The sequence below is a fragment of the Panthera tigris genome, chromosome E3, assembly GCF_018350195.1.
Source record: "Panthera tigris isolate Pti1 chromosome E3, P.tigris_Pti1_mat1.1, whole genome shotgun sequence".
NCBI classification, from domain to species: domain Eukaryota; kingdom Metazoa; phylum Chordata; class Mammalia; order Carnivora; family Felidae; genus Panthera; species Panthera tigris.
The window spans coordinates 16683849-16809635 of NC_056675.1; the positions used below are offsets into that span (position 1 = coordinate 16683849).

General features: G+C 44.8%; 5 protein-coding genes, 1 long non-coding RNA gene and 1 pseudogene across 16 annotated transcripts; 2 read left to right on the forward strand and 5 right to left on the reverse strand.

The window, feature by feature from the left end:
• Nucleotides 1-21508: 21508 nt before the first annotated feature.
• Nucleotides 21509-23478, reverse strand: LOC122234762. The gene is made up of 2 exons (XR_006212697.1): nucleotides 23310-23478; nucleotides 21509-21674 (listed from the first exon to the last, which is right to left on the reverse strand). It is a non-coding gene; the product is annotated as an uncharacterized LOC122234762 (long non-coding RNA).
• Nucleotides 23479-45962: 22484 nt separating this feature from the next.
• On the reverse strand, nucleotides 45963-54656 carry LOC102962106 (alpha hemoglobin stabilizing protein). Of its 4 annotated transcripts, none has more exons than XM_042971256.1 (3): nucleotides 54491-54656; nucleotides 46554-46632; nucleotides 45963-46331 (listed from the first exon to the last, which is right to left on the reverse strand). In XM_042971256.1, the coding sequence occupies exons 2-3, from the start codon at nucleotides 46626-46628 to the stop codon at nucleotides 46128-46130; spliced, it is 279 nt and encodes a 92-aa protein (XP_042827190.1). In that variant the 5' UTR covers nucleotides 46629-46632; nucleotides 54491-54656; the 3' UTR covers nucleotides 45963-46127. The 4 variants fall into 4 exon arrangements, with proteins under 4 accessions (XP_042827190.1, XP_015398448.1, XP_007094253.1 ...); XM_015542962.2 differs by lacking the exon at nucleotides 54491-54656 and adding an exon at nucleotides 54341-54439; XM_007094191.3 differs by lacking the exon at nucleotides 54491-54656 and adding an exon at nucleotides 46802-46883.
• Nucleotides 54603-68341, forward strand: RUSF1 (RUS family member 1). Of its 3 annotated transcripts, XM_042971254.1 has the most exons (14): nucleotides 54603-55049; nucleotides 55268-55382; nucleotides 57880-57963; nucleotides 59205-59250; nucleotides 60866-60898; nucleotides 60990-61095; nucleotides 63570-63671; nucleotides 65624-65694; nucleotides 65774-65958; nucleotides 66046-66103; nucleotides 66470-66540; nucleotides 67175-67318; nucleotides 67426-67503; nucleotides 67993-68341. In XM_042971254.1, the coding sequence occupies exons 1-14, from the start codon at nucleotides 54750-54752 to the stop codon at nucleotides 68088-68090; spliced, it is 1491 nt and encodes a 496-aa protein (XP_042827188.1). In that variant the 5' UTR covers nucleotides 54603-54749; the 3' UTR covers nucleotides 68091-68341. The 3 variants fall into 3 exon arrangements, with proteins under 3 accessions (XP_042827188.1, XP_042827189.1, XP_007094246.1); XM_042971255.1 differs by lacking the exon at nucleotides 67175-67318; XM_007094184.3 differs by lacking the exon at nucleotides 57880-57963 and having other exon boundaries at nucleotides 54605-55049.
• A 54-nt stretch (nucleotides 68342-68395) lies between these two features.
• On the reverse strand, nucleotides 68396-74328 carry SLC5A2 (solute carrier family 5 member 2). The gene is made up of 14 exons (XM_007094187.3): nucleotides 74203-74328; nucleotides 73587-73658; nucleotides 73406-73510; nucleotides 72398-72562; nucleotides 71991-72096; nucleotides 71668-71748; nucleotides 71286-71515; nucleotides 70832-70967; nucleotides 70478-70585; nucleotides 70212-70362; nucleotides 69919-70087; nucleotides 69625-69840; nucleotides 68708-68837; nucleotides 68396-68622 (listed from the first exon to the last, which is right to left on the reverse strand). Exons 1-14 carry the CDS (start codon nucleotides 74326-74328, stop codon nucleotides 68396-68398), a joined length of 2022 nt encoding a protein of 673 aa, XP_007094249.1.
• Nucleotides 74329-77628: 3300 nt separating this feature from the next.
• On the reverse strand, nucleotides 77629-83166 carry TGFB1I1 (transforming growth factor beta 1 induced transcript 1). 4 transcript variants are annotated; one of them, XM_007094189.2, is made up of 11 exons: nucleotides 83115-83166; nucleotides 81693-81808; nucleotides 81515-81567; nucleotides 81270-81412; nucleotides 81018-81105; nucleotides 80796-80901; nucleotides 80490-80684; nucleotides 79343-79516; nucleotides 78988-79069; nucleotides 78559-78707; nucleotides 77629-78329 (listed from the first exon to the last, which is right to left on the reverse strand). In XM_007094189.2, the coding sequence occupies exons 1-11, from the start codon at nucleotides 83125-83127 to the stop codon at nucleotides 78063-78065; spliced, it is 1386 nt and encodes a 461-aa protein (XP_007094251.2). In that variant the 5' UTR covers nucleotides 83128-83166; the 3' UTR covers nucleotides 77629-78062. The 4 variants fall into 4 exon arrangements, with proteins under 4 accessions (XP_007094251.2, XP_007094250.2, XP_042828097.1 ...); XM_007094188.2 differs by having other exon boundaries at nucleotides 80787-80901; XM_042972163.1 differs by lacking the exon at nucleotides 83115-83166 and adding an exon at nucleotides 82645-82800 and having other exon boundaries at nucleotides 80787-80901.
• A 1786-nt stretch (nucleotides 83167-84952) lies between these two features.
• ARMC5 (armadillo repeat containing 5) lies at nucleotides 84953-91236 on the reverse strand. Of its 3 annotated transcripts, none has more exons than XM_007094182.3 (6): nucleotides 90720-91236; nucleotides 88768-88875; nucleotides 87882-88668; nucleotides 86863-87368; nucleotides 86121-86253; nucleotides 84953-86018 (listed from the first exon to the last, which is right to left on the reverse strand). In XM_007094182.3, the coding sequence occupies exons 1-6, from the start codon at nucleotides 91198-91200 to the stop codon at nucleotides 85199-85201; spliced, it is 2835 nt and encodes a 944-aa protein (XP_007094244.2). In that variant the 5' UTR covers nucleotides 91201-91236; the 3' UTR covers nucleotides 84953-85198. The 3 variants fall into 3 exon arrangements, with proteins under 3 accessions (XP_007094244.2, XP_042828088.1, XP_042828087.1); XM_042972154.1 differs by lacking the exon at nucleotides 90720-91236 and adding an exon at nucleotides 90440-90655; XM_042972153.1 differs by lacking the exon at nucleotides 88768-88875.
• Nucleotides 91237-91693: 457 nt separating this feature from the next.
• On the forward strand, nucleotides 91694-92842 carry LOC102962883 (annotated as a pseudogene).
• Nucleotides 92843-125787: the final 32945 nt, after the last annotated feature.

Consider the following 125787-nt stretch of genomic DNA (forward strand, 5'->3'; position numbering starts at 1 on the left):
ATTGCTTGTATCTCTGAGGGATTGGTTGTAATCATTCCATTTTCATTCATGATTTTATCGATTTGGGTCATCTCCCTTTTCTTTTTGAGAAGCCTGGCTAGAGTTTTTTCGATTTTGTTTATTTTTTCAAAAAACCAACTCTTGGTTTCGTTGATCTGCTCTACCGTTTATTTAGATTCTGTATTGTTTATTTCTGCTATGATCATTATTATTTCTCTTCTGCTGGGTTTAGGCTGCCTTTGCTGTTCTGCTTCTATTTCCTTTAGGTGTGCTGTTAGATTTTGTATTTGGGATTTTTCTTGTTTCTTGAGATAGGCCTGGATTGCGATGTATTTTCCTCTCAGGACTGCCTTCGCTGAATCCCAAAGCATTTGGATGGTTGTATTTTCATTTTCATTTGTTTCCATATATATTTTTAAATTTCTTCTCTAATTGCCCGGTTGACCCACTCATTCTTTAGTAGGGTGATCTTTAACCTCCATGCTTTTGGAGGTTTTCCAGACTTTTTCCTGTGGTTGATTTCAAGCTTCATAGCATTGTGGTCTGAAAGTATGCATGGTATAATTTCAATTCTTGTATACTTATGAAGGGCTGTTTTGTGACCCAGTATATGATCTATCTTGGAGAATGTTCCATGTGCACTCGAGTAGAAAGTATATTCTGTTGCTTTGGGATGCAGAGTTCTAAATATATCTGTCAAGTCCATCTGATCCAATGTAGCATTCAGGGCCCTTGTTTCTTTATTGACCATGTGTCTAGATGATCTATCCATTTCTGTAAGTGGAGTGTTAAAGTCCCCTAAAATTACCACATTCTTATCAAAAAGTTGCTTATGTTTGTAATTGTTTTATATATTTGGGGGCTCCGGTATTCAGCGCATAGACATTTATAATTGTTAGCTCTTCCTGATGGATAGACCCTGTAATTATTATATAATGCCCTTCTTCATCTCTTGTTACAGCCTTTAATTTAAAGTCTAGTTTGTCTGATATAAGTATGCCTACTCCAGCTTTCTTTTGACTTCCAGTAGCATGATAAATAGTCCTCCATCCCCTCACTCTCAATCTGAAGGTGTCCTCAGGTCTAAAATGAATCTCTAGTAGACAGCAAATAGGTCTTGTTTTTTTATCCATTTTGATACCCTATGTCTTTTAGTTGGCGCATTTAGTCCATTTACATTCAGTGTTATTATAGAAAGATACGGGTTTAGCGTCATTGTGATGTCTGTGTTTTATGCTTGTAGCGATGTGTCTGGTACTTTCTCTCACAGGATCCCCCTTAGGATCTCTTGTAGGGCTGGTTTAGTGGTGATGAATTCCTTCAGTTTTTGTTTGGGAAGACCTTTATCTCTCCTTCTATTCTAAATGACAGACTTGCTGGATAAAGGACTCGGCTGCATATTTTTTTTTTTTCTGTTCATCACATTGAAGATCTCCTGCTATTCCTTTCTGGCCTGCCAAGTTTCAGAAGAGAGATCAGTCACGAGTCTTATAGGTCTCCCTTTGTATGTTAGGGCACGTTTATCCCTCGCTGCTTTTAGAATTTTCTCTTTATCCTTGTATTTTGCCAGTTTCACTATGATATGTCATGCAGAAGATCGATTCAAGTTACGTCTGAAGGGAGTTGTCTGTGCCTCTTGTATTTCAATGCCTTTTTCCTTCCCCAGATCAGGGAAGTTCTCAGCTATTATTTCTTCAAGTACACCTTCAGCACATTTCCCTCTCTCTTCCTCCTCTGGAATACCAATTATGTGTACATTATTTCTCTTTAGTGCATCACTTAGTTCTCTAATTTTCCCCTCATACTCCTGGATTTTTTTATCTCTCTTTTTCTCAGCTTCCTCTTTTTCCATAATTTTATCTTCTAGTTCACCTATTCTCTCCTCTGCCTCTTCAATCCGAGCCGTGGTCGTTTCCATTTTATTTTGCAGCTCGTTTATAGAATTTTTTAGCTCCTCCTGACTATTCCTTAGTCCCTTGATCTCTGTAGCAATAGATTCTCTGCTGTCCTCTATACTGTTTTCAAGCCCAGTGATTAATTTTATGACTATTATTCTAAATTCACTTTCTGTTATATTGTTTAAATCCTTTTTGATCAGTTCATTAGCTGTTGTTATTTCCTGGAGATTCTTTTGTGGGGAATTCTTCCGTTTGGTCATTTTGGATAGTCCCTGGAGTGGTGCGGACCTGCAGGGCACTTCCCCTGTGCTGTGGTGTATAACTGGAGTTGGTGGGCGGGGCCGCAGTCAGACCTGATGTCTGCCCCCAGCCCACCACTGGGGCCACAGTCAGACTGGTGTGTACCTTCTCTTCCCCTCTCCTAGGTGCAGGATTCACTGTGGGGTGGGGTGGCCCCTCTGGGCTACTTGCACACTGCCAGGCTTGTGGTGCTGGGGACCTGGCGTATTACCTGGGTTGGATCGGCAGGGTGCACGGTGGCAGGAGGGGCAGGCTTAGCTTGCTTATCCTTCAGTGATCCACTTCGGGAGGGGACCTGTAGCCACAGGAGGGAGTCAGACCCACCCCCGGAACGATGGATCCGCAGAAGAACAGTGTTGGGTATTTGCACGGCGCAAGCAAGTTCCCTGGCAGCAACCAGTTCCCTTTGGGATTTTGGCTGGGGGATGGGCGAGGGAGATGGCGCTGGTGAGCGCCTTTGTTCCCCGCCAAGCTGAGCTCTGTCTTCCGGGGCTCAACAACTCTCCCCCCCGTTGTCCTCCAGCGCTTCCGCTCTCCGAGCACAGCTGTTAGCTTATAACCTTCCAGATGTTAAGTCCCGCTGGCTGTCAGAACACACTCCGTCTGGCCCCTCCACTTTTGCCAGCCAGACTCGGGGGCTCTGCTTGGCCGGCAGGCCACCCCTCTGCCCCAGCTCCCTCCCACCAGTCCGTGTAGTGTGTACCGCCTCACCGCCCTTCCTACCCTCTTCCATGGGCCTCTCGTCTACTCTTAGCTCCAGAGACTCTGTTCTGCTAGTCTTCTGGTGGTTTTCTGGGTTATTTAGGCAGGTGTAGGTGGAATCTAAGTGACCAGTAGGACGCGGTGAGCCCAGCATCCTCCTACGCCACCATCTTCCCCTGGTCCTGATCCATCTTTCCAAGAACACATTTCTATCCTGTTTGTGCCACTGTTACTTTGACATCTACTACATGTGCCCAAATCTAACCCTCACCAAAGCAAGAACTTTACCATTGGAACATTGTGTGACTTTGGAAAGGATCTATGTCCTTCTGAAGGATAGATCTCTATGCCTAGTAGCAGAGGGAGGTGTGGAAGTAGAGTCTATGATTCTGAGTTATAGTGCTTCTGCCTGGTTGATATCTATGCCCTCTATACTAGGCACAGTGGTAGTGGGGTGGGGTGGTTGCTTAAGACCTACCTTTTGAGCAGAGTCTTTGCTACATTTCTATGCCTCATAAAACAGGCAGTACATTCATGCACTGTTGGGATAGTGATGTCTTGCGTACCTGGTGGTGGACACAGACCTGATTTTTCTTCATTGGCTCCAAACATTTGCCTGTTTTATGAAGGTTTTTATGCCTATATAAAGTAAACTGGTATGCTTAGTATGAGGTATGGCTGAGCACTCCCCACCTGACATCCAGTGTTAATGGAGCCTGACATTACATCCTCTTGAGAACTGACTTTTGTAGTTATGTATCCAAGCTCTCATTGTACAATGGGGTGACTGCTGTGATTGAGGAGCTAGGACTGGCCCAGATCACAGGAGGTGTCAAGAATCCAAAGGATAAGGCTGGGCTCTGCCCTTTTTAGGCTATGGCTCAAACCCTTCCCATCGTGTTTGCTTTAGAAATTAGATACTCTTAACATTATAGGAGAATAATGCCCATTTTCTCTCCTTTTGAGGCCATTTCCTGTGCAACTCCACACACGTGCACTGGCACACACGTATTGATGGTGTGTTCAAGAAAGAGCAGATACTGGGGAATTGACAAGAGAGAAAGGAGAAAGAAGTTAGAGTGAGCTCTGCCACTGGGGCAACAGCATCCATTTTCATAGCTGCATACTCAAAGGCCCAAAGATTGGAAAGTAATTTCTGAAGTTGGTAGGTTTCTGCTGGACCCAGGGCCATCCTTGGCCCAGCCTCCAGAGGAAAGGACTATGGTATTGCAGTCCCACTCTGTGGGTACCTGGAATTATGGTGAGTTGATTACCCTTAGTTGATACAATAGCTATAGAAGAAAATGCCTCAGTGTTCTCCTGTAGAGTGCTGTGTTACCAGTGGGTTTCTCCAGAGTTCCATATAATCATAAAGTGTCAGTTGGCTTTGGCTCTCCATCAATGACTCTCTGTGTTCTAAGATACTATAGAAATACTTTATATTTGCTGGAAGCCTTTTGGACTTGGGTTGGTGAGGACTTGGGATAGGGAGGACATGTCAGAGCACTGTACCCTGACTGAGTCTGGAGTCCAAGTACAATACCAGTCCTTGTTGTTCCACCAGGGTCTTCATTTGGAAATAAGGGGGTCATTTTCCTTGCTGGCATGAAAAAGCTTTATAAGTAAAGAGTATACACTAAGAATGGACAGAGAAAGAGGAATGGCAGAAGCCTGAGGTCCCTTGCACAACCCTGGATCTCCTAGATCCTGAGCTTTACCCTGGGACCTTAAAGGGCCACTGCCATCGTGTCAGCCACATAAAAGTGATTTTGTTTAGTAGTCTTCATGCCTGTGGCTCCAGTGCTAGTGCTGGACACCAGGGAACAGGCAGCCACCTGTTTTTGTGGTTCCCACTGAGATTTTCTGCAGGAACTGAACGAGGGACATGTCACACAGAGGTCATTCTGGATTTCCCTGACTCAGATACAACATGAATCTCCCATTACTAGCAGTTATCTCCACCGAGTAAGCTGGTCAAAATCTATATGGAGTGCTCCATGGTCCTTCTATTTATTCATTCAGTAACTTCTCCACTGACCTTGTGCTAGGGGATCTGGTGAGCCTAAGTGCAAGACTTACAATGACAAAGAGGTCCCTGCCAGTCAGGTCTTCACAGGTCTGGAGGGGAGATAAACAAAGGTATGAAAGACAAGACATGTGAAAAAAAAATACCAAGAACTGTAATTGTGAAAAGAACAAGTGTTCTGTGAGGAAAGGCTGGGGAGTCACTGAGGTGACTCAGCGAGAAGCCTCACTGAGGTGACATTTGCTGGGGCCACAATGACAAGAAGGAACCACACTGCACATGTCTTCAGTGTGTCAGGGAGATGCTATTGCTCATTCAGAGAATATGAGACAGAACTCAGTTTGTCCAGAAAACATTAGAAAGTTAGAAAATGTGGCTGTGTGATCCTGAGAGGGGAGAGGCAGGGAGGAGGGAGAGCATAAACCAGATGCTGGGACCTTGTAGACTGTTAGTTATCCATTCCTCTCTGACGGCATTATCCAAATACCTTGAATCTTAAAACTACAAATATTTAAGAGTTCACAGTTTTTGTGGGACAGGAATCCAGGCAGAGTATAGCTGTGTGACACTGCCTCAAAGTGTCTATGAAGCCAGGGCTGTGGTCCCAATGGAGACTCAACAGGGTGATAAATTATTCCCAAGCTCACTCACATGGGGAATGTCAGAATTCAGATTGAAATGAGAGCCCATTTCAATCTTCTGACATGTGAAATTTTTTGTTTCTCTCCTATAGAGGGTTCTCATTTTGTAGCCCCTAACTTCAGTGCTTGATTACCCATTTCCAGGGTAATGGAGAGACAGGTAGACAATCGGGACAGAGAGTTGAGAGAGAGGGAGAGGGAGAGGGAAGGGAAGGATAGATAGAGAGAGATGGAGAGGTGTAGACAGACATAGAAAGAGATGGAACAAACACAGGAGAAAGCAAGTAAGAAGAAAGTGACAGAAATTGTGTCATGAAATTTTGAAACTGACCTCACATCACTTTGTGTTCCACTGGCTAGAAGCCCATCACTAACAGCTTAGTGATTTCACAAGAAGTGAAGTTTCCTGACTGAACATGGATGACTCTCTGTGTCCCCTGGGTATGTCCGGGAAAGTGTGTTCAGTAGAGTCACCCCAAAACTGAGAACAGTGGCTACATTTTGGATATGGCTGCATTTGATGAATGCCCAGCCTTATTCATCATTAGAAATGTGAAAATAGGACAATGGATTTGATGTACATTCTCAACCACCAAACCAACAAAAATATCTCACCACAGCCCTGAAACTAGAGCACATGTTGTGCATTAGAGATAAGTGCTCTCATTTTTCAGTAGTGAGAGGACCTCCACTCTTTTACTTGAGGGTGATTGTTGCCATGATTTCAGCTGCCATCACTTTTGATTTCAGCGGGGAAGGGGTATTCTTCTAGAAACGAAAGACACTGATTAGAGATTTGCACAAAGAATTAATTCAGGCATGTGTTATCTCTGATTTGACTCTAAGAGCCCTGAATGGGACACCTCCTTCTCAGACAGAAAGGATCCATTTCTTCTAGCAGCAGGACCATGATACAGCCATTTAAAATGATGGTGTCAGACATAATGTCTCACTCTGTTGTCAAAACCTTTTAATGGACCATGACAAAATGAGTGGGATCTTAAGATTGTTTTCTTTTTTTAATTTAAAATTTAGTTAATTAACATATTGTTTCAGAAGTAGAATTCAGTTATTCATCACTGACATACAATACCCAGTTCTCATCACAAGTGCCCTCCTTAATATCCCTTACCCATGTAGCCCATCTCTCACCTACATCCCTCCATCAACCTTCAGTTATTTCTCTATCGTTAGGAGTCTCCCTTCCTTCTCTTCCCCACCTTCCCATATGTTAAATTCCACATATGAATGATATCGTATGATAGTTGTCTTTCTCAGATGGACTTATTTTGCTAAGTATAATACATTCTAGTTCCATACACGTTCTGATGGCTGAGTAATATTCTCATCAAGATAAAAAGCTTCTGCACAGTGAAGGAAATAATCAACAAAAGTAAAAGAAGCCTTCAGAGTGGAAGAAGATATTTGCAAGTGACATTTCTGATAAAGGGTTAGTACCCAAAATCTAGGAATGACTTATCAAACACAACGCCCCCCAAAAACCAAACAACCCAGTTATGAAACGGTCAAAAGACATGAATGGACACTTTTCCAAACAAGACTTCTAGATGGCTAAAAGACACATGGAAAGATGCTCCACATCACTCATCATTAGGTAATGCAAAACAAAACTATGATCAGGTAGTACCTCACACCTGTTAAAATGGCTAAAATTAACAACACAAGAAACAAAAGTTTTGGTGAGGATAAGGGAATACTCTTACTCTTTTTGTCAGAAAGCAGACTTGTACAGCACTTTAGTAGGATTTTTTAAGAAAAATGTTAGAAAGCACTCCTGCTTCTTTTTATTTTATTTTATTTTATTTTTATTTTTATTTTTTTAATTTACATCCAAATTAGTTAGCATAGAGTGCAACAATGATTTCAGGAGCAGATTCCTTAGTGCCCCTTACCCATTTAGCCCATCCCTCCTCCCACAACCCCTCCAGTAACCCTCAGTTTGTTCTCCATATTTATGAGTCTCTTCTGTTTTGTCCCCTTCCCTGTTTTTATATTATTTTTGTCTCCCTTAGGTTCAACTGTTTTGTCTGTTAAAGTCCTCATATGAGTGAAATCATATGATTTTTGTCTTTATCTGACTGACTAATTTCACTTAGCATAATACCCTCCGGTTCCATCCATGTAGTTGCAAATGGCAAGATTTCATTCTTTTTGATTACCGAGTAATACTCCATTGTATATATATATACCACATCTTCTTTATCCATTCATCCATTGATGGACATTTGGGCTCTTTCTATACTTTGGCTATTGTTGATATTGCTGCTATAGACATTGGGGTGCATGTGTCCCTTTGAAACAGCACACCTGTATCCCTTGCATAAATACCTCATAGTACAATTCCTGGGTTGTAGGGTAGTTAATTTTTTAATTTTTTGAGGGACCTCCATACTGTTTTCCAGAGTGGCTGCACCAGTTTGCATTCCCACCAACAATGCAAAAGAGATCCTCTTTCTCCACATCCTGGCCAACATCTGTTGTTGCCTGAGTTGTTAATGTTAGCCATTCTGGCAGGTGTAAGGTGATACCTCATTGTGGTTTTGATTTGTATTTCCCTGATGATGAGTGATGTTGAGCATTTTTTCATGTGTTGGTTGGCCACCTGGATGTCTTCTCAGGAGAAGTGTCTATTCATGTCTTTTGCCCATTTCTTCACTGGATTATTTGTTTTTTGGGTGTTGAGTTTGATAAGTTCTTTATAGATTTTGAATACTAACACTTTATTTGATATGTCATTTGCAAATACCTTGAAAGCACTCCTGCTTCTATGGGTACTTGTTTCTGTCATTTCTGAATACTCTTAAGGGCACTGTCAGTAGGTGAAGTTTATTCCTTATGATGAGTAGAGGAAAAAAAATATTGAAAACCAATATAAATGGATTTTTAAAGAAATGGAGTAGTGTTTACCTGGTTAAAATGAAAAGCAAAAATAAAAACAAAAACAGAACAGTTTACCTAACCAAATAACTAAATTCATATTGTGATTCCACTCTGTGAAAATAATGCTCAGATGTAGAAAATAGCATTGTGATTGTCTTTGAATTCCAGAATTTTGATTTTCATCATTATCCTTATTTTGTCTTTCCAAAGAACATAGAAAGCTACTGGCAAATGTAACCTGGTTTGGTTAAGGTGCTTCATAATCAAAGAAGGGAAAGTCAGTAAGGAAGATGACACAATGGAGGTTTCCAAAGAGAATGATTTGTCACAGGATTAGAGAAGCCCTTGGAAAAATTAAAGAGGTCTAGAATATTTCTACCAAAATGCTATAATTTGTTGAGACAAATTGCCAGATACCTGGTCCACTCCAGTTTAATTCTTTGTTCTAGGAATAAATACACAGGTGAAATTATCACACACCTTTTGTTCAATATAAAAATATACGTTTCCAAAAGCTCTACAGAATTACTTTTACAAGACCTAGGTGCCATGTTTTCCTTTTGGAAGAAGTTTCCTTCAAAGTGCAGGTCTCTATTTTAAATGACCCATTGCTGTTGCCCACTAACCCTGATAACCACATGGACACCCCCCCCTTCATTTCTGTTTTCCTCATTAGAAGTTTTCTCCACATGGGCACAGATTACGTTTTGTCATGGTCACTAATAAAGATACAGTGCTGGGCACAGAGCAAGGATGGGTGGTGATTCAAAGAACTCGTACAAAATGAACCTGTGTTTGAGGTGGGTCAAGAGCATCACAAGCACAGGCCCAGGATGGCATGCATGGAGACTTACAACTGACCTTCCACTGCTAAGCCTTTTTTATCTATCTGTAAAATATTGTCATCCTAATTCTTCTTCAATGCCTGTACAATTATTGCTAAATATTTTTGCATGCAAGGTAGCAGAAGGAGGCACACGAGGAGGAGTCTCTGTGCTTTGTGCTTGAGGACACTGAAATTTCCTCCAAGGTAGCTCTTAACCCACTGCAGGTATGGCAGGAGTTTCAGGTCCTCATTTAATTTTCCTTCTTTTTCATAGTGTATTTTCTTTTTTGTTTCTTTAATTCCAGTTAGTTAACATGCAGAGTTATGTTAGTTTCAGGTCTACAATTACATATGTCACCCTGTGCTTATTATTACAAGTACACCTCTTAATCCCCATCACTGTTTTCACCAACACTCCCTTCCCATCCACCTCTACTCTGGAACTATCAGATTGTTATCTATTATTAAGTGTCTTTTTCTTGATTGTTTATACTCTGTCTTTCTCTCTAATTTTTCCCTATGCTTGTTTGCTTCTTCAATTCTACATATGAGTGAAACTATTTATATGGTGTTTGTCTTTTTCTGACTGACTTATTTCACTTACTGTCATACTTTTTAGCTCCATCGATGTCCTTGTTAATAGAAAGATCTCATTCCTTCTTATGGCTGAATAGTATTCCATTGTGTATATATAGATATACATATATTCTTTATAAATTCTTTGATTGATGGATAGTTGGGCTGCTTCCATATACTGGCTATTGCAAACAATGCTATTATAAACATACAGGTGCATGTACACTTTTGTAGTAGTGTTCTTTTATTCCTTGGGTAAATACTACTGGGTCATAAGGTAGTTGTATTTTTAACTTTTAGAGGATCTTCCATATTGTTTTCCACAGTGGCCGCACCACTATGCATTCCCAAGAACGGTTCCTTTTTCTCCACATCCTTACCAACACCTATTGCCTCTAGTGTTGTTTATTTTTGCCATCCTGACAGATGTGAGGTGGTATCTCATCGTGGTTTTGAATTGCATTTCCATGATGATAAGTGATGATATGCATTTTTCATGTGTCTGTTGGACACAGCAGGGGCTGAAGTGGCTGGGTGCATCACAGAATGGGGCCTATATGAGGTGTGTTCCAGGATATGGGGCAGGGATGCTGTGGGAGAGGTCACATGAGGGGGATATGGGCTCTTCCCTGCTCCTTCCCATTTTATATATCTGTATAAAAAACACAAAAATTACAAAAATGCAGTGACAGGGAAGGGGAAGACATCCTCTGGTATTGCAGCCAATATGAGCCACTGCAGGAACTGAGGTTGGTTGCTCAGCTATAGCCGGTGGTTGCTTGCGCCTTTCAGTGACCTCAATACCTGGGGCTAGAACCTGCTCATGCTCCAGGGCTTCCAAAGATGCAGGTGGCTCTTCCAGCTCTTGACAGTGAATCAGAGCTGTGACTACCATCTGCACTGGCTCTGATACTGCAGGTATGGTTGCTGCCTTTTCTAATTGCTAAGCTCCAGCAGGAGTGATGGCTTTAGCCAGCCTGGGCTCAATAACTGTAACAATGGGCACCACAGTGGGAGCTGGGGCTAGCTGTTGAGGGAATTCTAGATCTTGCTCTGGAGCTGGTGCTATAGCTTCAAGAAGAGAAAGTATCATCACCATTATTGCCTTTCCATGTCCCTTCCAAATAAGGGAAACCTCTCCCACAAGTCAATGTCATCTGAGTCCAAGAACTCACCCCCAGGAGGTCTCCCCAGATGTCAGGTCAGGGGACAGTGATCTGAGACTACTCACTGCTCCCAGCCCAACCGTGGTCTCAGGAAACTTGCTCAGAGGACTTGCTCTGTCCCCTCCACATGCTCACATCACCTACCCTAAGTTCTCCTCACTCTCAGACTCTGGCTTATTGGGCTCAATGTGTTCTAGCTGTGAGAAGAGAAGCTGGGCATGGTGCTCCAGGTCTGAGCCTGGCATGTTGAGTACAAATGCCAGCAGCATCTTCAGGCATGGAAATTCAGAGGGCTGGAAAAAATTCTCAGAGTAGTGGTCCAACCAGGTGCCCAGGATGGAGGAGATGGCCTGGGGGATAGAGAAGTGGCAAAAGACTCCTCCCACACTGATGTCTCAGGGCACCCTTGTGGGGACTTGGGCTCCTGTTCCTCCCACTTCTGGCTGTCCAGGGATTGGTTCACCTCTGATTTGGCAGTCCTGCCTGAGATAGTCCTGGTCTATCCCCTGAGGAGGGGGCTGACAGAAAGTCTTTTTGAAGACCTGGATCCAACATGGTAGAGAAGTAGGGGGACCCAAAGTTCCCTCATTCTTCAAACACAGCAGTGTTGAGGCCAAAGGATTTGAACTCCAAGAGTCCAGGCTGCTAAGTGACAGAGATGCCTCCCAGGGACCCAAGGGGACAACCTGGCAGGCCATAAGTGCATGATTGTGAACTGTGAGAGATAAAACGGGTGGCAGAGGAACAGAGGGGAGGGATCCCCTTCTGCAGAGAGACAAAGGGAAGAGAAAGAGAGGCCAGGGAAGCATTAGACTGTATCCAGATGAGAGAAAAACCACAGACCAGGACAAAGATCCAATCTCTAACTGCAGGGCTTTCTCCGGACTGAGGCCAGCTGCCTGGTTCGCACACCTGGAGAGGAGAGAATCAACTCCTGTCTTGGTAACCAGCTCAGAGGCGCATTCCACAGTGGGAGAAAGCAATCCCCTCCCTGGAATGCTGTGGGAAGAAGGTATATAACCATTCAAAGGACACAGGCTGCCTGCAGCCAGCCAGAGACCATATATCTGGCAGTGTAGAGTAGCACTTCCCTGAAACTGGGGCAGAATGAGTGGGAACCTTTAAGACATTGGGGTTTAAGTCCCAGGTGAGTGCCAGGGAGGTGCAGGAGTCAGTGGAGTGGGATAAACCACATACACAGCACTGTGAGGCAGCACGAAGCAACTCTTCCCTGGAACCGGGGCACATGGAGTGGGACTCTTTTAAGACATCAGGGTTTAAATCCCAACCAAGCTCCAGAGAGGCATGGGAGTCAATGAAGTGGGACAAACTGCCTCATTCGCACCTGCAGCACAGTGAGGATGGCCTGAACAAAGTGGTTTGGGTCAGCCGGTCCATGGAGGAGAGACTGGGGTGTCGCCATTTTTCTACCCATCACCAACAAGATGAGGCTTCAGGGAACTGACACCAGACCCACAGAGGAGGTGGGACCGGGCTACACCAAACCACACCCCTCTGTGCCTGGTAACTGGGTATCTACAGGAACGGTATAGACCCTGAGGAACGAGACAGCCCCTCCTCCAGACAAGCGCTGTTGCATTGCCTGATTTCATTCTCAGACAATTCTTATATATCAATTTTTTCCTTCCTTTTCTCCTTCTTATATCTTCCCTCCTCTGGTTATTCTGGTTGGTTTGTTCAAGCAGACATATTTAATCTATTCTCTTTATACATGTTCTACACCTTCTTCTTTATTTTCCTTTCTCTCTGGATTAAGTCATATAGTTGCTCTTTCTGGTCAATTTTCTTTTCTTTTCTTTTTCCCCTCCCCGGTCATTTCTCTCTTTCTATGGGATAAAGCCTTTTCCATCAGCACTGCCTCTACCCTATTGTTTACTTGTAGCTGGTGTTTCTGTATGTTTTGAGTTTTTTTGTTTGTGTGTGTGTTTCTTTGTTTTTGTTTTTTGTTTATTTGTTTGTTTTCCTTTCCAGAGCTACTTCATTGAACAAATCAAAGCACACCTGGTGGAGGGTCCAAAAAATCACAAGTAGGGAGATAAAGCAACCAAAGTTACAACAACAGAGCAAGGAACACACTCCAGAAAACACTTCCTGAAGGGCCAGGCCCTGGACAGTGTATGACCCCTCTTTGACATAGTAGTGCTCGCAGGTGCAGGGCACATAACAAGATTTTAAAACACATAAGGGACAGAAAACTGGTCAAAATGACAAAATGGAAGAATTCTCCCCAAAAGAAATTCTGGGAAGAAATGACAGCTATAGAATTGATCAAAACAATTCTTTAGAATATCACTAAACAATAATTTATAATAATAGTCATAAGATTAATCGCTTGGCTTGAAAAAAGCATAGAAGACAGCACAGAATGGATTTCTGCAGAGATAAAGACACTAAAAAAAATAGTCATGATGAATTTAAAAATGCTGTAAATGAAGTGAAAAATAAACTAGAGGCAGAGAGAGTGAGGATTGAAGAGGCAGAGGGAGATTAGGTGAAATAGAGGATAAAATTATGGAAAAAGATGAAGCTGAGAAAAAGAGAGATAAAAAAATCTGGACCATGAGGGGAGAATTAGACAAGTAAGTGATTCAATGAAACATAATAATGTCTGTATCATAGGAGTTCCAGAAGAAGAAGGGAGAGAGTAAGGGGTGGAAGGTGTACTTGAACAAATCATAGCTGAGAACTTTCCCATCTGGGGAAGGAAATCCAGGAGGCATAGAGAATTCCCTCAGACATAACAGGAATCTATCTTCTGCATGACATATCATAGTGAAACTGACAAAATACAAATATAAAGAGAGAATTATGAAAGCAGCTAGGGATAAACAGGCTTTAACCTACAAGGGTAAACACATAAGGGTAGTAGCAGACCTGTCTACTGAAACTTGGCAGACCAGAAAGGAGTGGCAGGAAATTTTCAATGTGCTGAATAGGAAAAATGTGCAGCCAAGAATCTTTATCCAGCAAGTCTGTCATTCAGAATAGAAGGAGAGATAAAGGTTTTCCCAATCAAAAACTGAAGGAATTCATCACCAGTAAACCAACCATACAAGAGATCCTAATGGGGACTCTGAGTAGAATGTTGCAAATACCATAAAGAACCAGGTACGTGACTACAAACATTAAATCTACAGATAACACAATGATTCTAAATCCATATCTTTCAATAATAACACTAAATGTAAATGGACTAAATGCTTCAATAAAAAGACATAGAGTATCAGAATGGATTAAAAAAAAAAAAAAACAAGACCCATCTATTTGCTGTCTACAAAGACCCATTTTAGACCTGAGTATACCTTCAGATTGAAAATGGGGGGATGGAGAAACTAGAGGGTATTAAGGAAAATTAGTCAATCAGAGAAAGACAAATATCATACGACTTCACTCATATGAGGACTTTAAGACACAGAACAGATGAACGTAAGGTAAGGGAAACAAAAATAATACAAAAACAGGGAGGGGGACAAAACATAAGAGACTCTTTATGGAGAACAAACAGAGGGTTACTGGAGGGGTAGTGGGAGGCGGAGGCTTAAATGTGTAAGGGGCATTAAGGAATCTACTCCTGAAATCATTGTTGCACTATATGCTAATTTGGATGTAAATTTAAAAAAATAAAATTAATGGGGCGCCTGGGTGGCTCAGTCAGTTAAGCGTCCAGCTTTGGCTTAGGTCATGATCTTGTAGTCTGTGAGTTCAAGCCCCGTGTCAGGCTCTGTGCTGACAGCTTGGATCCTGGAGCCTGTTTCAGATTCTGTGTCTCCCTCTCTCTCTGATCCTCCCCCATTCATGTTCTGTCTCCCTCTGTCTCAAAAATAAACATTAAAAATAAATAAGTAAATAAAATTAAAAATAAAATTAATTTAAAAAAAGAGAGTGAGGGGATGGAGAACCATCTATCAGGCTACTGGAAGTCAGAAGAAAGCTGGATTAGTCGTACTTATATCAGACAAGTAAACTAAAGATCTAAACTATCTTTAGTTTAGATTTTAAACTAAAGGTTGTAACAAGAAATGAAGAAGGATATTATATCATAATTATGGGATCTATCCATCAAGAATAGCTAACAATTATAAATTTTTACACACCCAATTAGGAAGCACCCAAACATAAGTAATCTTATTGGTAAGAATGTGGTAATTGCAGGGGACTTTAATACTCTACTTACAACAATGGACAGATAACCTAGGCAGAAAATCAATAAATAAACAATGGCCATGAATGATACACTGGACCAGATGGACTTGACAGATATATTCAGAGCTTTTCATCCTAAATTAGCAGAACACACATTCCTCTCAAGTGCACACGGACCATTCTCCAAGAGAGAACATATACGGGGTCACGAAACAGCCCTCGGTAAATATAGAAGAATTGAGATCACACTATGGATATTTTCAGATCACAATGCTATGAAATTTGAAATCAACCACAAGAAAAAGTTTGGAAAACCTCCAAATGCATGCAAGATAAAGAACATCCTACTAAAGAATGAATGGGTCAACCAGGCAATTAGAGAAGAAATTTTAAAGTATATGGAAACAAATGAAAATGAAAACATGAAAGTCCAAACCTTGTGGGATGCAGGAAAGGCAATCCTAAGAGGAAAATACATAGCAACCCAGGCCTATCTCAAGAAACAAGAAAAATCCCAAATACAAAATCTAACAGCACACCTAAAGGAAATAGAAGCAGAACAGCAAAGACACCCCAAACCCAGCAGAAGAAGAGAAATAATAAAGATCAGAGCAGAATTAAACAATATAGAATCTAAAAAAAACAGTAGAGCAGATCAATGAAACCAAGAGTTGGTTTTTTGAAAAAATAAACAAAATTGATAAACCCCTAGCCAGACTTCTCAAAAATAAAAGAGAGAGGACACAAATAGATAAAATCACAAATGAAAACCAATCCTTCAAAAATACAAGCAATATCAGAGAATACTATGAAAAATTATGTGTCAACAAATTGGACAACCTGGAAGAAATGGACAAATTCCTAAGCACCCCATGCTACCAAAACTCAAATGGAAAGAAAGAAAATTTGAACAGACCCATAACTAGTAAAGAAATTGAATTAGTTATCAAAAATCTCCCAACAAATAGGAGTCCAGGCCAGATGGCTTCCCAGGGGAATTCTACCAGACATTTAAAGCAGAGTTAATACCTATCCTTCTCAAGCTGTTCCAAAAAATAAAAATGGTAAGAAAACTTTCAGACTCATTCTATGAAGCCAGCATTACCTTGATTCCCAAACCAGACAGAGACCTAGGAAAAAAGCAGAATTATAGGCCAATATCCCTGATGAACATGGATGCAAAAATTCTCAACAGGATACTAACAAATCAAATTCAACAGCATATAAAAAGAATTATTCACCATGATCAAGTAGGATTCATTCCTGGGCTGCAAGGCTGGTTCAATATTCACAAATCAATCAATGTGATACATAACACTAATAAAAGAAAGGATAAGAACCTTTGATTGATTCTTGTCAATAGATGCAGAAAAAGCACTTGACAAAATTCAGCATCCTTTCTTAATAAATACCCTCAAGAAAGATAGAAGGAACACACTTAAACTTCATAAAAGCCATATATGAAAAGCCCACAGCTAATATCATCCTCAATGGGGAAAAACTGAGAGCTTTCCCCCTGAGATCAGGAACACGACAGGGATGTCCACTCTCACCACTGTTGTTTAACATACTGTTGGAAGTCCTAGCATCAGAAATCAGACAGGGGCGCCTGGGTGGCTCAGTCAGTTAAGCATCTGACTTTGGCTCAGGTCATGATCTCACAGTTTGTGGGTTCAAGCCCCGCGTCAGGCTCTGTGCTGACAACTCAGAGCCTGGAACCTGCTTTGATTCTATGTCTGCCTTTCGCCTGTTCACACTCTGTCTCTATCAAAAATAAATAAACATTAAAAAAATTAAAAAAAGAAATCGGACAACAAACTGAAATAAAAGTCATCGAATTGGCAAAGAAGAGGTCAAACTTTCACTTTTCGCACATGACATGATACTCTACGTGGAAAACCTGAAAGACTCCACCAAAAGACTGCTACAACTGATACATGAATTCGCCAAAGTCGCAGGGTACAAAATCCATGTACAGAAATCGGTTTCATTTCTATACCCCAATAATGAAGCAAAAGAAAGAGAAAGAAATTTATCCCATTCACAATTGCACCAAGAAATTTAAAATACCTAGGAATAAACCTAACCAAAGATGTAAAAGATCTGTATGCTGAAAACTATAGAAAACTTATGAAGGAAATTGAAGAAGACACAAAGAAATGGAAAAATATTCCATGCTCATGGATTGGAAGAATAAGTATTGTTAAAATGGCAATACTACCCAAAGCAATCTACACATTCAATGCAATCCCAATCAAAATTACACCAGCATTCTTCTCAAAGCTAGAACAAACAACCTTAAAATTTGTATGGAACCACTAAAGACCCCAAATAGCCAAAGTACTATTGAAGAAGAAAACCAAAGTGGGAGGCATCATAATCACAGACTTTAGCCTCTACTATAAAGCTGTAATTATCAAGACAGTATGGTATTGGCACAATAAAAGACACATAGACTAATGGAACAGAATAGAGAACCCAGAATCAGACCCACAAATGTATGGCAAACTAATCTTTGACAAAACAGGGAAAAACATCCAGTGGGAACAAGACAGTCTCTCTTGCAAATGGTGCTGGGAGAACTGGACAGCAACATGCAGAAGAATGAACCTGCACCACTTTCTTACACCATACACAAAAGTAAACTCAAAATGAATGAAAGATCTAAATGTTAGACAGGAAACCATCAAAACCCTAGAGGAGAAAGCAGGCAACAACCTCTTTGACCTCAGCTGCAGCAATTTCTTGCTTGACACATCTCCAAAGGCAAGGGAATAAAAAGCAAGAAATGAACTATGGGACCTCATGAAGATAAAAATTTCTTCATTACAAAGGAAACAATCAACAAAACTAAAAAGCAGTGGACAGAATGGGAAAAGATATTTTCCAATGACATATCAGATAAAGGGCTTGTATCCAAAATCTACAAAGAACTTACCAAAATCAGTACCCCAAAAACAATCCAGTGAACAAGTGGGCAGAAGACATGAATAGACTCTTTTCCAAAGAAGACATCCAGAGGGCCAACAGACACATGAAACGATGTTCAACTTCACTCATCATCAGGGAAATACAAATCAAAACCACACTGAGATACCACCTCACACCAGTCAGAGTGGCTAAAATGAACAACACAGGAAACTACAGATGCTGGCGAGGATGTGAGAAATGGGAACCCTATTGAACTGTTGGTGGGAATGTAAACTGGTGCAGCTGCCTTGGAAAACAGGATGGAGGTTTCTCAAAAAATTAAAAATAGAACTACCCTATGACCTAGCAATAGCACTGCTAGGAATTTACCCACGTTTTCACTCTTAAGTGGATCTTGAGAAACTTAACAGAAGACCATGGGGGAGAGGAAGAGGGAAAAAAGTTACAAACAGAAAGGGAGGGAGACAAACCACAAAAGACTCTTAAATACAGAGAACAAACTGAGGGTTGATGGGGAGTGGAGGAGAGGGGAAAGTGGGTGATGGGCATTGAAGAGGGCACATGTTGGGATGAGCACTGGGTGAGTATGGAAGCCAATTTGACAATAAATTATATTTTTTAAAATGACAATAAAGAGCTTCATGCTTATCTTGCCAAGTGAAGTGTGAAGACATAAAAGGTCATCTCATATGGTATTGGTGTTAGGATAAATATTCGTATTACATTGTCTGGAAAACCTGAAAATAAGTTGCTGCAGTGATGCTCGTGAAGGGGCTTTAGGTAAATAGATATTAGGAAAATATGTTATCATTATAGCAGAAGTCATAAAACACTAGTTAAAGCCCTGTCTTAGTGGACACTGGTTAATTATTGATCCTACTCCTAATCAAGTTGGCTATCACTGTATTCTTGATTTACTCACATTTATAGCTGTCGTAACCAAACTGTAGTATAGGTTCTTCCCACTGTTTACCTCAAAATGACTAGCCAAGCAGATGAAAATAAAGGGAAGAGATGGCAGGAGGGAAAAGCACCTCATTTGTCCCCAAAATTGGAACAGGGGTGAGTTAGGAAGAACAGGATCAGGTATAAATTTTTAAAAAATGAAAATACAGCTACACTTCTGAAAATCTATTATATTAATTCCATTTTCAATGCATCATTTATTCCATTTCCATGACTAAAGATAATCCTTTGTACTTCCTTGATGTTATTAAATTCCTTGGGTCTGCTATCTTAGAGGAAAGCATGTTTCCCTGTTGTATAAAAGAAAAGCTGAATTGACGGAGGCTGATGAAAAAATAAGGTAACTGCCAAATACTGTGGGAATCCTCACAAATGGCCTGTATATCAACACTGTATACTATGTTTCTTTTGATGTATCCCTAATAAAATAAATTAATCATCAAAAAAAATAATAATAAATAATAAAAATAGAACTACCCTATGGCACATCAATAGCACCACGAGGAATTTATCTAAGGGATACAGGAGTGCTGATGCATAGGGGCACACGTACCCCAATGTTTATGGCAGCACCCTCAACAATAGCCAAATTATGGAAAGCACCTAAATGTCCATCAAATGATGAGTGGATAAAGAAGATGTGGTTTATATATACAATGGAATACTGCTTGGCAATGAGAAAGAATGAAATTATGCCATTTGCAGCAACGCGGATGGAACCGGAGGGTATTATGATAAGTGAAATCAGCCAGTCAGAGAAAGACAGATATTGTATGTTTCACTCATGCGTGGAACTTGAGAAACTTAACAGAAGACCATGAGGGAAGGGAATGAGAAAAGATAGAGAGGGAGGGAGGCAAAACATAAGAGACTCTTAAGTACAGAGAATAAACTGAGGGTAGATAGGGGTGTAGGGAGAGGGGAAAATGGGTGATGGACATTAAGGAGGGCACTTGTTGAATTGAGTACTGGATGTTGTATGGAAGCAGTGAACCATGGGAATCTACCCCCAAAACCAAGAGCACACTGTACACACTGTATGTTAGCCAATTGGACAATAAATTATATTTTTTAAAAAAGCCTTTTTGAGTGGGTCCCCTTAACCAATAATGTGGTTATCTCTCTCCTTTGGGTAAGCCAGCCACACTCCTTGGTCTGTCTCCCTACCCACTTCCCACTTGAATTCAACTCCATGTGGGCAGGGGCAGTGGTGTCTGGTTGGTTCATTGCCCTCACTGCATACACTAGTGCTCCATGAATACCTGACCAAATAGGGAACAAAGGGACTCTATCTCTTACCAGGGCTTCCCAGGACCCTCTTAATACCTCAAACGTTACCTCTTCTGCCTATGTGCTGCCTCATTCACTCAGTACCCATGTGGGTGTCCTCCCACTGACACTAATTCCCCACAGGGTGGGGGACATCTGGTCCCTGAGCCCTCACTGGGTCTCCTGAGCACTTGCTGAGCACCCACTGTTGACATTCCACCAGATTGGTGAGAGTGATGCTCCCCATACTCTCTAAGTCCCAGGATGTGGGTCCAGACAGGGCTGGGAGTGGGAAGGTATGGAGTGGACTCTCTTAGGGGCTGACTCTGTCTTCTATCCCCCTCTGCTGTCACACTGTGCCCACACCCTATCCGTGACTCTCCAGGACCAGTTTCCAGGAGAAGCCCTCAGACCTTTGCCTTCTCAAAGGAATCACAGATGTGTGGGATCCAGGGTCCAACAGCCCCTTCAACTCACAGTCCCCTCACTGCTCTCTTGGAGAGGGAAGGCCCTCCTGCATTAGCTAAAGCCCACTCATATTTTCTGTTGCTCCAGGCGTCCATTGTTTTCATCAGAGAAAGGAAGAATACATTCATACCTAGAGGAAGCCAGGAGGGCATCATATCAACTGTCCTGTGGGTGTTACCTCTTGTCATATCTAGTGTCACTGACTCCTGAATAGAATGGAGCCCCAGAGGGCAGGGTGCTCTGTGCTCTGTGTATTGGATCACAGTCAGCTCCTAAAGAAATGCCTGCACATGGTGGGGCTTCCTGTAGATTTGATGAATGAATGAACCCAACCAGCCCCATCACAGATATTTGAGTGGGGCTCAGACCCCCAGGTGGAGCCTCAAATCTCCTTTTCAAATAGGAAAACAGCCCAGATCAAGACCTGGTGATAGTGAGGGAGAAGCAAAAACTTCATCATGGGGAAAGGACAATGATAACCCAGCACAGCACAACCCTGCCAGCAGACCTTTCCACAGGGCCAGGTGCACTTTCCCTGTGGAGCCCCACTGAGTCCCTATAACTCTGCCCCAGTCAGAGGAACAAACTGAGACTCAAGGCCTGTACATGGCCAAATCCAACTGAACTGTGGAGAGGCTGGGTGCTCACCTTGTAAACAAGACTTCCAGCACCTGTTGGGTGGTGAAAAAGCTCTGTATGTGCCCAGAAATGTGGAGACATAGGTAGGGTCTCTGCAAGGAAGGTGGGCACCTGATGTCAAACTTGCTTCTTCAGCAGGCCTGCCTGGATGGTCCACACTGCACAGGTCTCATTCATGTTCACAGTTGAGGCATTTTTACCCTGAGGTGGAATAGAGGAGGGACACACAGTCAGAGACAGCACCATCACCACTAGAAGGGTTGGGGTCCAGAATGCAGACCAAACCCCCAAGCCCTCAGTGACTTGTGGCAAGAGTGAGAAATAGGTGCCCACAGTTGAAAAAAAGGATCTTGGTATTAAAACTAGAATTTTAGGTGGGGAATGACCAAGCATGTTAGTATCTCAAGTCAGATTGTTAGCTATTGACGGCACCTCCTTGCATTACCAGCATAGACTCTGTGATTTTTTTTAATGTTTATTTTTGAGAGAGACAGAGACAGAATGCGAGTGGGTTAGGGGCAAAGAGAGAGGGAGACACAGAATTTTAAACGGGCTCCAGGCTCTGAGCACAGAGCCCGACGCGGGGCTCAAACTCACAAGCTGTGAGATTATGACCTGAGCTGAAGTTGGACACTCAACTGACTGAGCCACCCAGGCACCCCGACCCTGCTATTTCTGACAATACATCCCATTCCAGAGATGAGAAGACAGAAGCTTTTTCTGGGGTAGGAGGGATTAAGATAATAAGACATGCGGGATGTTCCGTGCAGCACTGTGACATGGTAACAGAAGGGAATCGTGTCAAAGTCCTGCATCAGTAAAGGGATGAATGGGTGTGATAACTGGTCTCCCTTCTAGAATGTCATGCAGCCCAGTGAGGCTCCTGCTCCTGACTTGGAAGGACCCCAGGGATGTGTCCCTTGGCAACCAAACTGCAGAGCAGCAGACCTACTACTGTGAACCCCATGTCCCTTTGGGCAAAAATCTCCCTCATCATGATCATGTGCCAGACTTAAAGAAGGTATGGAAGGATGGTCAGGCCAACAGGGACACCTGGGAACAGGAGTTAGGAAAATATGTACAACAATGCAAAAATACTCTAGACTGAATGGGACATGAAATGGTGTCAGGTCTCTTTTCTGATATTCCTACAAATAAGTGGACAGTGACTTCGCATCTGGCCATGGCAGGGGCTGGGCCATGAGGGCAAGTTTGAGGAGAAAATGGGGATCCATAGTCATCTGGGAGCAGAAGTCTGTGAAGGAGACAAGGGAAGTATCAGTGTGGCTTCTAGGACCTGGAATCCTTTTAGCTGCCTCTGGGCCCTAGGTTTTGGGTCTCCCTGTACCTACACTCGCCCTGAGCCAGTGCTGCATCCTGTTGGTGGTGTGGGGCATCCTCCTGTCCTTCATGGAAGTGGAGCAAATTATCTCATTGTTCAGCTCCTGCCCTAAAGACAGTGCCCAGCAGCTGAGTAGGTGGCCTCAGACCCTGTCTGGCTGCCTTTACTGGTCCTCAGACACAGGTGACTCCATTCCAGACATACCACACCACAATGTGCACAGACCTCCACCAAGGAGGAAAAAGCCACATAGTTTGAGGACCTTGGATGAACCCTGGTACAGGTAAGAGGCACCCCAGGAATCCTTTTTCTACCCTACCCACCATGACATCAGTGTGGACATGATGGGACACCAGGGTATCCAGTGCCCTCCAACCTCCTCAAGATCAGGGCAGGACCTCCCCACATGTCCATCTTTCCTTGAAACTGAAGAGAAGGGGATGGGACTTCCCAGGAATGGATCAGAGAGGTGACCTGACCTGAACTGAACTTACCTAGACCGCTCTGTATTACTTTATGGAACTTCCTGAAACAGCCTGAGGCATTGGGAGTGAGAGTTGAGCCAATACTTCCAAAATCCAAAAAAACTTCTGGAAGCCAGAGCCCCGGTAATCCAGCAAACAGCAAAAGAACATCTTTCACTATGGAGTGTCTCCAGCCTAATAAGCCTGGCATAGGATTGTACTAGAATATGCATGCCTGGTTACTGGGGTTCCAAGTTCTGTTGGGGTGTATTGTTAAGGAAGTGACTTCACTGCCTAGGATCCCCTACCTGAATTCCCTTCTGGGATAATATCTATGCAAGACACCCAAATATATAAATCAATTAATCACAAACATAAACAAACTCATTGATAATAATACCATAATAGTAGGGGATTTTCACACCCCATTTATAGAAATTGACAGACCATCTAAGCAGAAAATCAACAAGGAAACAATGGCTGTTTCTACTATACCAGATGGACATAACATATATTCAGAACATCTCATCATAAAGCAGCAGAATACACATTCTTCTCAAGTGCACATGGAACTCCATAATAAATCACATACTGGGTCACAAATCAGCCCTCAACAAGTACAAAAAAATCAAGAATATACCATGCATATTTTCAGACCACAATGCTATGAAACTTGAAATAAACCATAAGAAAAAATTTGGAAAGACCACAAATACTGGGAGATTATAGAACATCCTACTAAAGAATAAATGGGTTAACCAAGAAATTATAGAAGAAACTAAAAAATACATGGAAGCCAAAGAAAATTAAAACACAACAGTCTAAATCCTCTGGGATGCAGCAAAGGGGGTCATAAGGGGGAGGTATATAGAAATCCAGGCCTTCCTATAGAAGGAAGAAAGGTCTCAAATACACAACTCAACCTTACATCACAAAGGAGCCTGAGAAAGAATGGCAAATAAAGCCCAAAATCATCAGGAAACAGGAAATAATAAAGATTAGAGCAGAAATCAATGATATAAAAAAAAATAGTAGAACAGATCCATGAAACCAGAAGCTAGTTCTTTGAAAGAATTAACAAAATTGATAACCCCCTAGCCAGACTGATCAAAAAAAAAAAAAAAAGGAGAGGACCCAAATAAATAAAATCATGAATGAAAGAGGAGAGATCACAACCAACACCACAGAAATACAAACAATAATAAGAGAATATTATGCCCAATTACATGCCAAAAAAAATTGGGCAATCTGGAAGAAATCGACAAATTCTTAGAACATATAAACTACCAAAACTGAAACAGGAAGAAATAGAAAATTTGAACAGACCCATAACCAGTAAAGAAATTAAATCAGTAATCAAAAATCTCACAAGAAAAAAGAATCCAGGGCCAAATGTCTTTCCAGGGGAATTCTACCAAACATTTAAAAAGACTTACCACCTTATCTTTTGAAGCTGTTCCGAAAAATAAAAATGGAAGGAAAACTTCCAAACTAATTCTACGAGGCCAGCCTTATCTTGATTTCAAAACCAGACAAAGACCCCACTAGGAAGGAGAATTATAGGCCAATGTCCCTGATGAACCTGGGTGCAAAAATTCACAAGATACTAGCAAACTGGATCCAACAATACGTTTTTAAAAAGTATTCACCACAATCAAGTGGGAACTATTCCTGGGATGCAGGGCTGGTTCAATATCTGTGATCCATCACATTAATAAAAGAGAACCACATGATCCTCTCGATAGATGCAGAGAAAGCATTTGACAAAATACAGCATCCTTTCTTGGTAAAAACCCTCAAGAACGTAAGGATATATGGAATTTACCCCAATGTCAAAAAGGCCGTAAATGACAGATACACAGTTAATATCATCCTCAATGGGGAAAAACTGACAGCTTTCTTCCTAAGGCAGGAACATGACAGGGATGTTCACCTTCACCACTGTTGTTCAACATACTGTTGGAAGTCCCAGCCTCAGCAATCAGACAACAAAATGAAATAAAAGCCAGCCAAATCAGCAGGAAGAAGCCATACTTTCACTCTTCAGAGACGACATGATACTCTACATGGAAAACCCAAAAGACTACACCAAAAAAATTGCTAGAACTGATACATGAAGTCAGCAAAATCACAGGATGTAAAATCAATGTACAGAAATCCATGGCATTTCTATACACCAATAATGAAGCAGCATAAAGGGAAATCAAAGAATCGATCCCATTTACAATTGCACCGAAAAGTATAAAATACATAGGAATAAACGTAACTAAAGAGGAAAACAATCTATACACTGAAAACTACGGAAAGCTTATGAAAGAAATTGAAGAACACACAATGAAATGGAAAAACATTCCATGTCCATGGATTTCAAGGACAAATATTGTTAAAATGTCAATAGTCCCCAAAGAGATCTATATCTTCAGTGCAATCCCTATCAAACTACTACAGTATTCTTCACAGAGATAGAACAAACAATTCCAAAATGTGTATGGAACCAGAAAAGGACCCAAAAAGCCAAAGTAATGTTGAAAAAGAACCAACTGGTGGGGCACCTGTGTGGCTCAGTCGGTTGAGTCCAACTTCAACCCAGGTCATGATCTCCTTGTTCATGAGTTTGAGCCCCGCGTCAGGCTCTGTGCTGACAGCTCAGAGCCTGGAGCTTGCTTTGAATTGTGTGTTTCCCTCTCTCTCTGGTCCTTTCTCTCTCTCTCTCTCTCTCTCTCTCTCTCTCTCTCTCCCTCTCGTAAATAAACATTAAAAAAATTTTTTTAAAGAAACCAAACCAGGAGGCATCACAATTCCAGATTTTAAGCTGTATTACAAAGAGGTAATCATAAAAACAGCATGGTGCTGGCACAAAAACAGACACATAAATCAATGGAACAGAATAGAGAACCCAGAAATGGACCCATAAATGTATGGCAAATTTATCTTTGGCAAAGCAGGAAAGAGTATCCAATGGAAAAGAGACAGTTTCTTCACCAAATGGTGTTGGGAAAACTGCACAGTGACATGCAGAAGAATGAACCTGGACCACTTTCTTACACCATACACAGAAGTAAACTCAAAATGGATGAAAGACCTAATGTAAGACAGGAAGCCATCAAAATCCTAGGGGAGAGAACGGGCAAGAACCTCTGACCTCAGTTGCAGCAATATCTTACTTGACATGTCTCCTGAGACAAGGGAAACAAAAGCAAAAATGAAATATTGGGGTCTCATCAAAATAAAAAGCTTCTGCACAGCAAAGGAAACAATCAGCAAAACTAAAAGACAACCGATGGAATGGGAGAAGATAATTGCAAGTGACATATTGGATAAAGGGTCAGTACCCAAAATCTGTAAAGAACTTATCAAACCCAACACCCAAAAAACAAATAATCCAGTGAAGAAATGGGCAAAAGGCATGAATAGATACTTTTCCAAAGAAGACATCCAGATGGCCAACCGACACATGAGAAAATGCTCAACATCACTCAATTGTCCCCTGCTGATGAAAGACCTTTGGCTGGCACCTGCAGGGTCTTTAGTCCTTTGGAGGCAATAAACCTTCTTCCAAAAGGAAAGTAAATGTTCTCTCCCAGTGCTCCGGAGAGATCCCTGCACCATGCTATGCACTCCAGGACCAATTCCCTCCTTCCCAGGAGTGCACGCCACAGCTTTGCTCTGAAGAAAGTTGAGCACTTCCAAAAGAGTTTGAACTCCAAATGCTCGCACCTGCCAAGCTCTCTCCCCCAACTGTTGAGATCTTTTTGCCACTCCACAGACAGATTTTCTGAGTTTTCCAAGTGATCTGACCTCAATACAGCTATGTTTGAGGAAAAGGAAAGCCCAGGGCCCCCCTACTTCTCTGCCATCTTAACTCTTCCCACTTCTGCCCATTTTTTAATGAGATGGTTTGGCTTTTTGCTATTGAATTGTATTAGTTCTTTTTATACTTTGAATATTAACCCCTTGCCAGGTAATATTTGCAAATATGTGATTCTGTTTAGTAGATTTCTTTTTCATTTTATTAACAGCTTCATTTACTGGGCAAGAGCTTTTTAGTTTGAGGTACTCCCACTTGTTCACTTTTGCTTTTGTTGCTTTGCTTTTGATATTAAATCCAAAAAATCATTGCCAAGACTGATGTCAAATAATTTATTCCCTATGTTTTCTTCTAGGAGTTGTATGATTTCAGCTCTTATATTCAAATCTTCAATCCATTTTGAGTTGATTTTTGTATGTGGTGTATGGCAGTGGTCAGTTTCATTCTTTTATATTGGCTGTCTAGTTTTTCCAATACCATTTTTTTTATTGTTAAGGTTTATTTATTTTTGAGAGAGGGAGAGAGAGAGATACAGAGCATGAGCAGGGGAGGAGCAGAGAGAGAGGGAGACACAGAATCTGAAGCAGACTCCAGGGTCTGAGCTGTCAGCACAGAGCCTGATGCAGGCTCAAACTCATGAACCACGAGATCATGACTTGAGCCGAAGTTGGATGCTTAACCAACTAAGCTACCCAGGCACCCCGATACCATTTATTGAAGATACTATCCTTTCCCCATTTTATATTCTTGTCTCCTTTGTGGTAAATTAATTGGCCATACATGCATTGGTTTATTTCTAAGCTATAGTCGTTATTTTTTAATTTTTTAAAGTTTATTTATTTATTTTGAGAGAGAGTGTGTTAACAGGGAAAGAGCAGAGAGGGAGAGAGAGAATCCCAAGCAGACTCCATGCCGTCAGGAAGGAGCCCGATGTGGGGCTCACTCCCACAAACTGTGAGATCATGACCTGAGCCAAAACCAATAGTCAGATGCTTGACGGACTGTGCCACTCAGGCGCCCCCAGCTATAGTTATTTTTAATACTCTTTTTCTTTAACCTTTATATTACCATTTTGTAGTTAATACACCATTCTAACTAGAATTACAGTTTTCTATTTCTGGGTATCTTTCATTTTTACTAGAATGTTACTTTCACATGTTTTTATGCCTCTAATTAGCATTTTTTTTCACTTCAGCATGAAGAATTCTTTTTAGTATCTTGCAAGGCACATCTCAGGCAAGCTGAGGGGGGAATTCTTCCACAAATTCTCTCTTGTTGGTGCGTATCTTCCAGTTTTGCATTCTCCACGTTCTTTTTTCCCTCAATTGTGGTGAGTGGGAGTGGAGCAGGTTTGCTGACTCCTTTGAATCTGTAGTCCTTACCAAAGTTCTCTTTGTTTATTCTCAGATAGAGATGTGGGCTAGAAACCTCCTGGATTATTTGATGTAATGTACAGAGGCACATTTGTTCAGTTATGGATGCTAATTAGTTCATTTTAAAGGGGGAGAGAAAAAAAGGAACAACTTATGCTGCCATAATGCTGACTTCCCTCCTACAAATATGTTCACACTATTTGTAACTCTAATCCACTGCCACATGGATCATTCTAAACTCCTCCTTGCCTGTCCTCTCAATTCTCACCCCAACACTGAGAAACCAAATTCCAACCATCTGTTCACTTCATTATTTAATTACAGTGTGCATGTATAACAGTATCAGAATTATTAACTTGTACTTCTGTGGGAAATAATTTTATCAATTACAGTGTTTATGTGCAATTACTTCTGCCTTAGTCTTTTAGACTCCATCATTTCCAAAGTCACTTAGGTTAACACATTTCATTCCTCTATCCCCTTCAGAGAGGCTATTTTGTACATTTATAATACAATTGGATTATCTTATCACATTCTGCATTCTTTCTTGAAACGCTTTAGACTTAACTAAATAATTTTTCTTTAACTTTTCATACATTAAAGTTTACTCGTGTTGTAAAGTTCTATGGATTTTGAAAAATGAATAATGCCACGTATCCACCACAACTGTATCATACAGAATAGTTTCACCACCCAAAGAAATCTTTTATGCTTCATCTAGTTAACTTCTCTGCCTCCTGTTTCCTCCCTGACACCCACTGGTTTTTTTTTAACTGTCTCTATAGTTTTACCATTTCCAGAATGTCACATAAGTAAAATCATGCAGTATGTAGCATTTTCATATTGGCCTTGTTCACTTAGCCATATATTTAAGGTTCTTCCATGTATTTTTACAGCTTAACAGCTCATTTCTTTTCATTGCCAAATTATATTCCATTGTAAAGGTGTAAACGAGTTTATCCAGTCACCTATTGAAAGACATCATGGTTGCTTCCAGTTTTGGGTGATTATAAATGGTATGCATGTGCCTATTGTTTTTACTTTTTGGTCCTCTCAGCTGACAGAACAAGGAAATCTATGTTTGTATACAACCTGTGTATATACACATATCTATAAATATTTCTTTTTTAATTTTTAATGTTTATTTATTATTGACAGAGAGACAGAGCATGAGCAGGGGAGGGGCAGAGAGAGAGGGAGACACAGAATCCAAAGCAGGCTCCAGGCTCTGAGCTGTCACAGAGATCATGACCTGACCAGTTGGACACTTAACCAACTGAGCCACCCAGGTGCCCCTGAATATTTCTATATGTATCCATTTGTATGCAATGCTGAGAATTTCTGTTGTTCCACTTCCTCACCAGCATTTGGTCTAGTCACTGTTTTGTATTTTAGCCATTCTAATAGGTGTATAGTGGTATTACATTGTTGTTTTAATTTGCACTTGCCTAATGATAGATAATGGGGAGCATCTTTTTATATCCTTGCTTGCCATATATATATCTTCCTCATGAATGGTCTGTTCATGTCTCTGCCCATTTTTAAAAATTGAGTTGTCTTCTGGGGTGCCTGGGTGGCTCAGTTGGTCAAGAGACCAACTTCAGCTCAGGTCATGATCTTACAGTTCGTGAGTTTGAGCCCCACATATGGCTGTCTGCTGTCGGTGCAGAGCCCACTTCGGATCCTCTGTCCTCCTTTCTCTCTACCCCTCCCTGGCTCTCACACTCTCTCTGTCTTTCAAAAATAAATAAATATTCTTCTAAAAATAAAATAAAAATAAAATTGAGTTGTTTTCTTGTTGAATTCTAAGAATTATTTGTATATTTTGGGTACACTTCATTTATCAGATATGTGTTTTACAAATATTTTATCCCATTAATTATAATAAAATCCAACTTCTCATATTTTTCTTTTGTGGATTATCCTTTTGGTGTTATATCTAGAAATTCACCACCAAACCTGAGGTCACCCAAATTTTCTCCTATATTTGCTCATAAAGTTTTATACTTTTGTGCTTTACATTTAGGTATATGATACATTTTGAATTAGCTTTTGTTAGAAGTATAAGATCTTCAAGAGAATGCAAACGACAGACTCAGAGAAAGTATTTGTATGAACCTTTCATGAACTATTCATAAAGAGATATGGATCAAGTATAAGATATGTATAGGTTTAATATTCAGTGAATGGTTTGGGTAAAAGTGTCAAGGAGAGGATCAGGATCATGGTCAAGTTAAGGGTCATAGTCAGTAGCATAGTGAATATGAGTCAGGGTCAGAGTTGTATGAGCAAGAGAAGTAAGGGTCAGGGTGAGAATGAGTTTCAGTGTCTGTTTCAGGGTCACAATGACGATCAGGGTCAAGAAGAGTGGGTACATGAAGTTTCAGCAAGGTTCAGGGAAAGGCTGGGGCAAGTATCAGGGTCTTGAGGATCAGGATCTGAGTAATGTTAGGTTAATGGTGAGTGTAAGGTTGACAGTTGAGTTTAGGGTGATTTTGAGTGTCAGGGTCAGAGTAAGCATTAAGTAAAGGTCAAGATAAAGATTCATCTTCAGAGTAAGGGTTTGGGTCAGAATCAGGGTGATCATCACAGTCAGGATCAGGTTGATTAGCTTCATAGAGAGGGCAAGGAATAGTGTGATGGTCACAGACAGAGTCAGGGATCAGTTCAGGGTCATGTTGAGGGTGAGAATCAGAGTCAGTGTTTGTACAAAAATCGGGGTCAGAGTCAGGTTAAATATCAGGAACATAGTCATAGTCAGTGTTGGGTGTGGTTCAGGGTCATATCCTGTGTAAAGGTCAGGGTCAGTTTTTAGGCCAGAGTCAGGATAGGAGTTAAAGTGAGAGTCATTTGACAGCATTAGGTCTGTATCATGTTTGGTGGCAGAGTGAAGGTCAGTCAAAAGTAATCCTAATGAGACAGGAAAGCTAAAGGGACCCCATGAAAAACTGAATTTTTTTGCTCCTATTTTTGCTTCTATTCTTGCTAGGACCTACACTCCCACCTTACGCATGCTTTATAGAACAGATAATGTGTGTCCTCCTTGTAAAGATCAAGGATTTAATGATTTCTTTGGAGTCTTCCAGCACAATAGATGACATCTAAGGAGTGACCTGTGGGATCATCATGAATGTTTTCCAAGACCACTGCCTCATCAAGACCCCTAGCTCTAGGGCATAAGTGACTTATGGAGAACACCTAAACACTCATCTTTGTTCCTAGATTACTAAAAAGGCACAGGCACCAAATAACCATCCTCAATAAAAACCTTAGAAACCAAGCAAAGAGACTCACTCTTTCTAAGTCTCCCAGATGCTCTGTCCATGTCTACACTCCCTTTATAATAAACTCTACTCTCACTTCCTCTCAGCTCACATTAAATTTCTATCATTTATGAAGCCAAGGACCCTTTTGACTAGTCCTATGGGCTCCTCCCTGGGTCCTTGGACCCAGCCAGCCTGCATCACTAGGGTCAGTTTCAACATGATGGTAACCAAGTCAAATTTAATGTCAGAGTGAGTGTCAAGATGAGGGTTAGGGTTAGGGTCAATGTAAAGTTCAAGGTCAGGATAATTGTCAAGTTCAGAGTCCACCTCAGAGTGAGGGTCATATCAAGGATTAGGTAAGACTGAGGACAGAGTGAGGACCACAGTCAGGTAAGTGTGAGAGTATCAAGCTCATGGTAAAAGTAATGGCTAGCTTTGGATTCAGGTCAGGGTGAGGGTCAGTAAAGATTCAGTTAATACTGATTCTAGGTCAGTGTTAGCTTCAGAATCAGAGTCAAGGTCAGGTTTTTTTTTAATGTTTATTTTTGAGAGAGAGAGAGAGACAGAGAGACAGAGCATGAGCAGGGGAGGGGCGGAGAGAAAAGGAGACACAGAATCCAAAGCAGGCTCCAGGCTCTGAGCTGTCAGCACAGAGCCTGATGCAATGCTCAAACCCATGAACCATGAGATCATGACTTAAGCCAAAGTTGGAAGCTCAACTGACTGAGCCATCCAGGCTCCCCAAGGTCAGATTGTTTTTAATGTAGGGTGATTATCAGAGTCAGGTTCAGGGTAAAGTTCAGGGTCAGGGCCAAGTTGGTCAGGTTCAGTATGAGGTTCAGAATAATGATCAGCTTGAGGATCAGTATTAGGGTGAATGTGAAAGTCTCAGAGTAAATTTGAGTATTGGTATTATTTTAGATTTAGGTTGAAGGTCAAATAAAAATAGGGTGTATGGTGAAATTGAGTAATATGGGTCAGATGTATAGTGAAGTTGAAGATGAAGGTCTGGGATAGTTAGGCTTTAGGCTTGAAGTCAGGGTTTGGGTGAAGGTCAGTATAAACATCAGATTCTTGGTGATAGTCAGGATCAGGCTGAGAATGAAAGTTATGGTCAGGATTAGTCATAATGAGGAATATATTGGGGTTCAGAGTCTGTTTCATGTTCATAATGTTGCATCCACATGACTCCTGAAACAGAATGCTATGGGCACCAGTGACAGTCATGACAAAGTTTATTGCAATGAGAGGCAAGGCCGACCGATCGGGACCAACACTTTTGATCAGAGTGCGGCCCTGAACAGCCCGGGTATAGAGTTTTTAAAGCCGATCACATAATTTTATCATTACCTGGGAACAGAACAGGGAAACAGTTCCCAGATGAGTTAGAAACAATTGCTGAATGAGTTGATTATTTTGGACTTTCTGCCGCTAAGTTGCAACCAGTGGATCTCCTTGACCTTGCCTCTGATGCTCTTTTCTTTGAGCTTTTGTTTCCTTCATTGGTAAAGCCTGATTTACAAGAGTATGAAGTGTAATTTATGAGAGTAAAGCAAGGCTGTTATCTCTTGACCTTCAGTGTCAGAACAAAGCTGTTATTTTTCAAGCTACCCACTAGCCCTACACTACAATTTAACCCTTACTTTTCCCCCTTTTCTTGTCAGTGAATCAATCCCTTGATTCATCATTAGGAACTAAGGGGACATAGTTGGACCGAATCATCATAATTTTTATTTCACCAACTCACCTCTTGACATACTGTACTAACCAATTGATGATGCGCGGGCCAATAGTTAACCCGAGAAGTAACAATAGCAGTGGCCCAGCTATGGCGGTGAGCAGCGATGTGAGCCAGGGGGACCAAGAGAATAAACTCTGATACCAATTATCGCTGGCCTCCCTGGCACGTTCCCTGGTCCTAAGATTATCCCTGACCAAACTGAGAATGTTACTCTGGAAATGTTGGCATGAAAACAGCACATTTCCCCAAGGGCCACGCAGAGGCCCCCTTCCTTCATGAAGAGTAAATCAAGTCCTCTTCTGTTTTGTAATACAACCTCGGCTAAAGAGTCTATTTGGTGTTCCGGCCGAGAAATTGAAGTTTCCAAGTAGCCTAGGTCTCAGTCTACTTACTCACTTACAGTTTTGAAATTTTGGTCCCCCACAATGAGGCCAGCAGTTCCAATAGCTGTGGATCCCACAATTCCCAGTCCCACTAGGAGTAGAATGAGGACTGGTGCTGCCCTTTTTACCCGGGACTGTCCTTCGAATAGAAGTAAATGTTCTCTCCCTGCTTCACCGCTATATAGGTGTATTTGTGGGAGAATATGAACTAGGATACAAATCTCTCGGGTGCCGACCCCAAAGTATGCAGCTGCAATGCAGGGGGTAATCCCTGATGAGCAAGCAAACCAGGCTTCAGTAAGGGCTCGGTATGCTATATTTTGGGTGCTATCGGTGTCTGAACTACTTGGAATATACACTTCTGCACAAGTTTTTGTAAGGGGAGGTCTGCCAATTATATTCTTGGGACACTATGCACCAACCCTGTCCTTGGAGGTCTCCTAGGGTTAAAATTGGTTGTGAACCCCAAGGGCACAATGACATGCTTGGATTTAGCAATTTTATGACATGCTTTTCTATGTCTTGTCTAATGCTGGCATTTGTAGCCATTCCCACATAATATGGGGGTTTAGGGTTTAAACACAGTCAACAAATTTGTACAATCTCGGTGTGAGATGAATTTAGCCAAGCATACATAGAATCTACTACATTTAGCCAATGTGTCTCAGGGGAGAATGGGTCCTGGATATGACCTGTAGTTGGTAATTCTGACTTTGGGGGGGCATCCGATCACAGGGTAGTTTGGGAAGGGACAGTCGGAAAGAGCGGGGGGTGTAAAATCATGTCCTTGTTTGGCCCTACCAGATTGGGTGGAGTTTTTTTTAACCCTTTGTATAGTAAAGGAAATGCCTTTGTCAACTCTTGGAGCGTACATCCTGAGACCCCAAGTGTGTCCAGTGTCCCAGGAAGAGGAAAAGGTACTGGAACTAGAAACCTTTTTTAAACATATTTTTGTTGGGTTGCATTTTCCTTGGGTCTTACATTTGGGATCTGGAGTTCTAAGGAGGGTGATTAAGGGGTCATGGTCCTGTCCTGCCAGCCAGGGAGCCAGCATTTCATAACCCCATTTTGCACAATGGTATTGGTCTTTTCCTTCACATTCGACCTTTCTATTTGCAGGGCAACTGTATAACCCTGGTATGTCAGCCAATTTTTATTCTTGATCCCTGTGTCCACATCCATAGGTAACCATATAGGGGTTTTGGGGGACTGGAGGAGCGAAGCCCGTTGGCTGTTTATAATTAGTAATTAAAGTCCCCCATGAGTCCCCCACCAAGTTGCATAGATCAAACAAAAACAAGGCACAGTGGAAGAGGTATTAGATGCTATCACCTTCCCCATGACAGTGTCCCTGAGTTCCCATTGGTATGGTCAAAAAGATAGGGGACGCAATTCCGTACAGTCCCCCACGCTTATTATTATACAAACTCAGACAATTATTATACCCGCATCAGTCTTATCTTTAAAGGATCTTCTGGGTGTCTTCGGATCTTTCATTGCTGTTCGTTACCTGGTTCCATATCAGTCTGGGGTGTTCTCACCTTCACGCAGTTTTTCTTAACCTGAGAGTGGTGAATCCAGGTTCAGATACCATCTACCTTCACGGCCGTGGGCATAGTCAGGGATCACGGTGTGCGGTCCTTTCCAGCGCGCCTCCAGGGTTTTAGGTTCGTGCCTCTTGACCCAGACTAAGTCTCCTTCAGGATCCTGAAACCACTTTTGTCCCGGCATCTCACTTCCCCCTTTTCTTGAAACTCACTCCAAATCTTTAGGAGTGTAACTGGGCTCTGGTGGAAGCAAGGGTTCTGTCAAGATTGGTAGCTCCAAGGCACTTTTACTTTTAGTTAGGGCAGCTTCTCAGGCTGCTGCATCAGCCAGGCGGTTTCCAAGTGCCTCTAGGGAGTCGCCTTTTTGGTGTCCTGGGCAGTGAATGATCGCCAGTTTTGCAGGTTCCCAGATGGCTGCCAGAAGGTCTAAAATTTTAGCTTTATTTTTGATGGCTGTGAGGAGACCGCGCTCTTGATAAATGGACCCGTGTACATGCGCGGTTGCAAAAGCATAGCGGCTGTCCATATAAATATTAACTGACTTGTTTCTTCTGAGTTTTAGGGCTTTTGTTAGTGTGATGAGCTCTGCATGCTGGACTGAAGTTCCTGGGGGAAGGTTCTGTTGCCATAAAACTTCACGGTCTGTTGTCACCGCAGCACTGGCATGCCTTTGCCCTTGAAACACAAAACTACTACCGTCTGAAAACATACTGATATCAGGGTCCTGTTTATATCAGGGTCCTGTAAGGGAACCTCTGTAAGATTGGAGCAGAGGGATGAGATCATCGCCAAGGTCTCTGGGCAAGAGTGCAGAGGGGGACCTTGTCTTTCGGGCAGCAAAGTGGCTGGGTTTAAGGCTGTGGGGGCACAAAAACGTATTTGGGGCTGGTCGAGTAGCAATGCTTGATATTGGGTAATCCGAGCATTTGACAGCCATCGCTCTGGGGGAGCCTGCAGTAAAGCCTCCACTTCATGGGATCCCATGACAGACAATGCTTGTCCCAAGGTTAGTTTGTCTGTGTCTTAACTAGGAGCGCAGTGGTGGCAATTTGTCGAATGCATGGGGGCCACCCGGAAGCAACTGGGTCCAGCTGTTTGGATAAATAGGCCACCAGTTGGTGCCAAGGCCCCAGGCACTGAGTCAGAACTCCTTTGGTTACCCCCCCTTTTTTGGCTACAAACAAATGGAATGGCTTGGTGGGATCTGGCAGGGCCAAGGCCAGTGGGGTCATGAGAGCATCTCCTAAGTCTTGGAAGGCTTTAGTTTGAGTCTTACCCCACGTGAAGGACTCCGGAGACCCCTTGAGAGCTGCATACAAAGGGGCTGCCAGTTCAGCAAAGCCAGGTATCCATAGTCTGCAGTAGCCTGCCACCCCAAGGAATTCACGAACTTGTTTGCGAGTTTTAGGCTGAGGAATATTGAGTATAGCCCGAATTCTTTGTTCACTGAGATAGCGTTTACCTTTTTTAAGGTTGTAACCTAAATAGGTCACCGCAGCACGACAGATCTGCGCTCTTCTGGCTGACACCCGGTACCCCAGTTTTTGCATAAGACTCAAGAGTTCTTTGGTGGAACTCAGGCATTCTAAATGAGAGGGGGTCACCAACAAGATATCATCAACATATTGCAATAGAGTTACCTGCAGTTGGAGATTCGAAATGGCTCTAAGTCCTGGTGCAGGGCCTCATTAAAAAGAGTAGGAGAATTTTTAAATCCCTGGGGGAGTCGCGTCCAGGTGAGCTGTTCGGCTTTTCCCTATTCAGGATGAGTCCATTCAAATGCAAATAGTGGCTGGCTTTGTGGGGCCAACAGGATGGCAAAGAAGGCATCTTTTAAGTCCAGCACTGTATAATACACCAGAGAATGGGGAAGCAAACTAAGGAGAGTATAAGGGTTGGGTACAGTGGGATGAATGTCCATTACCCTGGCGTTTACTGCTCTTAGGTCCTGAACTGGCCGGAAATTGGATGAATTAGGCTTCCAGAAAGGGAGAAGTGGAGTGTTCCATGGCGACTTGCATGGGATCAAAATGCCAGAGTCGCGCAAACACTTGATGTGAATGGTGAGTCCCCTCTTAGCCTCCCGGGACATGGGATACCAGAAGCGTGGATGCCTTAAGTTCCACTATTATCGGAGCTTGATGAATCGCCAGCCCAGGTGGATTGGTCTTGGCTCATACCTGGGGGAAGTCTGCCTGGAGGCTTTTAAGGAGGGGATCTACTGCATGGACACTTTCTTTAGGCACCGGAGTGAGCAGGTCCTCTTCCCCAAGTGGCACAGTCACCATTACTGTTGTTGGGCCATCCTGGCTGACTTTAATATGCATACCCCCTTTAGTGAATTTCAAAGAAGCCGTTAGTTTGTGTAGTAGGTCTCTACCTAGTAATCCAGGGTAGGGGCATTCAGGCATAATTAGGAAAGAATGTGTAACAGTTTTATGGCCTAAATCTACTTGTTGTTTAGTGGTCCATTTACAAGTCTGGGATCCAGTTGCTCCTTGCACCAGGGTTGCTCCTTGCCTGGTGGGGCCAGGATCTTGTTTTAAAACTGAAATGTTGCCCCAATGTCCACCAAGAAAGTCTTAGGCTGGCCCCCTATATTAACAGTAACCAACGGCTCAGAAGGGGCCATTGAGCTGCGGCCCCGTCAGTCGGAATCAACTTTCATTATTGACGCCTGGGGTGGCTGAGTTTTGCGTTGGGCTAAGTTGGGGCAATCCTTTTTCCAGTGTCCTTCTTGTTTGCAATATGTACATTGTTTTTTTTTCCTAGTGACGCTCTAACCCTTTGTCTGTCTTTTTTCTTTTGCCCAGACCAGAATTCTTTGGGTGTTTGGGGTCCTCTTCCCTCGCAGGCATCCAGGATGGCCGCTACCACCCTAGTCAATTTTTGTGTCTGTCTTTTTTCCTGAGAATCCCTATTGTTAAAAACTTTTTGGGCTATTTCAACTAACTCAGATACATTTTTTCCTTTAAACCCATCTAATTTTTGTAACTTTTTCCGAATGTCTGGGGCTGCCTGTGAGACAAAGGCCAGATTTAATGCTCTTCTGTTTTCAGGTGCTTTAGGGTCTACAGGGGTAAAGGTGTGGTATGCCTTCATAAGCCTTTCTAAGAAGGCTGAGGGGCTTTCCTCGGTCCCTGAATTACTTCTATTACCGTAGACATGTTTGTGGGCCGGCAGGCGGCCACTCAGAGACCTCCCAGTAGAGTCTGGTGAAATAGGGTCAATGATCGCCTACCGTGAGGAGTGTTTGGGTCCCAATTTTTAGGATGTGAGGAAGGAAAAACTTCAAGGACAGCAGGATCCTCGGTGGGTTGCCCGTTTGGCCCCATCACTAATTTCTGGGCCTCGCAACGGATCTTATCCCCCTCCTCAGTGGTGAAGAGAACATGCAAGAGCTGCCGGCAGTCATCCCAGGTTGGCTGATGGGTCACAAATATAGTTTCAAGAAGAGAAATTAATGTTTGGGATTTCTCTGAGAACGAGGGGTTTTGAAGCTTCCAATTATAAAGGTCGCTAGAAGGGTACATAAGTCATAAAGGGTCAGACATCACCCTGCAGGGGTGGCCTTGGACGAAGGGGTAGGGCAGCGGGAGGGGGATGGAAGGGAGTCCCTGACCGGGTGTGAGACAGGCTCAGGGGAGTGTCCCGACTCGGGCTTGCCTCCTGATCTGAAGCATCTTGACCCATATTCTTTGGGCGAGAACTATAGGGCGGCCGATGGTAAGTTTCTACTTCCTCCTCTGGTGCAGGTGATAAAGGGGGCGGCCACTTAGTCCCGTCAAGGTTCTTATTCTGAGCTCCAAATGGGCAGCCTTTGAGTAGCAAAGCTTGTACTTTAGGGAGGCGAGGGGGAAGGGGAGAGAGAAGTTTTAACCAATCTGGAGGGTTTTCAATGAGGGTTCTCCATGCCGCAATGTATGGGATTTGGTCTTTGTGCCTAGAAAAGACAATATCATGAACCTTATATACCAAAGTAAGGTCAAAGGTCCCCTGTGGAGGCCATTCGACCTGAAAGCTGGTCCATCCCACCTCGCAGAGAGTTCGAAGGACTGGCTTATTAACATGGAGGCCAAAAACTGAGGCAGCTGTTTTATAGTCCTGGAAATGGGTTAGTATGAGACTCAGAGGGGTGGGGGTACTCTGATTTTGACCCATGACAAAGATAGACAAAACTGACAAGGACGCACAGTCAACAGGAAGAAGACAATTAAGACATGAAGAAAACACAAGTTTGAGATCTCAAGGCCAGTAGGCCATGGCAGCCACCTGAAAATAGGATCCTTCTTGACAAAATCCAAACCAAGTGGGGTCCACTGGCGTCCCGGCAGGATCCCTGACTGTGGGTCTATAGCCGCGTCCAGCAGACCCTCCTGAGTCATTCAAATGGTGCGCCCCAAGAATTCCTTACCTCTCCCAATCCCAGGCCTCCTCCCAGGGGTTGGCGGAGCAATCCAAGGAAAGGGCCCTGTTTCAGACCTTTAACTTTCCTGGCCAATGCACCAAATGTTGCATCCACACGACTCTGGAAACAGAATGCTATGGGCACCAGTGACAGTCATGACAAAGTTTATTGCAATGAGAGGCAAGGCCGACCGATCGGGACCAACACTCTTGATCAGAGTGCAGCCCTGAACAGCCGGGATATAGAGTTTTTAAAGCCGATCACATAGTTTTATCATTACCTGGGAACAGAACAGAGAAACAGTTCCCAGATGAGTTAGAAACAGTTGCTGAATGAGGTGATTATTTTAGACTTTCTGCCGCTAAGTTGCAACCAGTGGATCTCCTTGACCTTGCCTCTGATGCTCTTTTCTTTGAGCTTTTGTTTCCTTCATTGGTAAAGCCTGATTTACAAGAGTATGAAGCGTAATTTACACGAGTAAAGCAAAGCTGTTATCTCTTGACCTTCAGTGTCAGAACAAAGCTGTTATTTTTCAAGCTACCCATTAGCCCTACACTACAATTTTACTCTTAAAATAGTCAGGGTCTTGGTGAGAGGAAGGTTCAGGTAAGAATAAGGATCAAGTTGAGGGAGAGGGTCAGTGTCAGGATGAAAGTCATCATCAGGAAAGCTTGCTAGCTTAGGTCAGTATCAGGGTCTTGGCAGTAGTAGTGTCAGGATCAGCTTCAGGATCAAAGTCAGGGTGTTAGTGTCAGGTTGGTGATCAAGGTCAGGGTGAGGGGTCAGGTGAAGTGCTGTGTTCAGAATCAGAGTCAGCCTGAATGCCAGGGCTTTAGTAAGTTTCTTGGCCAGGGTTCATATGAAGGTGAAGGTAAAGGTCATGATCACAGGGTGAGCCACATGCTGAGAGTTAGAGTCCATGTCACGGTTATAGTAAGGTCATAGTGAGGGTCAATTTCAGGGTAAAGATCAAAACAAGATTCGGGTTGAGAGTCAGGGTCAGAATCAGGGTGAAAGTTAGAGTCAGGTAAGGTTCAGGGTCTAGTTCAGCATCAGGATCAGTATGAGGGTGAAAATGAGAGATATTAGCATGAGGGTCAGGGGCATTTGGGAGAGTAAGAGTGTCTGTAGGGGCGCCTGTGTGGCTCAGTCGGTTAAGCGTCCAACTGCGGCTCAGGTCATGATCTCACAGTTTGTGAGTTCCAGCCCTGCATCAGGCTCTGTGCTGACAGCTCAGAGCCTGGAGCCTGCTTCGAGTTCTGTGTCTCCCTCTCTCTCCCCCTCCCCACCCCTGCTCACACTCTGCTTTCTCTCTCTCTCTCTCTCTCTCTCTCTCTCTCTCTCTCTCAAAAATAAACATTAAAAAAAAAAGAGTGTCTGTAATTGTCAGGATCAAGGTCAAGTGGGACTTGGTAAGTGTCAGTGATGAAGTTTTGGGGTAACGGGGGGTTTGTGGGGTCCAGAGCTGATGGCCAAGAAATAATTCTTAAAGACATCTTTGGTGCAAAAAGGTGATTTTATTAAAGCATAGGGAGAGGACCCAGGGGCAGGAAGAGCTGCACTGTATCTGTGGGGGGTGACCATTTTATGCAGATGGGGGAGAGAGAGTCTCCAAAGAGACTGTCACATGCTAAAGACTTACTGGAGGTCTAGATATTGTCAAGCTAAGGTTGGTTTCCCCTTTAGCAAAGCATTAACATTAAGATAGTAGGAAGTTCCTGGACTTTAGACTATAATGGGATTGCCTTTTCCTGGTAGACTGGTGGAGACTCTTATCAGTTTAACCATTTGTTTTTTTTTTCTGTTCTTTCCTGGTTTTGCCAGGAGTGTCCAGGGAATACCATACATGTCCCACAGTGGTGGGGGTGGGAGGAGGGGGTGCTGTTAGCCTGCACTTTGCCCTCAGCTTGCCCCATGCTCCCTCTTCATCAGGGTCAGGGTAAGGTTAAATGCGAAGTTAAAATTCAAAGTCAGCCCATGGATCCAGGTGAGATTAAAAGTGAGGTTAAAGTTCAGAGTCAGCCCAAGTGTTGCAGGTAAAAAAATACCTCAATACAGGGGTTCATTGTCTTTCTGCTTTGAAGAATGAAGAGGCGGACACAATAAAATAAGCAGCAGGCAAAAGCTTATTAGAGTATGAGAAAGTAAGAATAGTTTGAAAGCTCTCTTTACAGAGAGGGGGCATTTGAAGGTGAATAACTATGACTATAAGCAAGGGTCCTTGTTTTATAAGGTTTTGGCACCCGCCTCCTAACTGCCTACTTCCTTGTTTCTTCTCAGGTCCTACCGTTATTGGCTAGGTAACTCAAAATGCCTAGTCATTCTGGGGCACCTGGGTGGCTCAGTCGGTTGAGCGTCTGACTTTGACTCAGGTCATGATCTCACGATTTGTGAGTTCGAGCCCCGCGTCAGTCTCTGTGCTGACAGCTCGAGCCTGGAGCCTGCTTCGGATTCTGTGTCTCCTCTCTCTGCCCCTCCCCAACTTGTGCTCTGTCTTGTGCTCTTTATTTAAAAAATAAATAAATGTAAAAAAAATTAAATGCCTAGTCATTCCGATAAGGGACAAAAAGGCAAGCTAAGGGCCAAGCACAAGCTAGCACAACCCTCCACCCCAGGGTGGGATATGTGTGAAACTGATAGTCTCCATCAGCTTACAAGTATCTCATCAATAGCCTAATCAGGAGCTCCCTACTATCTTAATGATAATGCTTTGCTAGAGGGGAAAACAACCTTACCTTGACAGCAGCTAGGTCTCCAGTAATCCGTAAATCCTCTTTAGCATATGGAAATCCCTTTAAGAAACTTCCTCTTGAATTTACATCCCCCAAAATTCCACAGTGTATAAGCAGTCACTCTGTACAACCCCAGTGCAGCTCTTCCCGCCCCTGGGTCCTATCCCTATGCTTTGATAAAATCACCTTTTTGCACCAAAGATGTCTTCAAGAATTCTTTCTTGGCCATCAGCTCTGAACCCCACCATCATCCCAAGACTCCATCAATTCCTTTTTGATTGGCTCGTTTCTATTGTATGAGAGATGGTCTGTGACCATACTGTTCCTTGTGGGTCATACATTTTATGGTCTACTACTTATTTTTAGTTAGCTCTTTTGTGAAATTCCTAAGGGGAACCTGAGGGACAGTAGGTGGTGTCCATTACTTTCTTAAGAGGAACCTGAAGCCCTAGGGGCTTTGCTGTGGTCAGCCACTCCCAGCATTGTTCCAAAATATGTGTTTTTTCCCCACCCAGGGACCTCAAGTCCTGATCTTTCCCTCTGCCTATTTTATCCTATCTTTCCTATCATACTGGGATCAAGGTCAATGTTAGGGTCAGGATCAGAGCAGGGTTATTGCTGTAATATTTCATTCTTTTGTTTATAATCTTGCTTCTAGCATTAATTCAGGTACTGCTATCAAAACAAAAGAAACATTCTTTCTGCTAATTTTGGTTTTATTTTTCTGCAGGAATGGTAATGGATTTGGAGTACTCATTGTGTTACAGAACCAGGCTGGAACGGTGGCGGAAAAACCAAGCAGCACTCAGAGATCTTGGAGGATTGGAGACTTATTTATTTAACACCAGCGGGCTCAGAAGAGACCGTTTCTCCAAAGATCTGAGCCCCGAATGCAAGTGGGAAGGGTAATTTATAGTTGTCAGATTCCATATCTGTGGGGATTTTCGCGCGGCAGCAAACAGGGCAAGAAGAAACCTCCCCCCGCCCCCTCAAGAGGGGTCTCTAAGCAGAGACCAGAGCTGGTTTTAGTCCCATCAGCCATCTTTGGCACAGTACTTTATTCATTTCTCCAACAATTGGCCCAGTAATTTTAATTGTATTATTAGGGACCATCAAATCCTGATAATTCATACCTCTGAAAAATCAAAATATTCTAAGTTTTACTCCTTTGTAGATTTATAGCCAGATGCCTGGGTGATAGAAGTGCAAGAACATGCAGTATAGTTTTAATAGATTTCTGTCCTTAAAAAAAAATGTTTTGCAACTTCTAAATTTCATAGTTTACAGAATGATTGAAATAAAATTTAGATGTTGAATTTCCCACTACGATTTACCTGATAATTGGTCATCTTCCTTTCAGCATTTGAGAAATGGTTAGGCGCTCCCAAGGCTAGATAGTTCCAAATTTATGGAAAGTTTATCTTCATTAATTGAGCCAAAGTAGCTTTTGACCATTCTTTTCAGCTTCATACAGCAACAGAGTAAATCTAGTCTTTCTTTCATATGGCTTTTCAGTCTCTCTCCTCCTCCTATGCACAGTAGTGCAAGTCTTTTTGCATAGGTGAGGCAATTAACAACTATCCTGTAAGGGTTAAATTGTAGTGTAGGGCTAACCTGTAGCCTTAAGAAATAACAGCTTTGTTTTAACACTATAGGTTAAGAGATAACAGTCTTATCCTATCAGTCAAGGGATGGATTGTGTTTGATTGGATTGGGGCAAGGGTATGTCTAAACTGTTTCAACCTCCATCTGGGAACTATTCCTTTGTTCTGTTCCTAGGTGATGATAAGACGATGTGGTCCGCTATAAAAACTCTGTACCCCGGCTGCTCGAGACCGCACTCTGCTCAAGAGTGTCGGTCCTGATCGGTTGGCCTTGCCTCTCATTGCAATCAACTTTGTTGTGACTGTCACTGGTGCCCATAGCATTCTGTTTCAGGAGTCATGTGGATGCAACAATCCCATCTGAGCAGGCCCTAGGTTCCCATTAATGGGCTGAAATTTCCTGAGGGGCACAGTAGGAAGACAGTGGCCTCCACCTGGGCCACGATCCACACTTGAAAAGTATTCACTGCCTGATTCCCTGGGAGGCTGTCACTCTCTTGATGAGTCCTGACATCCTCACACCCTAAGTTTGGAAGGATGGCTGGGGGTTCTGAGTGCCTTCCCTTTGGACCCTGAACTAGACTACCAAGGCTCCAAAACCAAAAGCCAGAGGTTTGAGTGCATAGAACCAAAGCTAAGACTTGATGAGGGCTGGAATGAGATAACAATCTCACCCCCAAACCTTCCTGGCTGAAGAGAAAACAGTCCCCCCCCCCCCGCCCCGTGTCCACCTCTGATTGGTGTGTCCTGCCCCTTAGGCCTGTGCTTCCTGCCCCTCCCCCACCTGCATCCTCCATCCTGGGATCACTCCTGTTGAGCCCATCAGAGACTTTCCTGGTTATTGGATACAGAAAGTTTTGCAGGACACTCCTTGCTAACATTTTCATTTCAATTTTTAAACCCAGTGAACCTGGCCCTGCCATGATTCCACCCTAGAACCCTAAAATGATGATGCTTATAGGGTTTAAAGGCTGAAGAGAAAGGAAGCTAGTCCAGGGAATGACAGGAGAAGGTTGGCACAGCAGAGGCAGGCAAGATCTCTGCTTCCCAATCCTGGGATTTGAGTCTGAGGAATTATGGAGCCAACGGTTTTCCTATCTGAAAAATAAGGGATGTATTGAATGTTTCCCATGATCCCCCTCAACTCTAAATACTACAGGGAGGTATTCTGTGGTATTAGAGTCATGAGATCCTAGAACTTTTTCAAGCTAAGGCGCTATGGGCAAGGAATTGGAAAATTGAGATGGGTGGCCTCTTGATTCCACTGAGCCTGAGATGAATAAGTCATGGAGCACCTGGGTGGCTCAGTTAGTTAAGCTTCCCACTTCAGGTCATGATCTTGCTGTTTGTGAGTTTGAGCCCTGTGTCAGGCTCTGTGCTGATAGCTCAGAGCCTGGAGCCTGCTTTGGATTCTGTCTCCCTCTCTCTCTGCCCCTCCCCCTGCTCATCCTCTCTCTCTCACAAAAATAAATATTTAAAACAATTTTTTAAATGAATAAATTGTCTTCCAACAACGTGTCTTTCAACAAGAATGCCACAGGACCACATTTCTGGAGAGCTTTTTCTTTACTTTTTCTTTTTTTTTTTTCTTTTTTTTTTTTGACGACCCTTTCCCCCTGCAACTTTTTCTTTAGTCTCTGCCTTCCTGGCCTTTCTTCAGGCTATTTTAGTACTACCCAGTGGTTACTTAAGGCTACTATCCTCTGCTCTAAGGAATTAAGTATCCAGGATCATATCTAGAAAGCAGAGCTAAAGGAAAAGGAACCAACTGCTTACAAAAATCAGGGACGGACAACTGAAAAAGAACAGAATAGCTAGGAAGACCAGCAAACCAATTTAGTCTTTATTAAAGTGTCAAGGTAGAGTAACACCATGAAATGTCAGAGCCTGAGCACTTGAAGAACACAGAGGAAGGATATAAGGGCTTCTTATGGATGTAGGCCTGGATTTCCAGGCTAGAGAGAAGGCAGTGGGTGATTCAGATGTTCACAAGGACTTCAGGAAGGCCCTATATTTGGCCAGGAAAGGGGCAGACAGAGTATTTAGCTCTTGCTGAAGTTCCTGTAGAGCCCTTTCCTGCTCTTGCTGCTCCCCCACCACCTGTGTCCTGTAATAGTTGATGTAGAAGTTCACCCAGTCATCCACTATAGTCACCATGGCTTCTTCAGGGATAGAAGGATTAGGAAAGACCTGCAGGATGAGGGGGTGGCAAGGGAGAATGTGTTCAGCAGTGCAATTCAGGAATAACTCACAAACTCTGACATCTTCCTGTCTCTGAATTGCATCCCCTGTTTCTAATTGTTCCCATTAACTGCACCATTACTCTCCCAGCTCCAAATTATCCTCCCTCGTCTGCCCACACCCACCCACAAAGAGTCAGGCCTGTTCTTTTGAAACAGTACCTGGGCTTACCTGCTGATCCAGCAGAATATTAAATTCCTTCATTCCTTTGGAAATGAGATCCTTATTGGCTTGAAGAAGGGCCATCTGCCTGGGTTAGAGAAAGAGACTGAATTTAAGTATCCTTTTTCCTCATTCCTGGGTATTTCCCCGAATTCTCTCATCCCCCTTAAAGATATCTGGTGCCTTGCAGGACCACTTCTCCAACACTTTTCAAGTCTGCCCTGCTCTGAGATCACATTTGTCCCAGGTTGGCTCACCTTCAGGTCCAACAGTGCTATGTACGTCTCACCCACACTTTCCAGGGTATGTATGTCCCTCTCTAAGCTAAATGTAGACAAGGAGTCAAGTGTCAGCCTAAGAGGGAAACGCCCTGCATCTAGGTTCTGAAGGAGGGTGATAGGTCAATCAGGAGATGGGAAGGTGGGGAGAGGTTTCCCTGAAGTTAAAAGATAGCAAGGCCAAGAAAAGCAGATAAGTGAGGAGACCTAGAAAACCAAACGAGGACAGGTCCTTGTCATCTGCCCCACATCTTGGTATCCATGCTCCAAAATTAAAATTTAGGCCAACAAAACTAATATTAATTGACTCCCTGTTAACATGACAGATACCTTTTTTTCATTTTAATTCCAGTATAGTTAACATACAGTGTTATATTGGTTTCAGACCTGTGATACAGTGATTCAACAATTCCATACATCACCCTGTGCTCATCATGACAAATGCATTCCTTAATCCCTATCACCCATTTTACCCATGTCCCCATCCACTTCCCCTCTGGTAACTTTTCTCTCTGTCTCTCTCTCTGTCTCTCTCTCTGTCTCTCTCTCTTCCTTGCTTGTTTTGTTTCTTACATTCCTCTTATAAGCAAAATCATGCAGTGTTTGTCTTTTTCTGCCTGACTTACTTTGCTTAGTTCCACTTACATTCTCAAGCTCCATCCATGTTGTCACAAATGGGAAGATTTTATTCTTTTTTATAGCTGAATAAGATTCTAGTATTTATATACTATGTATATATATGTATATATATATATGTATATATATGTATATATATGTATGTATATATATATGTATATATATATATATACCTATGTATATACCTATGTATATATATGTATATACATACATATGTATACATACATACATAGGTATATACATATATGTGTGTGTGTGTGTGTGTGTGTGTGTGTGTATATGCCACATCCATCTATCGATGGACACTTGGGCTGCTTCCATAATTTGGCAATTATAAATAATGCTGCTCTAAAAATAGGGGTGCATGTATCCCTTTGAATTAGTGTTTTTCTATTTTGGGGATAATGAGATACTTTTAAATCATCACAAAAATGTGATGATAATTATTCTCCAATTCATTGATGATATATTAATAGCAGCTACATTAATCATTTGTGTCAGAAATGGTTTCAAGCATGTATTGAGGTATTTCTCCTTATAAAACATCCTATTAGACAGGGACTAATAGTAGTCACATTTTGCAGATGAACCACCTGTAAGATGTGGGGAATTGTACTCTACAAGGCCGTGCTCCATAAGAATGGAGACACATCTGTCTTGTTCTCAACCATATCATCAAGTATGCAACAAAGCAGAAATACTTTTCTTCTTTTTAAATATTTTCCTAAAGTTTTCCATTTTCAGTAGATGTTTTTCAAATTTCAAAATCAGCACATGCTAATTGAAGTATTTTGAAACAATACAAAAATGTACACTGAAAAAGTTGGTCGTTTCTGTTTCCTCCCCCCAACAAAGTAACCAGCATTAAAGATGTATTTATTTCCTGTCACAACTTTCTTCACTCAAAAACCAACATTTATAGGTACATATATATTCATAAAGGCTTTGCTGATTTACGTTTTTGTTTATAGTATGTTCTTAATTAACAGACAGAAAAATTGATTTCCCTTTGGTGTACAATTTATGACTTTTATTACATAGATTCATACTCTCACAATCAGGACACAGAATATTTCCATCACCACATAAAGCTCCTTCATGCTACCCCTTTGTAGTCACCCCCACTCCCCTCCCTAAACCTTGCCAACCACCGATCTGTTCTCCATCCCAACAATTTGGTGTTTGTGAGGATGTCTTATAATGGAATTCCACAGTATGTAACCTTTGAGTGTGGCTTCTTTCACTCAGAATAATGCCTTTAGCATTCAGGCAAATTGTTGCAAGTAGCAATAAGTTGTTCCTTTTCATTGCTGGGTATGCATCACATGGATGCACTATAGTTTGTTTATTCATTTACCCACTGAAGGACATATGGATTATTTGCTTTTGGGGCAAGTATGAATAGAGCTGCTATAAATATTTTTATACGGATTTTTGTGTGAACATGTTTTCATTTATCTAGGGTAAAAAAATATTTGTTACCACTGAGGGAAATGATAGCAATACAACCTGGCAAGGAACACATATACAGAATTTATGACAAACTCTTATAGTTTGATAATGAAACAGTCTGTTTTTTTTAAGTTGCCAAAAGACTAGAACAGATATTTCACAAAGAAGATACACAAATAGCCAATAAGCATATGAAAGGACATTCGACATTATTACTCAGCAGGGAAATACAAATTAGTGCTACAAAGTGATACCACTGCATGCCCACTACAATGACTAAAAATTTAAAAGCCAGATTAAGTGTTGGTGAGGATATGGGATGACTAGAATTTTCATACATTGTTAGTGGGAGTATAAATGTTACAACCACTTTGGAAAACAATTTGGCAATTTCTTATAAAGTTCAACATACACTTACCACATGACCCAGCAATTTCACTCCTAGGTGGAGTTCATGAGAAATGAACATACATGTCTACAAAAACACTTACATGCGAATGCAAATGTTCACAGCAGCTTTATTCATGAAAAAAAAAAAAAAGGAAACAACCCAAAAGTCCAATAACCACTGAATAGATATACAAATTGTGGTATATTCACACAATTAAATACTACTCAGCAATGAAAAGTAACAGATTAATGGTACTCATGACAACATGGATGAATCTGAGAATAATTCTGCTGAGCTAAAGAAGCCAGACATAAAAGATTATATACAGTATAATTCCATATCTATGAAATTCTCGAATAGGTAAAAATGATCTATAGTGAAAAAAGCAGATCAGAACACAAGAGTAGAGGGGCACCTGGGTGGCTCAATTGCTTAAGTGTCCAACTTCATTCAGCTCAGGTCATGGTCTTGCGGTTTGTGAGTTTGAACCCCACATTGGACTCTCTGCTGTGAGCACAGAGCCTGCTTCAGAGCCTCTGTTCCCCTCTCTTTTCCCCTTTCCTGCTCATTCTCTCCCTCTCTCTGTCTCTCTCTCTCAAAATAAATAAATAAACTTAAATATATTTTTTTAATTAAAAAAAGAACACAAGAGTGGAGATTAAAATGCAAAGCTGCCCAAGGGAAATTTTTTGGACAATAGAAATATATATAAATTGATTATGACAAGCATTTTCATGCACTGTTAGTAGGAATATAAATTGGTAAAGCTTTTTAAAGGGATAACTTGACAAAACTTGTTTCAGTTAAAATACACATACGATTCAACCCAATGATTCTGCCTTGAACTCTATTTTAAAGAAAAGAATGAAATTATTTGTAATAATGAAAAGGTAGAAAAACCCAAATGCCCATTACTATGGGGAATTATTAAAGAAATTATGGCACATTCATAGTATGGAATGACATGCAGCTATTAAAATAAATGAGGTCGATATATATGTGCTGATATGAAAAGATCTCTATTATAATGTTAAATGAGTCATAGTTAGAGCAGGCTACCCCAGGCTGCAAGTATGGGAGTATGGGAGTAAGGATTAAATGTAAAACTATATATTTCTCTCTCTCTCTCTCTCTCTCTCTCTCTCTGTGTGTGTGTGTGTGGTAAACATTGTGTACTGTTCTACACAAATGCGTGCATTCGCACGTGTTTGTGTAGAATAGTACACAATGTTTACTTCTGGGGATTGACTAATATTTGTTGGGAAATAGGAAAAGAGATAAATGTTGAGGGAGAACTTGATCTTATCTATTTATATTATTGTTTGAATTATTTCACAGAAAGAATGCAACCTTCTATTATTTTTATAATTCTCACAAAAAATACAAAATTAAAAAGATGGTGTATTTCTAAAATCATTAGCCTCAAATATGAGTCCTGCCTCAGTGCCTAGAAGAGTAGCAGCTGCTCACTAAATATTTGTTAAATGAATAAATGAATGATTTTGTCACTTTTCAGCTCTGTAACCTCAGTGAAGTCACTCCACATATATCTTAGTTTCCTTGTTTGTGAAGAAGGAATAAAATAATAACTACTTTACAAGGACTACTGAGAGAATAAATTTATTCATTCTACTATTTGGTATTTGGCACCCACCCACCTTGTGCCAGGCACTGGATATATATTCAGTGCCAAAGACAAATTTCCTGTCCTCCCGGAGTTTATGTTCTAGTGGCATGAATAGAGGATGAATTAATTATAAGGAAAACATTTGGGAAGTAGGGCAGGACCCAATCTACAGAGCTTTGTGGGTCAAGACAAGAAGTTTGTGTTTTTATTTCCAAGTGTGAAGAAAAACCACTGAAAGATTTGAAGGAGAGTGTTTCTTCCATAAAAGTAATTGGAAGTCACTAAGAGGTTTTAAGCAGAGGAGCTTTAAACTTCGTGGACAGTGGACTGTAAGGAGGCAGCAGTGGAAGTGTGGGGATCAATGAGGGTAAAGTCAAGGAGATAAGCAGTTTGTAATATTCTGCTCAGTGTTTGGTATACTGTTGAATGCAGGCTGCCAAGAGGTTTCATGGGGTAGGAAAAGGGGAACAATCACTCATCTCTTTGTTAAGTCACTGATCTGGACACTTCTCAAAGAAGTGTATGATGAGTCCTTGTCTTCAGACACTTACAGTCCATTTGGAAAGACAAGACATAGATACCTAACAAATGCAAACACAAACTGGCTCCAGAAAGCACATGCTGAGAGTTAAATAAGTGCTACAGTTAAATAAGGGCTGCCATGGTATCTGAGCAGGGGGAGGTTAATGTGGACAATAGTGGTCAGTAAAGCTGAGAGGCCCATAATTACTGTGATACTATATAGCAATTTGCCCAGAACAACTCCAGTCTGTTTTCCCAATTAATAAATGCAATTATTAATAGTGCCTCCTTTAATGACACTCTCAAAAATTCTGATTTGGATAATGAATTATATGGTGATGCTAATCATGAGGGCCATTTGAACTGCCTCATATGGAGGAAAAAGCCCTACATTTGAATACTTGACATTAACTCCAAATAATGGTCAACACGTAAATAGCATATTCTGTGTGCCAAACGTAGTTTGAAAAGCTTTACATATATAACTTAGTTGATATTCATCCCAACCCTATTGTCTTATTAGTAGTATTCCCATTTTACAGATGAAGAAACTGAAAAACAGAGAGTTAAGAAACTTGTCCAAGATCTCATAGATACTAAGTTACAACACCTAGACTCAAACTAAGGCCCTCTGAGGGAATTCATTCATAGCAGTTGGCTTCAGAGTTCAGTGCACTCACAGAGGCTAACACTTAAAATATTACACATTTATCAGTGTGGAGGTTCCTCAAAAAGTTAAAAATAGAACTACCCTATGATCCAGCAATTGCACTACTAGGTATTTACTCAAAGAATACAAAAATACTAATTCAAAGGGATGCATGCACCCCAATGTTTATAGCAGCAATATATATAGTAGTTTATAACAGCCACACTGTGGAAACAGCCCAAGTGTCCATTGACTGATGAATGGATAAAGAAGATATTACATACACACACACACACACACACACACACACACACACACACACACACAGTGGAATATTACTCAACCATTAAAAAGAATGAAATTTTGCCATCTGCAATGACACGAATGGAACTAGAGAGGATTAGGCTAAGCAAAATAAATCAGTCAGAGAAAGACAAATACCATATGATGTCACTCGTGGAATTTCAGAAACAAAACAAATGAGCATAGAGGAAAAAAGAGAGAGAAAGGCAAACCAACAAAACAGACCCAACTATAGAGAACAAACTGATGGTTACCAGAGTGGAGGTGGGTGGAGAGATGGGTTAAATAGGTGATGGGCATTAAGCAGAACACTTGTGATGAGCACCAAGTATTGTATGGAAGTGTTGAATCACCGAATTGTACACCTGAAACTAATATGACACTTTGTTAACTAACTGGAATTAAAATAAAAACATAAATACATACATATGTAAAATATTATGTTTGTAACCCTTCAATTCTTCACTCTACCAAGAAACTAAAATTAAAAAAAAAATAATAATAATAATGAAGTGCCCAGGTCTATCTTAGCAGCAAGGAGACTCTGTGTAGGTCTCAGATAAGGTGAAGCGGGGTAGAAGAGCTTCCAGGCTGAGGTCCAAGAGGATAGTCTGATGTGGTTTTGTAGTGGTGGTGGGTCCAAACTAATGGCCAAGAAAGAATTCTTGAGACATCTTTAGTGCAAAAAGGTGATTTTATTAAAGCACAGGGACAGGACCTGTGAGCAGAAAGAGCTGCACTAGGGCTGTGATGAGTGACCAATTATATACTATGGATTTGGGGGAGGTAAAGGCAAAAGGGAGACCTCCAAAAGACTTTCATATGCTAAAGAGGACTCCTACCATACTGGAGGCATTGCTATTGTCAAGTTAAAGTTGTTTTCCCTCTAGTAAGATATTAACATTATGACAAGACAGTTGGGAGTTTATTGGAGGAATGTTTTACTCTGCCTATCTCAAATATTTGTCAATGGGCTGCAGGTTATAAATTTAATTTTATTTGTATTTTCATCTTGCCTTTATTCTCCACATCACCATGGAGGGGAGGGTAGTGTTAGGGCTCCAGGAAATTGAGTCTATGGGTTTCTGGAGGTTAGGCTATTGATAAGATGGCCTTTTTCTTATAATTTACTAAGACATTTATAAACTTATGGAGACTCATGTCCTGAATGACTGTGCTCTGTATCAATTATCCATTGGTTTTCCCCTTTCCTTTGTTCTTGGGCAACTGTGAGTGCCTGAGGAAGGTCACATATATCCCACCTGGGGTGGGTGTAGGGGGTTGCTGGCTTGTGCTTTGCCCTCACTTGCCTTATGCTTCCTTATCAGTTTGGAAAAATCAGAAGTTTCAACCAGGGAGTCAGACTATGGGAGTCCAAGAATGCCAGACTAAGAAACCCAGATGTTTTATTTTCTGCTTTCAAAAAAAAGAGAGACAGAGAGAGAGAGGGCACTTTTAGCAAATTTCAACTTTGGAATCAGTACATTGCACTAGATGGAAGGAGAAAGGGAGAGAGGGAAAGAGAAAAAGGGGTGAGTTGGGAGACAGAAACACTGTCTTTAGACTCTCCCCTCAATTTCATGGATAAACACAATAAACACACAATAAACACCCCAGTAAACACACAAGAACTTCTTGCCTATTTCTCATTTTCTGAGACTATTAATTACAACCCCTTGATTTTCTCATTCCTCGGATGTCCTAAAGATCCTTTCAGAAATAATACTCTTCCAGTCATGAGTAAGGCCCAGGATCTCAGGGATCATTTGCTCCAACTTCTAATGCATTAGTTCATTCTTTCATCCATGCATGCATTCATAGTATCTTTTAAGCACCTACTGTGTGTTAGGTTCTGGGGATAAAACAAGGAGTAATATATAGTCCCTGCCTTCACAACAACAACAACAACAACAACAACAACAACAACAACAAAAGTACCTGAGGCCCAGAGAGGGACACTGACTTTCCCAAAATCACACAACTAAAAATTCTGTGGCCGCACTGGTTCTCAAACACAACGGTTCCCCAGGGATGCCCTCTTTCCTTCTCCCCAGAACTGATAGTTGCGGGTTACAGGAAAGCAGGTACCTGCAGGACTTGGCAGGCTAAACCGTTCCCACTGTTCGGGCGGCCCAGCTACAAAAGGGCGGGGACCAGCCCTGGGGTGTCCTCAGAGAAGCCAGGAGGTAAGAGAGGAAATGTTGGTTCCCAGGCTGCACAAAGGAGGACGCAAATGCCCGCGACCTTTTGGTGAGGAAAGATTGCACCTCTACAGCCGCCGTAGCCAAGCCGGAAATGTAGTCCCGCCACGTTTCCTGTCTAGCGGGCCTGAAGGAAGAGCTGCGAGATGGCTGACGCCACGAATCTTAATCGCCCACTGTGCTGTGAACAGTTCGGTTCCGGGGCGGCGCGGGGCTGTTTCGCCGCCGCCGACGGGAGTCTGCAGTGGGAAGCTTGGGGGTGGCGCTGGTGGGATTTCTCCGGGGCCTTTACAGTGAAACCCCAAAGACTGGCTGGCGGCGCAGGGGGTGCTCTCCGCGCTGCTTCACCACCTCTCTCCAGCCTCATAGCCGTGTTCCTGCCTCAGGGCTTCCCCGATAGCGTCAGCCCGGACTATCTGCCCTACCAGTTATGGGATTCCGTGCAGGTCAGCCCGGCCGACTGGGGTCGGGGGGAGCCTATATCCACGGGTGAGGGAGGCAATGCGGGCCACCTCTGTCTCCCCATTTAGAGATTGGAGACTGAGGCCGAGAGCGGGACTGTGACAAGTTCCAGTTCACACATCTGGAAGAGCTGATGATAAATAGAATTTAGGCCATCGTGCTCCTGCGCACACTCCTCACCCCACCTTTTTTTCTTCTCCAGGCCTTTGCTTCCAGCCTCTCAGGCTCCCTCGCCACCCACGCAGTCTTGCTGGGCATAGGGGTGGGGAACGCAAAAGCTTCTGTTTCAGCTGCCACTGCCACCTGGTTGGTGAAAGGTGAGCTGGGCCCCTGGGGCCTCGCCTGTCACTGCTGTCAGCCTTGCCACCTCTCTGGCCTCTTTTTGCCCTGACTGGGAAGCCCAGCCCCTCCCTTCCCCATCCCAGTGGTCTTGCCTCTAGTACTGGGCTGTGATGTGTATATTTCCGGACTCGTGCCTGATTGGATCTGGGAGCCAACTCTCCCCAGTTCCTAGAACAGTGCCTTGTGCCCTGTTAAAAAACAAAATTCAGCTGGGTTAATTATAAATATTTGTATTGCTTTATTCAACGATAATTAGTCGCCCACCACCAGAATGCTCTCATCCTGAGCACCAGCTTTGCAGCCACACTCAGTTCCCTATACATATTGTTCAGAGTCCCTAAATCACCTGGAGCTTGAATCGCTAAATTAATCGTTCCCCTCCTTTACCCCTAGTCTTTGTGTGGAGCTGCATAAGACTATGGTTATTGAATAAAACCAACAGCTTCCAGAAGTGTGGGAAATTTGTTCTAGAAAAAAAGCAATTTTGTAATAGTCCTGAGTAGGAAAGAGGAGGTTCTGGGAAGAATGAAAGGCATTTTGGAAACTCTTGGAATACTAGATGATGGTATAATTATTATAACCGTCTGTTGGATGTGTACAGCATTTTTAAAAACCACTAATGAAAAGTAAAGCATATGGTTTGGTACCATGCCACCTAGAGAGTGAAGTAGAGAAGAAAAGGATTTGTGGCTGTCTCCACTGTTTCTTGTCTTTTATTACTATTCCCAATGGGAACTTAAATCAGACCCAAGGGAAGGCCCTTTTTCAGCATGAGCCTGGCCACATCTCTGGTGAGCCTCCATGGATCTTCTAGAGGATCAGGAAGCCCATGCTTGCATCCTTACCATTAAGACTGAGCAAAGTGGCCAAATGTGAGTCACCTCTTGAAAGAAGCCCTTTCTCTGACAGTGGAGAAGTGGTAATCTGTGGCTTGTTGTAGCTACCTCTTCTTTTAATAATAATAGTTGACACAGTGTTTATTATTTGCCAGTCATTAAGTGTACTGACTTTGCAGTAGCTCTGAGATAGGTATTGTCATTATCCCCATTTTACAGATAAACTAAGGCACGAAAAAAGTAACTTGGCTAGGGTCACAGCCAGTAACTTATAGGAGATGGATTTGAACCAGAGTGTGTGCTTAATTTGGACTTTTTCTGTTGCTCTGCTATAGGCTGGGTGTTTGGAATTCAGTAGTTGATGTTTTCATGTCACTTCTAAGTACCCTACTCTTTTTGCCAACATGTTGCCTATGTATGTCTTAAAGTTACTAAAAAAAAAAAAAAAAAAAAAAAATGAGATCACTTTAAGATATGCAGAAATATCCACTTCTTAAAGCCTGCTGTTGGTATCAAAACAAGCTTTCATTAAACTGAAGCACAGAGAGGTTTAGCCACTTGGCCTAAGTTAATGTAGGGCCAGGATTTGGACCCACACCAATGGACTCCTGTGTCCCACTCTTAACTACCACTGACTTTTGCCAGTGGGATTGAGAGTGGAGCCTTGTACAATTTGTAGACAGCTGATCCCTTACTGCTGCTCAAAAATTTCTAGATCATACAGCTCAACTAATTGTAACTGAGGCAAGTAGGAATTAAGTTTCCTAGTCTAGTGGACAGTGTTGACTTTGAGATAATAGGAAGGTATGTGTCATTATTACATCCTAGTGCCAACTTCCAGATTCTGACAAGGGCCCTGCAGACTGTTGATGGAAGGTAGAATACGCCCCCTTTCTACCTAGTGGCCCTTGTATGCAGGACATACACCTTATTGGGATGTGAGTGTGCAGTCAGAAGGAAGAAAAAGAGAATCTGGCCCAGTGAGCTCCCTCAACAAGTAAAAATAATCTGAGCATGTTCAGAGTCACTAAGTTGATCCAATACAAGAATCTTAAGTAGAACAATAAAAATTTTGTGGAGCATAAAATATACTTGAAAGGAAGAGGGTAAGATAAGTGATAGAGGGAGGAAGCCTGTAAAGCCACCTGGTGGGTATTATTTCCAGGGACACAAAGGGGACAGAAATGTAGGAGCAGAGCAGACCTGATGAGAAATGTGTTGTACACATGCCTCCTCTGAGGTAGCCACTGCTTAGCCCCAGCCAGTTGCAGTAGTAATGAAAGGCAGGCTCAGTATTGCCATGTCTTCAGGTTCTTCCAAAAAAGCAGGAAATGCAGATTTTCTTGTAAAATGTCCCGTTTTTATTGACTGTCTTCCTGGAGCTTCAGTTGCTTCATCTGTGAAAGGGAGTGCTCTCTTGGAAGTTCATAGGATTGTTTTGAAGGTTGAAAGAAGTAGGGATTTCAGGTGTCCACCAGAGTGTTTAGTGGTGTTCCTCAAGCCCAGGGTTGGATAAAGCTGTCTACGTAGAAGGCCTCACTGCCGAAGGATAGATGTTGTGGCAAGAGGTGAGTACGTCTTTTCCAGTGGAGAATGGGGAAGGCTATCTTATGGTCCCCACCTTTATATATTGTAGGAGACTTCCAACCCTCCTCACAGCTTAGTTTCTCTTCTCCTTGCATTTGCCACTTAAGGGTCCATGCCTTCAATTCCAAACAAGGTAAGAGTCCTCTGTCCACTGTATGAGGCCTTCCCAATTGTTTGGTTCTCAAACAGTCCTTTGTGATCCCCCTCCTGAACTTACTGAGTGCTACTCTCAGTATAAAGGGTGTGAATCAGGGGTTGGCAAACGCTGTAAAGGATGCGATGATAAATATTTTACACATTGTAAGCTCTATAGTTTCAGTCACAGCAAATAATTCTGCTACATGTCACAAAAACAGCCATAGACGGTCTGTAAATGAGTGGTCACACCTATGTTCCAATAAAACTTTATTTATAAAACAGGGAGTAGAAGACTACAGACCACAGTTAACTGATCCTTGGTCTAAATCATTGTTTTTCATACTGATTGTTTTCCTTTTACACTGGATTTTGAGTCCAGAACCATGACCTTCTGAGTCACTGGTATTCCCCTTACCTCACATAGTGTCTGGCAGAAAGTAAGTAGCCAGTAAGCATTTATTGTTCAAATGAAGGTCTGGCTGATTCTAGAGACTTCTCTGACTCTCTTTAGCCTGAGGAAGCCTCTCCCTCTACCCCATGCCCCCAGCTCTTTGTCATCAACCTGCAGTTCAAGTCCCGTTTTTAAAATTTATACTCTAATGAGTATCAATTAAAATTTAAATTAAAACTCACCTGTGAACCTATTGCCCAGCCTAAGAACTAGAATATCAACAAAAACCTCTCAACTTTCCACACAAGATTTCTTGCTTTTCCTTTTTTTTTTTAATAGGTGTTCCATATAGATATATATACCAAAATACTGTATTGCTTAGTTTTAAAGCCTTATGAAAAGTGTATTTTGTTCTATGTAGTCTTCATGGCTTACTTTTTCATTCAAGATTATATTACTAGGATTCCTCCATTTTGATATGAGTGGTAGATTTTCCCTGCTGTCTACTGTGCCACTGAGGGAATGTACTAGAATCTATCTGTGTATTCTGCTGTCAGTGAGCATTTGTGTTATTCCCAGTTTTTTGCCGTTTATGCAAAGAAAGTTTCTGGTCCGTGTCTTGGCATGCATGGGTGCATAGTTCTCTTGGGTACATACTGAGGAACTACTAAGTCTAGACACTTCTGACCCCATCATACAGCTCTGTCTATCCAATATTTATTGTACCAAACTGAGCTCCTAGAGCAGTGACCCAAGGTGAATCATCTGTTTCAGTGCCAGGGTCTGCCAGGCTCAACAGCCCCCAAGGCTCTCCCTTGTTCCTTACCAGTGCTTCTCTCCCCCAGATTCAACTGGCATGTTGGGCCGCATCATCTTTGCCTGGTGGAAAGGGTGAGTTTGTCTCCTGGTCTGGCCACTCTCCCCAGGCAGGGGTCATGTCTGTCTCATCCCTGGCTGTATTTTCAGCTCCGCCTTTCTCCTACCAGTTTCAAGGGGAGGGGAGACTTAGGAATTACTTTATCAGAGCAAAGGAGTCCTTCATGAGTATCCGGTCCAGGGGAATCACCCTACCAGTGAAGCCACAGAGCCATTGCTATGATCAGATCTGCCTTCAAGAGCACTGATATGCCACTCTGCTGCCCATTATGGAAAAATACAGCCACAAGGCTCTAAATGTCCTCTGCTTGTTGAAAGAGAAGCCTGAACAGGATAGTGCTTAATTCAAAAGGAATGATTTTACTCCAGAAGCCACTTTGGTGGCTCAGATACCTGATTGGACTTTGTTGAGCCTGGTAGGGAGTGGACTTGGGCAAGTAATCAAGATCCTTGTCCCACATCGAGTCAGACTTCCCATTTATCTAGAAGAGTTTAAGGATCTTATGCTGCCTGCTTCCTCCTCAAGCCAGTATTGGGCAACCTTAGGAGTGATTTATTATCTGCCAATAATCATAGGCAGACAATACCTACAATTTGTTCAGTGAGATAGCTTATGCAAAGTGCATACCATATTGTGGCACATAGTAAGCGCTCAGAAAACACTAGCTGCTGTTAACAGCTCCATGCCTCACAAGCTCTGTATATATCATCTCTAATCCTTAGAACAGCTTTGTAGAGAGGATTGAATATGTACATTTTACAGATGCAAAGCAGACCTAAAAAGGGAAGTCACTTACCCAAGTCACACAGCTTATAACTAATAGCATCAAGCTGCTTTATTGGGCAGAGCCATAGACCAGGCCCACAGTTTTAGTCCTGCCTTTGCCATTTATTCCCTCAGGAGTTCCTCTTGTGTGTCCCATACCCCACCTAGGAGTGTTCCCTTTCCTTCCAGATTTCAAAAGTAAGAACAGGGCTAAATTCTGAGCTGGTCTGAGGGCTGCAACATCCCCTGCCACTGGACTCTTGGAGAAGAGTGTTTGTGCACGGGCCAGGGAGTCCCTCTGCCTGGCAGAAGAGGTATCCATCTTCTCATGTGATAGAAATGTCCTAGGCCTGGATGTCAGAGCCTGCCTCTTTCTCTTGGCTTTTTCTTTTTTTTTTTTTTTCTCTTGGATCCCGCTTTCCATGTGATCTGAGGGAAGTCATGTCCCCCTCTCTGAGCCGGAGTTACACTAAATGTAGTTGTTTACCAGTCCAAACTATGTGGACTTCTTGCTGGGTACCCTTGACCATGTGGGAAGAAGATGGGGCGGGGAGATGGAAGAGGGACCCAGGGATGACCTCTTAGAGGAGGGGAAGAGGGTGAGGAGCAACCACAAGACAAATCAGTTTTTTTCCTAGATGTATCATGTGTTAGTAAAGGGGCAACACTAAGTGACCACTGAAGGTTCTCCCAGCTAATGGTATTTCAGGCAGCAGTGATAAGGTGTTGGGATAGATGTCTGCCTGGGGTATGGATTTTGCTGAGCCTTCAGACCTTACCTCAGACTAAGGATGGCCTGCATTGCCCACAGGATGTGTTTTCTCCTTATATCCAAATTGCAAACCAACCTCTCCTCCCCAACAGGAGTAAACTGGACTGCAATGCCAAGCAATGGAGGTAAGGAGGGGCTGAGACCGAAGGGAGGGAAGTCTTCTATTGTGAAGGTCTCTTACCTCTGATCTCTAACCTCTGATCCCTTCCCCCCCAGGCTTTTTGCTGATATCCTCAACGATGTAGCTATGTTCCTCGAGATTATGGCTCCCATTTATCCAATCTTTTTCACCATTACCATCTGTACCAGCAACCTGGCCAAGGTACCCACCTCTGGGGCACCCCTATACCTGCCTTGGTGGTGATGTGTGGGCTTACTGTGGGCCCACAGGTGAGCCCAGCCTGGGCCCTGTGTTCAAAACACTTGTTGAAAAGTGGAAAAGTTCAGAGTTTTCTACTCGGACTCAACCGTATTTTCTGATACTCCAGCCAGGTAGCTTCTAGTGCCTCACATATTCTAAGACAGTGTCTGAAGTCACAGGATTGGTGAGGGAGCTCTGAGCTGAAATATAGAAAGTGTGGTCCAGTGTCAACATCTTGGGATCAGCTCCCAGGCTCTTTCATTCTTTCAGTAAAATATTTATTGAGTATGTACTGCATGTTTGGCATGGAATATAGGACCTCCCCTTTCTTTTTCTTTTCTTTTCTTTTTTTTTTTTATTTTTATTTATTTTTGAGAGAGACAGCCCAAACAGGGGAGGGGAAGCAGACTCCAGGCTCCGCGCTGTCAGCACAGAGCCCAACCTGGGGCTTGAACTCACAAACTGCAAGATCATGACCTGAGCCAAAGTCAGACGCTTAACTGACTGAGCCACCCTGGCGCCCCAGGGCCCTCCCATATCTTCTTTGAAGAAAGCTGCACATAATTAAACAACTATTTATAGAATTATAGCTACAGGTATTCCAGATGAGAAGTGTAGGGGGCTGCAAGAGGGTTGAGCAGAAGTTCTGGCCTAGTCAAGAGATGCAGGAAGACCTTGGCCTGGGCCTGGGTCCTGAAGAATGGGTTTAAGGTAAACGGTGGATGTTTTTGAGCAGAAGGAATAGTGTGGGTCATGGTTCAGTGGCAAGACAAAACGCAAAGTGAATGGTAAGGCTGGAGGGTGACATGGGGTGAATGTGAGCTCTTCCTCTGCCAAGCTGCTCACCCTTACAATTCCTTCAGGTTGGCTGCATCCAAATGAGAAAACTGGAGCATAGCAAAGTTCAGTAAGAGCTTAGCCTGTCTTCACCAAAGGTTAAGTACCTGGCACAGAGCAGTGACTCAAGAAGACATGTTAAGATCCATCTCAAAAGCGCACCTATCTGTTCACAATCACTTTAGAGCAGTGCTTCTCCATGGTGACATTTCAGATACAACAGTTCTTTGTGTGGAGTACATTTAGCCCAGGTACCAGTAACTGGCCCAGGCATGCTGCCCTGAGCACCCCTTCCAACCCCAGAACAGGAAACACCAGAGAAAACCATTGTTTGCAGCTGTGAACCAACAATTGCGAGCTCTGCCATCTGTTTCAAGTTAGGTACTATATTCTGCCCTTAGGGCCTCAGTCTCTTCATCTGTCAAATAAAGGAGTAGAATAGGGCCATGAACTTTCTCTGACCACCCCCACCCTTTCTAGAGTTCTGGTCTCCGTGACTAATACCTCTGTCCCCCAGGTACACCATCCAGAAGGCTGGTTGTCATCCATGCCTGTCTTCCTGGCCCGCTATCCCCCTCAGCTAAACCTCTATTCAGTTCTGTTATTTTTCCTTCCTAAATCTCTCTAACCCATCCACTCCACCTGTGTGTCACCTGGTGGTTCCTTATTGCTGGAAAAGCGTGGTTGCTTCCTAGGTAGTCTCCCTGCTTCCATTCTGCCCTCTTCAGTTACTTCTCAGAGCAGCCCATAATCCTTTTAAGAATGGAAATCCAGTAAGTTCACTTCCCTGACTCGTGGGTCCTAGGATAAAGACTTTAACAAGGTTTGCAAGATTCCACGTGATCAGGTCACTCCAGCCTCAATTTGTACCACATTCCTCTTTGAACATTTCTTCTGCCTGCATGACAACTTGTTTATTTACTGTCTATTGATTTGTAGATTTCATGAGAACAAGGGTTATATCTAAGTTATGTCACAGCACTAAATCTGTGTCTGGCATCTAAAAAAGATTTGATAAATAATAAGATGGATGACCGTGATCAGTGACCCTCATTGATGAGTTCTACCATCTTAGATCTCAGGGATTGAGGTCCAGGTACACTGGGAGGTCAGGACCATCATTGTGGGTTTTGAACTGGCCTGGAAGACTTGACTAGTCCTCCTCTGGGACAGGAGGAGAGGAATTTGTTATAGGCAGAATGTAAGCACAAAGTTGGAAACCAGACTGGGCCTGGGAGCTTAGCAGAGGGGTGGGTGCAGCCAAAGTAGGAGTTGCAGGCTGGGGAAGTTCTGAGCTAAGAACAGTCTGTGGGCCTCCACCTTGGGGAAAGAAATGGAGTTCCTTGGGACTGGGTCATAGGGAGATACGGCAGGCAGAGCTTTAGTTTTCTCCAGGAATAAGAGGGGAGGGGGACCTAGTGGAAGTATGGGGATGAAAACAAGACACTAAGGACAGCATTCAGAATTTTGCTGTTTGGTCACCTGGTGCCTGGTTTTCTCAAACTGGTTTGGGTCATTTACTCAGCTCAGCCATAGAGGTGCGTATGTTGCCATAACACATGGTCATTCTGACCTTCACTCTCCCTTTCCCCACCTAGTGCATTGTGAGTGTGGCTGGTGGGGCCACTCGGGCTGCCCTGACCATGCACCAGGCCCGGAGAAACAACATGGCTGATGTGTCAGCCAAGGATAGCAGTCAGGTGAGTAGCTGGAATTGGGGTTGGGAGTTGGAGCGGGGAGGCAGGTTAGACCATTATTTGGGAATATGGAGAGATGTACCTAAGTGCTCCTGAGGGTAGATAGGGGAGACACAGGAAGAAGTCCCTGCTCTTGACTCAAATTGATGGCATGAGTTCTAGTGGCAAAAAGCCCAAGCTGATCATCTCAGCCCCTCCTTTCTCCCTGTGTGGCCAAGAGTGGGCCCTTGCCCTGACCTTCACCCTCTCTAAGCCATAGCCCCAAACTGAGAGGAGGATGTCTGGTCATGTGTCCCATATGTTAAAGCACTTGGCAAGTCAAAAAGTGCTCAGCATATGAGATGGCTGGGGTCATTGGCCAGGGGTCTCCACTTGACAGTATTGTAGGCCTTTCTGGTCCAGCCCCTCATCAGACCAGAGCACCCTCAAGTAGAGGTGGGGACACCCCTAAGGCTGAATTCAACAGGTATTGGATCCCCCCAAACCCCTGTGCTGAGTGCTTATGTGCATTGCACTGTTTAATTCTCACAAACCCCATGAGGCAGATACTATTATTATCTCTGTTTTACAGAAGAGGAAAGTGAGGCCCAGGTTAGTAGTGTGACACAGTTTTCTTTGACAGTGAAGCAATTTAGAAATCTCTGTTCTGTCCAGTACTACTTTCTGTTCTTCTCTTAAATTGTTTTGTTCAGTTTCTAAATAGAAAAATTTTAAATTTAAAACTAACTCCTTTCAATAATATTAACACAACTAAAAATATTAACACGAGCTAATATTTATTAAGCACTAACCATGTGTCAAGTATGTCATTTATATGAACTCATTAAATCCTTACAGTGGCCTCATACAGGAGGTACTCATTGGCTTCTAAAGAGGAAATAAGTCAGAGGTTCAGTGACCCTGGGTACCTTTGGGCACATCCCTTCTCTCAGGAAATGGTTGAACCAATTCTTCCCTGCTGTCTCTTCCATAGGTTGTTAGGAAGAGAGAAATAAGTATAACCTGTGTCCTGCACTTCAGGATCTCCCAGCTTCATGTCTGCTGTCTCTCACCTCTCTTTCTAACCCCCAGCTCTCCCCATGTCCCCAAACTGTATTTTCCAAGTCCCAGGGCTTCCTCAGTCTGCAGAGGCAGGAACACATCTCAGGGGCAACTCAGGACATGTGCTCAGCCCTGTAGCAGGCCCCTGCTTTCTGCTGATGTTGCTTTATTGCCACTTGATGTGGCCACTGGAAATGACTGTTCCCACCTGATGGAGAAGAGGTCTTCCTGCTCCTGTGCAACCAAGGTCTCATCTCTTATTTACCATGACAACCACTGCCTTATTTCCACAGCCTGCCCCCTTGCCAGGAGACCTGGGTAAGAAGAGCTCTCCCAGCTTCAAGACCAGCTCTCCCTTGGACCCCACTAGTCAGGGCCACCAAACCAGACTCTTCCTCCCTCATGATGACTTAAGGGCAGATGTTTGTCACCCTTGGGTGAGCTCAGTCAGACTATCTCAAGCCAGCAGAGGGTTCTAATAACATTGATTCTCAAGAGAAGAGGTTTGGATCTTGAGCCTTCCTGGATGGTTCCTTGACCCTTTTGCAGATGTGCCTCCCAGTTTTTGCATACCAAGGGTCTGAGGGGGATCAATCTTTTTAAGCCACCAAATAAAAGTACTTCCCTATTCTGTGGACATTCAGTTGCCTGAGCGTAGGACTACTCTGGTGACTCTTGCAAAACAAAGAAGACATGTTCCAAGGATATTGTATGTACCTCGACAGAGAAGCATCTCGTATCTTAAATGACAACCCACTCAACAAAAACATTAAAAACTTACTAAGGCACCCTCATCAGTGTAGGGAGCCCTGGGATGTTCTGGAGCAGGGAGGAATGTGATGAAAGGCACTCAAGGATATGCAGCCTGGCCTGGAAGGAAGACCTCTAATTTCCAACCCCTCTGCCTTTTATAGGAGACACTGGTAAACCTGGCAGGGCTCCTGGTCAGCCTCTTGATGCTTCCCCTCGTGTCAGATTGCCCTGGGTAAGCCGGGATCAAGGGCAGGGAAGAGGTGCCCAGCTGGGTCTCTGTCCCTGTTGACCACCTCACTCTCTCACCCCAGCTTCAGCCTTGGTTGTTTCTTCTTCCTCACTGCCCTTCACATCTACGCCAATTACCGGGCAGTCCGAGCCCTTGTCATAGAGACCTTGAATGAAGGCCGACTCCGGCTGGTCCTGAAGCACTTCCTTCAGAGGGGAGAGGTACTTGGCCCCACTTCAGCTAATCAGATGGAGCCACTGTGGACAGGTGATCCACCCCCTTAGTCTCAAGTACTGTCTCCCAGTCTCTCCCCCTGTCTGGGCATCCTGACTCCTGACATCCAGCTTCCCACAGGTTTTTGGCCGTCTCAGTCTCTATCCCTGGGGGTCCCCCTACACCGCTTGACCTCCAGGTAAGTGGCTTAGTGTCTCCCACCCATCAGTACTGCCCTCCCATCCTCCCCGCACATGCTCTTTATTACAGTTACACTCTGGCCTCCCCTGATAGGGCCTCACCTCTCTATTCTAGTTTCTTTATTTCTACTGAGCAGACTTGGGGTCAGCATGGATGCTTGAGGGGAGCAGGGTTGTAACAGCAAATACAAGGGATATATTTGTTAGATGCAGGAAGAAAAAGATAGATATGGGGTACGTGGGTAACGGCTGAGAGATGGGAAGTAGGTGAAGGACAGATGAGGTAAGGACAGTTCAGTTGACTGGATGGTTACTCCTGCTTTTCTTTCTCCTCCTCCCACCCTTCACTCTCCTCTTTCCCTCAGTGTTTTTGACCTGCAACAGCTGGTTGAGGGACACCAAGAGCCCTACCTCCTTCACTGGGACCTGTCACAAAGTAAGTGTGCCGTGCTCTTCCAGAATTAGATTCACCCTTCTGAGGTCAACTTCTCATTCCACCAGCTCCAGAGCCTCAAGCCCTGAACAGTTTAGAGGCTGCCTGGTATCCTGGAGGGAGCTCTAGACTAAAACTTGGTGAATTCAAACTATAGCTGCAAGCCTCAATGAAATGCACTTTGTCCCTGTGTACTTGCTTTACTTGCCTGTGTGTTTTTATGAGAAAGGCAATTAAGTAAAGCACTTTGTAGATTGCAACATACTCAAATAAGATTATGACCTTTGGTTACCCCTGGAGAACTATTCTCTCCCATCCGGAGTCACCTGTTGAGGAAACAAGTATTGGAGTTTACTGGTCTGCTGGTTGTGTGCTAAAAGATGCTTCTTCTTGTTGGACATGCAAGATAAACCCACCTCGTGAGCTGCTATAAAGTTGTATTTGGAAATTGGGCATTTCAGTTTGGCCAGACATTGGGAACAACAGGAGAGAAGTTGGAAGAGAAAAGGGTGAAAGATAGCCTCCATCCATGCAGGCCAAGGCCTCAGGGCAGACAAGGATAAAACAAGGTGGTTAGTTTGAGAATGTTTTGGGAGGTGGCCCTTCCCTAGCACCAGTCTGTCTTGGGTTTCTCCAGACCAGGTGCAAGTTGTTTTGAGCCAGATGGCAGGCCCTGAAACCATCCTAAGGGCCGCTACACACGGGCTGGTGCTTGAAGCCCTGCAGGGAGATGGGCCCCTCCCAAGAGGGCTGGAGGAACTGAGGAACCAAGTACGGGCAGGTAAGCACCTCACAGTGTAGACTGTTGATGGCTCAAAGAGGCATAGAGAGAGGAAGGACTCTTCCACTTGGGGACCTGAGAACTTCTGGGTCTGCACCCCCCTCCAGGTCCTGAGAAAGACAACTGGGTCATCGTCAGGGACACACACCAAGTGTTGGACAAGCTATTCCCAAAGTTCTTGAAAGGTAACACTTGTAAGCCCCATGGCTCCTTGGCTTCTGAGGCCTCCTCCCCAGAGGCTCTGCCTAACGCTATCCCCACCCTCTAGCTTTGAGGTGGAGGACCTGGATTCTCTCTGTGATCTTAAGTCTGGACCTCATTTCCCCATCAATAGGGTAGGGAGGTAGAATGGTCCCAGAGGCTGTGTCATGTTAGCAATTTGTATAATCCCAATTGGCATTGAAGAACTGGGGGGAGGCTCACAAATGATGATGATCTTTCATTTAGCACCTACTCCATTCCAGCATTTTTCCATATACTCAGTGACTTCATGCTGCAGCCAGATGAGGTTTTAGCCCCGTTTTGTGCCAGAAACTACCCCGCAGAGGCTGGTAGAGCCTGGGCAGTGCACAGAGCATGTACCTGGCTTGTGCCACTCCTTACCACTCTCCCCCGGGTCAGCCTGGAGTCTTCTCTCCAGCAGTCCCAGCAGCACCCTTATGACCTCTCCCTAGGACTGCAGGATGCAGGCTGGAAGACTGAGAAGCACCAGCTAGAGGTGGATGAGTGGAGAGCCACATGGCTTCTGTCTCCAGAAAAGAAGGTCTTGTGAGGTGGAGGCCCACCCAGGTCTCAGGACAGGAGCCTGAAGCAAGCACACTTTGGCCACAGCACAATGTGGGAACGGCAGCTTTATTTTTGCTTAGAACTGCTGTGGCAGTTTGGCCAAGGCCTCATGGGCTATGACTGCCAGTCAGGTAGACTGGGCCCCTGGCAGTGGAGAGAAAGGGAACCAGGGCCTTCCCCCTCCCTCTCCCTGCCCTACTCCCTTCTCACCACTGCAGGCTCCCCACTCCCATTCATTGTGAAGCTGAGCCCTGCCCTGGCAGTGGCTCATGGTGTCCAACACGGTTGGCCTCAGGCATAAAAGCCCCAGAGGAATGTGGCCACGGCCATCATTAGCAGGGCATTGAAGTTGACCACACGGGCCCAACTCGAGTCCTCACTGATGTCCTCCAGCCGCCTGGCTGCTGCAGCCACTTCCTCCTGGGTAGGGGCTGGGGGACTACCTGCCCCACTCCTGCTCATTCCACAGAACCAGAGCAGGCACCGGCGGAACAGGCCCGGTGTTGGGGACTGGGGCTCTAGGGAAAATTGACACCCTACAGTTAATTTGAGGAAACCTGGCTCCCCTAGTCCTTAGCCCCGCCTCCTGAAGCAGTGCCTTACCCTCCATCTCCACTGCATGTTCAGGACACCCATTCTGTACAGGGGGTGAAGTTGAACCTTCTAGCTCATCAGCATCCAGGTCCTCCCGCTGCTCCTTGCTGTGCCGTAGACTGAAAACCAGGCGGTGGAGCTGGGGAAGGGAGTGGGGACCAAGTGAAAGTGCTGTTCCCCCACCCCAGACCCTGAAGTCTCTTGTCCACCTGGTACCCCCTTAGCACCCTCTGTCCAGCCTATATACTTAATCCAGACTCCGTTCACTCAAACCCAACTTTCCATGGCTGCCCTTTGCCCTCATACTAAACCTAGGCCTTTCAACTGTGTGTTTAAAGTTCTTGGCCCTGCTCACCCCCTGCTTCATCAACCCAGGTCCCTCTCTACATTCAAATTGTAGTACTTTAGACCCTGGTCTTCTAGTCCTGCTAACAGTGTACCTTCCTGTGGATATTTGTCCACATAGTTTCCTCCTGTTGCCTTTCCCCCCTTCTCTACCAGCCTATCCTTCTGCCCAGCTCTTTTGTCCTGGCCCCCAATCAACCCTACCCTGGGACATCTGCCCTGCAACAGCATAAGACCAAACTCTTTGTGGGCCTTCAAAATGGTACTCTGCCCCTCTCAGCCACCAGTCAGATCCTGTGTTTTGAGTTCCACAGGCCATGCCAGGGACTTTGTGGGACAGTCTTCAAGCCACCTCCCCCCAGACCACCTCAAATAAATGTCATTTAAATAAAACATTGTTCTTGCTTTACAAATGCAACTTCCAACTGGACTCCCAGCCTACCCTTAATGAACCCTCAGCATAGAAATTCAGGTCTTCCCCACTGGGCATTCCTGGAAGTGGACTGGCAGACTAAGGGTAGAGAGGGCTACACTCACACACATGGTGCATGTTTGGTACCCATCCAGAAACTGGCACTTACATGCTTGCGTGGGATAGGTGCTGTGCAAAGTGATACTACAAGGATGAGGAGGCCAGAGCAGACGAAGAGCACAATGGCAAAGTAGAGGTAGTGCACACGGCAGAAGAGTGCTGGGCACGTGGAGGGTCGTACACAGCTGCCCGAGCCAAAGGAGAACTCGGGAATAAGGCGTGCCAGACCCATAAACAGGCCCCCAATCAGTCCCCAGAAGGCACCCTGCCAGGGGAGAGAATGTCAGCCTCTTCCAGGTGTCCCCAATTCTGACCCAAGCTCACAACCTACACATAGGCTCACCTTCTCATTGACACGGGGCACAAAGAGCGCCAGCACAAAGACAGCAGACACAGGTGGCGCCAGGTAGCTGGACACTGCCTGGATGTAATCAAAGAGCTGCCCTCCCTGCGCTGCCTGCACCACGGGTAGCCAGGCCACTGACACAGCCACAATAAACACCACCCAGAGCCTGCAGTGGGTGGCCATCAGCAGATTACACCCAGGACCCCATCTCCCCCAATCCTCCGAGTGTTCTCTGCCCCCACCCCAAGGCTGATTTGTGGGGCAGGACCTGGGGGAAACCCAGGCCGCACCGTCCTACTAGCAGCAGCTCACGGTCCCCTGCGTGGGGCCGCAGGCGCATGTAGATATCCATGGTGAAAAGTGTGCTGCTGCTGTTAAAGATGGAGGCCAGTGAGGACATGAGCGCAGCCAGCATGACCGCCAGCATGAGTCCACGCAAACCTGCGGGCCAATTGTAACTGTGAGTCCAGGGCCACCAACGTGTCCCCAGGAGGGTGCGGGCTTGGCAAGGGGTCACTCCTCCCAGTGGCAATCTCCGCAGTGCGACTGCCCTCACCATTGGGCATGAGTTTCACGACCAGCCGCGGGTAGGCAATGTTGGAGCAGCCCACCTCGGTACCGCACACACGCTTACACACCTCGGGCACCACACACGCCACCTCATCTGCAGGCAAGAGAGCGTTACATGGCTAGAACGGGACCTTGTCTGGGAACTCGGATCCCTGAAATGGGGATGGGAGATCCTAGTGGAAGAGAGATGGGACCCCTCGTGGGAGGTGGGACTGGGTGACTGGATTCCCAAATCAAAGGATGGTAACAGAAATGGGAAACAGGCACTTGAATGCATGCAACAAGAAAGGGGCTGGATGGGGCACAGGACACTTGATGGGGGTGGGGTTGCAGACGTTACCTGGATAAAGAATGCGGCTGATCATGCCCGGCATGACCATGAGGAACATGGGCATCAGCTTCAAGTAGCCGCACAGTATGCAGCCCGCCTTGATGTGAGTCAGGTTCTTCCCGGCCAGACAGCGCTGCACAATGACCTGGGGCAAGGTCCGTTCAACAATCTGTGACCAGTCCTGGATTCCCTGCCCCTCAGGCTTTGCCTTAACTGGTTGCCCTAATTCAGGCCTGCCTCTGGCTCAGCAATTCACTTGCTGGCAATTCGCTTTCACTTACAGACCCAAATTCTTTGGATCCCAGTGGCACTGGTTTAACTCCATCCTGGCCAAGGTCCTGACCCCTCAGACCACGCAGTGGGGCTCCCACAGATGTGTTCTGGCTCCACCCATCTCAGCCCTGCTCACAGCGGTTCTGGTTCTGCCCAGGCCTAGCTCCCGGCTAAAGCCCTGACCCCGCACCTGGTCGCTGCACCAGTACCAGCCTGAGACGATGGTAAGACCCAGGAGCAGTGCAGGCCACGGCAAGTCCCCTGTTACAGCGTCCCGGAGCAGGTGGTAGGAGTCGGGCCGGGGTCGATAGCAGGAACTCGAGATGTTGCCCACAGCCGGATCCTCAGAAACCGTCAGCGACGTCATTGCCCCCAAGTATTTGTCGAAAAGCCCCGAATACCCGCCCACCTCGTGGAAGGCTGTGAGGGCAAGGCTGTCAGGGGACCTGGGGCCCACGCCAAGGCCCTCCCTAGGACCCACATGCTGGAGACATGCGCTGCCTCTGCTCCCAGGTGGAGAACTCTGCAACTTGCAACCTCCGTGCCCCTCCCCCACTGGTTGAGCTCCGTACCGTAACCCATGAGGACGAAGGCCCCGCCAAGAATGACGAAAGTCTGCAGAGTATCCGTGTACATCAGCGCTGCCAGCCCTCCTGTAAAGGGTCTGTGTTAGTGGAGACAGCCCAAATAGGCTGCCCCGCGTACATATGGTGTCTTTGTGCAAATTTGAAAACTGTGCCCCTTCCTGGAGAGCAAATTTCAAAGAAATGGCCCATTCTTCAGGCTCATGTACCCGGGCATCAGGAGGCAGGGCTTAGTGAGCCGAATGTGCTTTAGTGACGCTCCCAGCACATCTCCCCAGCCCATTCCTTCCCTAAGCCCCTGCCACAGCAACCTGTCACAGTGTAGATCATGGTGATGCCCAGAAGGGCAATGACGGAGGCATAGATGTTCCAGCCCAGAGCCTGTTGAATGAATACTGCCCCGGAGAACATGTCCACCTTGGGGGAAGGAGTGATTGCACAGGTCAGGACCCGGGAACCAGGGCAAGGGTTCCAGGTCTATCTCCTTTCCAGACCATGACCCTACGTGGCCACGCTTCAGAGGTTCTCTCATTTTTCGAAGGTCTGGCCTCCCAGGTCCCACCTATTGTGGCCCCAGCCCCAAAGCCTACTCCTTCCAGACCCTACCTCCATCATGGTTCTTACAGCGATTTTTCCTTGGTCCCGCCCCTTCCAGGGCTTTCTAGAGACCTCCACTCCGTGAATCCCGCCCTTCCAGGGCCCCTCCATGAGTGCGCACCGAAATCTTGGTGAAGATGTACAGAAAAAGCGAGAGCACTGACAGGTAGAGGCGAATACGATGGCCTCCGAAGCGCTTGCGCAGGTACTGTGGCATGGTAATAACACCCGCAGTCAGGTACACGGGCGCGAAGAGCCAGCCGAGCAATAGCACCACGAACAGCGCCTGCGGGCACAGCATGACAGCTGAGAATGACTGAGATCCTTCCTTGAGTTAGCCCTCCCCTTAGAGTCTAAGAGACCTCTTCCTGAATGTGCTACACCAAGGAAAGGTCCAAATGGGGGCTCAGAGGATACAACTGCAGAGGATGTCCCTGGGCCCTGGGCCCTGGACATTAAGGGACAGGGTCTTGACACCTTCTTGGGCCTTTAACTAGAGCCCTGCCAATCCTCCCAGGCCAGTTCTTCCTAAGATGGGTCCTATCCCCCCACCCCCCAGCACATGAATCCAACCATAGACTCCTCAGCCTGATCTCAGCCTCTGCCAGGAAGGGCGACTTCCCCTCTTCTCTTCACCCACGCAAACTTTCTGTCCCTCAAGACTCTGCTTAGAGGCCTCCTCCTCCAGGAAGCCCTGGTCTCCCCAACCCTCAAAGACAAGCCTCAGTCCCAGAGCTTTGTCTCCTTCCCACTTCTGCAGGGGGCTTTAATTTGGTCCAGAGATCCTCACAGGCCACAGATTCAAGAGAGTATCAGAATAAGGACTTCACTATCTTTAAGGCTCTTCACCCTACTTCAGAGAGGAGTAACTCAAGGCCACAGAGGGTAGTAGCTGGTCGAGGCTTAGACAGCAAGTCAGGAGCAAGACCTACCCCTGCCCTGAAAGTGGTCATCTCCAACGTTCCCCTGCCTCCAAGCAAGATGTGCGACCCTCACTCAAAGCCCAACCACACCCCACTACTGGGAAGTCCCACATCCAGTCTTATATCCCCCGTGCTTGGAGCAGATGTGACAGTTCCAGGGGCTCCCACTGGGGTGGAGGTTATTGGCAAAAAAGGGGGGGTCTCACATTCCACTCAAATCCAGCCACAGCCAAGCCGCTTGCAGCACCAGTCCCTGCGAGGCCCACAAAGTGGCCACTGCCGATGTTGCTGGCAAAGAGAGAGGCCCCGACCTAGATGGCCAGAGGTGGGGGTGAACTAGGTTGCTTCTCTAGGCCTCCTCCCACTCCATGGCACAGCCTCTCTCACCGGCCACCACACCATGCTTCGTCCCGCGAGGAAGTAGCCACCAACGGTGCCTCTGTTGGTTCTGCACATGGACTGAGGGACAGGAGTGGGAGGAGACTTGGGTTCAGGGCACATCTTTGGACCTCATTAGCCTTCTCAACACATTCCTCAGCCTTGTTTCAGGCTGAAGATTAACCAGTCCTGGGCTCTTTTGATGGTTCCCACCCAACCCCCTGCCCCAACCTCCTCCAAGGCACCCAGAGCAACCCAGGCCCCAACCTAGTGCCCAAACACCCACATTTAAGTGTGGCTGGATTTGACCTGACTTTTCCTGAGACCTTGAGTCATGAATAGGCTTCTGGTCAGATATGTAGACAGGGGAACAGAGACCTCATTTAGAATGCTGTCCCTGATGGAAATCCACTGACCCCTTCAAATAGCCCAATCCAAAGGTGGGAAGACAAGGAATGAGTGTTGGCTGCACCTTCCTGAGGCTATCAAAAGACTTGCTTGCCCCTCAGCCCCAGGTGTCTCCCTCAAAGATCCAAGCATCCTGCCCCTGCTGAACATAGGGTCTGCCTGAGACTTTTCCCCCAGGCCCAGAATCCTGACCCCCAGAAGCACCCTAATTTCTCACCCACAAGCCGACACCAATGACCAGCAGGAAATAAGCAGCAATGACCAGGATGTCAGCAAGGTTGTTAATTAGGACCCTCTGGTTTCCCAGTCCTGGTGCGGAGCCTGCCTCCATGTGTTCCTCCATTCTGCCTAGGATCTGTCCCTCTAGGGACCAGCCCCTGGATTTCCCCAGGAGAGGGATTAATGGTTACCTCAGGAGCAGTGAGCCGACAACTCCCCCAGGTCTTTTCTCCCCTCCCCAGCTTCATTTAGCTGAGTCAGGTCACATCAAGGCCGAAAGCTCATCTAGTGGAGTTGGTCACTTTCAAGTTCAGGAGCACTCTTTCCTGGGCCTTAGCTCCCACCCCTGCCCCAGTGCCCCAGACTCAAAATCTCTCCTTTCATCCCCTAAAATTGCTCACCCTTCAGCCTTGATCTAGGGAGTAGGGCTGAGCCAATCTCCTGATTCTGACTAATCCAGAGGGATCACTTTCAAACCCAAATCTGACAGTGTCACTCCCCTGCTTAGAAACCCTTCCCAGTTCCCCATCATACTAGGAAGGAAGTAGGAACTCTTTAGCCTGATGTTCAAGGCCTGCCACACCCTGACTCCTGACCACCCCTCCCCTTGGTCCTCTATACCAAACCTAGAGTGAAATCATATTTCCCTCCACCTCCCTTGCCCTGCCCAGCCCATGTATTTTCACACAACCAAACTTTTGCCTAAGCTGTGCTTTCTGCTTAGAGTGCCTTCTTGCCTCCCAAATGGCTCACTCCTAACTCTCAAGTGGTAGCCTTCAGTACCCAGTCCATGTCAACTCTTCAGGAAAGACTTCTCTGACTTTTCTGATACAGTTCTGAGCACATTGTGTTGTCCTCACATGGGTCCAGGTCTGTCTTCCCAGCAGACTAGAGACTACTCACAAGCAGGAAATGATCAGATTCATCCCTAGAGTCCCATTGCTCAGCACAGGGCTGACTATAAGAAGGGAAGATGTTGATAAATATCAGTATCTCTGCCTTTCTAGAAGAATTGACCAGATTTGGATGTCTGATTATGACAGTTGGGTTCATGCCTGAGATAGAGAACAGAAAACAATATTTTAGGGGGATATGAGTTATATTTAAGGAATGCTTTAGTTTAGGTCCCTTCAAAAGCAGACCCTAAGATGAGAATTTAGGGCAAGGGTTTTCCTGAGGAGGTGATCCCAGGAAGGACTATGAAGGAGTAGGGAAGTGAGACAAAGAAAAAGAAAAACCAATAAAGGGAATGATGACTAAAAGGCTACCACTGTGAACAATCCCAATGAGGACTCTTTGAGATACATGTGGAGAACACACCTCAGAACTGACCCCTCAGAGCCAGGGAGCTAGAGTATTTATCAATTCCTGTCTCTAAGTTTACAGAACCTCCCCCTCCTACTTCAGGCCTGCTGGGTGCAGGAGCACACTTGTTATCTCAGAGAGCACCCTCAGAGAGAAACTCAGGGAGCAGCTGGGGAGACTAGGTGTCTGGGAACTGTGTACATAGTGGTTCAAGTGGATATGGGCAGGGCATCCACAGTGTCTGCCTCAAGGGGTGATGAATTTGAAGTGCCTGAGAGAAATCCAGGTGCAAGTGTTGGGCATATTGGGATTATAGGCACTTAAAATCTATCTGCTGTCCTGTGGCCCACAAGACCCTTCATGATATGGTACCTATTTCCTATTTGATCTCACCTTCTACTACTCTCCCCCTTCCTCTCTCTAATCCAGCCATATGGCCTTCTTTCCTTTCTTTCAATATGCCAAACTCTTTCCTACCTCCTGGTCTTACTGTTTCCTCTCCCCTAAATGCTCTCCTTAAGCTCTTTGCCTGACTGTTTTCTTTTGTCAACCTTCCAAGTCTCAACTTACACATTACATATTCACAGGGACTATCTGGTTAAAGTAATCCCTTCCCCAACTTAGTTCTGTTTTTTTCCCCCTTTTCACCTTCCCTCCTTTCCTTTCTTCTTCATTCTTTCCTTCATTAACAAACATTTATTAAGCACCTACCACATGCTAGATAGCATTCTAGAAACTGGAGAGACAATGGTAAGCAAAACAAATGTGTAATCTGACAGATAGCTCTCAGGAGCTTGTATTCAAGTTTCAGAAACAGACATAAACAAGCAACAAATAAACACCTATTTGCATTAGATAAGCGCTATGAGGGACTAGGGAGGTGCTGCGGATGGAAACAAGGGGGAAGAGTGAACTTCACTTAAACCATCAGGAAAGTCTCCATTAGTTCATTACACATGTCACTTGTGTACTTGTTTGTCATCTGTCTCCTCTACTAGACTTCAGCTCCAAGAGGTCAAGAAGCATGTTTGCTTGGTTCCCTATGGTCTCCTTGCACTGCCACAGTACGTGCACTGCCACAGTACGTACTCAAAGAACACTTGATAAATGAATGAATTGAGACAGGAGCTGGCCAATCTGAGCATTCTCAAGAAAGAGAGGTAGTTACCATCCAGGAAATAGACAGCATTCCCCAGGGAGAATATATGGAAGGAGAAGAGCAGGAGGCCTGGGAAGACCTAGGAAAGGATATGGGGTGGTGAGCTCGAAGCAAGGACAGAGAACATCTTACCTTTGTCTCTTACCCACACATGCTCTCCTTGGCTACCAGGTCTTCCTTAAGTAGGAAGGACCTCTGAGAATCAATCCATCATTTTCAGCCTCAAAGGCTATAGTTTAGATCCAGATTTATAGTTTAGATCCAGGAATCCAGGCCCCCTCACTAGGGAATTGCAGAGTTCAAAGTGAAGGTTCAGGGGCTCAGAAAGGGATTTGGGGAATCAGAGCCTAAACTCCACACCTAAAAATCCCTGGCCCCACCCCTTTCTGCTGTGGCTTAGCTCCTTGACCCCTGATCTGAGTTAAAAGCCTTCTTCTGGCTCCTACAGCCCCTAGTGCTTCCTTCAGTCACTGTCTTGACCATCCCACATGTCATTCTCTGCCTAGGGGAGATGTAATGAGTCAACATAAATAAGAGGGAAGCTGTGCCTTAGTGCCCAGATCCAAAAGGTGGGCATAAACTGGTACTTCTGGATGGAACCCCTCTCTGAGGGTCTTAAAAATCTGGAAATTAGACAAGGAAGGTGGTGAGGGTGGAGACAGATTAATTGCCTATTTCAAGAATACATGGAGCTAAAGAAGTGGGGAATGAGGGTGGGAAGTTTCCACGGGGCCCAGCTTGAGCTCCTGTCCTGGCTTGCCAATATCTGTACAATCCTGCGCAGGCTCATTTGATATGTGAAGGACAGCATGCAACGGCTGAGGCTGTAGGTCCACTGCGGCCACAGGGTGATGACCTAGAACCTGCTGCAGCCAGAGACACCAGAGGCAGGGCTTCACCATGCAAGGCTTCCCCACTTCGCACCCCGACCCCAGGGCAGTCAGAGACACAGCACCAGTGTGATGTGGAACATGTTTTTATGCAGGTAGAAAAAAAGTGCTCAGAATAGTGAGGGAGCAGGGAGCAGGGATGTCTTGTCCTGTCCTCTGATTATTAGGAATTGCCCCATAAGGGGGCTCCCTCAAGGTTGGGGATAAAGTGAAGAGTTCACGCAGGGTGGCTCTACTTGTGAGACCCACTTTGGAGCAGTGTGGCTTTGAAACTGGCCAGATCTTTTCTGAATTGACCACAGAGAACTTAAGAGTACAGCACCTTGGGGGTGGGGGGTCTCTCTAGCAGGTGGGGCCTCACAGGATGGGGTGGGGAGAGCCCCAAGCTCAAAGAGCAAGGCCTTTGGGTCAGGAGAGCACGTCTTTTGGGGAAGAGTGGGGGTCTCTGGGGCCTTGGTCTCCTGGGTGGGGGCATCAGGGGCAGGTGGAGAGCCCCACAAGCCATTAGCCGAAGAGCTTGATGAAGCAGGGCTGGCAGTAGGGCTTGCCTGCACGCTCTTGAAAGGAGCCCTTGGTGAGAGGGCGCAGGCAGAAGGTGCAGGTGAAGTGGTCTGGGTGGAAGCGGCGGCCCAGGGCTGACACACAGCGGCCGGTCACCGGGAGGCCACACGTAGCGCACAATGAACCACGCCGCGCGTGGAAGTGGTTCTCGCACAGTGGGCGTCCCTCGTGCTCGAAAAAGCTGCCTCCCGAGAAGGGCGCGAAGCATTCCTGGGGGAGGGTGGCCGTGAAAGGATGGGTCAGCCAACAATCCCCTGACCAGATAACTCACTTTAGGAGCTTAATAACCCACTGTGGCAACCCCACCCTCCACAGCCCCACCCCAGATGTGACACACCCTGTCTTGGGCCTAGGCTCCTAGTTGGGCTCCCCTTTTGGCCCAGCTCCCCATCCACCACTCCCCGCCCCCCCCCACCACTCCTCCCCCCCAGCAGCGCACCCTGCAGACGAAACAGTCCGGGTGCCAGAGGGCGCTGAGCGCGGATATGTAGTTATCCAGAATGGGGCCTTGACAGCCCTGGCAGCGCGGGGCGAACAGCTGCAGGAAGTCCCGGCGACAGTAGGGGCGGCCCTCACGCTCATGAAAACCTAGAGGCAGGAGCAGGGCAGAAAGAAAAGGGTGCAGGCTGCACCCAAGACTTGCAAGATCTGAGACTGGAAGGCCAGATGAGGGGTGGTCAGATTGAGCAGTAGAGAGGGAGGGATGGGGTCTAGAGTGGGGGCCTAGTGGGAGGGGATAGGATGGGGACTCGCAAGTGGGAGAGGGTGGGGCCAGAAGACTTGGAAGGTTTTAGCAGGCTGGACCAAAGTGGGTTAGGCGGGATGTTGAGCAGACCGGTGGCTTTCAAGACTGGAGCCAAGCTCTCACCCTCATCTCCGAAGGGCTCCCCACAACTGACGCAGCAGAAATGCTCTGGGTGCCAATGGGTGCCCAAGGCAGTGACCATCTTCTGTGGGGCATGAACAAGGACACTCAGTATGGCCTTCCATCCCTTCTTCCCTTCCTCTCCCACCCTGAACCTATGCAATTGGGTTTAAGTAGGAGTTTGAGGCACAAGAGACCTAACAAGGAACTTGGAAGTCAAAGAGAGTGGGTGGAGTCCAAAGGGCCTTGGACAAGGCCAAGGGGCTTAGCATGGGTGGGCGGGGGGCTGTGATTTGAATGGGGCCCACCCCACAGGCACCCTGGGTGAGGTGGGGTTTGTGGGACAGGTGCAGCTCACATGTCGGATGGGTTGATTGCAGAGGCCACAACGTGGGGAGAAGCGCTCAAAGTAGCACTCAGGGCAGAAGGGGGCTCCATCCTTCTCGAAGAAGCTGCTGCCTCCCAGGGACATGGAACAGCCACCGCAAATGAAGTGCTCAGGGTGCCAAGTACGGCCCAGCGCAGTCACCACCTGTGAGTTGAGGGTGAGGCCTGGATCAGAGTGGTCCTTGAGCTGCCATGCGCCCAATGAGCTAAGATTTACATGGCACATTTCAAGTTTGCTTTTCTTTTCTTTTCTTTTCTTTTTTTTTTCTTTCTTTTTTTTTTTTTTTTTTTTTTTTTTACCATTTGACCCCCTTCACTCATTTCTCTCCACTCACCCTAAGAGATTAGGATGAAGAACCTAATGTTCAAGTCAGTCTGTAAGTGACAGAAATTCAACCCAGGTCTTCCAGCACAGTACTTAGGACTCTCAATAATTTTAGAAGCCCATGAAAATGTTGTAATTACTTTAAAAATCAGAAGAAAAAAATGAGCTGGAAGAAAATGATTTAATATATAATATTAAGAAATTCTTCTTCATACCAACACAGTCATAAAACACAATTTTAATTTTTAATTTAATGGAGGGAGGGACCCATGAAGGTGAAAGTGACTAGGGCCCAAAAAGGTCACAATGCCACCCTGCTGTGCTAAGATTGAAAATTCTGGGATGGAAGCAGGGCACTAAATCTAGCAAGAGGATCTAGGTCAACCACTGGGCACAGCTGTTGTCAACAACATTTACTCAGTCAATTAGCCAAGAGCCAGAGTTCACACACCGGATGCTGGTGGAGCAGAAACATCTTTTGTGGATGACTGAGAAATGGTAGGTGGCCCCAATAAGACTTTTGTGAAGACTAAGAGATGGAGGTTTATAAGAGAGCTAGAATAGTGCCTGCACAAAGTAGAACCACAATAAATGGTAACTGAGTTGGAATTCTCATTCTCATCCTACCACTCATGTGCAATGTGACTCGGAGCTTTAGTTTCCTCATCTGTAAAATATGAACAACAGTAATACCCACTTCCCAGAGTCATTTACTAAAAGAAAACAACACAAAATCTGGCTCTCAGGATGGATCCATGGGCCTCTATCTCCCTACTCACAGTTCTCCACTTACCTGCCCAGCAATAGGTTTATTGCAGGAGCCACAGAGACCCTTGGTCTGGGTGGGAACACCACGGCGGCTGAGATCAGACTGCAGCAGTCCCAACATGGTGTCTAGGCTGCCCTTGCTAGTTGGCCCTGGTGAGGATGGGGAGCCCTCATTCACAGAGCTTGGCACTGGTGGCTGAGTTGACCCAGAGGTTGGAAGCTGCAGCAAGAAGGACATGAGAGTTGAGTCAGCAAGGCAGAAGAAGTGGATGGTTCTAAAAGGGGTTGGGGAGCCACAAATCCACACTGGCCCACCTCCTACCTGACTCACGTGGTTCTGGACACGGAAGTCAGACAGTGAAGCCATCAGCCTATCCAATTCCAGGGTGGCCGAGGTTGCTGAAGGCTTTGGGAGAACAGGGGATGGGCTGGGAGGGCTGTGAAGAACACAACTTGTGTTAGCTCAGAGCCACCCAGAATAATGAATGCTATCCTCCAGTAATTCAGGCATCTATCACCTCTCTCCCAGCTCTACCAGCCATATCAAACTCACAGGCTGGGCCTTTTCTTGTCCTCAGATTGGTCCTCCTTCTGTTCCCCTGCAGTCTCCTTGCTAGATGGGAACTGAGACATTATTTCATCTGCAGAGAGGAGAGAAGGGCACTGGATATGGGGTCATACTCTATCCCCTTCCAGTTAAGACTTGTGTCCCGTTAGCTGCTACTCTGGAAGAGTATACCCCTCAGTCTTTTCCCTTCTCCACCGTGTCCCCATCCCATCAAGGCCTATCTCTGTGACCTGGTACCTGTGATGTTGAACTGGGTAGCATTAAGTTCCTGAAGCAATCGGTCTAGTTCACAGAGGCCTGTGCCCAAGACACCACTGGAAGAGGAGAATGGAGGGGCCGCAGGAGCTGCAGGTTTTGGGGACCGAGGCTTGCACACCGTACTGGAAAACAGGGTGGAAGCCTGGGTTCAGGGGTGGGGAATCCAAGCCTCTTCACCTGAGTCTTAATTGGCTTCTACTTCCTGCAGTTCCCAGAACCCTCACCTGTACAGATGGTCCTTGTCCCCAGAAGCTCCTGAAGACTCCCCAGATCCTGTCTACAGAGAGAAGGATGCATGTGTGGGATGATAGGCCTATACTTTGCCCCACTCAAGCTCAGATTCTCCTAGCCCTGGCCAAACTTGGCCCTAGTATCACCCCAGTCCCCCACATTTGATCTCACCTGTGACTGGTGGCCATAGGGCAGGGGAGATGTGAAAGGCTCCGGAGACCTCTCTTTTGGAGCCCCTGACCTTGGCATGTGTGAGGTGGTGGTCTCCAGGTCAGACAGCAGGGCATCTGCAGGGGAGAGTCCGTCAGGATGAGAAGTTGAGAGGTTAAGGTTAGAGCAGAGACAGGGACTTAAGAGATTAGAAGATAAGAGTTCCAAGTAGGCAGTAGTTGAGGAGGACAGAAGCCAGTATTAAGAGCAGAAGTTAAGAATCAGATGGAAACACAGACCAGACCAAGGCAGAGAAGTAGAAGTGCAGCAGGGAATATTTATGACCAAAAACATCCCAAATGGCTCATCTTGGGAGTCATGCACAAAAACCACCTGATTCTTTTACTTTCTGCATCTTCCCTGATGCAGTCAAAATTGACGATTTACGCAAGCCAAATCTGGCTTCACCCCAAATTGCTCAGTTGGCTGTATGCCTGGCACCCCGTTTTCTGGTTGGATGCTCTTTCTGCCCACTAATTCCTGCTCCCCTCCCCCACCTAAACAGACTCGCTCAGCTCTGGCACAACTCCAGGTACTGGGTCCCACCCTATGCTCCTCATTGGCAGGTCTCCTGGGACCTGCTTTCTGATTGGCTTATTTTCCATACAAGCCGGTTACCCCTACTGAGCAGCACCCCCTACTGAAGGGTGCCTGAACCCCTTCTCTTCCATGGAGAGTACAGCCTTTCCAACAGACCAGGAGGAGGAGATGCCTGGGTCCTCCTTCTTCCTCCAAGACAACCCCCCACACCCACCCATCCTCAGAACTAGATCCTTTGAATCCTTTCCTTTCCAGAACCTAGAAGTCCCTACTCCTTTATTCATCTCTGAGTACCACAGTGGAACCCTTAACCTCTTCCTGGCATCTTGGCACTCATCTGTTCTCTTTCTAGGCGGAAAGACCCGACCCCTACCATACTTAGGGTCCCTTAACTCTTTTCTTCTCTTAAACTCTGAGCAGGCCCATTTTCTTCTCGAGAATTCGATTTCATATTCTCCCTTCCCATCTACTTTCCCAGGCCTTGACCCCAAGACCCCTTTAACCCTTCCCTTCCCAGAGCCCCTGAGCCCAGGCGCCCACTGGCAGGCGCTGCACCTCCCTGCCCATCCGTCAGCAGCCTGTGATGGAGGGAGCTGAGTGAGGGAAGAAGGGAGGGAGCTGAGCGAGGAAAGAAGGGAGGGAGCGGCCAGTCCGGGAAAGGCAGGAAGGGAGAGGCAGGAAGGGGGACGTGGAGTCGGAAAGGAGGCGCGGGCAAAGACCAGAATCAAGAAGACAGAAGGCAGGGATGGGGCGATTTGGGGAGTGCAAGGGGGCTCCAGGATGAGGAAGCCGGTCTAGATGGTGGTGAGGAGCTGGGGATAAGGGGACCCAAGCCCCACTCACCCAGGTCCTCCATGGCGGGGCACGGGCGCACCGCGCGGGGCGAGCAGGGCGGGGGCTGTGTCCGGTGGGGGCGGGGGGTGAGGGACGTCCGGGAGTTGGAGGCCCGGCCGTGACCATGTAAGGAAGCCGGGACCCGCTGGGATGGAGCTGGTGGGGGGCGGGAGGGGGGGTGGGTGGGTAGCGAGGGTGCAAAGAACGGGAGAACCCAGGATGGGGGCGTGTAAAGGAAGGAGGGCCAAGGCCCACCCAGGCCCAGCCCGCCTGTCTGCCGCAGAGGCAGCCACACCCCAGCCTTGGCCTCAGCTACAGGGAGCCCCAGGCTGCCTGAGCCAAAGTCAAAGAGGCTCTCCCAGACCAAGCTGGAGATCCTCTGCTCAGTGAGACTCTTAGACCAGACTGAGGCCCCCAAGCAGACACCCCCCACCAAGGCTAGCACCCTGAGTCCTTGATAGAGCCCCTGTCCACTCAGGCCATTCCAGAGAGACTTGCCCCAGACAGAATTGTTGGGTTGCGGGCAGAAGTGATCATTCTAAGGATCAGTTAGACAGCAGGTTCAGGGACATTCCCTTGGAGACCCTGATAGCAATGACATGAACAGATCCCAAATGGCACATATACTAGACACAAATCTCTCAGAAATGGAGACAGATAGACACAATGAACTCTCCCATCCTCTAAGCCAGGACCTTCTCTCCAAAAATTGGAACCAAACATATAGACACAGGTAAACTGAACCCAGGCCCAAGCCCCATGCAGACTCAGGGAAAACACTTTCAGGCAACCAGACCACAGCCAGCCTTCAAGACAAAGCCTTTCCCCAACACTGAGGCGACCCTTGGGAAAGAGCCCTTTCCCAAGATACTGGTGAACACAGAGAAGACACAGACCCCATCCACAAAGGAACAAGGGGACTTCCCTCGACTGAGACCCCTGGAAATCAAGGTGGAAGTGAACACTTAGAGCGGAGTTTGGACAGACACAACAGTGTTGCAGTCCCTGGACTGTGGGTCTCAACCCAGCAGCAAATTAAAACAACCTGGGAAGCTTTTTAAAAATACTGATGCCCAGAGCATCCTCCCCTCAGTCCAATTCAATGAGAAAGAGCCTAGGCATCAGTATTTTTAAAAAGCTCTCTGGGTAGTTCTAATGCACAACCCAAGAACAGAGACCTGGACACTCACAGAAGCACAGAGATAGCAAGTGTCAACCTTAGCTCCCCAGAAGCTAACTGGCAGCCAGTCCGGGCACCCTCCTTGAAGTCAGGCTGCCACCTGAGTGGTTTAGTGATCTGGGATCCTGGTGATGTAGATCCTGCCTTGAGAGATCATACACAGTGCAACATAAGCTGAATACAACTCGGAGCTCTGGCCCTCTCTGAGCAAAACTAAGACAGGGGTTTGGGGACTCTAGGAACATAGAGGTCTTCCTTCAGGCTAATAGCAGAAGGACACTTCGTCCAAGAGATGAAAACAGACACAGAGACTGAAGACCCAAGATGAGCAAAGGTCACTCAGGAAACAGTAATGCCAAGGCCTTGGACATACATCCCCACACTCACATTTCCTCAGCCCAGCCCCTTCAAAAGACACTAACCAAAGTCTGTATGTCTAGCTGGATACCTGAGCAATGAAGTTGCATAAGCAGAAAGCAGGCTTCTCCCAGTACTCTACTCTATCCCAGGACTCCAGGAACCACTGCATAATTACTTATTAAACTCCTACATGCCAAGGGTGGCCTGTGTTGAGACACATCAACTTGGACAAGACCCTGTTTGATGGGTGAAGGGAGTGGGGGGACTCCCACAGGAAAGTAAGCAGAGACACCACACAATAGGGGTATCCAATTCCAAAGTTTTTAATCTCAACTCTGGAAGGCTGGCCCAGGCCAGGTGCCTGGAGCCCTGGGCCGTTCTTCATCTGTGGGTCCCACACTCAGACCCTGGCGTCTTCAGACCATCATCCTGGGGTACAGCTCCATTCTCTCATCGGTCCTCAATGGTGACTTCTGCTCAGCTTCCTCTTATGCTGCTCTGAGGGAGTCCTCCTTCATAGCCAACTCATCCTTGGATCCCCTCCCAGGGGACATCAACAGTCTAAGCTGGAACCCTTGCCCCCGAATTCAACCCCCATTACCACAGCCAGTAAAGCCTCAGTCAGCGGCCCTGCCTCCTCGCCTGCTGCCTCCACAAGCCCCACTAAGGCCAAGGCCCGTTTCCGAGGGCACTGCCCTGGCCCCAGAGCCCAGCGGGCACAATGGGCAACCAATCGGGGCCGGCCCAGGCGGAATACTTCACCCACTGACTCTGGGCCACCATGGGGTCCCAGGTGGATGTGGCCCACAGCCTCTTCCAGCTCCTCCTCCAGCCCAGGGAGCAAAAAACGGCCAGCAGCCTCCAGTGCCTCCTCAGCCTCTGAGCCCAGCAGGGGCTGGCCTGGTGGGGGAACAGGCCCCAGTGTAGCGCCACAGCCCCGGCAGCCATGCAAGTGATGCAGGATAGGCCAGGCTGCACTGGGTGACAGGCCTCGAAGTGGCACCAGGTCCATCTGGGCTTCGGCAAAGCTGCCAGCTAGCAGGGCCCGGAAGAAAGGGGAGGCAGTAGCTGAGGCAGCTCGCTGGGCAGGGAGCCGTAGGCCTGAGTCCAGTAGGAAATGAAGGTCAGGGGCTGGGATGGGGGCTGGGCCCAGCAGATGTTCATAAAGGCAAGGGGAGGGGGCATCTAGATCCAAAGGGATTGTAGGTGGGAGGGCTGGGCTCACAGTGGGAGACACCAGGCCTTGGAGGCAGGAAAGGGAGTCCGCAGCAAAGAAGAGGAAGAGTGGATGTGGAGCTGGCCGAGTTAGTGCTGAGAGGAGGAGCCGGAGGCCGCCCTGGTCCAGAAGTAGCCGGCGCCACAGAGAGGGCTTCCTTTGGGAAGAAAGGGAATCTTTCAGAAGGTGAAAAATGGTGGCATTAGGGAATGGCAACCTTGCTCCCCTGATCCCTATGAGGCACCCACATCCCCCTCACCGACAGATGAAGGGCAGGGTCAGTGCACAGGCCACGCGGTCCTCAGGGCTTCCTGAGAGCAGCAGATGAGTGAGGGCGCCCACTCCAAAGGGTGATTCAGCCTGCACAGTCAGGTTCTGCAGCAGCATCTCACCTGCAGAGATGGGCAGAGCAAGTCAGGTTGGGAGTTGATGTCCCAACTCTGGGTCCTTCAAAGGAATGAGGCTAAAACCTCACGGCATGGAAGGGGGTAGGACTGCAGGCCCTAGAGGGAAAGGGTCCAGATGCTAGGAACTGAAGATCAAGGGCAAGAACAAAGTGTGATAGTCAGGGCGTACGTACATCTGGGTTCTAAAGGACTCATAATCTGCAGTCAAGACACAGAAGACAGGGCAGTCCCTGGCAGTGTTGGGATTGGTGGGGGGGCTAGGAGGATATGGTGCCTGAGCCAGAGTTTTCTAACTCAGTGTGCCCAGTGGGAAGGCAATCAGGATAGTGCAGAACCAAGAGCATATTGGGTAATGAAATACAGACAAACATGATTCTAAGTTGTTAGGACCAAGCCTGGTGTTGGGGTACACAGGCCCCAAGACTTGGGCAGAGGATGGAGCGGAACTTTGCATGCTGGGAGTCCCTCCCTCTTCCCACCTGGTGACTGAGGTTGGATGGTGGGCTGGGCAGGGCAGTGAGAAAGCTATGAACAGCAGAGTGAGGTTCTCAGTCCAGAACCAGAGGGGGATGGGGCCTCTTATGGGGGACACACCCAGCTCCCGGTGCTGGCGTCGAACTGGGCGGGCACGCAGCGTGGGCCAATCATCCGGGGCAACACCTAACACAAGCCAGGCACGCAGCAGTGCAGCACCATAGCTGCGCACAAAGGCCTCGAGACAGGCAGGGTTGCAGGTAAGGCGTGCCAGGATGCGCAGTGCACGTGGGCTCGGTGGACCCGGTGAGCCCGTCACATAGGCCAGCAGGCCACATAGGGCTGGGCTGGTCACCAATGCCCCACTTGGGTCGGGAGCCTGGGAGAAGCGCGACAGTAGCAGCAGCGCTGGCCCCTCGCGGCCCCAAGGCTCCTCAGAGGTGGCGGCAGGGCTGCGGCCAGGTGTGCGCAGTGTGCGAGGCGTCCGCAGTGAAGCTGGGCCCAGGGTGGGGCTGGTTGGCTCAGCTGGCTCCGGTGGCGGTGGAGGTGGGGGACATCGCTCAGGGGACCAGTCAGGAGAGATGTCTCCCGGGCCTGCGGCGTAGCCTTCAGAGATCAGCCATGACCTGTAGAGGGGAAAATGGGGAGACTGAACCCAGAACCACAACAAAGGAGCAGAGCCAAAGAGCTGTCATGTAAAACTAAGTGACTGAAGCCAGGGAGAGGAAATGAGGCCAGGGGGGATAGGAGAGAAAGGGAAATGGGGAAAAATACCCCAACTCAGTCAGCAATTACTGATACCTATTATGTACGAAGTCCAGTATTAGGTACCGGGCATGAACAGTAAGAAAACTAAAGTCCCCATCCTACCAGAGTTTATATTCTATTGAGGGGTGAACAGACAACAAAGTAAAAATGGTCCAGTGAACCTGTCTGGGTCCCAAAGTTCAGAGGTGCTGGCGTAGAGCCAAGGCCAAAGATGGACTCAGGAAAAAGAATGTTTAATGATGACTAGAAAGTGGTCATGTCCGGGGAGAATGAGGAATCAGGAATCAGAGTCAACAAGAGTTGACTGAGATAGAATGGGGTAGTGAAGACAGCCAGAGTCCTCAACCCACAGCAATCAGGTGGGGATTCACCTTAGGCTTCGGAAGCTTCCAGCTTCTGCCCGCTCAGGGGTCCGCTCCTCAGGAAAGTCCCAGGAAGCAGCTTCTCTTCCCTCTTCTTCCTCATCACCAGCATCACCACACAGCTGCCCAGCCAAGAGAGGTACAAGTCCCAGAGCCTGTAGCCGGCCCAGGGCTCCAGTATCATACAGGAAGCCCACGAGGGCAGCCACGACACGAAGGTGCCAGGCACTGGCACGAGGGTCCCGTAGCAGGCCCATCAACAGCTCCAAACCACCAGCATCCCGCAGCCGGGCCCGGTTGATGGCCTCCCGGCACAGCAGGCACACGGCTCGTACCAGGGGCTGCTGAGAGGCTGGGCCAGCCCCATTAGGTCCCCTGCGCCGCCGGAGTTCACCCAGTAGTACTTCCACACCCCCAGCATTGCCCAATGCAGGCCGTACAAGGCCCTGGGCACACAGGTTGGCAAGGATCAAGATAGTTGCCTCCCGTACTGCCTTTTTGGGGTGGGAGGCCAAACTGACCAGTGGGCCTAATCCTCCACCCAGACTTAGCTGCTCAGCACAGGCCCGGGAGCAGCCTCGACTCAGCTCTAAGAGGGCACGGACTAGGGCCAAGGTCAGTGCAGGGTCTGGGGCAGCGGCCAGAAGCTCAGCCAGAGGGCGTACTGCTCCCTGCTGTGCCAGGGCCAGGCGGTGCTGGGGTGAGTCGGCCAGGTTGCGGAGGGCACGCACCACACTCTGCAGGCACTGGGAGTCCTGGCAGGCTGTCAGGCTCTCAACCAGCAAGGGAACAGCACCTGGAGAGGGAAAAGGAGTACAAAGAGTGAGCAAGGAGATACCTACGCTCCTTCTCCCACACCAAGCCCTAGCTAACTCCACACTCATAGCTTTCTCACCAGCAGAATGGATGTCCCCACAGCTCTCAGGTTCCATGGCTAAGTTCCCCAGAGCACGGGCTGTTCTGTTCTGGATGCTGTCTGTCTTCACGCACTGAAGAATAGTCACTGCAAGATAATTTGGTCTCTTGAGGGTCCTGCCCCTTCTTGTCTCTCTCATTAATGACCTTAAGAATGTGGCCTGAGAGGGTCAGGGAAGGCCTCCAGAAGAGGCTGACACTTACTGGATCTGAAAGGTTAAATAGGTAGGTATTTGTTAGAAAGATAGTGGATGGGGGTGCTACAGGGCATTTCAAGTTTGGAAGCAGCCTTTGCAAAGGCCCAGAAGTGAGATCCAATGTCTGTGCTATGCCCTCATGAAGGGCCTCAAATGCCAGCCCAAGGGATCAGGCAGGACTTGAATATGAGGGCACTGGGAACCACAAAGGGTTTTAAGAATAGAAGTGAAGTGATACAATCTGGTAGCCATGGGGAGAATGGATTATAGGGAAAAAGAGTAAGGCAGGGAGAGAGGCAAGGAGACTCTTGTTAAGGTGAGAAAGGACAGTGGCTTAAAGCAAGTCAGCTACCACCACAGCTCAGCACATGGGCACCAGTCTCTGGGCACATGAAAGAAGAAGGAATAAATGTGGACGGACATAGGAGTTATTTAAAATGCAGAAAAGGGGCGCCTGGGTGGCTCAGTCAGTTAAGCGTCTGACTTTGGCTCAGGTCATGATCTCACAGTTCATGGGTTCGAGCCCTGCATCGGGCTCTGTGCTGACAGCTCAGAGCCTGGAGCCTGCTTCAGATTCTGTGTCTCCCTCTCTCTCTGCTCTCTCCCCACTCATACTCTGTGTCTCAAAAATAAATAAATGTTAAAAACAAATTTTTAATACAGAATAGTGATTGAATGATGAGAGTTATATGCTAATAACAAGATCTATAATTTATTGAGGACTTATTAATGTGGCAGGCCTCTTGTCAAACACGTTATGGTCCAGATGCATTTTATACAATTTAAAAATATGTTAAATTTTAGTTTTGTACAAAAAAATTAAGATTTCATCAAAACTGGCATAATTTCAGGGCGCCTGGGTGGCTCAGTCGGTTGGGTGTCTGACTTCAGCTCAGGTCATGATCCCACGGTCCAAGAGTTCAAGCCCTGTGTCAGGTTCTGTGCTGACAGCTCAGAGCCTGGAACTTGCTTTGGATTCTGTGTCTCCCTCTCTCTGCCCCTCCCCCACTCATGCTCTGTCTCTCTCTCTCTCTCTGTCAAAAATAAATAAACATTAAAAAAAAAAAAGCTGGCATAATTTCATAACCGGTAGGCACTCTGTAAACTGTGTTCACATTGCCACAAGGTGGCGCCAACTTAGCTGGTAAACAAACGCTTGCGATCTTTTGTTAGAATTTGTTCTTATTGTGCTGGTTTTTAATACCTCAAAGTACCCAGTCTTAGAATATCTGCGTTCAATGTTTGTACTCGGCTTCTCACTACTTCAATTTTGTAAGGTAGCTATTATTATTCACTTTTACAACAAGGAATTCTAGCCTCGGTTCTCTCGGTCTAGCTCACGGCAGAAAACCACAACTTCTGACCTCAAGTTCACCAAATGGGAGCTCTGCACAGGGCCACTCAGTAGGCATGGAGTGTCTGCTATAAACCTCATAAATGGAGGGTAAGAATTACCCAAAAGTCACCAAATAACCCTTTGGTCTCCAGTAGCTCGGATTCGAGGGATGTGCCCAACAACCAACACGCAGGTAATGGCTGTAATTATCTGATCTGGTCACGATTGGGTATCATCTATAAGGAAGGCTTGAAGGTTTGAGAGCCGGGGGGGAGGTTGCACGGTCTAAAGGCGTGTTCTTCCAGCATACAACACAAAGAACTCAAGACTCCGCCCAAGCCCAGACAAGGAAGGATTTGTGAGTGGAATCCTTCTAGGAAATGAGGGCGGAGCACTTACCCAAAGAGAGAATGCCTCCGAGCCTGCGCACTTCAGTCCGGCACGCCCCTTCCGTACAGCAGTTGGCTAGGATGCTGAGCGCCAAGTCCAGGGTCTTGCGCAGGCGCGCTGGCGGCGAGGGCGACGACGACGACGACGCAGAGGAGGGGGCAGGGCCCGACGAGGGGGCGGGGCCATCATAAATCGCTGACTCGACCGACGAGGGGGCGGAGCCTGAGCCAGCCTGGGACGGGGCGGGACCCGCTGCCGCCGCTCGCCGCAGCAGCGCGAGAAGGGGGCGGAGCCCGCCGCGCGCCCGGAAGCGCTCGATTCCCCCTGCTGCCTTGACGTGGCGTGTGCGGAGGGCTAAGAGCGCACGGCCCAAGGGTGTCTCGTTGGTAGCTGTGTCCTTTCCCCCACCTAGACCCTCCCCGGCCGCCGCTGTGAGCTGCGCGAGGCAGAACGAGAGCGAGTCCGTGAGAGTCGGTTTCGCAGCCGCCATCTTGGCTCAGGCCTAAGGCTCCGCCCCCCTCCTTGCCGTCCGTCCAAGGGAGCGGAACTGGAGGAGGGGCGTGGCCACGCACCTCCTCTCTGACGCTTTTTAAGTAGCGCCGCCGCAGTTATTTTGCAAGTTGGAAGTTGTAGTTCTCAATCCCGGCCCTCTGGACAGTCGCTGAAGGCACGTAGAGTAATGGTTATCTAATCGTGCGAACCCAAGAATCGTGTGCGGTGCATGTTGGGATATGTAGTCCGCGCCTTGCTTAGTACGCTTAGGTTATAGGACGGAGGGGAAACTCTCAGGCGGCTCGCAGTGGGCTGGTTCTTTTGGAGAACCCAGACGTCCGACCATGGAGTCTCAGTACCGTGCTGCCCCAAGTGACGTGGCTATTCCGTCCCCCGCGTGTCCACCACAGCGACCCTCCCTTTTCCTTCCGGCTCGCTTCGCTGCCCACAGTGATGGCCAGGGCACCGAAGTCCGTGCTGACGGACTCAGGACCGCGAGCAAGGCCAAAAGGGTCAAGTTGCTGTTAGTGGCCGCAGATTGGGAGCTCTTGCTCAGTCAAGTGAATGAGAGGGTTAAACCTACCGAGACCGTTCCCTGCCACTTCCTAGAGCGGCACGGGCTATTGGGCATTTCCGCTTCCGGTGCTGGATTCCCTGGGTTCCGAATGTCTTGCCGCTGTGCTTGTGAACTGAATGGGTGGTTTTTAGGAAACGGGGCTTTATTCACGGCGATGCAGTCAACGTCGCCAGAAGTGGCAAGGGAGAACTAAGACGGGGCGGAGCGGCAGGGAACTGGACATCCCAAGGAAACCCTGAGGTTCACCCTCTTTAGCGGAGTTGTTCCACCAGAGCTGCCCTCCCTGGTGTGGCTGCGATAGCCGGCCGCCTGGGAAATGCTGCTGGACTTGGAATGCCTATGTAGGTTGAGCTCTGGCCCAGGGAAGAAGCTTCTGACAGGACAAACTGTCCTGCACTCCCCAAAGCCTTCGGGTGCCGGGCGTGTGGACTGATCGCAGCGTACCTCCCTGACCTTCTTCACCACCAAAGCAGCCATGTGGGTGGCAAGCCTTGTAGTGTTGTTCGGAGTGTGGCAAAAGCTTCCAACGTGGCTTAGATTTAGTTAAGCACTACCAGATACACACCGGCGAGAAACCATACCTCTGCCATGCGTGTGGCTGTTGCTTCAGTCTGAGCTCCAATCTCTTGCCACACCGTAGTTTCCCACTCAGGGTTCTGGCCCCACAAATTCCCAGAGTGTGGGGAGGCTTTTGGCCGCAGATCTGACTTGGTTAAACACCAACGGCAGCATACCAGTGAGAAGTCCTGTACATGCTGAATGTACTAAGACTCGGCGTTAGTTCCAATCTAATCCAGCGCCAGAGCGCCCACACAGGCAAGAAACCCTACTGTTGTGGGGACTGCAGGAAGAGCTTCAGCTTTAGCTCCAACCTGTTACAGTACCAGCGCTCACACGGGTGTGAAGCTCTTACTGCTTTGCCTGGTGCAGTGACAGCTTTGGGCACAGCTCTTATCTGCTCAAGCCCCAATGTTCACACACTGGGGAGAAGCCTTATAATTGCTGTGAGTGTGGCAGGAATTTCACAGTTTGGACTGCCTATGACACAAACATACACACATAATGAAGAATGATCCTTCAAGTGTTCTGAGTGTGGCTGTGGCTTTAGTGAGTGCATCCAATGCACTGAACACCAGCACATCCACTTGGGTGAATGACCCTTTGCCTGTTCAGAATGTGACAAAATCTTCTCCCACAGCCCCAAGCTCCTTAAACACCAATGCTACCATATAGGCAAGAAGCCCTATAAGTACTCCAGTTGCAGCAAGAGTTTTGTAGACAGTTCAAGTTTGCTGCAGCACCAACATACTCAGGTCAGAAGCCTTACACTTGCAGTGAGTGTGGTAAGAGCTTCAGCCAGAGCTCCTACCTTCTCATCCATCAGGTGGCCCAGAGGGTGAAAAGCCCTATGTCTGCCTGCACTGTGGCAAGGCATTTGCCCACAGCTCCAACCTAGGCCAACACCAACAGATGCACCAGGGTGGCAGCCCCTGCCAATATCCCTGGGTTCAGTTTCAGCCCAAACTTCAGTTCTAACTTTGCTCCAGTCCTCAAGGAGCCTGAGCGGACCAGCATCTCTAACCAAACCTCCTTTCTGCTCCTCTAGGGCTGTTGATTCATGGACTGAATCAGAGAACCCCAGGCTGGAAGAATTATAACCAGTAGAGCTGGGATTACTGTTTTCAAAGAACCTTCCAAGAAAAGAAAGCTTAGCCCTGTTTTTTGAGGCCTCAGAGACAAAATGCCAGCTGGAGGGAGAGTTTTTGGCTGGTAGGAGCTATCCAGTACTGGCGCAGCTGCTTCTAGATGTAGGACATCCTTGGCAGCTGCTGATCCCTTCATGGGCCTAGGGAATGATCCCTCCATGGGCCTAGGGATTAATCATTTCAAGAGCAACAACTGCCTCATCCCAGAGGAATGGGACAAGATTCCAGGCACCCCTTGAGGAACATAATTGGTGGGGGGACTTAACCTCCAAAGGGGACCATAAGGAAGGCTGTATTCTAACAGAAAGACCAGAAAAATTGTACTTGGGACCATTATGTGAGCTCTGGGATATATGACCCCTGTGAAAGATAATTGTCTTTACAGAGTGAAGCTAGGGCTGGTGGGGCCCGGGCCAAAGCAAAGGACCAGGAGCCCTATCTGTTGAGTTTGTGCTTTGTGACATTTCTAGGCAGGAGCAAAAGGCCCAAGGTTTGTCATAGGCCCCTTTCCCTTCTTTCACCCCTTCCCTTGCAGGTTCCCCAAATCCTTTGTCCGATCCATCAACAGAGGAAAAAATGGTAAAGATTCACTTGTGCCTGGACACTGAGGACTGAACATGGCCCTTTTGCCTAGGCATGGGACAGAGCTGCCCAAATAAATGCACTTCTATTACAGAAGTTAGAAGGAGCCTTCCCAAAGCCCTACATAATCTGTGCCCAAGCCCTTCCCATAGCTGTCTGTGTTCCTGGGAGAGACACAGGCTAGTCTTTTTGAGGTCAGAGGAGATTTAATGCCCACATCTGTGGGACCATCTTTCCATCATTAGCCCCATGCATGTAGCACCCTGTCCCCAAATTTTGCCTTCTTTTATCAGGCTTGCTATGTCTAGAGTTGTACTCATAGAGAATAGGGGTAAAAGGAAGGAATGTGAAGAAATCACTGTCTCAGTTTCCAGCAGCATGTCCAGGCCTATCTCCTCCTAGCTATGTGATCTTGGACAGGTCTACCTCTTCTGATCTTCAGTTTCTTTATCTGTAAAACAGAAATGATGATGGCTACCTCACTAGGTACTATTGAGGATTCCATGGGATCACCTACATGAAACACCTGGGTCAAGGGACTGACTAAACCTCAGTTCTCCTATCTCCTTAAAAGTCTAGAGCCCTTTCGCTGGTGGTGTCATTCAGTAAGTATTATGCCAGCTCATGTGCTAGCTCCTCCCTAAAGTTACAGAAATGAGCAAGACAGCCTCTGTCCTGGGGTAGCTTGGTGTCATAAAGGAGATGGACTCAGGACTAGTAACAGCACAGAGTGCAAAATCCTGGTGGTGGAGAAAGAGCCTAACCTGAACCAAGTCTGAGAGGCTTCAATGAGGTGACATCTGATTAATACTACTTCACTTCTCAAACCGGGAGAAACAAATGCTCCTAGCCTGGGGTTAGTGATGAAGGGAAGGATTCTTGCCATGTTTCCCATCAGTGGCACTTCAAAGAGCACAAGCTAGGGTCTGAATTGGAGGCCTGAACCCAGTGTGCACATGGTTGGCACTCAGTAAATAGTTGTTATGATCAGGTCCTGTTTATACCGCTTACCTGTGTTGGGATTCACCTTCCTCAGAGCCATATTGTAATCTATAAAATCTATAACTTTATATGAATATTAGGTATGTGGTAGAGTTGGGCATGGGACAAGACTGATTTGCAAAATCCCTTCAGAGAACTGCAGGTTAATTTCTCTGATTAAGGCAAGTATCATTGGCCTCCATCTTCTCTAAAATTGTTATGTGCTGCTCATAAATATCTTCTTCTCTCCTTTAGGTAATATTTAATTTTTCAAAGTGTTCCCTGTAGTTTAAGGACTTTTTCCCCCTTGCTGCTTCCAGGATTCTTTCATTGTCTGTGTATTTTGTGAATTTGACTGATATGCCTTGGTGATGGTTAATTTTGTTTAATTTAATGGGAGTTCTCTGTGCTTTTTGGATTTTGATGTCTGTGTCCATCCCCAGATTAGGAAAGTTTTCAGCTATAATTTGCTCACATAAACCTTCTGTCTGTTTTTCTCTCTCTTCATCTTCTGGAACTCCTATGACTCAGATGTTATTCCTCTTTAATAAATCACTGAGTTCACTAAGTGTTGTATCCCTCTTCTTATCAGCTTCATTATTTTCCATAATTTTATCTTCTATATTTCTGATTTGCTGCTCTGCTTCATTCATCATTGCATTCATGGCATCCATCCGAGATTGCATCTTGGTTATAGCATTTTTAATTTTGGCCTGACTAGATTTTAGCTTTTATTTTTTATCTCAGCAATATGGATTCTCTAATGTCTTCTATGCTTTTTCAAACCCAGCTAGATAGAGTACTTATTGTTGTTTTAAATTCTAATTCAGACATCTTACTTATATCTGTATTGATTAAATCCCTGGCCATCATGTTTTCCTGGTCTTTCTTTTAGGGTGAATTCCTCCATCTTGTCATTTGGGGGAAATAATAATAATAAAATTTAAAAATTTTAAATCAAATAAATGAAGCTAGATTCTAGGTGTTTTTTTGTCTGCTTGTTAAGAGAAACTTTACAGGAAAAAGAAAAAAAGAGAAGAAAAAACATAAAAATTAAAAAATAATCCAGGGTGGGTGATGGGTATTGAGGAGGGCACCTTTTGGGATGAGCACTGGGTGTTCTATGGAAACCAATTTGACAGTAAATTTCATATATTAAAAAATAAAAAATAAAAAATAAAAAAATAAAAAAAGCATATATATAAAAAATAATAATAATAAAACAAAAAATAAAATAAAAATTGGCTTTCTGTATCCAAGGGGAAAAAAAAATAGAAGCAACACAAACAAACAAACAAACAACCTAAATGAAGCTAGATCTAGTTTCCCGTGGAGCTGAAACCTTGCAGAGGTCTATGATCAGTAGACTTAGTGCATGGAAGGGATTTGTGCTGGTCTTCTGGGGGAGGATCCCGCTGTTCTGATTCTCAGGGTGATTGCCCTAGTGGAGATGTGCCTGGAAGGCACAGAGGGCAGGGCTTGGTATAATGGCTCCATTCTCCACTTGGTGGCACTGTTTAGCTCACTGAGGTTGATCAGTGCTGGTGGGCTAACTGTGAAAGTGGCTTCACCATGCTCTCTAATCTCCAGAATGGAAAGTTCAATCACCCCTTTTGTGCCCCTGGTTCTGTAAGCTCCTCGCCTTCACCCTGTCTGTTTCTGAGCTGTCTGCAGGCGGCACTACCCTCCTATGTTTTTTCTCAGAACACCACGTGGCTGGGACCTGTGCTGATCCTTTGGGGGAGGGTCTTGCCATGCTGTGGCCAGTACTGGCTTGTTCCAGAAAATGGTCGAGTGACTGCATAGTGGCAGTGGCTTGGAGTCTATGGTAAACAGCAACACACAGCTGGCACTAGGTTTTGCTGCTCTCAGCAGGAGTTCCTATACCTGTGAACGGGGTAGTTTTGTGACACCTATGGTGGTTTTTGTTTGTTTGTTTTTTGTTTTTTTGTGGTTTTTGTTTTTGTTTTTTGTTTTTCTTTCTTGCCTGCCAAGAGGCCTTATCCCGCTCCAAGCAGGGAAACTGCTTCTCCCCATGCAACCCAGGGGATCCTCAGACCCTGCTGCCAGCTCCAAGGGTTTTGTCCTGCTTCCTCACTGGAGCACCTCCAGGCGCTGAGCTCATAAACTTCAGACTCAGAACTTCACTGCTTATAAAAAACTGGCAGTTGGGGCACCTGGGTGGCTCAGTCGGATAAATAGCCAAATTTGGCTTAGGTTATTATCTCTTGGCTTGTGAGTTGGAGCCCTATGTTGGGGTCCATGCTGACAGTGTGGAGCCTGCTTGGGATTCTCTTTCTCTCTCTCCCTTTCTCTCTCCCTCTCTTTCTCTGCCTCTCCCCGACTTGTGTGCTTGCTCTCTCTCTCTCTCTCCCTCTCTCTCTCAAAATAAATAAACTTAAAAAAAAACTGGCAGTATTGAAACTCTCCTTTGTGCCCATCAATTGTTTAGGGGACCAGTTTTTTTGTGCAGTCCCTGCACCTGTTTTTACTCTTTCTCTATGTCTCTAGCTACTTTCAGAGGGAGTGCTTTTTTTGCAAGAACCAGATGTGCTTGTCTCTCCGCCCTTCTATCTTTGTCCTCTCCATGAAAAGGGCTCCCTTCCCTCTGTGGCACCATGGCTCTCCTCTCCCCCAGTTCACCTCTCCACACCATGTACCTGCTATATTCTCTCCCTCAAAATATGCCGATTGTTACCTTAATGCTCACATTGATTTCCTAGGTGTTCAAAATGATTTGATGTTGGTCTAGCTGTGTTGGAAGCATGAGACAGGCCCAGGGTCTCCTTACTACCCCAACCAACTTATCTCTACCCAGGAATTTTTAAAATTTAGTTTTCTAGTTTTTATTTTTAATGGTTTTTACAACAAGAAGAATAAAACTATCATAGCTCAGTTGTGTGAACACACACACAGTGAAGTTCAAAACACACAGTGAAGTTTACTATCTCTGGCATAAGCACTGTGTGTGTGTGTTTACACAATTGAACCAACATTGAAATCAGGAGATTTCACACCACAATCTAGATTTCCAATTTGCTGTTTGGAGGAGAGGAGTGGAGGGGAAGGAGGATCAGAAAATACCCCAGTCCAGCTGCAGGATTGAAGTGGCTAGGGATGTTAACTTCAGGGCATGGGGGTGGGTGAACCCTTGGGCAGGGGCAGAGACTATGGGATCATTTGGAAGAAAGTTGGAGGGAGTAGCTAGCCAGATCCAAGACCTGCAAAGGGAGAGGCTCAGGGATTCCCTGATCCCAGCTAGTCATGGAGGGTGGGAGAGGGAGAAGGGACAAAGAAGTACAGGAATATGACAGCTCCCTCTCTAAGACACTCCCATCTCCACCTTACTCCTGTCTGATTTTATCTCAGTGGTGTGAAGATCTCTGGGAATGTCTGAGTAGGTCCTGGTTAAGGACTAAGAGCTCATGGCTTAAGAATCTGATTCCTGGGACATGCCCATAGAGCCTACCTTCCCCCACAAACGGTTCCAGGTCATAGACATGCTGTGTCTCACCTCCTCTGAACTCAGATCTACTTGAGCCCTTGTGCTGCAGTTGTGCTGAGTTGGAAGGGAGGAGGGGAGAGACCGAGCCTCCATCTGGGGCCATGACTGTGAAGGACTTGGGGATGGAGAAGTTTCATGAGCTATGCAAGAGAAGTAACCCCTACTCCTGTTACCATCTCTGAGCAAAGCTCTGACCCAGAGGGACCCAGAGGGCTCACAGTTTCTCCCCAGGATCAACTGGAAGAAGCCAGGATTTGAATTCTATCATCTGTGTCTCAGGACACCTGCCACCAGAGTATCCCACATTTCTCCTCTTCTGGACCTCAGGGGTCCCACTCACACAACTCTTCTACCTCTCTCCACCAGTGTCAGCTCTCTGAGCCAACCACAGACTCTAAGATCCTAGGTGTTCCCTAAGTGATACAGAGCACATCCATGTGTGACCTCTCCCAGGTCTGCCAACCTCCCCTATGCAGAATCCAGCTGAAGTCCAGGAGTGAGCAAAGGGGGCCTCTGGAAGTTCAAATGTCTCCAAGTCCATGTCTCCAAGCTCAAGCAGTCAACCCCCAGGAAAGACCTCACTCAGAACTTAGGGCCTCTCAGTTTATGCAGTATAAAAAAATTGTACAAAGAAAGAGTGAGTGAATGAATTAGTGAATCTGGTTTCTAACCCAGTGACTTACTAGAAATAGCAAATTAGAAAAAGAAAAGAATGTTAGAATTAGGCAGATGAAAGGGACACACAAAAAGAAAAAGAGGAAAGAAAAGAAAAAGAAAAATTCTTCAAAAGAGATCTGCTCTTCCTCCTTCTGCCTCCCCCTTCCCTTCCCTGCCCTTCCTGAAAAATTGGGCCTTAAATCCTTTAAAGGGCAGACAGAGAAAGACAGTCACCTACTGAGGGTGGGGTGAGACACAGTGGGCCAGCACTGTGTGTAAGCCCTGGCAGGGTAAAGAGGGTGTCCACAAAAGACAGTGGCCTAGCATGGGTGTCAGAGCCTGACAGGGTTAGGAGGGCATCATGGAAGAGAAAGAAATGGTAGGGGAGACAGAAGTCTGGTTAAATTGGGTATTGATCAAATAATTACATATATTAGTGTCAGAAAAGGAAGACACAAATAGGGAAAGGGAGAAAACTCAGGCAGCCCTTCTGGTTCTAGGTTGGACCTGGAGGCATCAGTGGCTTTGATTTTCAGCAAACGTATAGATACAGAAATAAATATAGATATAAATGTATATGCATGTATATACACACGTATATATTCATATATTCCCTAGTTCTGAAGGGCCTTGGAGCAATGTCATTCCAATAACAAAAAATTTTGACATGATCAACATCAAGAGAAGGCTGAAGTGTTATTGTAGAATAATGGAAACTAAGGAGACATGACAAGTAAATGCAATATATGCTTTTGAAATCGATCTGTTTGATGTAAAGGACATTTTGGGTTAACTGATAAAACTCAAGCAGTGTCTGAGGTTCTGATAGCAATTTCCTGATTTTGATGATTGTATTGTGGTTATATAGGAGAATGGCCTTGTTCATAAGAAATACATGCTGAAGTGTTCAGAGATGATAATACATCAAGGCATCAATTTATTCTCAAATGGTTCAGGGGAGAAAGTTCCTTGTACTAGATTTGCAACTTTTCTGTAAGTTTTTTGTTTCAAAAAGAATTTTAGGAAAATAATCGAAGTACTTAGTTTGAGTGCTTAGACCTACACCAGAAAAAATATCACTGTATTAAAGGTTGAAAGAAAACTGATGTCCTTAATGGTGGCCTAGAATCATCAAAAAATTTTACACTATACTAAGTAACTTCATTCATTCATTCATTCATTCATAATCCTTTACTGAATGCTTGCCAAGTGCTAGATTCTGTGCTGTGTTCTGAGAATACATCAGTGAACAAAGTAGATGTGGTCTCAGTTCTCAAGGCTTTTTCAGTCTGAGGAATAAGTTATGATCTCTTCCCTCAAAGAACTCACAGTCCTCTTGATTCAGGCCTTAAGAACACAGAGGATGCAGTTGCTCCAGAAGACAGGTAGGCTTCCCAGAGGAGATGGGCTTCACCAGAAAGGCCCTAGGGCTTTGTCTTTTCTGTTCTCTTTCTGTTTTTTGTTTTCCATTTAAGAAAACAAGGAAATCAGTATTTCAAATAATGACACTGCATATAGATTTAGATCTGATAAGGGAAAACCCTTTCTGCAAACAATTCAGTTTCCCAAAACAAGCCTGAGTTTTTGTTGCAGTATATTAACGTGGGATTACTCTGCATTCCCTCTTTCCACTCACTTCATCTTGAGCTATGTGGGCATACTTGGAAATGAGAGTCCCAGAGCCAGTGTAATAGTTGCAAGAGTCTAGAGTGGATTCCCCCAGTGGAAATCTGAGGGCTGGAGTTTGGAAACCCAGAACACACTCTTTTGCACATAGTTTTTTTATTGATGCTTATTGGGCAGAACAAGGGGTTAGAGTTAAGGGTCTTGGTGATGTCAGAAAGATGGCGGTGGAAAATAGGGACTGGGACTGGGTATCAAAGGGAAAGGGTAGGAGATGCATAGGAAAGGCTAGCTTCACAAGAGGAGCCCACATGCCTTTGAGAATCTCAGTTTAGTCCAACTCCAGATAGCTTGCCAACTTCAGCTTGGTGAGGTCTTAACATGGAAGGAAAACCATGGTTCAGTTACATATAAGAAATGAATAGATTATTTTCTTCCTTTTTTGATTATCTATCACTACAACATTCCCATAGGAAATCCCCATGTCTCTATCTTACTGGCCATCAGAAAACAGTCAACAGTAGTCAGTAAATGACTCTGTATCATTTCCCTAAGAGAGTTAAAACAACAAATCTTTATCATCTCCATTTCTGTGGGTCAAGAATTTTGTCTTAGATTCACTGGGTGCCTTTGGCATCAAGGTGTCAGCCAGGACTGCAGTCATATCAAGCCTTGACAGGAGGAGTATCCACTCCTAAGATCATTCTCATAGCTATTGTTCTCAACAGGCCTCAGGTTCTCACAGCTATTAGCCAGAGACATAAGTTCTTTGACACGTGGGTCAATCTTTAGGGTAGCTTACAACATGGCAGCTGGCTTCCAGAGACCAAGCAACCAAGATAGAGAGGACACCCAAGCAGAAGCCAATCTCTTTGTAACCTAATCTTGGAAGTGACATCCCATCATTTCTGCCACATTCTATTTGCTAAAAGGAAGTCTACTAAATCCAGTCCACATTCAAGGAGAGGGGATTATAGGAAGGCATGAGTATTAGGAGGTAGAAATAATTGGGCCTATCTTCAAGGTCGTTTTCCATACTCCTAGTTGAACTAGGAGTTCATTGACCACACACATGCCTTGTAAAATGTTTCTGTCTGTCAAATGTAACATTCTCCCTAGATCCCACCCTAATTTTGATGGTAGCAATTTTCTAGGCTAAAAACCCCGAATGGTTTGGAAGGAAGACCTTGGCAAGGGTGAGGACATGGAGGTGTAGAACAAGTCATAGAGACAAAAGGGAAAAGTACAGAGAACTATGTCCCTCACCTTCGTTGTGCATGGCACTGCTGCTCTGTTCAGCAGTTGATCACATTTTCTAAGTAATTAGGCACAAGTCACTATATTCTCACATATAAGCAGATGTGAAAGTGTTTGCAACCTGGAGATTTTGAGCTTTGTCAGCACCCTGTGTAGATTTTTCTTTTTTGGAAGTAAAAATATCATTGTACTTATTAGAACAACAAAAAAAATCCTGAAGCTTAGAATTGGATCACATGGACCTTTTTATTCTTATCTTCTCCCAGTTCAAAATGCTTGCATCTATTAATGACCAGCATCCCATTGGATCTGAGTTAGAATCAACACATTCAATCTTTGTAAAGTCAGAAACTCTTTGGACACCTAGAAGTTTCCTGAAAAATTCTTCTTTCAGTCAATCCATGCCAACCACTTTATGCCACTTTTTTTTTTAACAACCCCCCCATCACGTCCTCTATCTGGGCCTCAGTTTCTTCATCTGCAAAATGAGCAACAGGATTAAATGGTCTTCAAGGCCCTTTCCAGAGCTATCCTGAAATGAGTTAATGATTCTATTATATATAGGGTGCATGCTTGTAAGCAGGTGTTCTTAGTTGCATTAAACTTGGCTTTCCCAGGAGGAGCCAAGATGGCAGAGCAGCATTGTGTCTCACATCCATGAAATAAAGCCAGATCAACACTAACCCATCATGCAAACCTAGAAAACTGATTTGAGGACTAACACAACAATCTGCACAACCTGAACCACAGAACTCAGCAGGTATGTGGCACGGAAGGGTGAACTGTGGGAGAGAGAAGCTGCGGAGGGCAGGGAGGTGTTTTTGCTTGTGGAGAGAGGACAGAGATGGGGTGGGGGGAGAATATAAGAAAAGCACCTACCCCCAAAAGCAGCTGGAAAGGAAGTGGAAAAGTGGAAACAGCCACAGGGACTGAACTAAAAAGAGAGAAAGGAGAAAAGAGAGGGTTTAAATTCCATTAAGACTCTATAAATAGGGGGAGTACAGAGTCTGAAACTCCACAGCTTGATACCCGGCAGTGCTCTGGTGGGAAGAGTGAATCCCCAGGAGCAGAGTGAAGTCTGGGGGTCTTTGGGCCACATGGGGAGAGGTGGTTCCCCTGCTAGGAGGACATCTGGTAGAGGCTGTGTGGATCCCCCAAAGATAAAGGCCCCAGTGGACCTGGGAGAACAACCACATTTGCTGCTCCTGGAACAAGGTCATTGGGAGTGAAGCCTGGTTCCAGATGCATGTTGTGATTTGCCATAATCCCTGAAACACTGCTGCCACATAGTCACATTAACTTTTTCTGTGACTGGAATCCAGTCACAGTCTCTGGGCATCAGCAGCAGCACAGTCCCATGAATGTTCCTGAGTGTGGCCGGCACCCAGCCATTGTGCACTGAGACCCCCCCTGCAGAGGGTCAGAACAGGTCAAAGCTGAAGTCCTTCAGAACTAAGTGGTCAGGATACACAGCCACATCTGAGGTAAAACTCAGGAGGGAGGTGCTGCCTGGGGCTTGGTCACGGACAGTGTAAAAGCAGGGAGCTGATGGAAGCCAAAGACAAAGGATGGGTGCGTGACTGCTGATCGGGGAGAAGAGTTCCAACACTAGAGACTGGGTAGCTGGGTGACGCCATTTTCACCACTCCCAGCATGAGCATACACACCTACAAGTGCCACAACAATCCACCACAGTAAGCTAAGCAACGCCATCTAGTGGAGAACGAAGCCATTACGCTAAGCCCTGCCCAAATGGGCCAAACTTGCTCTTCAGGAACACAAGTCTCTCCGCCTGCTTGGTTTACAGACTATAAAGCACTTCATAGTTTGACATCTTGGGAAAATGAAGTAATTTCAATCGTATTTCAGTCTGTTTGCTGGTCCATCTATTCAATTATCTTCTTTTCCTCTTTTTCATGTCTTTTTTTTTCTTGAATACAGAAAGAGAAACAGTTTATTTTTATTTTCAATTTGTATTGAAAATATTTTTCTTTAACTTTTTTCTACTATATATTTTTCTTTTGTGTAAATTTTTTCAAATTCTATTTTACTTCCATCATTTCATTTTATTCTATTTCAGTGTACTCATTTTTTCAAATTTTTAAATCATTTCCTTTCTTTTCTTTCCCATTTTTTCTCTAATCTATCAAGCCCATTTCAACACCCAGCCCAAAACACACCTAGGATATAGCATCATTTATTTCATTTTTTGTGTGTTTGTTGTTTTTAATTTTTTAATGTTAATTTTTTAAATTTTAATTAAAAATTTTTTTTATCTCATTAATTCCTTTTCTCCATTTGAAATGATGAAACAAAGGAATTCACCCCAAAAGAAAGAGCAGGAAGAAACAATAGCCAGGGACTTAACTAACACAGATACAAGCAAGATGTCTGAACAGAATTTAGAATCACGATAATAAGAATACTAGCTGGAGTTGAAAATAGATTAGAATCCCCTTCTGTGGAGATAAAAGAAGTAAAACCTGGTCAGAATGAAATAAAAAATGTTATAACTGAGCTGCAATCTTGAATGGATGCCACAGCAGCAAGGATGGATAAGGCAAAGCAGACAATCAGTGATATAGAGGACAAACTTATGGAGAATAATGAAGCAAAAAAAAAAAAAAAAAAAAAGAGGGAAACTAAGGTGAAAGAGCACGATTTAAGAATTAGAGACATCAGTGACTCGTTAAAAAGGAACAATATCAGAATCATAGGGTCCCAGAAGAAGAAGAGAGAGAAACAGGGGTAGAAGACTTATGTGAGCAAATCATAGCGGAAAAGTTTCCTAACCTGGGGGAAGACACAGACATCAAAATCCAGGAAGCACAGAGGACTCCCATTAGATTCAACAAAAACCAACCATCAACAAGGCATAGGATAGTCAAATTCACAAAATACTCAGGCAAGGAAAGAATCAAAAAGCAGCAAGGGAAAAAAGTCTGTAACCTACAAGGGAAGACAGATCAGGTTTGCAGCAGACCTATCCATCGAAACTTGGCAGGCCAAAAAGGAATGGCAAGATATACTCAATGTGCTGAATCAGAAAAATATGTAGCCAAGAATTCTTTATCCAGCAAGGCTGTCATTCAAAATATAAGGAGAGATTAAAAGTTTCCCAGACAAACAAAAATTAAAGGAGTTCATGACCACTAAACCAGCCCTGCAAGAAATTTTAAGGGGGACTCTCTGAGGGAAGAAAAGATGAAAAAATATGTACATAAATACATACATACAAACACACATACATACCAAAAGCAACAAAGACTAAAAAGGACCAGAGAACACCACCAGAAACTCCAACTCTACAAGTAACATGATGGCAATAAATTCATATCTTTCAGTACTCACTCTAAATGTCAATGGACTCAATGCTCCAATCAAAAGACATAGGGTAACAGAATGGATAAGAAAACAAGATCCACCTATATGCTGTTTACAAGACACCCACTTTAGACCTAAAGACATCCTCAGATTGAAAATAAGGGGATAGAGAACCATCTATCATGCTAATGGTCAACAAAAGAAAGCCAGAGTAGCCATACTTATATCAGACAATCTAGACTTTAAAATAAAGACTGTAACAAGAGGTGAAAAGGGCATTATATCATAATTAAGGATTCTATCCACCAAGAAGACCTAACAATTGTAAACATTTATGCACCAAATGTGGTGTACCCAAATACATAAATCAATGAATCACAAACTTAAAGAAACTCATTGATAATAATACCATAATAGTAGGGCACTTCAACACCTCACTCACAGCAATGGACAGATCATCTAATCTGAAAATCAATGAGGAAACAATGCCTTTGAATGACACACTGGACCAGATGGACTTAACAGATATATTCAGAACATTTCATCCTAAAGCAGCAGAATATACATTCTTCTCCAGTGCACATGGAACATTCTCCAGAATAGACCACATACTGGGACACAAATCAGCCCTAAATAAGTACAAAAAGATCGAGATTATACAGTGCATATTTTCAGACCACAACACTATGAAACTCGGAATCAACCACAAGAAAAAATTTGGAAAGGTAACAAATACTTGGAGACTAAAGAACATCCTATTAAAGAATGAATGGGCTAACCAAGAAGTTAAAGTGGAAATTAAAAAGTACATGAAGGCCAATGAAAATGATAACACCATAACCCAAAACCTCCGGGATGCAGCAAAGGCGGTCATGAGAGGAAAGTATACAGCAATCTAGGCCTTCCTAAAGACGGAAGAAAGATCTCAGATACACAACCTAACCTTACGCCTTAAGGAGCTGGAAAAAGAACAGCAAATATAACCCCAAACCAGCAGAATACAGAAAGTAATAAAGATTAGAACAGAAATCAATGCTATCAAAACCAACCAACCAACAAACAAACAAAAAACAGTAGAACAGATCAGTGAAACCAGAAGCTGGTTCCTTGAAAGAATTAACAAAATTGATAAACCACTAGCCAGTTTGATCAAAAAGAAAAAGGAAAGGATCCAAATAAATAAAATCAAGAATGAAAGAAGAGAGATCACAACCAATACAGCAGAAATACAGTAATAAGAGAATATTATGAGCAATTATATGCGAATAAAATGGGCAATCTGGAAGAAGTGGGCAAATTCCTAGAAACATATACACTACCAAAACTGAAACAGGAAGAAATAGAAAATTTGAACAGACCCATAACCAGTAAGGAAATCGAATTAGTAATCAAAAATCTCCCAGAAAACAAGAGTCCAGGGCCATATGGTTTTCCAAGGGAATTATACCAAACATTTAAGGAAGAGTTAACACCTATTCTCTTGAAGCTGTTACAAAAAAATAGAAATATAAGGAACACTTCCAAACTCTTTTTATGAAGCCAGCATTACCTTGATTCCATAACCAAAGACCCCACTAAAAAGGAGAACTATAGACCATTTTACCTGATGAACATGGATGCAAAAATCCTCAACAAGATATTAGCCAACCTGATCCAACAATACATTAAAAAAATTATTCACCACAACCAAGTGGGATTTATATCTGGGATTCAGGGCTGGTTCATTATCCGCAAAACAATTAAAGTGATTCATCACATCAATAAAAGAAAGGACAAGAACAACATGATCGTCTGAATAGATGCAGAGAAAGCATTTAACAAAATACAGCATCCTTTCTTGATAATAACCCTCAAGAAAGTAGGGATAGAAGGATCATACCTGGGGATCATAAAAGCCATATATGAATGACCCAACGCTAATATCATCCTCAATGGGGAAAAACTGAGAGCTTTCCCCCTAAGGTCAGGAACAAGACAGGGATGTCCACTCTCACCACTGTGATCCAACATAATATTGGAAGTCTTAGCCTCAGCAATCAGACAACACAAAGAAATAAAAGGCATCCAAATCAGCCAGGAGAAGGTCAAACTTTCACTCTTCACAGATGACATGATATTCTATATGGAAAACCCTAAAATTCCACCAAAAAACTGCTAGAACTGATCCATGAATTCAGCAAAGTTGCAGGATATAAAATCAATGCACAGAAATCGGTTGCATTCCTATACACCAACAATGAAGCGACAGAAAGAGAAATCAAGGAATCGATCCCATTTACAATTGCACAAAAAAACATAAAATACCTAAGAATAAATCTAACCAAAGAGGTGAAAAATCTATACTCTGAAAACTATAGAAAGCTTATGAAAGAAATTGAAGAAGACACAAAAAAATGGAAAAAGTTTCCATGCTCCTGGATAGGAAGAACAAATATTGTTAAAATGTCAATACTACCCAAAGCAATCTACATATTCAATGCAATCCTTATAAAAATAACACCAGCATTCTTCACAGAGCTATAACAAACAACCCTAAAATTTGTATGGAATAAGAAAAGACCCTGAATAGCCAAAGCAATCTTGAAAAAGAAAACCAAGGCAGGAGGCATCACAATCCTGAACTTCAAGCTGTATTACAAAGTTGTAATCATCAAGACAGTATGGTACTGGCATAAGAACAGACACTCAAATCAATGGAACAGAATGGAGAACCCAGAAATGGACCCACAAACATATGACCAACTAATCTTTGACAAAGCAGGAAAGAATATTCAGTGGAATAAAGAAAGTCTCTTCAGCAAGTGGTGCTGGGAAAACTGGACAGCGACATGCAGAAGAATGAATCCAGACCACTTTCTTACACCATACACAAAAATAAACTTAAAATGGATGAAAGACCTAAATGTAAGACAGGAAGCCATCAAAATCCTGGAGGAGAAAGCAGGTAAAACCTCTTTGACCCTGGCCACAGCAACTTCTTACTCAACACATCTCCAGAGGCAAGGGAAACAAAACCAAAAATGAACTACTGGAACATCATCAAAATAAAAGGTTTCTGCACAGCGAAGGAAACAATCAGCAAAACTAAAGGCAACCGACAGAATGGGGGAAGATACTTGCAAATGACATATCAGATAAAGGGTTAGTGTCCAAAATCTATAAAGAACTTGTCAAACTCAACGCCCAAAAAACAAATAATCCAGTGAAGAAATGGGCAAAAGACATGAAGACACTTTTCCAAAGAAGACATCCAGATGGCCAACTGACACATGAAAAAATGCACAACATCACTCATCATCAGGGAAATACAAACCAAAACCACAATGAGATACCACCTCACACCTGTCAAAATGGCTAACATTAACAACTCAGGCAACAAGAGATGTTGGCAAGGATGTGGAGAAAGAGGATCTCTTTTGTATTTCTGGTGGAATGCAAACTGGTGCAGCCACTCTGGAAAACAGTAAGGAGGTTTCTCAAAAAATTAAAAATAGAACTACCCTACGACCCAGCAATTGCACTTCTAGGTATTTTTCCACAGGATAGGTATGCTGTTTTGAAGGGGGCACATGCACCCCAATGTTTATAGCAGCACTATCAACAATAGCCAAAGTATGGAAAGAGTCCAAATGTCCATCAATGGATGAATGGATAAAGAAGATGTGGTATATGTATATACAATTTGGTATTACTCAGCAATTAAAAAGAATGAAATCTTGCCATTTGCAACTACATGGATGGAACTAGAGGGTATTATGCTAAGCGAAATTAGTCAGAGAAAGACAAATATCATATGGCTTCACTTGTATGAAGACTTTAAGGCATAAAAAAGATGAACACAAGGGAAGGGAAGTAAAAATAATATAAAAACAGGGAGGGGGACAAAACAGAAGAGACTCTTCAGAGAACAAAGAGTGTTACTGGAGGGATTATGGGGGGGGGCTAAATGGGTAAGGGGTTTTAAGGAATCTACCCCTGAAATCATTGTTGCACTATATGCTAACTAACTTGGATGTAAATGAAAAAAAAAATGGAAAAAAATCTTGTCTTTCCCACAACTTTGGGTGACATTTGACACCCAGATTCTATTCTTACCTTCTAATGACCCTCTTTGGACTGTAAATGTTGGAAAACTAAATACTACATTTCCTACATCCCTTTGCACATTAGGTTCTTCCATCTAGATGTCCTTGCATGAGATTTAGAAGGGGGAAATGAAACAGGGGCCATTTTCTCACTACTATTGGCTATTTTCTGATGACTAGTAAGGTAGAGGAGAGTAAGCATGGGAGTCTTCTGTAGCAATATTGCAGTATCCAATCTCCTGCCTTTTGGGTTTTAAGAGGCAGGTTAGAGGTAATGAAGCAACCTTTTTAAAAAATGTTTATTTGTTTATTTTGAGAAAGAGATAGAGATTATGAGTGGGGGAGAAGGAGGGAGTAGGGGAGAGGGAGGATCCCAAGAAGGTTCCCCCTGTCAGCACAAAGCCTGTCCTGGGGGCTCGATCTCACAACTGTGAGATCATGACCTGAGCTGAAATCAAGTCAGTCACTTAACCAATTTAGCCACCCAGGCACCCCTGAAGCAGCCCCTTAATCCCTGGTTTTCAGCTATAGCTGCAATAGCAGCTATAGCTATAGCTTGGATTATAATCCAAGTCTCCTCTAGTTTATATAACACCATATGAAGAAAAAGGTGCCTCCCTCGGAAGACACACACTGAGTGCATGTTGTTTAGGGAGTCAAAAATGCATTTGTGCAAAGAAAATCTAGCACCTTCCCCCTAGTAGGAGGCAGTTTCACATCAGGATACATGGCCTGGTGAGTAGAACACGGGCTTGACTTCAATTTCCATTTACACTCCATCCAGGAATCTTTTGGTAGGGTACAATCTGCACAATTGTACACAAGTGACCTTAGTTACTGTTGTGTGGATTTTAAACTTAATACTTGAAGTGCAGCCACCTGATTCCTCACTTCATGTGAAAGGGTGAGCCTACGCCGGCTGACTCCATCTTGTTCTGTGTCCTTCACCTTGACCACACCTCCTCCCCTTGAGTAACCCCCCCCTCATCTGCCTAACAGGACTCGGACCCTTCCCCAGGACCCTTCCCCAGCCAATCGGCTGAGGCCATAGCCATTACCTCACCAACTGCCCCTAGGCCCCAATAAAACCTTTGTCCTTTTGAAACTCGCTCTCTTTCCCTGGTATCTCACTGCTGCGTCGGTGCAGGTAGGGGATTGAGCTCGAGCTAGCTTGAATAAAGGCTCTTTGCTTTTGCATCGGACTCAGCTCCCTAGTGGTCTTTGGGGATCACGAATTCTGGGCATAACACATGATTGTAGCAGAAGCTCCTTCAGTGAGTCAATATGGTAGTATTAACAGAGCCATCCTCATAAGTCTAGCCTAGTCAACAGTTTTGTAATCAATTAATGTACTGCTCAAAACTACTTTAGTTTTTCCCTGACACTGTCACACATAGGGTATGCTAACTTATTTAAACTTCAGTGAAGTTTAAATAATGTACAATGGTTTATATAATACTTACTGTGAAAATGAGATAATTTATATAAAGTATCCAGCACATACAGGATCTCAGTGATGATATCTCTCACCATTATTATAATTCTAGGGAATATAAAGAGGTAACAGATGAAATACAAACTGACCCTGCCTTCTAGAGGTGAAAACTCACTGAAAAGATAAGACTTTGGCATGAAATAATAAGGACAATGAATGATGAGAGACAAAGGAGTAGGACAGAATGCCAAGGCTCTAGAAGAATTCAGGAGAGGGAACTATCTCAACTGCCTCCCAGTGGCCACCCTGTTGAGTACTTCCCTTATGTTAAGCTTTCCTTACATCCTCCTCACACCATAGGTACAATTGTCCCCCTTTCACAGGTTAGAAAACCAAGTCTCAGAAAGGGAGAGTGACTTGCTCAGGGTCACTCAACTACAAAGTGTTAGATCTGGGATTTGAAACAGGTCCATTTGCTTCTAGCAGTGGATTGAATGGTGACCCCCCCCCCCAAATATATGCCCACGTTTTAATTCCTGAAACTTGTGAATGTTGCTTCATTTGGAAAAGGGGGTCCTTGCATATGTAACTAAATTAAGAGTCTTGAGATGAAATCATCCTGGATTACCCAGTGGGTCCCACATTTAATGGTAATTGTCCTTATAAAAGAAAGAAGAGACAACACACACAGAGGAGGAGATGTGAAGACAGAGTCAGAGATGGGAGTGATATGGCCACAAGCCAAGGAAGCCAAGGAATATTACAGCCACCAGAACCTGGAAAAGACAAGGAATGATTCTCATCTACAGCCTTCAGAAGTAGTACAGCCCTGCCAACACCTTGATTTCAGAACTCCAACCTTCAGAACTACAAGAGAATAAATTTCTATTGTTTTAAGACCCACTATATTGGTAATTACCTAGTAGATGGTACTATATGTAGTCCTAGGAAACTACTATCCTTTCAAATCCCTGAGTTCCTGCCATGCTGGAATCCTTGATTCTCCTGCCTTCCCTGTTATACCCCTCAGCTGTACACTCGATCCTCTCTACCTGGAGGGTGAAGAGGCAGAATATGGAGTGGGATAGAAACACTGCCCTTCCAGCAAGTCTGACATCCTTTCTTTTCATAAAGGGGGAGATTGTGTAGGCAGTGATAAGAGACAGAGACTTGTCAACATTTCCCAAAACCAAACAGAAGTTATACTTCCCCCTCTACACACTCAATAAGTGTGGTTTGGCCTGAAGTAACCATAGTAACCCCACTGATTTAACTCTTACTAAAAGCAAAGAAACTTAGCCAGGCTACTCCCTGAACTGGCTAAAGATTCTCCTCCCTGGGGAAGCAGGTATCACAGAATCACAGGATTTTAGAGATGGAAGGAACCTCAGAGTCTTGGGAAGTTTCACACATTTGTGACTGCTGTTACTACAGCTACTATATTGGTAATCTATTGCTGCATAACAAATTATCCCCAAATTTAACACCTTAAAATGACAATATTTATTGTCTCACACAGTTTCTGAGAGCCAGAAATTCAGGAGCAGCTTAGCTGGTGAGTCTGTGTGGGGAATAAGCTTAGGAATTCCCTGAGCCTGCACTGATGGGTTAACAAGGCATAAAGAATTACAAAGCCATAGGATGCTCACACCCAAGTTTTAAACAGGGATAGAGTAGGGAAGGCAAAGGCTTCCAGGATTGAGTAGGGGGGTCAAAGGACCCCAGGATACAGGTGGGGGGAAAGGCCCCAATACAAAGGTATATGAGGTAAATAAGATTAGGTTTTGAGGGTAGATATTCCCCCCAATTTAGTACTATAGCAGAAAGCTGCTTTCACAGGAAGGAATGACCAAATTAGGTAAACAGGTAAATAGGGCTATAGACCGCTGCAGGGTGAAGTTGCCCAGAGAGGAGCTAATTAACAAAAGAAAGGTGCCTTGTTGACCCTGAGGTTACATGTTCTGTCTTTCTTGTCCCCTAGACCAGTTTAGGTAAACAGTTTAGGTGGTGCCTCACATCTGCTGTAAACAACCTTCTGCCTGGCCGCCAGGTGCCAGGATTTTGTTTTGTATTGGCCCAAACCCCTAACTCCACATATATTCAAAACCCCCTCTCTCTCACACCCATGAGTTAATGTTCACAGTTTCATTGTCCCTTTGTGCGCGTCCATCACCATGTTTGTAAGCTTTCTGATCTTAATAAAAATGGAGCAAGGACCCTTAATCAGGGCTCTTGTCTTTTCCTGGACATTAGCCATCTCTCATATTTTAATCCTGCATCCTGCTTTCTTGCTAGACAAGAAAGAACTTTAGTCTTTCCCAGAGTCTATGACAATTCTGGTTCAGGTCTCTCATGAGAGTAGTGTCAAGTTACCATCCAGATGAGCTGCAGCCATCTGAAGTCATGACTGGGACTACAAGACCCACTATCAACATGGCTATTGTCAGAAAGCCTCAATTCCTCACGGGCTATTGTTTGAAGTCCTCATAGTTCCTCACTATGTAGGATTCTCCACAGGGCTAATGACAATAAGCTACTGACCTCCCCAAGAGTAAGTGATCTGAGTGTGGGGGAGAAGAGAAGGAGAAAAGCTATAGTGTCTTTTTGAAAAACAGCTTTATTGAGATATAATTCACATACCATATACTTCACCATTTTTAAGTGTACAATTCAATGGCTTTTGTATATTCACAGAATTGTACAATCATTACCACAATCAAGCTTAGAAAAATTGTATTATCCCAAAAGAAATCCCATACACATTAGTTATAATCTCACAATCCCCTGTATTTGTCTGCTCAGGCTACCATAACAAATACCATAGACTGGGTGCCCTAAACAACAGAAATTTACTTTATCATAGTTCTGGAGGCTGAGAATTCCAAGATCAGGATGCTGGTCAGTTGGGTTCCTGGTGAGAGCTCTCTTCCTGGCTTGCAGACAGTTGCCTTCTTGCTGTGTTCTCATATGGAGAGAGAGAGAGAGAGAGAGAGAGAGCGAGCACTCTGGTATCTTTATCTTTTTATAAGGGCACCAGACCTGTCAGGTTAAGGTTCCACCCTTATTATATTATTTAGCCTTTATTACCCCCTTGCCAGCCTCATCTCCAAATATAGTCACATTAGAGTTTCAATGTATGAACCTCATGGGGAAATGAACTTTCAGTCCATAATACCTCCTATCATCCCAGCCCTAGGCAACTCACTAATATACTTCCTATCTCTATATATGACCTATTCTAGACATTTCATATAAGTGGAATCATACAACATATGGGTCTTTATGATTGGCTTCTTTCACTTACCATAATGTTTTCAAGGCTCATCCATGTTGTAGCATGTATCAGTACTTTATTATTTTTTATTGGGAATAATATTCCATTTTAAGGAAATAGCACATTTTCTTTATCCATTCATCAGAGCTAGAAATTTGGGTTGTTTCCACTTTGGGACTATTATAACTAATGTTTCTATGAACATCCATATGCAAGATTTTGAGGGAATATGTTTTTATTTGGGGGGAGTGTATATTTAGGAATGGAATTGCTGGAACATATCACTTTGTGTTCAACCATTTGAAGAACTGCCAAGCTGTTTTCTAAGGCAGATGTGTCATTTTACATTACCACCAGCATTGTATGGTTGTTACAATCTTTCCACATCCTTGTAAACATTTGTTAATTATTTGTCTTTTATTTATTTATTTATTTTAGAGAGAGAAAGAGGGCACTAATGAATGAGGGGCAGAGAGAGAGAGAGGGGGAGAGAGAGAAAGAAAAAGAGAGAGGGGAGAGAGAGAGAGAGAGAGAGAGAGAGAGAGAGAGAGAGAAGCTGGGCTTACTGGAAGCAGGACTTGTGTTCACCCGAAGTGGGGCTTGAGCTCACCGGATGTGGGACTCAAACTCACAAACTGTGAGATCATGACCTGAGATGTCATGCTTAACTGACTGAGCCACCCAGGTACCTTATTTGTCTTTTTTATTATGGTCATTCTAATGGGTATAAAGTGGTACTTCATTGTGGTTTTCATTTGCATTCCCCTCATGGCTGCTGATGTTTAGCTTCTTTCCATGTGCTTATTGGCTTATTGTGCATCATCTTTGAAGAACTATCTATTCAGGTCATTTGCCCATTTCTAAATTGGTTTATTTGTCTTTTTATTATTGAGTTGCCATAGTTATTTATATATTCTAGGTACAAGCCCCTTATCAGATATATGGCAAAACATTTCTTCCATTTTGTGAATTGCCTTTTCACTTTCTCAATGATGTCCCTTGAAACACAAAAGGTGTTAATTTTGATGATATACAGTTTATATTTTGTCTTTTGCTGATTGTACTTTGGTATCATATATAAGAAAATGTTGCCTAATCCAAAGTCATGAGAATTCTAAGAGTTTTATACTTTTAGCTTTTACATCTAAGTCTATGATCCACTGTGAGTTAATTTTTGTGTGTGGTTGTGAGGTAGGGCTCCAGATTTATTCTCTTACATGTAGAGATCAAGTATCTATATAATATATTGTATACTCTTGTGTTGGGAGGCCTATAACTGTTATATTAAATTAAGAATATGCAGGTGGGGGACACCGTCAGACTTCGGCTCAGGTCATGATCTTGGGGTTCGTGAGTTCAAGCCCCGCATCAGGCTCTGTGCTGACAGAGCAGAGCCCCAGCACAGAGCCTGGGGCCTGCTTCGGATTCTGTGTCCCCCTCTCTCTCTGCCTTCCCCACTCTCTCTGTCTCTCTCTCTCTCAAAAATAAATAAACATTAAAAATAAAAAAAAAAAGAATATGCAGGGGACACCTGGGTGGCTCAGTCAGTTAAGCATCCGACTTCAGCTCAAGTCATGATCTTGCAGTTTGTGGGTTTGAGCCCTGCATCAGGCTCTGGGCTGACAAGCTAGGAGCCTGGAGCCTGCTTTGGATTCTGTGTCTCCTGCTCTCTCTCTCTCTGCCCCTCCCCACTCATGCTCTGTCTCTGTCTCCCTCAAGAATAAATAAACAGTTTAAAAATTAAAAAAAAAAAGAATATGCAGTTTATGATCCACTGGATGAAGGGGCACAAGCCACCCACACTGGGTCAGTAGCTAACCCCCTTAGCACCCAAGCTCCCACTTTGGGGAAGTGAAAACTCCTGGAGTCATTTTGATTGAAGGCACAGTTTCAGTATACTCACAAAAAGAAAGTAAAGTCACAGGATTTATTACTCACAAATCCCAGACATGGAGAGGCAATTAGCTCAGGGAAGGGCAGCCCTCTGTCCCAGATCATGACCACAGGAGATAGCAGAGTAGCAAGCACCTACCTAAGAAAGCACCTAAGGTGGTTAGGGCAGAGGTCACTAACTTCTTGAGGGCTCAAATCCAAGTAGTTATTTAAAAATTTTTTTTAATCTTTATTTTTGAGAGAGACAGAGTGCAAGTGGAGGGGGGAAAACAGAGAGAGAGAGAGAGGGAGACACAGAATCCAAAGTAGGCTCCAGGCTCTGATCTGTCAGCACAGAGCCTGACTCAGGGCTGGAACTCATGAACCATGAGTTCGTGACCTGGGCTGAAATCTGACGCTTAACCTAGCTGAGCCACCCAGGTGCTGCCAAGTAGTTATTTTAAAATATGCCCTAGGGAAAACAAAATAGGAACTTAGGGCAGGAATCCTAAGCTCAGCTCTTTATCTAAATGTCCAAACTCTGAGTTTGAGCAGGCTTGTCATACAGTAAAATGCCTAGGCAGTAACTCAAAATAGCTGTTTTCTCATTACACACTTCTGACCTGCCAAGCAGCAGGCACAGCTGACTCTGGAGTCCACACAGGGTCCTCAGTCAAAGAACATGGGTGCTGGTAGTTAGAAATCAGGTGTGTACAGAAGCTGGTAAGAATGAGAGGTTTCCAGCAGGGGACCAACAGCCTTGGCTAACCCACTCAACTTGATGATGCCATTTCCCACTTCTAGGCCTTTTCTGAAGCTCCATCCGAAACCCCTTCACCATCTCATCTCACCAAGATCTCCTGACAAGTAAATAACCCTCAGAATCTATTTACCTATGGAGGTTTTCTTGAATCTGTCAAAGAATACCTTTACCCAGTCTATCCTAGCTTTGTTGGCACAAAAATTAACAATGCTCATGCCTTCTACATAGTTATGAAGCTGCCAATAGGAACTTTGGTGGACATCAACTCTCATAGAGGGAAATACACTGTGCAATAGAGGTGCCAAGGCTGCAGGATAGGTGTCTGTTAAAAGATTCCTCCCTCCACTCCTACTCTTACTCCAAGGTCTATACACACCCTCCCAGCTCCCAATATCTCCCTCCAAGCCTGCTGTTCTCCTCTTTCTCAACAAGAAAATAATGTAGCTGATACCCCTTAGTTTCTCTATTATCTGATAGCAGCAATTTAGAAATGTGAACCTTCTGATAAGAGCAAATAGCTGATAATATATTGTTGTCTAATTAATTAACTTACTGGGCAAGCTTTAAAGGAGTTTGCATTTTGAAAAAATTAATACAGTGTAAACTTCTCCAAAGAGGGATGTGATTCTTGAGCATCCCCAGGACTTGGTGCCACTGAGAGGCAGGAGACAGTTCTAAACAGGAGGACTATGAAACTAGTAAGACCATCAGTTCCAGTCCTTCCCTGGACTTTAACTAATTTCCCATGTCCATTAAAATAGGTTATCAACCCATGAGGACTAGGCAGGGAGAGTGGTCATTATAATACAAAGTGTGGACAAGGTGAGGTGCAGCAAGAAATTACGTCAAGACCCCAGATGTTAGATTTAGATAATGTGGTTGTTTCTGTAACCATGTACAGTAGTTGGATTGGAATTTCAGGATTATGTGGTTGGGGGATAAGAGGTTTAGTAACTCTCCTCTTCCCCACTTCAAAGATCCCTGAGACCTGGCAGGACCTTACTTGGACATCAGCTCTTACACATCTCTAGTAATGATTTGAGAACACTTACTTGCTCTTCATGTTTAGTGCAATAAAATCCCACTACTCTGAGATTTTCATTGTCACTAAGCTTCTGACCCAGACCTTCAAGCAACAACCTCAGGGCCATCCTAATTCTGGCACTTACTGTGTGACCAAGGGTCTGTTACAGCACTACCTTATATCATCAATTTTGAAAATATTTATCAAGCACCTACCATGTACCAGGCACTGTTCTAGATACTTTCCTATCTGTTCAAGTATTTCAAAAATATTCTATGTACAGAAAAGTACATAAAACCTATGCGCTCATATTTATTTATGTAATCTCTGCACCCAACATGGAGCTCAAACTCTCAACCCTGAGATCTAGAGTCCCATGTTCTTCAGACAGAGTCAGCCAGGTGCCCCCTCTATAAGTGCACTTTAAAGAATAATTAAAAGGCAATATCTGCATAACCATTACCCAGGGCCAGAAATGTTGTACCCCAAAGCACCCCTTCACAACTTCTTCCTCTCTTGTGAGGCTATAAGCAGTATCCAGACATTTGTGATGATAATTTCTTATCTATATATGAATTTCTAAACAATATAATGTGATTTTGCCTGATTTTGAATCTTATGGAAATGGAATTGGATTGTATATATTCTGTCTTGTTTCTTTTGTGCTACAGTGTTTGCAAGGTAGTTACACATGGTTGCAGTCATCCATTTTTGTTGTTATATAGTATTCCATTGTTTGAAATACCATTAATTTATATATTCATTTAACTGCTGATGAACATCCATTGTTTTCAGTTCTTGGCTATTAGGAACAATGATTCTTGGACCATTTTGTAGTCATATACAAGTATATGAGTTTCTAGTGAACTTTCTTCTGTTCCATCTTGTGAGAATCACTGCTTTTGAGCACTATCAGGACTCTTTTCCATCATGCAGTTGGACTGTCCCTAATTCTACAAGTAGCAACTGTGAGGGAGGGGAGGCACGTGACTGGCCCAAGGTCACTCAGGCAGCTAGTGGCAGAACTCAAAACATACTCAAGGTCCTTTCGGGAAGTAGTCCATTTCCCAGTACGAGGGCAAATATGTGCCTCCCAAATCTGAGGGAACTTGACACAGGTGGCATCAGGATAAGATGAGTGGGGCACTGCAAAATATAAGGGGGAACGAAGATATTTGGCAACGAAGATTAATACTTGATTTTTTTTTTAATCAGCAAACTACAGCCTGTGCCACCACCTGTTTTTGTAAATAAGGTTTCATTGGAACCAGGGCTACGATTAGGACAAGATAAGTGAAGCAAGGTTGTGAAAGCATAGGGTTGAATTTTGTCTTTATTTAAAATTTTAGTATTTTGTTCATGATGGATTTTTTTTTTCATTAATTATGATTTTCTTGAGACATTGCATTAAAATGTTTACCTTGACTACTGTATTCTTGGGCACCTCCTTAAATTCTGTGCCAGAAGCCAGCACCTCACTCTTCTGACCCTAATCCCAGACCGGCAACCCAGCGTCTGTTTGAAACTTCGCCATCCTAAACCTTCTCCAACGCTTTCCAGCCTGGTCCTCACCACTGCCTTCTGTCCCTAGAGGGCGCGCGGTCGTCCAGCCCCCTCCACATCCTTCTCTCAGTCTCAATTCCCAGGTGAGGCGCGAGTCATGGGGACTGAGGGGAGGAGCACGCCCCGGGGCATGGCCGGCGCGTGCGCGAGACTTAAAGCCGCGGGGCCAGGGTGATTCCCGAGGAGGGCAACTCGGCCTGGCGCGGTGCACGGGTCTGAAGCTTCTCGATTGAGTACAGTTCGCCCCGAGCCATTTCCTCTCACATTCTAGTTGGGCACTGGAATGGCAGTTCCTACGCGGTTCTCTGGGTGTGCTCTCTGCCCTATTTCGCCCCCTTCTTGGGAACACCAGGGGATATGTGGGGCAGTGTTTTGGAAGTGAGAAGCGAGCAGGACGGGCTGGAAACGGAGCGCCCCTGGCCGAGGCTGGGTAACAATGCCCGGGGCCTTTGGCATCCCCGTCTCGGCGACTGGGGAGACTCTCACATAAGTGGTTTCGGGGCAAGGATCAATGCTTTACCGCTTCCGAGGCCCCTTGCGGGCGACTACATTTCCTGACAGGCCCCGCAGAGATTGCTGTCCGTGGAGCCTCGGTGGCCTCTCTTTCCCGGAGCGGGGTTCCCGGCTACGAGGACGCTACCTCGATGTCGCCGCGTTCCCTCCAGGGTGAGCCCTCGCAGAGCTTCGTCCCATTGCAACGCATCTGGACTGGGGTCTGGGGTCCGGAGAGTGGAGGTGACCGGCCCCGCTTGGCGGCACTCCCAGGTGTCATGCAGTAAACCTGTGGGTATGGGATCTCACTGGGTAAGGGCTAACGAAGGGCAGTAGACTGAGCCTGCTGCCTCTTACCTAGAACAAGAGGAATTTCTGAACGCATGCATCCATCGAACCCCTTTGATGGGTCGCTCCATGAACCCCCGCAAGTACGTTGGTATTATCAGGGTTGGAAGGGGTGAGAGGAGCATCTCCACTGCCCATTTCAGCTTTGTGGTCTCCATTCTCTTCCTAAAGCCTGCTTATTCCATTAACTAATTCATTTCCCAACCATTACCTCAGCACTTGCTGTGCCACAGCCCCTCCTGGCCCTAGAATCCAGGCCTCCTACTATTCCCAAGGCCACCACTGATTTCTGCCTTTAAGCGCCCTACCCCCGCCCCTTCCCGCCCCGCCCAACCACACAGGTGCAAATACTCAGGCCCTCAGGTCCAGCTTTCTCAGAACTTTACACCACTGTTACTAAAAGTCTGTGTATTCCCAGCCTAGGACACTCATTTAGCCTTAGACAGTTTGGTAAGGTTAAGTTTTATTATCATGTGGCATGGTGGAGTCCAGCTATTGAGAGCTCCACACACCTAAGTTCAGGACCTAGACCTTAGTTTATTAATACCCTGGACCCATTCTTAAGAAGCAAGTTCTATGGTGAAAGAAGAATAAGGTGTAGAGGTTACTGAGAATTAACTGAGATATCCCTTTAGTTCAAAGCTTCTCAACTCTGGCTATATTCTATCTGGGTTATTACTCCTGGGTGCAGTGTGGACAAGAGAATTTTTAGAAACTGGGTAATTTTAATATGCAGCCAGGGTTGAGAGCCACTGCTTTAACCCTGAGGGCAGGTGAGTGGGGTCTGGGATGACCAGAAGCACTGGGCCAGGTACTTCCAGCTGGAAGCAGCCTCAACCCTTTATCTGAGTATGCTGCACAAATTGTTTTTAACATTTTCTATGAGTCCCATGCTGTGAAAATAGTCAGGAAGCACTACCATATAATGAGAAACATGTCTGACAAGTTAGTGTAAGATAATTGGAAGTAAGGTGAAACGTTCCAAAAAGGCCAACTAGGAAACATACAATAATCTCCAGATGAGGTAAAGAAAGCCTAGGCTAGATTAATGACAGGGAATGTAGGAGGGAACAGTTGTGACAGTCACAGAAAGAATGAGGGACTGTGGTGGTCACCTAGATCAAAGTTTTTGGCAGGCTGTGGCTCTTTTAATTGTCATAAAGGCTGATTGCACCGACATATTGTAGCTGACTCCCAGAAGAGAGTCACCAGAACTTCTGTAGCCTTTCTAGGACTTTCAAGACCATGAATAGGCTGGGATTATTGTGGCTGGCCCAATCTCAGGCATTAGTAAATTTCACCACAACCATAAAGTCAGAAGAGCTTCTTGGTGTGCCTTGCTGGCTCAGTCAGTGGAGCATGCAGCTCTTGATTTTGGGGTTGTGAGGTCAAGCCCCACTTTGGGTGTAGAGATTGCTTAAAATAATCTTAAAAAAAAAAGTTAGAAGAGCTTGTGCTTTATGGTGGCCTGAGGCCCTTTCTGATATGCGGCAGCAGCCGCACTCCTAGGGATAACTCACTAGAAATTCAACAGGGAAAAAATAAGCTCTGTGCATGGCATTAAAATGCTTATTATAGCATTATCTGTAATAATGATATATTCCAACAATAAAGGAAATGAATAAAACAAGGTATTTTAAACAAAAGTATTTATCTTAAAAAGTTAGCATTAAAATATCATTATGAAAAAAATGAATGAACCAAAAACATTCATAAGAAAAAGAATCTTCTTTTTGGAAAAAAGAATTAGATTCATATTTTTCTTGGAGTAGCTTCCTCTTGCTCAGTACTAAACTGTGATTATAGAGTACTTAAATCTGCAGGAATATGGGCAAAGCCTGAAGAAACTTGCAAACATGAACATATTTTTCTTAGAGAAGGTTGGAAGATGGAGGAAAGGGGACTCCTTTTTCAGAATTGTCCTAGTGAGAGGCATGTAGCATAGAAATTAAGGAAAGCTCTCTCAAACCAGATCATTTGGGTCCTGGTTCTGTCACTTAACAAATGGATGGCCTTTGGCAAGATTAAGACATTTCAGTGGCTTGATTTCTTCATCTGTAAAATGGGGTAATAGTCCCTATGATAGAGAGCTGCTGGGTGGCTTAATCTAATATGTGAAACTCTTAGAACAGCACTTGGCAAATAGTAAGTACTCTATAAGTGCTAGCTATTTAAACTGTTATTTATAATGTAATAAAATCATTTAAAAATTGACCAATCATTATTGATACTCCTGTCTACCCTCTACACTAAGAAAAAAACCTTAGATATTTTTAAGGGTGTATTTTATTATCCATAACTTCAATAAAGCTGTCAGTACATTTGTAGTCTGATTTTTGCTAAATGTAGACACTAGCATAACCACCATCAGAATTAAGATGTAGAACATTTCCATCACCCTTCCTTCATGCCCCTTTCTAGTCAGCCTCTCCCTTAGTTCCAGACAACTGTTGGCCTACTTTCTGCTCCTATAGTTATGCCTTAATTGTAGAATTTCATATAAATGGAATCATATAGTGTATACTCTTGTTTCTGGCTTCATTGGTCTAACATAATCTTGAGATTCATCTATTTGTTGCATGTAAAAATAGTTGTTCCTTTCTGTTGCTGAGAAGAATGCCATTATGTGGAGATCCCACAATTTGTTTATTCCTTCACCTTTGATGAGCATTTGGACTGCTTCCAGTTTTTGCTTATTATGAATAAAACTGCTGTGCAGATTTGTAAAAAAAAAAAAAGGCTTTGTGTGGACATATTTTCATTTTTCTTGGGTAAATACATAAGAGTAGAATTGTTAGGTCATCCAGTAAATGTGCATTTAATTTACTGTTAACAAACTGTCAAACTGCTTTCCAAAGTGGCAGGACCATTTCACATTTCAAGAGCCATGTATGAGGGTTGCATTTGTTTCACATCCTGGGGACACTCGGTATTGTCAGTCTGTTAATTTTAGCCATTCTTATGGATATGTAGTGGTACTCATCATGTTTTTTTTTAAATATGAAATTTATTGTCAAATTGGTTTCCATACAACACCCAGTGCTCATCCCAACAGGTGCCCTCCCCAACACCCACTACCCACCCACCCCACCCTCCCACCCCCCATCAACCCTCAGTTTGTTCTCAGTTTTTAAAAGTCTCTTCTGGTTTGCCTCCTTCTCTCTCTATAACTTTTTTTCCCCCTTCCCCTCACCCATGGTCTCCTGTTAAGTTTCTCAGGATCCACATAAGAGTGAAAACGTATGGTATCTGTCTTTCTCTGTATGACTTATTTCACTTAGCATAACACTCTCCAGTTCCAACCACATTGCTACAAAAGGCCATATTTCATTCTTTCTCATTGCCACGTAGTATTCCATTGTATATATAAACCACAACTTCTTTATCCATTCATTGGTTGATGGACATTTAGGCTCTTTCCATCATTTGGCTATTGTTGAAAGTGCTGCTATAAACATTGGAGTACAAGTGCCCCTATGCACTAGCACTCCTGTATCCCTTGGGTAAATTCCTAGCAGTGCTATTGCTGGGTCATAGGGTAGATCTATTTTTAATTTTTTGAGGAAACTCCACACTGTTTTCCAAAGCGGCTGCATCAGTTTGCATTCCCACCAACAGTGCAAGGAGGTTCCCGTTTGTCCACATCCTCGCCATCATCTGTAGTCTCCCGATTTGTTCATTTTAGCCACTCTGACTGGCATGAGGTGATATCTCAGTGTGGTTTTGTTTTGTATTTCCCTTGAAGAGGAGTGACATTGAGCACCTTTTCATGTGCCTGTTGGCCATCTGGATGTCTTCTTTAGAGAAGTGTCTATTCATGTTTTCTGCCCATTTCTTCACTGGGTTATTTGTTTTTCAGATGTGGAGTTTGGTGGGTTCTTTATAGATTTTGGATACTAGCCCTTTATCTGATATGTCGTTTGCAAATATCTTTTCCCATTCCGTTGGTTGCCTTTAGTTTTGTTGATTGTTTCCTTTGCTGTGCAGAAGCTTTTTATCTTCATGAGATCCCAATAGTTCATTTTTTCTTTTTTCCCTTGCCTTTGGAGATGTGTCAAGTAAGAAATTGCTGAGGCTGAGGTCACACAGGTTTTCTCCTGATTTATCCTCTAGGGTTTTGATGGTTTCCTGTCTCACATTCAGGTCCTTTATCCATTTTGGGTTTATTTTTGTGAATGGTGTAAGAAGGTGGTCTAGTTTCATTCTTCTGCATGTTGCTGTCCAGTTCTCCCAGCACCATTTGCTAAAGAGACTGTCTTTTTTCCAGTGGATACTCTTTCCTGCTTTGTCAAAGATTAGTTGGCCATACGTTTGTGGGTCCAATTCTGGAGTCTCTATTCAATTCCATTGGTCTATGTGTCTGTTTTTGTGCCAATACCATGCTGTCTTGATGATTACAGCTTTGTAGTAGAGGTTAAAGTCTGGGATTCTGATGCCTCCTGCTTTGGTCTTCTTTCTCAATATTACTTTGGCTATTTGGGGTCTTTTGTGGTTCCATACAAATTTTAGGATTGCTTGTTCTAGATTCGAGAAGAATGCTGGTGCAATTTTGATTTGGGTTGCATTGAATGTGTAGATTGCTTTGGGTAGTATTGACATTTTAACAATATTTATTCTTCCAATCCATGAGCATGAATGTTTTTCCATTTCTTTGTATCTTCCTCAATTTCCTTCATAAGCTTTCTATAGTTTTCAGCATACAGATCTTTTACATCCTTGGTTAGGTTTATTCCCAGGTATTTTATGCTTCTTGGTGTGAATGTAAATGGGTCAGTTTCTTTATTTCTCTTTCTCTTACTTCATTATTGTTCTATAAAAATGCAACTGATTTCTGTATGTTGACTTTGTAACCTGCAACTTTGCTGCATTCACGTATCAGTTCTAGCAGACTTTGGGTGGAGTCTGTCGGGTTTTCTATGTAGAGTATCATGTCGTTTGAGAAAAGCGAAAGTTTGACTTCTTCTTTGCCAATTTTGATGCCTTTTACTTCATTGTTGTCTGATTTCTGATGCTAGGACTTCCAACACTATGTTAAACAACAGCGGTAAGAGTGGACATCCCTGTCGTGTTCCTGATCTCAGGGGAAAGCTCTCGGTTTTTCCCCATTGAAGATGATATCAGCTGTAGGCTTTTTATATATGGCTTTTATGATGTTTAAGCATGTTCCTTCTATCCCAACTTTCTTCAGCGTTTTTATTAAGAAGGATGCTGTATTTTGTCAAATGTTTTTTCTCCATCTATTGACAGAATCATATGGTTTTTATCCTTTTTTTTTATTAGTGTGATGTATCACATTGATTGATTTGTGAATATTGAATCAGCCCTGCAGTCCAGGAATGAATCACACTTGATCATGGTGAATAATTCTTTTTATATGCTGTTGAATTAGATTTGCTAGTATCTTGTTGAGAATTTTTGCATCCATATTAATCAGGAATATTGACCTGTAGTTCTCTTTTTTTGCTGGGTCTTTGTCTGGTTTAGGAATCAAAGTAATGCTGGCTTCATAGAATGCGT

Coding starts and splice junctions, on each gene's coding strand:
- LOC102962106 (XM_042971256.1), bottom strand. CDS start 46,628: ATGGCCCTTCTTCAAGCCAATAAGGATCTCATTTCCAAAGGAATGAAG. Junction 46,332..46,553: donor ATATTCTGCTGGATCAGCAG/GTAAGCCCAGGT, acceptor CTCATCCTGCAG/GTCTTTCCTAATCCTTCTAT.
- RUSF1 (XM_042971254.1), top strand. CDS start 54,750: ATGGCTGACGCCACGAATCTTAATCGCCCACTGTGCTGTGAACAGTTC. Junction 55,050..55,267: donor AGTTATGGGATTCCGTGCAG/GTCAGCCCGGCC, acceptor TTTCTTCTCCAG/GCCTTTGCTTCCAGCCTCTC. Junction 59,251..60,865: donor ATCTTTGCCTGGTGGAAAGG/GTGAGTTTGTCT, acceptor CCTCCCCAACAG/GAGTAAACTGGACTGCAATG.
- SLC5A2 (XM_007094187.3), bottom strand. CDS start 74,328: ATGGAGGAACACATGGAGGCAGGCTCCGCACCAGGACTGGGAAACCAG. Junction 73,659..74,202: donor TCATTGGTGTCGGCTTGTGG/GTGAGAAATTAG, acceptor CCTGTCCCTCAG/TCCATGTGCAGAACCAACAG. Junction 68,838..69,624: donor CACCTATCCCACGCAAGCAT/GTAAGTGCCAGT, acceptor TCCCTTCCCCAG/CTCCACCGCCTGGTTTTCAG.
- TGFB1I1 (XM_007094188.2), bottom strand. Junction 81,568..81,692: donor CCTATGGCCACCAGTCACAG/GTGAGATCAAAT, acceptor TTCTCTCTGTAG/ACAGGATCTGGGGAGTCTTC. Junction 79,517..80,489: donor ATAAACCTATTGCTGGGCAG/GTAAGTGGAGAA, acceptor CTCAACTCACAG/GTGGTGACTGCGCTGGGCCG.
- ARMC5 (XM_007094182.3), bottom strand. CDS start 91,200: ATGGCGGCTGCGAAACCGACTCTCACGGACTCGCTCTCGTTCTGCCTC. Junction 88,876..90,719: donor CGGAGGCATTCTCTCTTTGG/GTAAGTGCTCCG, acceptor ATTATCTTGCAG/TGACTATTCTTCAGTGCGTG. Junction 88,669..88,767: donor TGGGGACATCCATTCTGCTG/GTGAGAAAGCTA, acceptor TTCCCTCTCCAG/GTGCTGTTCCCTTGCTGGTT.